This window comes from Bos indicus, chromosome 8, assembly GCF_029378745.1.
Source record: "Bos indicus isolate NIAB-ARS_2022 breed Sahiwal x Tharparkar chromosome 8, NIAB-ARS_B.indTharparkar_mat_pri_1.0, whole genome shotgun sequence".
In the NCBI taxonomy this organism is placed as follows: Eukaryota; Metazoa; Chordata; class Mammalia; order Artiodactyla; family Bovidae; genus Bos; species Bos indicus.
This window is the reverse complement of record NC_091767.1, coordinates 47,839,713-47,983,891: the sequence shown is the minus strand read 5'-3', so window position 1 is coordinate 47,983,891 and position 144,179 is coordinate 47,839,713. Positions and strand designations below refer to the sequence as shown.

General features: G+C 39.6%; 1 protein-coding gene and 1 pseudogene across 2 annotated transcripts; one reads left to right on the top strand and one right to left on the bottom strand.

Annotated features, from left to right (window-relative positions):
- The first annotated feature begins 34,783 nt into the window (after nucleotides 1-34,783).
- CEMIP2 (cell migration inducing hyaluronidase 2) lies at nucleotides 34,784-116,181 on the top strand. 2 transcript variants are annotated; one of them, XM_019966058.2, is made up of 24 exons: nucleotides 34,784-35,329; nucleotides 52,764-53,106; nucleotides 59,735-59,875; nucleotides 60,447-61,008; nucleotides 64,886-65,055; nucleotides 68,815-69,003; nucleotides 70,727-70,896; nucleotides 72,208-72,417; nucleotides 72,721-72,926; nucleotides 73,069-73,138; nucleotides 77,818-77,946; nucleotides 79,728-79,816; nucleotides 85,192-85,323; nucleotides 86,950-86,985; nucleotides 87,716-87,871; nucleotides 90,345-90,522; nucleotides 93,025-93,240; nucleotides 97,302-97,510; nucleotides 101,250-101,432; nucleotides 103,686-103,905; nucleotides 108,315-108,413; nucleotides 111,762-111,916; nucleotides 113,738-113,841; nucleotides 114,180-116,181. In XM_019966058.2, exons 2-24 carry the CDS (start codon nucleotides 52,776-52,778, stop codon nucleotides 114,374-114,376), a joined length of 4,152 nt encoding a protein of 1,383 aa, XP_019821617.2. In that variant the 5' UTR covers nucleotides 34,784-35,329; nucleotides 52,764-52,775; the 3' UTR covers nucleotides 114,377-116,181. The 2 variants fall into 2 exon arrangements, with proteins under 2 accessions (XP_019821617.2, XP_070650754.1); XM_070794653.1 differs by lacking the exon at nucleotides 111,762-111,916.
- On the bottom strand, nucleotides 75,061-76,045 carry LOC109562951 (phosphoglycerate mutase 1-like; annotated as a pseudogene).
- Nucleotides 116,182-144,179: the final 27,998 nt, after the last annotated feature.

Here is a 144,179-nt window from a genome sequence, read left to right as displayed (position 1 = left end):
GCCTCCCCAAGATGTGCCACCTTGGCATGTGGATTATTTTGAGCTAAAGGCAAAGAAGACTCTGTGAACTCGAGAGAAACTACTGCTCTTAATTTAATTGGGGGTTTTTCCAGAAAAAATGTTATCAGAAATGCATTTTATCTAAGTGGCCCCAGCTACATGGCAAGGTAAACATCTAATTACCAAATACATGCTCTTTTTTTTGGCCAAGTGGCATGTGGGATCTTAGTTTCCCAACTAGGGATCAAAGCTGTGCCTCCCTGCATTGGAAGGGCAGAGTGTTAACCACTGGGCCACCAGGGAAGTTCCCATCTTGTCTTATCATCCCGTGCATGATCTTCCTGGCCTTGGAAGCCCCAAGCCCCTATTCCATTCCTTGGCTCAGGATGGCATATATACTTCATTTTACCTTTCTGTCTAAAAACTCTCATGTGTGGAAGTCTCTGACTCTTATGTATGTTGGATTCCCATATGTACAAAATTAAATTTTATTTTCTTTTGTTAATCTGTCTCATGTCAATTTAATTAATTCTTAGACTAGTTAGAAGAATCTAGAAGGAGAAAATAAAGTGTTCTTCCTCCTAAACAATATTAATGACGTATATTAGTACACCCAGTGGACCAACAGACTCTTCTGATGCTAGGGCAACAGGCACCCCAGACAGCTCTTTCAGAGAGGAAAAATCTCCTGCTTTACCTTGAGTTATTAGTTGACCACCTATACAACGCTAGCTTCTGAACCTGCAGTTATTTACAGAGTAAATTGACTGATGCTACAAATTAAGATGCAACAACTCAAACTGTATTCTACACAAAAAAATAGATGCCATTTGCTATTTTATAAATTAAACTATTCTGTTCTTAATCATGATGAATACCTAGCTCTTTTGTGCTGGTATAGACATGTATTAGCATAATAGCCAAAGTTGATGAGTCATTTGACAAAGAACCAGATTTGAAGGGGCAATCTGCATGCCATTCATGACTAGACTGCAGCAAAATAACCATACCCACTTTGTATTTTCCTTTCATGATATCATTGCCAACAGAGGCCTGCCATGATCCCACAGCCCACCACTGAGGACTACCGCATTCTGAGACATGAAGAATTTGCAGCAAGTAGCCTGATGTCGCTGTGTGGGAAGAATTGCTTCCATCTTATTTTTTAATTTCCCATACATGTCATGAAACATTTCCATAAGCAAGGATTCTCTTTATCTAGTAAAATATTTTAATTCAAGGGCTTACCTGCCACAATAGTAGATGGCCTAGAAAGCAAATGCAGTTTCAAACACATGGAACTGGGGCAAGGCGCCCTCTCTATTGGCACCCCTGCCAACCTTGCTGAAACACTATATTGAATTTCCCTAAAGCAAGAGAAAACAAAAGGCTTTTATATTGCCCTGTATTTTTATACTAATGGCTTCTTTTGTATAGTTCTATGTATTGCATAATTAAGAAGAAAAAAGGCTATTCACTCTGAGAAGAAAATTCTTTTAAAAATGTTGTTTCTGTTTTTGGATCTCATTGTCTTCACTTTCAGATCTCATTCCCCTCCAAGTCCTTCAACTCTCCCCCAAAGCACCTCAGTAAAATAGTTTGATTTCCCCAGAACATTTTTAATAAATAAGCAAAATGTTGCAAGCCTTGTAAAATATAGCATATGATGAAAAATACTGTTTCTTTTCAATGAAAAAAATTTTTTTAAAAGATTAAAGCTTAATATAGGCACTAACAATCTTACAAGTCTATATATTAGGTGTCAATGAAGTAAAAAATATTTTACAGTGAGGGAAATATGCCACACATTATATTTTCTTCATGCTCTGTACAAAGAATGTGGTATCTTCAAAAATAGAACAGATAGAAAATGGAAGCATATGTTTAAAAAAATGATCTGAGGCAACTACAAGTATCACGTATGCTGAAATTTGGCTTGCTCTACTCTTGTTAAAGTGCTCAGGCAAATATCTCACATGGTTGAATAAATATTCAAAGACAAGCCACTAATAATATTAATAAAAATAAGTCTCTCTGTCCTAAGTGAAAGTCTCTCAGTCATGTCTGACTCTTTGTGACCCCATGGACCGTAGCCAGCCAGGTTCCTCTGACCATGGGATTTTCTAGGCAAGACTATTGGCATAGGTTGCCGTTCCCTTCTCCAGGAGATTTTCCCGACCCAGGGATCAAACCTGGGTCTCCTACATAGCAGGCAGAGTCTTTACCACCTGAACCACTAGGGAAGCCCCTAATATCCTTATTTGAAAAAAATCTCAAAGCTATTGACATGTTATCAAAAATTATTAATGTCATTTTAAAAATTATTAATGTTATTAAAAATTGAAAGCCCAAGTACAAAACTCTTGAGCTTTGCCTATTAACAACTTGAAACATGTACTGCAAAAAGACTGAGGCATAGCCTGTCAAACCTTTAAAAAATCAGCTTGAAAAAAATAGTTAGTAACCTTACCTATATTTCCCTTTCATAGAGGGAAGTCTAAGGGCTTACAGATACTACTATTACTCCTACAAATCCTATTTCAAACTGTCACTAAATTTCACAGCTTGATTCTTTCTGTTGAGGTAAGATATGAAGGGACTTGTACTCATTTCAATCTGTTTTATTTTTTTAACAAAGAAATGACCACACTGTGACTAATTTTAAACATTAAGTGAACTTCTAATTTTTATTTATTTATTATTATTAAAATTTTTGGCCATATCATGCAGCATATGGGATCCTAGTTCCCCAAGCAGAGATGAACCTTGTCCCCTGCAGTGGAGTCTTAATCATTGGACTTCCAGAGAATTCTCTCAGGTGAACTTTAATTTCTATAGTTTAATTTCAAATTTAATGTTTCCTACTGAGAAATTTTTGACAAGAGATAAATAACAGGTTTAAAAGAAATTATACTGAATGTAGTACTTTTCCAGCATTCTCATTTAGGGTGCTCATAAATTGGGGGATTGTTTAGGGAGTGTCATCTTCTAACTCAGTTCATTCAGCTCATTCTGGGAGGCAGAAAATTCCCTTCTCTGAAAAGACTGCAATAAACTTCACTCTAAAGCTGTCATTTAGATAGTGCTGTAATATTATTATAACATGTGACAGTTTATGTTTCCACATTTGTTGATTCATTTGATTCTCTTAACAACTCTAAAGTAGTGAAAATAGACACTGCTGCTAAGTCACTTCAGTTGTGTCCGACTCTGTGTGACCCCATAGACGGCAGCCACCAGGCTCCCCCGTCCCTGGGATTCTCCAGGCAAGAACACTGGAGTGGGTTGCCATTTCCTTCTCCAATGCATGAAGGTGAAAAGTGAAAGTGAAGTCGCTCAGTCGTGTCCGACCCTCAGCGACCCCATGGACTGCAGCCTACCAGGCTCCTCTGTCCATGAGATTTTCCAGGCAAGAGTACTGGAGTCGGGTGCCATTGCCTTCTCCGAAAATAGACACTATTGACCTGTTTTATAAGGTTCCAGAGGTAAGCTAACAAATGCAAGGACACAGAGCTATTAAGAGGTAGAGGCAAGCTTTCAACTCCTAATTTTTGTGACTCCAAACCTCAAGCTCTTTCTACAACCTTAGAGTAAAAGGTTCTAGATTCCTTTTTTTTTTTTTGCCACGTCACTTGAGAGATTTTAGTTCCCAACCAAGGACTGAAATTGGGCTGTGGTAGTAAAATCACAGAGTCCTAATCACTGGACTACCAGGTATCTCCCTGGATTGCTTTTTTAAACTTGAGATATAATTGACATGTATTAGTTTTAGTTGTACAACACAATGATTTGATATTTATATACATTGTGAAGTGATTCTCACAATAAAAAGCTAGAGACTTTCATAAGGAAACTTACTGCTGCCAACACCCATCACCCCTCACTGAACCCTTCTAGTGGGCCTGAGTCGTGGCCTTCCTGGGTCACAAGGAAAGGAAGGAGAGATAGAGGCAAGTGTAGTCTCAGGATGCTCACCAAAATTTTGGCAGCTAGGTATGTGCTGTCACAGTTTCACCTCTAAGGAATATACGTTAGAAAAGTTTAAATAGATTAGGACTGTCCATTGCATAACTCCTTCCCATCATCCCATCACCGTAGCAACCCACTTGACAAATAAGCAAAAGTTTTATCAGGAAAGCTTGTAAGAAAGTGCCAGCAAATGGAACCCCCATTCCTAGTTCCAAAATTATTTCCAGGATCTCAACTGGTGTTTAGTCTCCTTGTTTCCTGGCATCCTGTGACATTCAGCTGTCACCCATGAGCACTGGAAAAGTCCCAGGTGGATCTCAATACTCCAGACATTTGGCACCAAAGGTGTCACATGGTTTTCCCCATGACTTTCTCAATATCCAGGCTCCATAGATAAGAATGATGCTAGCATTGCATAAATGCTCTTGGTTAAAAAGAAACAAAAAACATCTGTCCTAATAGATTACACACAGTTCAAAAAGGATTGTCATCTATCACTGAATGGCCCTTATGACAACAATGAAAAACAAAACTTACTGAGCATTTTTCATATGCTAAGAAGTATGCTGAGAGCTTAACACGCACTGTATTATTTAATCCTTACAGCCATGTCATGAGACGAGTATTACTCTTATCTCCATTTTACAGATGAAGAAACTAAGTCCCAGAAAGTTAAAGTGACTTGCTAAAGCTCACTTCATTTGTAAATTAAGAAGCTGAAATTTTCAGCGAGACTTACAGCAGGATGTTGGTTATAAAAGCATTGTTTGGGGAGACAAAAGGAAGGACATAGGGGCTAAGAGGTGGTTGAAATAACCACTGACTTCCTTCCTTAAGTGTAAACTTGATTTCATTTATACAAAGCTTCTATAATTTGATGGGAAACAAGTGAGACTGAGATGAATCGTGAATGGGCTCTAATTTTATTTGGATTGGTTAATTGATCAAATATTTTGTTGTACTGTTGTGTAAATAATGCTCTATGAGAACATCTTTTTCTGCCATGCAAATCAAATGCAAGAATCTTTCAGGATGTACTGTGTAGACCGTGCTACAAAGTAGTTTCTTTGCACTGTAAAAGGAAGTAAGAGTAGATTGAACTTTTTTAAAAAAGATAATATGTTTATCCTTTTGTATTTGTGCTTTAATAGCCATGAAACAGTTCTTATAGGTGACCTTATTTTTGTGTCTTTTGTATGTTATTTCTTCATTTCAACCTGAGGGCTCTTACAGGTGACCTTATTTTTGTGTCTTTTGTAAGTTATTTCTTCATTCATTTCAACCTGAGAGCCGTGTCAGGGATTTTTCCCATGTGAAGCTACTAAAGTCAAATGTTTGTTGGTCCTGTAAACACTTAGTGTGCTATGACTCAGAGGGTGACTCCTTCAGTCCTGTGATGAAACTGAAAGAGAGTTGCCTCTCATACACAGGTTTTGATCCATTACCTCTCTTTCTTTTTCCTCTACTGAAAAGTAGCAAAGACATTTTAATGGAAAGCAGTAAAAGATTCCCAATCTGGGAACTTTCTTTTTGGTGCCTCTACTTGGTACTTTTTTTCATAGAAGAAAATAAAAACAAAGAAGCAAAGAAACTAGCAAACAAAACCGCATAACTGAATTTCCTTACTTTTCTTTCATATATCATTTTTAAAATTTATAACTAGTTTATTGACATAACATATTCATTAAGCATGCATTCACTCACTGATTTTTCTTTAGAGTATATATAGTAGACCTTATTTTTTTAGAGCAGTTTTAGGTTCACAGTCAAATTGAGTAGCATGTACAGAGGTTTCTGATATACCCTCTGTCCCTACATGTTCATAGCCCCCAACATTATCAATATCCCCAACCAGAGTGATACATTTGTTATAATTAATGAACCTACACTGATACATCATTATCACTCAAAAGTCACTGTTGTTAGCTCTTGCTGCTGTACATTCCATGAGTTTGGACAAAGGTATAATGACACCTATTCACCTTTGTAGTGTCATACAAATTAGTTTCCCTGCCATAAAAATTCTCTTTGTTCTGCCTTTTCATCCCTCCATCTCCCTTAACCTTTGGCAACCACTGATCTTTTTTTACTATTTCCATGAATGTCATATGCTGCTGCTGCTAATTCGCTTCAGTCGTGTCCAACTCTGTGCGACCTCATAGACGGCAGCCCACCAGGCTCCTCCGTCCCTGGGATTCTCCAGGCAAGAGCACTGGAGTGGGTTGCCATTTCCTTCTCCAATGCATGAAAGTGAAAAGTGAAAGTGAAGTTGCTCAGTCGTGTCCAACTCTTCGAGACCCCATGGACTGCAGCTTACCAGGCTCATCCATCCGTGGGATTTTCCAGGCAAGAATGTCATATAATGTCATATAATTGGAGTCATATAGGACATAGCCTTTCAGATTGGCTTCTTCCATTTAATAATGTGTGTTTAAGATTTCCACATTTTTAATGACTTGATAGCTTAAGTATAAAAATAAAATATAAATATTTTAAATATAGAAGTAAAATAGTATTTAAAAATAAAAGTTTGAAAATGCAAAATATATTTAAAAATGGATAATAGTGCCTGAATACAGAAAAAAGTTAAAAGACATAGTATAGAACACTGATCTCCAACTTTTTTGGTACCAAGGACTGGCACTAACTACTCTTGAACTTTATGAATACTTTCCAAAGTGAATGCCCCTAAAATAACTGCAAATAAGTCCTGAGCTTTTATTTATAATAGAACAATGCTATATACTGCTTAGACCCTTCTAGCAGACTTGAGTCAATGAAAATTTACACATAACAGACAGGTATATTCTCAGATATCTTTTGTGTGTTAGGGGCAGGGGAGGAACAACACTGTACCATTCTGAGCCTTTGAGAAAATTTGTTCTTGCCACTTCCTGTGTTTAAAGAATTGTAATGTATTAGTATCTGACAAGACCCCATTTGTGATAAAAAAAAAATGAAGACAACAGGATATACTTTTTTCTTGTCAAGGTAGACCTTTCACACCTGGCTAATCAACTAGAAAGTTTGATTTTTGCATGTCTTGGGAAGGAAAAAAAAAAGGTCCTAGATGACCTTGGGGTTGTATTCTGTAGTTTTTACCTACTCTGGCTGGCTTCCTATATACAAATTGAAATTGTTCTGCTGGGTCCCCTGGTGTTCAACTACTTTCACTGTCATGTTTATCAAAAACAGATGAATGCTTGAAGGCATATGTATGTGTTAGTTATCTCTCCAGCTCATATGCTCGGTGATGTGCATGTTGGGCTTTGGGGACCTTGTGCAATAAATCACTTTGCAGCAGGTCCAGGCTGAGGTGTGAGCAGCCTTGTCACTTGAGCCCTAGGACCCTATAGTCTCCGTGGTTTTGGATCTATCAGCAGCAGGAAAAGATGCTGTATGGATTTTGTGGCAAAGAATCACAATTCAGAGCCTTGGGAATTGGGAGCAAGGCCATGTTATTTGCAGTAGAGAATCACATGCCTTTAAAAAAGTATCCTGCCATGCTTTCAGGCCCTAGTAAAGACAGAAAGTCTGTCAGCGGTCACTAAGTGACATAGTGAAACATCTTATCATGCACTGCACCTGATCAACCAAGTCATAAGAGAAGCAATACCTCACAAAAAAAGGTGCTACATCCAGGATTGAGCATAAGCAAGACCAGAGGGCACAAGCAAGCTGCATGAACAGTAGCCTGAACATCCCCATGGTACCTCCCACTGTTGCTTCCATACTGCCTCGTAGCTCACACATGAAGCTGTATGGGGGATTTGGCATGACCAACTGAAGGAGGAGAAAAGAGTCTGGGTTTGCTTTGCATATGTGAATGCAAGCTGGAAATGGAAGGTGGCTTCTCTGTAGTTCCCTCAGAAGTGGCCTTGAAAGACAATGTAAATAGAAAATCCTCCAGTACATGGAGTGCAGAGTGGTACACTCGAACATTCATTTTATACAGAAAGAAAAGTAATCTGAGGTTAGAATATATATGAACTCAAGGGCAGTGGCAAATAGTGTGGCCAGTTGGCCAGTGATCTGGATGGAATGATAAATAAGTTAGGAAGCTTGCAGACAAAGAGGTCTGGAGTAGGGCATATGGATAGACATAGGAGCGGGCATGAAGTGTATCAAATGTTAGCATCTACCAGAGAGAATCTACAGAAGAGACACTTAACAGCCAGTGGTAGGAGAGAAGATGCAATGATTAATCTTTTCAATTTGGAGGGAGATTCTGACATATCCCTTACAATTGGGCTCCTTGAAATTTTGTAGATATGGCAAGCCCTGAATCTTCACAGGGTTTCTTTCTCTGGAACACACGTATCTTACAAAGCCCTCTGAAGTGCTAGCCATTTCTCGCTCACCCAGTTCAATCAACACATCATCACCAGTAATAATGGATCAATGTGTTGTTCTGTGAGATGCCCAGGTTCTCCAGATTCCTTTGGACTATATTGTAACGGAAGAAGAGTTAATATATCCCTGGGGAGAAACTGAATATATGTATTTTTGCCTATTACATGAGAATTGAAACTTTCTGTTTCTTCTTTTCTGATTGAGAGAAAAAAACACATTTGCAAAGTCAAAGTCAATTTCTGAATTGCCATTGTCCCAACTATTGAAGAAGCTTACTGTAATGTACATAGAAATGTTTTTTAAACACTTATTTATTTGGCTCTGTTGGGTCTTAGTTGAGGCATGAGGGCTTAGGTGCCCTGCAGTATGTGGGATCTTAGTTCCCTGACCAGAGACCAAACCTGTGTCCCCTGAATTGCAAGGAATATCCTTAACCACTGGATCACCAGGGAAGTCCCCCGTTTATTTATTTGGCTGTGCCACGTGTTAGTTGTGGCCCTCAGGATCTTTGATCTTTTTTGTGGAATACAGACTCTAAATTGTGGCATGTGGAATATCATTCCCTGACCAGGGATTGAACCCAACCCTCTTTCATTGGGAGCAAGGAGTCTTAGACATTGAACCACCAGGGAAATCTCACAAGTAGTGTTTTTCTCTGGGATATTTGCAGATAGCCAATATAACATGTGTACAGATGTTATACACTCTAGCACAAGTTTTTGAGTATACAGCTGTCTTGGAAAAGGATGATACTGTCTAGAAATTCAAGGGTTATGGATACTTGGTAACCACAGCCAACACTGAAGTAAAATGTGGACAGGAATATTTATGAAAGTAATACAAAAACAATCAAGCACTTAAGCTTGATCCACACAAAGATATTTTTATATTCTTCCAGACTAGAGGGAGAAAAAGAGACTTTAGCTGCTGACTCAGCTGTCATTCCAAAGTAAGGTTTTATTGGTTTAGACCTCAAAGGTCTTATCTCAGCGTCAAGCTAGATCATCATCTGTGCTCACAATTGATATTGCTGAGTACATGTGTCCAACAGAAGTGTCTACCAAAATCTATTGATAGGTCCTCTTCAGTCTATATTCCTGAGGCCATATTATCTCCTCAATCAAAACTATCACATCTGGCCTGGCATCTGTGATTAGACTATTATTTAGTTGAGTTGTTAGTGGTCTACAATTATCCTACTGGATCCATTCTGCAAGTGACAGACCAGTGAATTAATGAAATGTGATAAAGACTACAATCCTTAAGTACTGTAGGTCCTAAGATGCAATATAGCACAGTGGTGTATGACTTTTTGCGACCCCATGGAGTGTAGCCCACCAGGCTCCTCTGTCCGTGGAATTCTTCAGGCAAGAATACTGGAGTGGGTTGTCATTCCCTTCTCCAGGGGATATTCCTGACCCAGAGATCTAATGCGGGTCTCCTGCATTGCAGGCAGCTTCTTTACTGTCTGAGCCACCAGGGAAGCCCAAGATGCAATATTGTTTGTTTCTTAATAACAGAATATAGGCAACATCTGCAGCCTGAGGAAGTTCAAAGAAATCTAAGGAATCAAAATTTTGGGGGATGTCTGCCCAGATGTTCCAGCTCATGTGTCAGAGTTCCTAGTTCCCCAAACAGAGCTCTGACCTTAGTGTAACAGAGTTTCCTTGGTTAGGCTTTTAATCATCTCTGATGTTCAAGCACTCTATTAAGACCGACGCTTGGACCTTGACTTTCTATACTTTCCAGCTTCAGGAGATAAGAACTTCTCTGCAAGAGGCCCTACTCCTTTCACATCTGACTTCCAATGCCTTGTTTCTTACCTTCAGTTATTCTGTCTTTCTATAGAACAATAGTTTTTAGCAATAGCTTTTCAATATGGCTACCCTTACAGCTTCTACTTCCTCCATATGTCTCATATGCCTGGTTCATCACGTCTGCTAGTGCGTTCCTTTCTCGATTCACTACCAGTGAAAGTTTATGACAGAGATTATCTGTGCTCCAATGATGGAGTCCTTATCTCCAGTCTGGGCAGTGAGTGATCTGGCTCTAAATCCCATTTTATCATCTGTTCTTTCCGAACTTTTCTGGTACAGCCCAGGTTCTCCGGAAGCAGATGCTGAGACAGTTTGGCTTGCAAGATATTTGTTGCGGTTAACACTTTTGTAAGGAAGGGGAAGCAGAGGGAGAAATTTATCTTTGATGTAAGCTTGACAAAGTTTCCAGCAACTCAGCTGGCAATGTTGGAGTAAATTACTGTTACAGTTGTCCATCAGTGAGCAAAAATGGGTAGGCCTTTATAACACTTGTCTGTCAGTCACCAGATGCAAGCTGCCCCTCAGATAAGGAGCCCCTCAGTTAAGGCTCTCTGCAGCCAAGGCAGACCCAGAGGGACTGATATGCAGAGGCTGTGTCTGCTGATTGCCAGACATGAAGGAAAATCTGAGCAGTGACTCTCTGCTACACAGACTCACCTTTCTTCATGCACTGCCTGCAAGCTTCTCTCTTCCATTCACTTTTTCTCTTTTCTTCTTACTCTGTAAAATCCTAACCTGTCCTCCCACACCCCTCTCCATGCCACAAACCCCCTCCCCCATCTCCAAGAGTGGAATCCAAGAACCATTTCTTTGTTTTGTCACGTCCTTCTTTTAGTGGCTTCTAAGTCTGAGCTGGGTTAAGACTGAATTGGAGAGGAGTAAGGTTTTAAAAATAATTCCTTACATTTGCCTAGGATTCACAAAGCCCTTTCAAATACATTTTGGAATTTTACTTCTCATAACTGCTTTGTGAAGAAGCTAGTGTTATTCTCATCTTACAGATGAAGAATCTGAGGTCTAGAGAGATTATGTGACTTACCTAAACTATGCAGGTCCTATGAAGTGTTGGACCCAGGTCTTCTGATCCCAAGTCCAGGACTTTGGATGCTGTGTCTTAGCTACCGTATCTCCCTTGCAGTGGGAAGTGCAAGTCGCTGAGTTGTGTCCAACTCTTTGAGACCCCATGGACTCTATATATCCATGGAATTCTCCAGGCCAGAATACTGGAGTGGGTAGCCTTTCTCTCCTCCAGGGAATCTTCCCAACTCAGGGATTGAACCCAGGTCTCCTGCATTGCGGGTAGATTCTTTACTAGCTGAGCCACAAGGGAAGCCCTGTACAAGGGAAGACTGAGGAAAAGACAAGGCATTATTTGCATAAAGCTAACAGTGTTCTGGTAACCAATGTCAGGAGTGGTTTCTCACATAGTACCAAGCACTCTTCAGACATGCTGACGTGAGTGTTCTGCAAGTCAACTCAACTCTGACACTATCTACCTAAAGATAATGTCATATTCCACAGGTTAAAGGTGCAGTCCTACAAGACTGCCCATCCCCTGGGACCTCCCTGGTGATCAAGTGGTTAAGACTGTGCACTCCCAAAGCAGGGGGCCCAGGTTTGATCCCTGATCAGGGAACTTGATCCCACATGTTGCAACTAAAGATTCTATATGCTGCAACTAAGACCTGGCACTGCCAAATAAATAAACAAATAAAAATATATTTCTTTTAAAAAGCATTAAAAAGACTGCTCCACACCCTCCACTTCAGATGCTAATGGCAGGTCCATTTTGTCTTCAGAGCTTCAGTCCAGCTATAGATGTGAGGTTCCCAAAACAACCCCCTTTGGTTGGGTTAATTCGTTAGAGGGGTTCACAGGACTCACAGAAAATATTCTACTTACTAGGTTACTAACTTATTATAAAAAAGCATGCTATTCAGGAACAGCCAGATGCAAGAAATGCATAAGGAAGGTGTGAGGAAGGGGTGCAGAGCTCCCATGCTCTCCCCGAGCTGACCATGCTCCCTGAATCCCCGTGTGTTCACAAATCTGATCCCTGTCTGTTCTTATGGAGGCTTCATTACACAGACATGGTTGATTAAAGCATTAGTCATTGATAACGGATTCAACCTCCAGCCCCTCTTCCCTTCCCCAAGACAGGGAAGTTTCAATCCTCTAATCTTGTGGTTGGCTCTCCTTAGGCTTGGTCCCAAAGGCACCTCATTAACACAACAAAAGATACTTAACTCTCATCACTTAGGAACTCTTAAGGGTTTTTGGAACTGTATGCCAGGCATGGGGATGAAGACCAAATATTTATTTTTTATTATAAATCATAATATCACAGCTAATGTTAGGTGGGTGATTGCTGTCTCTCTCCTAGGACCCACCAGCTAGATGTTAGTGACATACTGGGTAGAAGGAACTGGGCGCTTCCCAGGTGACGCTAGTGGTAAAAAATCCGTCTGCCAATGCAAGAGACACAAGAGACGTGGGTCAGGATGATCCTCTCGAGGAGGGCATGGCAACCCACTCCAGTATTCCTGCCTGGAGAATCCCATGGACAGAGGAGCCTGGCAGCCTACAGTCCATAGGGTTGCAAAGAGTCAGGCACAATCAAAGCGACTTAGCACATAAAGAATACAGTTTGATCCCAATAATCTTTGTACCTATGTTCTATTCCTAGGCCCAAAATAAAACCCTGGGTACCGTGTGGAATTGGAAAATAAGCATTTCCTTTCCTCTTCTCTGCCTTCACACTCATCCTCCTACTTTTTCTTTTCCACATAGCAGCTGGAGTGACATATCATAAACTAAGTCAAATCATGATACTGCCTTCCTAAAAACCTTTCGATGGTGGCTTCCCACAACTTTTAGGACGCAACTCAAAGCCCCTCCTGTGGCCTCCGAACCTTTATGAGGTTTGACTCCAGGATGCCTCCCGGACCTCCCACTACTCCCTCCCTTACTCACCTCACACTGGCCTCCAAGCTGTTTCTCAAACACATGGAGTGCATTCCCGTTTGGAGCCTTTGCATTTCCTGTTCTGTTTTCCTGGAAAACTCCCCAGATGCTTGTGTGGCTTGCTCCTTCACTCCACCCTGGCACTTGTTCAAGTGTTGCTTTCTCAGCCTTCCCTCACTGCCGTCTGCTAAACAACCTCCCCACTGCTTTCTTTCTTTTGCTGCAGTTTTTCTTTCTGGTACTTAGCACAGTGTGACATTATAGCATGTAATTGTTTGTTTACTTGTTTATCGTCTCCTTCCCCCACCTCCACAAGAAAGCTAGTTCCATGTGGCAGACACTTTTTCTATTTTGTTATGTCTCCAGCTCTTGGAACAAGGCCTAGCATATAGTGGGAACTCAATATAGATTTGTTGAATAAATGAATGCATCTTCAGTTTTCTTTCTTTTTCTTTGTAAGGAATCATGAACTCTTGTCCTTAATTCACCACTTGGGACTATGCTGAATTATTTATTCTGAAAGGCATCATTTTAACTCAAAATATTAACCAGAAAAATGTATAAACTTCCATTTTCTTCCTTTTTAATTTTAAGGTCCAGTTGCTCTGGCTACATTTAAAACAACCAAGATCCCCTATTCCAAACAGAAACAAGGGCTTGACCTCCAAAGTTTTACTGTCAATTCTGCCTATTCTTACCAGGTCTGGTCACCTCCTGCTACAACTTGGATAAGGGACTTTTCACATGGAGTTGCTGAACTTTGATTAAATTAATGGATGGGATTCTAGGGACTCAAGAATCTCCTGGAGTTAAGTCAGAATTGTGTGTGCATCTTTCTGGATTTTAAGGGAGATCTAATGCCTCATACAGAGATTAAGAATTCCTCATATCATGACAGTTATCACCATACACCATGCCTTTATCCACTCTCTGTTGCCAATATAGGACTATTGCTTGGGCAGAGGCTTGAGGAATAGCAGAGGCCTGAATTTCTCTCTTTTCTTCCTAAGGAGAGTATGCGTGCATACATGCTAAGTTGCTTCAGTCGAGTCTGACTCTTTGTGGACATGTAGCTTGCCGTGTACTGTAGTCCACCAGGTTCCTCTGTCCATGGGATTTTCCATGCAAGAATATTGGAGTGGGTTGCCATTTCCTACACCAGGGGATCTTGCCAACCCAGGGATCGAACTTGTGTTTCTTTTGTCTCCTGCATTGTCAGACAGGTTCTTTACCACTAGTGCCACCTGGGAAGCCCAAAGAGAGTATCAGTTCAGTTCAGTTCAGTCGCTCAGTCGTGTCCAACTCTTTGCGACCCCATGGACTGCAGCACACCAGGCTTCCCTGTGCATCACCAACTCCTGGAGTTTACTCAAACTCATGTCCATTGAGTCAGTGATGCCATACAACCATCTGATCCTCTGTCGTCCCCTTCTCCTCCTGCCTTCAATCTTTCCCAACATCAGGGTCTTTTCAAACAAGTCAGTTCTTCACATCAGGTGGCCAAAGTATTGGAGTTTCAGCTTCAGCATCAGTCTTTCCAATGAATATTCAGGACTGATTTCCTTGAGGATGGGCTGGTTGGATCTCTTTGCAGCCCAAGGGACTCTCAAGAGTCTTCTCCAACACCATGGTTTAAAAGCACCAATTCTTTGGTGCTCAGCTTTCTTTATAGTCCAACTGTCACATCCATACATGACTACTGGAAAAACCATAGCTTTGACTAGATGGACCTTTGTTGGCAAAGTAATATCTCTGCTTTTTAATATGCTGTCTAGGTTGGTCATAATTTTTCTTCCAAAGAGCAAGTGTCTTTTAATTTCATGGCTGAAGTCACCATTGCAGTGATTTTGGAGCCCCCCAAAATAAAGTCTGTCACAGTTTCCATTGTTTCCCCATCTATTTGCCATGAAATAATGGGACCAGATGCCATGAAATTAGTTTTTTGAATGTTGAGTTTTAAGTCAACTTTTTCACTCTCCTCTTTCATTTTTATCAAGAGGCGCTTTAGTTTTTCTTCACTTTCTGCCATAAGGGTGGTGTCATCTGCATCTCTGAGGTTATTGATATTTCTCCCTGTAATTTTGATTCCAGCTTGTACTTCATCCAGCCCAGCATTTCTCCTGATGTACTCTGCGTACAAGTTAAATAAGCAGGGTGAGTGACTGTAAAGTTGGCTATAAATACTAAAGTCTAAAAGCCTAGGATCAAATCTAGCAGTCCATCTGTCCTCCCACTGACCTCTAGTTCTTTATGGAATAATATTCCATGCACATTTATACATGTTGAAGTCCATCCATCCAAAATTTCCAAATGGCATGTCATTTCTCAATTGATACAGAGACATTCTGTTTTCTCTTCAGATTCTAACCCTAATGACATAATTCCATTTTCAAATACACTATTGGTACGACTTTCTTCCCTGCTATCTTTTCTGATCTTGGACATTAAGAATAATGGCTCCAGTAAGAAGTTTGTAACATTGTTCAACACACTTTTGCTGGTGGTGAATGTTCACTAGTAAAGGCGAAAATGAAAAAAGATATTTGCTTCTTCCTGCAATGAAAATAACTATTTTGCAAATAGTCACACTTTACTAAATATGAAAAAGTCAGTTGAAATCAGTTCTAGTCTTCCTTAGTGGCCATCACTAGTGATATTCTGGTATATTTATTTCCAGACATTTTCAACTCTCTCAGAAACACACACATACACATTTACTTTTACAAAACTGGAAATATACTACACATACTATTTTAGAGTTTGCTTTTCCATTTCATATATGATGGCCATCTTCCATTAAATATATATTTGCATTATTATTTAATAGCTAGAAAGAATCTAACGTATTGACAAAATAATTTTAAAAAAACAACTCCTCATTGATAGACATTGAGATCATTTCCTTCCCAGCATTCTCCTTATTCTAAACAGTGCTGGATGCATATCCTTGTAAGACACCCATGTGCACCTGTCTGATTATTTCTGTTGGATGTAGTTTTGGGTTTTAGTCTCCTTTTCTGTAAAACAAGAAGTGGAATTGGATGATATCTAAGGTTCTTTTTAAGAATTCATATTCTGAAAAATATCTTAAGTTATAATGTGATTTCTTGCTTTTCCATAAACATTTCTTACACATATCAGGTAAGGAAATATTTCCACTATTTTTAAAAGTAAGATAATTAAAATTGATTCAATTAAAAGAAAAGAAACCTCAACATTTAGAGATCACTAGAAATTCCCTTAGTAATATGTTTTAGTGCTTAATTATTATAGTCATTGGTTATCTTTTTGCCTAGTTTAAACCTGATATTACCATGTAAAATTTTAAAAAATACTAATTTATTTATCTGGCTGCACCAGGCCTTGGTCATGTCATGCAGGATCTTCAAACTTTGGTGAGGCATGTGAACTCCTAGTTGTGGCATGTGGGATCTAGTTCCCCATCTTGTATGGTATTTTATTGTGCTGAGCTGCTCAGTTGTGTTGAACTCTTTGCTACCCCATGGACTGTAACCTGCCAGGCTCCTCTGTCCATGGGATTTTCCTGGGCAAGAATACTGGAATAGGCTGTCTTTTCCTCCTCCAGAGGATCTTTCTGACCCAGGGATTGAACCCAGGTCTCCTGCACTGGCAAACAGATTCTTTACCACTGCACCACCTAGGCAGCCCTGATCAGGGATCAAACCAGGACCAGAGCATTGGGAGTGGAGTCTTAGCCACTGGATCACCAGGAAAGTCCCTATTGCAATGCAAATTTATTTAAATAAATTTATTCACCAGTGGAGCCTCTCTGAACCGTCTGTCAAAGAATAATGCTCATTATATATACTTTCAAGGTTTAACAGTTAAAACTTTCTCTTCTCTTATAAATGTAATTCTAGCTTTTCCTGGAGAAGATAGAGATTGAATTGATAAAATACTTGGTATCAGTCAATGAGAGTTATCATTATTATTATTTTGCCTATATTAAGGGAGATTATACAAAACAACTCACCTGTACTCTTCGTTGTTCATATCCAGAAAGAGGAATGAAAGACTAAGGGACTGCTCCAGAGTAGGAGAAACTAAAGAAACCAGTGGCAAGGACAGGCTATGGATGATTCTAGACTGGATCCTGGATTCAGATTGGGGGGCGGGGTGGAGTTCTGTACATGACATTGTTTGCCTAGCTGGAGAAATTAGCATACAGACTGTACGCCAAAATTTCAAACTGTGGTGTTGGAGAAGAAGACTCTTGAGAGTCCCTTGGACTGCAAGAAGATCCAACCAGTCCATCCTCAAGGAAATCAGTCCTGAATATTCATTGGAAGGACTGATTCTGAAGCTGAAACTCCAATACTGTGGCCACTTGATGTGAAGAACTGACTCGTTGGAAAAGACCCTGATGCTGGGAAAGATTGAAGGAAGGCAGGAGGAGAAGGGGACAACAGAAGATGAGATGGCTGGATGGCATCACCGATTCAATGGACATGAGTTTGAACACACTGCGGGAGTTGGTGATGGACAGGGAAGCCTAGCATGCCAGAGTCCATGGGGTTGCAAAGAGTTGGACATGACTGAGCAACTGAACTAAACTGAACTGATGCCAAAATTTCTGAATTTGATCATTACACTGTTGTTCTGTAAAAAAAAGTCTCTGTTTCCGTGAGATATACAATGAAGTAGTTAGGGGTAAAAGGGCATGACAACACATCATTTATTTCAAAAGGTTCAGAAAAAATACAGGTAATCTGTAGATAGAGAGATGAAGGAATGTGGCAAAGTGTTCATAACTGATGAACATAAATGAAGAATACGCAGGGGTGGTTCCTAGCATTCTTGTAACTCCTGTAAATTTGAAATTAAAAATGAAAAGCAAGAAAGAAAAAAACAACCCTTTAGAGGATCTTTTTTTTTTCTTTTCTGAGAAATCTTTTTCACATTCAATGTATTAAGCTCCCAGTTGTAATCTGGAATTCTGCAGGGTGGGATGTGTCCAAAGACAGTTATAACTGTAAAATTTCAGTCAAATATGAGGTCAGGCTTTTTCCTCCATTCAGGTGTCACACAGTTTTTATACACTGAAAGGGAGCCAAGGAAAAGGTAAAAGCACAAAAAAACTCTTTAAAAAGATATTTACATGTAAAGGAGAACGTGTCACTTTTCCTCAACAGTTTTTCTTTCACTACGAAAATGTAAGTCCATAGAAAAATAGAATAAGTGAAATAAACACCTATAAATCCATAAGCTAGAGAGAACAATTATAACTATAGTGTCACATGTGCTTCCTTATTATTTTTTGCTAAATTTTTAAGAGATGTCTTAACATTTAATGCCTAATCTTCAGTGAGAGACTCTAAAAATAAAAAAATTTTCTTTATAACTACAGCACCACTAACACACCTAACAACGTTAGCAATAAATATCACCTAATCTCTAGTCCATATTCAGATTTTCTCATTTACTCCCAAATGTGTCTTTCACTGATTTGTTCAAATCAGAATCCAGTCATTACACTTGCTTATTATTTAAGTCTCTTTTAATCTATAACTGTTTCTTTTCCTGCTCTGCGTTGTAATCTTTTTCCTCTTGTGTCCAGCAGAGATAATCTTGGGGGGGAGTGTTAATTAAGCAGTTTGAATAAGGCTGTCTTTGTATACAATATGGGCTAATCATAGAGATGAATTTAATTAAAAAACAAACAAACAGGTGATGTTTTTGTTTCTTAGAGACAAACTGATTACTGATTTGAGTAGTCTAATATTTGAACCTCACTTTTCTCATCTATATAATTGGGATGATAATCCTTGTCATGTCTATTCCATAGGTGTGGTGAGGATCAAACAAGACAGAGTTTGTGAAAGCATTTTTTTTCACAAGCATGTGCATGTAAGTCCGGATTATTATCATTATTATTTTATCCAGCATAATGACTTTTTAACTTGAGAGTTAACAGGAGACATTAATTCTAAATGCTGCCACAGGCAGAGGAGAAAAAAAGAAGAAAAGTCCTCTTATGACCCATTAATCCTCCTGTTTCCTTATCCTTTCAGAATCCAAACCCCAAATCTAAATCCATGAAAATAACTCTTCAAACCATAGTTTCAAATATGTAATGTGGGCACCCCAACTTCCCCTCCAAACAGCCCGAGCCTTGTAGGAGCAGCCGGCAGAAGTGGCCCCGGACTGGAAGAGAGATGCAACTGAAACGTGTCGGCACAAACCGCCTCTCTCTCACCTACTCCCTTTCCTTTCCGCCCTGCGTGCGTCAGCGCCCCGCAGCGCAAGCAGGAGCCACAGCGCTGCTGACAGTGTTATTTTCCTGTGTGAACTGAAAAGTGCAGAAGAGTGGAAGGATGGCTGGTCGCCCTGTCACACGATAACACCTAGGGTTTGGCTTTAGGAAACATTCTTGGTTCACTGCCCTGTCTCCTAAAGCCTGAGCCAGAGTGATTGGCGTGCTCTCCCGAGCTTGGAAGATATATGCTGCCTTTGGCCCCCACCACTGGGTGGGCATCCACTGCTTCTCATTTTACACTCCTTTCTCCTGTCTGTCCAGGTTGACTCCCTTTAGCTGCTCACCCCATACTAATATTAGGAGCTCCTGGGATCTCTGTGATGGAAGGAACGTCAAGGTCATTGATGCCAGTACCCACCCAATTAATAGTTAAAGGTCCATTATACGATTGCTTGTGTATACTTAAGGTTGGAAGAGCAAGACTTCCTGAGTTCAAACTCCTGGCACCTACTAGCTGTATACTCACACAAATTACTGAGTTGCTCTTAGTCATTTCATCTGTAAAGTGTGGATAATAATAGCATTTACCTCGGGTTCTTATATGAAGATCAGCTGAATTTATCTCTATCTATTTTGGCCACCTCATATGAAGAGTTGACTCATTGGAAAAGACTCTGATGCTGGGAGGGATTGGGGGCAGGAGGAGAAGGGGACGACAGAGGATGAGATGGCTGGATGGCATCACTGAACTCCGGGAGTTGGTGATGGACAGGGAGGCCTGGCGTGCTGCGATTCATGGGGTCGCAAAGAGTCAGACACGACCGAGCGACCGATCTGATCTGATCTGATCTATCTCTGTCTCTATCTATCTATACCTGTAAAACATACACAGAAGTTCCTGGCTCATAGGAAGCATTATATGTGTTAACAATTTATATGAAGCTGTCCAGCCTCTGTACAAACACCTCCAGGGATGGAGAACTCCCTACTTCATGAAGCAAGTCATTTAATTGTTGGTCTATTCCAACTATCATGTACAAGCTCCTTATATTGTGGGGGGAGGAAGAGAAAGGTAGTACCCCAAACGTACTAGGTCCTGTGGAATTTTTTATCCTCATTTTACTGCTTTATATATGACTAAACTGAAGTATAGAGGGTTTAAGAAATTTGCCCAGAGTTAAACAATGATCCTGTCAGAATTTGAACTTGGGCCTCTTAGAGGTTTCAATATCTTTAATTATTGGAAGGTAACTGCCCTTTTCCCATTAAGACTCTGGTTTTTAAGTTCTCAAATGATAGGAATTATCATTGTTAAGTTACATTAATACTTTATATGTTTGAACCATTCTTCCCCTCTTTTTTTTTTTTCCTTGCTGAGGTAGGCTGCTTACAACATCTACTTTACTAGGTTTCTTTGTTTGCCACCCCTTTTGTTTCAACTGAAATAGAGTTGATTTACCACGTTGTGCCTTCTTTAGGCTTCCCTGGTGGCTCAGTGGTAAAGAATCTGCCTGTAATGCAGGAGACCCAGGGTTCTATCTTTGGGTGGGGAAGATACCCTAGAGAAGAGAATGGCAACCCACTCTAGTACTCTTGTGGAGAATCCCATGGACTGAGGAGCCTGGAGAGCTACAGTCCATAGGGTCGCAAAGAGTTGGACATGACTGAAGTGATGGCATCACCGACTTAATGGACATGGGTTTGAGTGGACTCCAGGAGTTGGTGATGGACAGGGAGGCCTGGTGTGCTGTGGTTCATGGGATCGCAAAGAGTCGGACACGACTGAGCGACTAAACTGAACTGAACTGAAGTGACTGAGCATGCACACCTTCCTTACTAAGTTTTACCCAAATGAAATATCAGTAGCATAGTCCTGCTCCAGTCACCAGTGTCCACAGAGACAATGACTCACCAGATAGAGAAGTATTTGACAAGAATCCCTTTGCAAGTTGGTTTCTTCTGTTGTACAAAAAGTTTTAAAGTCAAAAGTCAGTCCCTTAGTGGTTCTGAAAATATTCTTTATTTGAACTAGGGTCATTTTTCTTCCTGAAGATTCAGCTAGAATAATTAGATGTGCTGTGCTATGCTTAGTTGCTCAGTTGTGTCCAACTCTTTTTGATCCCATGGATTGAGACCTGCCAGGCTCTTCTGTCCATGGGGATTCTCCAGGCAAGAATACTGGAGTAGTTTGCCAAGCCCCACTCCAAGGGATATTCCCAGCCCCAGGAATCAAACCCAGGCCTCCCGCATTGCAGGCAGATTCTTTACCATCTGAGCTACCAGAGAAGCCCGAGAATACTGGAGTGGGTAGCCTATCCCTTCTCCAGGGGAACTTCCTGACCCAGGAATAGAACTGGAGTTTCCTGCATTGCAGGAGAATTCTTTACCAGCTGAACTATCAGGGAAACCCAGGATAATTAGATACCAATAGGTTATTCTAACTCTCCATCAGATGCTTAGCTGTAGCTTCTTCTTACATGTGACCAGAATGGAGTGCTTCTGAGGTAGCCTGTTTCATTCTGGATACACTTATTATTTTATTCATTTATTTATTTATAAATATTTATTGAGAGCTGTTGTCAACCAGCTAGGGACTAGGGATACAATGGAAAGTCAGGACAGCAGTTTCTTCATAAGACTGGACCAGATTCTGCATCCCTTGACTTTCTACCTGTTGATATATCACTTTCCCCTCTAGAGCAGCAAAACAATATTAATTTCTGGTCCCTACAGTAACCCTTCATATACTTGAAGATAGTTTTCCAGTCGTTTGTGTAACTAAGACTTTTTCCCTCCATGTTTCCTTGTAAAGATACTGCTTTCTTTAATATTGGAAGGTGATTCAAAGGTGATGAGAAAAGTGGGTCTTATTTACTTTGTCCAAGCCTCAGTTTCCTTATTTGTGAAACGAAGATAATTATCCACAAAAGGTGACTGAAATTTTGAGATATTGTGTTACTTATCTGAAATAGATTGTGTGTGTATATTAGTACATATTAATAGCATTAAATAACTTTCATGGTATGCCTATATGCAGGTACTCTTCTAAATGCTTCACATTTATTATCTCATTTACTGTCGTAACAGCTCTGTGGGGTGGATGTGATTATTCCCATTTTACAGACAAGGAAACAGGCACAGAGAGCTTCAATACCTTGTCCAAACAGCTAGTAAGTGGTATCGCTAAGGATCTGAAACAGTATGACTCCAGACCCTTGGTTAAGGGTCCTTGGTCGGTAGCTATTTTTAAATTGGGAGGGGCTGGGAGAGGGACAAGAGTCAAATGGTCCAGAAGGTGAAGTGGAGCTGAGACTGAACTGATCTTTGACTTGTGGTATCATCTACCTTTTTAAGTGATTGCTTAGAATTTGAAATTTAGTCTTGGATTCACAGTCTAGCCTCAGAGGAGGCTCCCTCCTTCCCTGAATGCAGATCCCTGTCCATTCAGCCCCCTGCTCACATGTGCTGGTTCTTCTGTGCCCCATTGTGTGGTTCTTGGCAGCAAATGGTACTTTTCTTTCCTCAACACATCATTTGTTAGTTTCTGACACTGGTTAAACTGCAGCTTACAAACATATTTTTTCACTTAAGTGTGGTTTTTTGGTATTGTTTGGTTTTTAGCTATTTACCATCTCTAAATCAGTCTACTAAACTGGGAAATCATAGTTTCAACTCAAATAGCAAACAAAAGGATAATTTCCTTAATACTTATAGAGCTTTTACAAATTAATGACAATAAGAGAAACAGCTAAAGAGAAAAATAAGCAAAGGATATGAACATAAAAGTCACAGACAAGGAACTACAAATGGCTCTCATATATGTGAAAAGACACTAATCCATGGTTGAAGTGAAGCGCAGTGAAAGTCGCTCAGCCATGTCCGACTCTTTGAGACCCCATGGATCCAGGGAATTCTCTAGGCCAGAATACTGGAGTGGGTAACCTTTCCCTTCTCCAGGGGATCTTCCCAAATCCATGGTTCAGTTCAGTTCAGTCCAGTTCAGTCGCTCAGTCATGTCTGACTCTTTGCGACCCCATGAATCACAGCACGCCAGGCCTCCCTGTCCATCACCAACTCCCGGAGTTCACTCAGACTCACGTCCATTGAGTCAGTGATGCTATCCAGCCATCTCATCCTCTGTCATCCCCTTCTCCTCCTGCCCCCAATCCCTCCCAGCATCAGAGTCTTTTCCAATGAGTCAACTCTTGGCATGAGGTGGCCAAAGTATTGGAGTTTCAGCTTTAGCATCAGTCCTTCCAAAGAACACCCAGGACTGATCTCCTTTAGAATGGACTGGTTGGATCTCCTTGCAGTCCAAGGGACTCTCAAGAGTCTTCTCCAACACCACAGTTCAAAAGCATCAATTCTTCGGTGCTCAGCTTTCTTCACAGTCCAACTCTCACATCCATACCTGACCACTGGAAATACCATAGCCTTGACTAGACGGATCTTTGTTGGCAAAGTAATATCTCTGTTTTTGAATATGCTATCTAGGTTGGTCATAACTTTCCTTCCAAGGAGTAAGCGTCTTTTAATTTCATGGGTGGAGTCACCATCTGCAGTCATGTTGGAGCCCCCAAAAATAAAGTCTCACACTGTTTCCACTGTTTCCCCATCTATTTCCCATGAAGTGATGGGACCAGATGCCATGATCTTAGTTTTCTGAATGTTGAGCTTTAAGCCAACTTTTTCACTCTCCTCTTTCACCTTCATCAAGAGGCTTTTTAGTTCCTCTTCACTTTCTGCCATAAGGGTGGTGTCATCTGCATCTCTGAGGCTATTGATATTTCTCCCGGCAATCTTGATTCTAGCTTGTGCTTTTTCCAGCCCAGCGTTTCTCATGATGTACTCTGAATAGAAGTTAAATAAGCAGGGTGACAATATACAGCCTTGACGTTCTCCTTTTCCTATTTGGAACCAGTCTGTTGTTCCATGTCCAGTTCTAACTGTTGCTTCCTGACCTGCATATAGGTTTCTCAAGAGGCAGGTCAAGTGGTCTGGTATTCCCATCTCTTTCAGAGTTTTCCACAGTTTATTGTGATCCACACAGTCAAAGGCTTTGGCATAGTCAATAAAGCAGAAATAGATGTTTTTCTGGAACTCTCTTGCTTTCTCCATGATCCAGCGGATGTTGGCAATTTGATCTCTGGTTCGTCTGCCTTTTCTAAAACCAGCTTGAACATCTGGAATTTCACAGTTCACATATTGCTGAAGCCTGGCTTGGAGAATTTTGAGCATTACTTTACTAGCATGTGAGATGAGTGCAATTGTGTGGTAGTTTGAGCAATAATCCATGGTAATTATTAGGTAAATATACGTTAAAGTTATGATATTGTTCCTATGGCAAAGATGGGTACATATTTCTACATCTATATGTATATCTACATATATATATATAGTGATACTGCCAGTGAGGTAATAGGGAAATAGGTATTCTCATACATTGCTCCTGGAAAAATACATTGGCATAGCTTCTATGAAATAGTCTGACAATTACCTATAAAATCATAAATGCATATACCCTTTTTGAAGTCAGAGTTTCTCAGCCTGGGCATTATTGATATTTGGGAACAGAGAATTCTTATTCTGGACGTTGCAGGATATTTAGCAGCAGGCCTGGCCTCTACTCACCCACTGGATGCCTATAGTACCTCTCCCTCCAGGGTGGCAGTGAAAATTGCTTCTGGATATTGCCAGATATCTACTGGGGGACAAAATTTCCCTTTGGCAAGACCCACTGGTTGAAGGTTTTTTTAAAATTTTATTTATTTTTGGCTGTGCTGGGTCTTTGTTGCTGCCTGGGGGCTTTTTCTAGTTGCTGAGAGTCGGGGCTAATCTCCTGCTGTGGAGCACAGGCTCTAGGGCACATGGGCGTCAGCAGTTGCTGTGTGGGGGAACGGTAGTAGCAAATTGCAGGCTCTAGAGTTGGGCTCAGTAGTTGTGGCACACAGGCTTAGTTGCCCTGCAGCATGTGAGATCTTCCTGGACCAGGGCACAAATGTTGCCTGCACTGGCAGGTGGATTCTTAACAACTGGACCACCACAGAAGTCCGAGATATTTTTTTATTACTTATTAATATTTTTTTATTAAACTTAATGGCTTAAAATAACAACTAGTTGATTTGCTAATGATTCTGAAATCTAGATTGGGCTCAGTTGGGCAGTTCCTCTGCTGTTCTTGCCAGTGGTCATTCATATGGCTGTGTTTATTTGGTGAGGTAGGTGGGGCTGACCTCAGCTGGGATACTGAGGTGGCTGGGTCTTCTCTCTCTATAAGATCATCTCTCATCCTTTTACCCCGCACATGGTCTCTCAGTATAATGAAAAATTGAAAGTAGAGCACTCTTTCTATGTGGCTTCTCCAGCAGGGTAAACAGATTTTTATATAGCAGCTAAGGATTCCAGGGACACAAAGGTAAAAGCTGTCAGACCTTTTTAAAATTGTTGCTTATGTTCAACTAAGCAATTTTCTATATTTCTATATAAAGTGAAGAATCTGTCTAGAAAATTCTTAGACCTTAATAATTTCTTTTTATTTGTTTGGTATCTGGATAAGGCCAGTCCAAGCAGAAATTATGCAAAAATTTCTCCTGAGTCCATAAATTCCAAGCCTAGATTCCCTGGTCCTCAGGGCTAAGCTTGCTCTAGTCCTTCCTTTTTCAGCATTGTAACTCATCTTCCTTCTGAAATTTCTGTTCTTAGGGTTAACATCCTTAGGTCTTGATTTAACTATCACTTCCTGCATTCAGTTGGCCCTTGAACAGCTCAGAGGTTAGGGATGCCCACCCTACATGCAGTTGAAAATTCTGATATAACTTTGCAGTTGGCCCTCAGTACCCCAAGGTTCTGCATCCATGGATACAACCAACCTTGGATAATGTAGTACTGTTGTTGATTAGTTGCTCCGTTGTATCTGACTCTTTTGGCACCCCATGAACTATAGCCTGCCAGGCTCCTTTGTCCATGGGATTTCCCAGGTAAGAATACTGGAATGAATTGCCATTTCCTTCTCCAGGGATCTTCCTGATCCAGGGATTGAGCCTGCCTCTCCTGCATTGCTGGAAGATTCTTTACTGCTAAGCGATTGAGGAAGCCCATGTAAGTACTGTAGTACGTATTTATTGGAAGAAAAAAAAAAAATCCACCTATAACTGGATCTGCACAGTTCAAACCTGTGTTGTTCCAGGGTTCCCTGTATTCTGTGACTATATTATCTTAAATATTAATACCTCCCCCCCCCACCTCCAACAACTTGCACGAGCACTTTTGAAGCCTCTGCTGACATTGTTCTTCCATGTTGCATTGGCCAAAGCAAGCCACATGGCCAAGTTCAGAGTTATTATGGAAGCGGACCTTGCAAGGACATGAATAAGGAGATGTGGTTCATTGAGGATTATTGATGTAACTTCTATCACACTCATTGTTCATAATTTTGTTTATTTCCCTCAGAGAATTTATCATAACCTTTCCCTGATGGCTCAGATGGTAAAGCGTCTGTCTACAATGCAGGAGACCTGGGTTCGATCCCTGGGTTGGGCAGATCCCCTGGAGAAGGAAATGGCAATCCACTCCAGGACTATTGCCTGGAAAATCCCATGGACAGCGGAGTCTGGTAGGCTACAGTCCGTGAGGTCGCAGAGTCGGACACAACTGAGCGACTTCATTTTCACTTTTCTTTATATTATCATTTGCTTATTGACTTGTCTGTTTCTTTGTATTAGTGAGAGAAATCCATACTGAAGTGCTTTGGCATTGCTATCTTGTTCACTTCAAAGTCTATCAGTGTTTGCCACACAGGCCAACAATAGGCATTAATACTTGTGAATAAATAACTGAATTTTCTAAGCTGTGTTCAGCTCATTTCACAAAAGACCCTGTGGTGATATGACCATGGAGAGGGTTGAAATTCTTTCTTCCATTTTGAAGCACATTGTACATTTTAACAGTGTTTTTCTGAAAATAATGCCTCAGTTTAAAGACGTGTTGTGAATTTTTATATCTGAATGGAACATAAAATCAGATTTTTCAACTTCTGTCATTTTGGCCATTTTTCATTGTACTCTTAGAAATTGGGAAACATTTGATTAATTTTGTTAGCTTAGAATAATAAATATTTCAAGTAATCTTGATTATCTTTCAGAACAGTCTCATATTCATTTCTTTACAGTGGAATATAGACATGTTGCAAAAGGGATTTGTGGAGTTGAACTGGACTGATGGTAACTTCTGGCAAGTTGTTAATTGTGGATTTTCAAGTCACTGGTGATTTCAAGTTTCTTGAAGAGGACTTTTTTTTTATCCAGTTGAAACTACAGGAATTTATTTTTTTTTCTTGTACTTTATTTAGCCTTTAATAATAACTATGGGAAACAGAGCTTTTACACAATATACTTTGGGGAATTTGGCAGCTACAAATTTATGCAGATAAGGTGCTCTTAATCATGCTTTTTCTTTCTAATTCTATTCCTTTGAAGAGTTCACAGGATTCTTGATCTTTCAGTGTAGAGTGAGTTTATGCATCTTTGCTGGTTGCCTGGAAGGGAAGAACAGGAAAGAAGGGATAAAACCCAGGAGACAATGCATGATTTCAGGGTATTGGTATTATTTCACATGAAAATCTATATACATAACCAACTTTCTCAATTCTTACACAAATCCACTATTTAAGATCTATCAGTATACATCTATATATGAATATAATTAAAAGGTGTTATATTTCTCATGTGTATTTTTCAGTTTACTTATATCATACAATCCTCATACAGCAAACATAAGATAGTGGTACCAATACTGTATGTATTTTAGACATTATATAAGAAAATTTTAATCCAAAACAGCAGTAGCAACCCTTTTTAAAAACAAATTTCTTTCTTTATTTGGGTGGGCCAGGTCTTAGTTAGGGCACATAAGATTTTTTGATTTTTGTTGTAGTGTGCGGGCTCCTTAGTTGTGGCCTTTAGTTTGGGATCTTAGTATGGCATATGGGCTCTAATTCCCTGACCAGGAATCAAACCCAGGTCCCCTGCATTGGGAGTGTGGAGTCTTAGCCACCTGACCACCAGGAAAGTCCCAACAGTAGCAACTCTTACAGTTTTAGCAACTTCATTCTAGCTGAGTGACCTCAGGCTACTCATTTCCTTTCTTAGGGACAGTGTCCTCAATTGTGAAATAAGACAATTGGGGAAATGTCCATTCTAGTTCTTGGGTTTGGGTGCCAGCAGCAAAGCAATATCACTTATATAAAGATGCCTGTAAAGGCCTTAAAATAAAAAAATACTAAGGGCATATAATGTAAGAGGGTTTTGTACAAAATCTGAAGGAATCAGGATGGGATATCACTTTTTTCCAGAGTAAAAAGTCATGTTATTTAATAGAAAAAAGAAAAGATAAGTAATTCCTACTTAGTTAACAGAATTTAGAGGCTTAAAAGAAAATAAATATTTTTTTTTTCCTTTCTCTGAGATGACTGTCAGAATTTTAGCTATATCTGAATTGCTTACATCATATTGATACTTTAAAGTAAGAATCTAGGGGAATTCCCTGGCAATCCAGTCCAGTGGTCAGGACTCTGCAGGGAACTCAGATGCAATTCCTGGTTGTTGAACTAAGATCTTACATACGGCATGGTGTGGCCAACAAAAAGAGGGGGAAATAAAGCAGGTATCCAGAGAGTTGAACTGAAAATATATACAGTCCTCATAACAAGCTGATGAAGTGTGAGAATGAGGTTGGCTCGATGGAAGGACATAAAGAAAGAAAAGATGGTTTTGTAGACACTCAGCTGTATTAGAGCAGAGAAAGGTTACACTAATATTCTGTAATGTTATTGCACTGGGTCACTGGGGGGAAAGTTCCTCTAAGACTTTTAATTACTGTGAGGATGGCAAACAGCATATCAATGCCTTCCTAGTGAAGCATGAGTCATCTGGAGAATCATTTCCATATCTTCCACCAAAATGTAACTGGGAACAAGTATGGACAGAAAAACATGGTTTAAAAAAGATCTGTTCAGACCCTCATAGAATGAAAGGCTGTTTGTAGGAATTAGTTTCTGCAGCCTTGGGGAAAACAGAAAGGGAAAGAGTGGGTGATAGTCAAGAGAGGTTCTGTCTTAAAAGGGTTTGGAGCTGGAAAATACAGAGCAAGAAGAGGCACTGAAATGCTGAGCATGAAGCTGAACAGACTGTTTCCAAATCATGGTATTTGGTCCTCTGCTCTCCTGCCCTCTCTCCAAGGGCTCTGTGAACTTCGTCATCCACTCAGTGAGCAGTGTCACTCAACAACTGATGCCCTGAGGATTTAAAAATGAATAAAGATCAATCTCAAATATCTCAGTCTTCAGGTCCCCAGTTTAGCAGCTGTAAGGGAATAGGTGGGATGGGAATAGCTGGGAGGGAGTTTTGTGTAATAATCACAGTGCATTGTGGTAATGGTTGTAGCAAATGAGTGTGCAGAGCCATTGGAGCTGAGAGGAGGCCCTCACTGGTGACTCTAGAATGTTCTCAGAGAGGGTGACATTTGCTACAACTCAGGAGAGGGAAAAGGATAGCGGCAAGTATAGTAAACGGTTGGGCCAGTCAAGGGGCTAGCTTCCCAGGTGGCTCAGTTGGTAAAGAATCTGCCTGCAATGCAGAAGACCTCCTGCAGGAAACCTGGGTTCAATCCCTGGGTCAGGAAGATCCCCTGGAGAAGGAAATGCCTGAAAAATCCCATGGAAGTCAAGATACAGAATAGGAGAACTGGCATTCCAGAGATATGTGAAGAGGGAAGCCAGAGAGATTTGCAAGAAAAAGACGTATTTGGAGTCTGACTGCTATTTCTCATCATTTAAAAGAAAGTTGTAATGTCGTTTAGGTCAGCCGTGCCAATCTTTTTGGCACCATGGGGTGGGAGGGATGTTTTGGGGATGATTCAAGTGCATTACATTTATTGTGTGCTTTATTTCTAATCTAAGGCTGCTGCTGAGGTTGGGGACCACTGCTTTAGGTAATGTTCATTGCACGTATCTCATGGCCTTCACCTCCAGCCTGGATCCAAGCGCACTCAGTTTCCTAATTGCAGGTTGTGATATAAGATTCCAATTTAGCAAATCATGGAAGGCTAAAGAAGAAATGACCAAAGACACCCATAAGGCAATTTGCTGAACACTTGTGAGGTGTGCAGCTAAACTTTTTCGAGCATTACCAGATTTAATTCTCATAATGATTCTATGGGCTAGGTACTATTTGTTCAGTCGCTAAGTCGTGTCCCACTCACTGCGACCCTGTGGACTGCAATATGCCAGGCTTCCCTGTCCTTCACTATCTCCCAGAGTTTGCTTGTGCTCATGCCCATTGAGTCAGTGATGTCATCCAATGATCTCGTCCTCTTTCTATTCCCGTTTTTAAATAAAGAAACTGAGGCACAGAGGCATCATGTTCAGTTGAGCTATGCACTCTGCTTCTAACCCAGACAATCTGACTGCAGGGCCTCAAGGCTTAGCCAGTGTGTTACCCTTCCTCATGACTGTGAGCACTGCCACCACCAGGAATCAAAAAATATCAGATAAGTATCATCCCACTCATCCTGGGGCTTTCCCTCCTCACATGGGAAGGAGAGCACAACGGTGAGAATGAGGGTGTCACCACTGTGTGAGTGGGTGACATGGGGTTCACCAGCCAGATCTGCCTTCAAGAGAGGACATGCTGTCCAGCTCTGAGTGCTGTCAACAGCTGGGCCTTTCAGGGACTGCCTCAGCTGCTGAGTCACCTTCTCGAGGTCATGCTACTCCCCAGGATGAACCAGATCCAATGACTAATTCAGAAGGCTGTATAAAGTCCAGACATGTAGGTCCAATACCTCCTATGAGTCAGGCTAGCTGCAGGGCCTCAAAGGGAGGTCTGCTGAGCCTGTTGTTGGGTTTACGTTGACGCTCCACTTCTCCCTTTGTTCCATCCTGCTTCCTGTTCCACCCTCCACAGGTGTCAACCCCATGGGCACTCTTTAATGATCATCCTGCCACTCTGTCTCAGAGTCTGCTTCCCTGGGGACCCAATCGGTGACAACATCAATTCCATTCTGTTACCCCTCACTTTGTCTCCTTTGTAACGTCCTTTCACATTAGTTTCAAAACCATCCTTTTTTTTTTTTTTTTCTGTTTTTTAAGGACCTTTGATTTTTCATATTTCAGATAAATATCCAAGAACAAAAGTTAATAAAATTCTCAAAGGTAGGTTACACAAAGATTTAACCTGCTCCCCCCCCCTTTTTTGTTTTTGTTAATTGAATTTATTTAGAGCAGCATTAGGCTCACAACACAAAGCAGAAAATGCCATGAGTCCCCCTATATCCCTTGCCTTTCTTTCACATGCACAGCCTCCCCTATTGTCAACATCCATTTTCTTTGGTTTTGGCAATATATATAGGTTATAGAGGGGCTTCCCAGGTGACAGTAGTGGTAAAGAACCTGCCTGCAATTGCAGGAGAGATGTAAGAGATGCGGGTTGGCTCCCTGGATCTGGAAGATCCCCTGGAGGAGAGCATGGTAACCCATTTCAGTATTCTTGCCTGGAGAATACCATGGACAAAGGAGTCTGGTGGGCTACAGTCCATAGTGTCGCAAAGAATTGGACACGACTGAGCAACTGAGCGTGCATGCATACATAGGTTATAGAAAAATGATCTCTTTAAAACCAAAGCTTTCATTACAATAGTTTATGTAAACTTTTAATAACTATTTTTGATTTTTGAGTTGTTGGCTGACTTTATTCCAATAGGCTCTTGCTGTGTGAACTTGGCAGGCTCCTTAAACTTTGAGTCTCAGTATCTTCATCTCTAGAATTGGGAGGATTATATGAGATGTCCCAACTTTAAACAAAGTGCTCGGCACATAATAAAGATTCAGAGAATGGACATTTTAATGTAAAGTTGGCGCTGGGTATATTTGCTCCCTGTGGCTGCTGTAATATATTACTACAAATGTGGGGGCTTAAGACAACAGAAGTTTATTCTCTGAGGCTCCTGGAGGCGAAAAGTCTGAAATCAAGGTGAGAGCAGAACTGCTATCCCTCTGGAGGCTCCAGGGGAGAATCTTTCCTTGTCTCTTCCAGATTCTGGTTACTGCTGGCATTCCTTGACTGCATCACTCCAATCCCCGCCTTCCTGGTCACATTGCCTCTTCCTCTCTGCCTTCCTTTTGTAAGGATACATGTGATTGCAGCTAGGACTTACCCTGAAAACCCAGAATAATCTTTTTAACTCAGGATCCTTACTGTGTATAGACTCTGTTTCTATATAAGGGGACATTGCTAGGTTCTAGTAATTTAAATCTGATTTTTTTGGGGGACCATTTTTTAGCCTACCACACAGGGTGACACAGTTCCTGTCCTGTCTTTTCAAGGCATGGTTCTGGACATTTTACTTTTCAGTTCAGTTCAGTTGCTCAGTCATGTCCGACTCTTTGCGACCCCCATGGACTGCAGCACGCCAGGCTTCCCTGTCCATCACCAACTCCCAGAGTTTACTCAAACTCATGTCTATCAAGTCGGTGATGCTATCCAACCATCTCATCCTCTGTTTTCCCCTACTCCTCCTGCCTTCAATCTTTCCCAGCATCAGGGTCTTTTCAAATGAGTCAGCTCATCGCATTAGGTGGCCAGATTATTGGAGTTTCAGCTTCAGCATCAGTCCTTCCAATGAATATTCAGGACTGATTTCCTTGAGGATGGGCTGGTTGGATCTCCTTGCAGTACAAGGGACTCTCAAGAGTCTTCTCCAACACCACAGTTCAAAAGCATCAATTCTTTGGCGCTCAGCTTTCTTTATAGTCCAACTCTCACATCTATGCATACATGACTACTGGAAAAACCATAGACAACTACAATTGTCGTTTGTTCCCCCCAGTTTTTCCTTGGAAACCATCTGCCTTATTTTAAGAACCTTCCTCCCTCTGGTTTCCGCGGTGGCTCAGCTGGTAAAGAATCTTCCTGCAATGTGGGAGACCTGGATTCAGTTCCTGGGTTGGGAAGATCCTCTGGAGAAGGAAATGGCTACCCACTCCAGGGAGTCCGACACGACTGACTGAGCGACTTTCACTTACCCTTTGACAGAAAGGACCGTGGGCATCAAAGTTGGGTGGTTTCTTTAAAGTCTCAGCATTAGACCGTGTTACTGTTTTAGAGGCATCTTTCCAAGGTTTTATTTAATTCCAGGATGCCCTCTAGCACTTTTTCTCAAACTTGCACATTCCTGGCACCTCTAATTCAGTAGGTGGTGCTAGGTCCCGGAATCCAAAATTTTCAGTGCCTCTTGGGAATTTTACCAGAAAAAATTTAGAAAGATTAATTCCATCGAAGTTCTGAACCAAAACCCTCGAAATTGGGAATTCCCTTTCCCGCCTTCTGGATGTCACAGTTACATGACTGAGTTTTTATTAAAAGGGCGGAAGAAAAAAAAAGGCAAGCCTGAAAACTGAACGGTCCTATCTGTACAGTATCCACTGAAAGAGTTCCCTAGAGGGAAAACTTCCACTTCCGAATTAAGTGGCGGATGACGACAGCCTGGATTTGGCAGTCCTACTGCTGTCATTAGCCCGGAACCTCGTGGGTCTGACTGATCAAGCGCTGGCCGCGCCCTCAGCGGGAGCCAAGGCTTTCCTCGATGGGAGCAGCCCCAGCTGTTGTGGCCTCAGGGTATCCCAGCCTTGGTATGGGTGTCCATAAGAGAGGTACAGCGTAGTTGGGGTGGGCCAGAGAGTGGTTTTCAGCGCCACTCCCGCAAGCGACAGCCGCTCCTGAGTGGTGCAGGCAAGGGGAGTGGGGGAGACGTAGGTATATTTATACTGAACTGGATGCCGAAGTCACTCTGCCGCCGGAGGAGCTGTCCTGAGTTCTCCCGAAAAGGCTAAGAAACCAGCGCCAGGGATTGGCCAGGTGGGGGCAGCCTTGGTGCAGTGGCGGAGCGCACAGAAAATTTTCGGGAGTTGTGGAAGTCCCTTCGGGGATGCTAGGCGCAGTTTGGCTCAGCCAGGAGCGATGAAGGAGCCTGTCCGGCTCAGCCTTGAGAGGCTGGGCCGCAAAGTCAGGCTCAGCCGGGAGGTGATAGGGGTAAAATGTCCAGGTCAGCCGTGGAGTGATGGGTGGCTAAGTGTCGGGTTCAGCTGGGAGTGTCGGGGTGCCGTTGCCAGGCTCAATGGGGATGTAATGGAGGTGCAGAGTCAAGCTTAGCTGAGACCCAGTGGGGGCTCAGGTTAGGCTTAACCCTGGAGGTGATGCGTGCCTCAGCGGGGGGCGCTGGTTGGGAGGGCTGCACCGGCTACCGGGAGGTCAGGTGCTGTTCCTGGGCGCCGCAGCGAGAGGCGCTAAGTGCTGCTGTCCGCAGCTGGAGCGAAGCTGCAACAGCGGGCGGATCCCTGCGCGGCCACCACCTCCTCCGGCCGCAGGCTCCTCCTCTCCCCCCGCCTTCTTCGTCTAGCCCGCCCGCGCGCCCAATCCGTAGCCCTCGGCACCGCAGAGCCGGGCTGCTTGTCTGGCCGGCGGAGGCTGAGCGCGACTTTAGCGAGCCGCGGCGCCCGCCGACCAGGGACGAGCCCGACTCCCGGGACCCCGCTCTGCCCCCGCGCGGCCGCCCCCTCCCTGTTTTTGCTGGGACGCTCCGGCCGGAGCCACGATTCTCCTCCTCTTCCTCCCGAAGGGGAAGGGACGGCGAAAGCGGAGCGGCTGCACTGGAGAGAGAGAGAGAGCCGAGGCCCTTGCCCCGGAGGCTCGGGACTGGAGAAGGAGGAGGCGGAGGCGGAGGGAAGTGCGCGTCACTCCCGGGAGGAGAGTGTTTCACCTCCAGGCAGAGGCTGCGGCTGCCAGTTGCGTAAAAGCAGCAGCGGCGGCGGCGGCGGTGGCAGCGGGCTCCGGGGCTGGACGGGCTCCCTGGCCATGGAGGGAAGATCCGGACCCGGGGACGCCAGGAGCTCTGCTCAGTCTCTTTGGACTGCTGTGTAGGCACCTGAATTAGCCAACGCTAAGCGGGGGAGGGGAAGGTAAGAAGCAACTGGGTCACCAGCCCCCTCTCCCTGCCTGGTCTCCCTTGCTCCCCGCTGGGGGCCACTGCGAGGACGCGGACGGTGGTCCTCCGGTCCTTCCTGGCTCCCAATAGTCGCATCTGGGCCTTTCTATTGAAGCGGCAAACATCCTCCCGCCCCCCAACAGCACCCTCCCGCCCTGCCCCCGCGCACCGCCTTTCCCCTCTTTGGATTAGGAGTAACAAGGCTCTCCAGAGTAAGTCCTCTCCATAAGAAAGGGTCTTTGGGAACCGAGTCTTGATTTCTTTTTCTCCCTCTCTCTTTTCATTACTTTTACGGGGAAGGAAACAATGGACCTTTGAAAGTCGGTGGGAACAGCCTTAAACTTTTTGGAAAGGGCTGGATTGGGGGAATAAACCCCACAGGAAGCAGACTACAGTGAAAGATTGGTGGAATGTGCATTGCAGACTTTCGGCTTCAGTGCGCGCGCGCGTACGCGTTTGGGGTGATCTTTGTCTCTATTCCGCTGGGTTGGTTCCCACCCCCGTTGTCCCCCACCCCAGTTTCTGTTAGTTAAGGTGGGGCGATTCTTTAAGATCTCGTGCAGCTTTCTTTAGAGCTGGGGAAAGGCTTAGCACTGGATCCTCCACTTCTAGCTTTCCAGTGCAAAGTTGGGAGGTCTTGGCAAAAGAAGGGGATCTGGTTCTGCGAGGACCCCTGAGTGCTGCAGTTAATGCTGATTGCTGCACTCCTTGCAATAAAACTAAGGCTCTGACGTCCCTGGATGCTCTTTGCTGAGGGTTGATTTGTGTCACCAGATTTCCCGTGGAGCGGAAGCCACTCACTTAAATTCTCCGCATTAGGTTAGGAAAACAGACTTTGATATATGTCTCCTTTCATCAGCACTAGGGGTTACGAATAGAGTGCTTCATAATTTTAAGAACTTTCATTCTGCACAGGAGCCACTCACTGGTTTGTATTCACTCCCCTTCTTTAAGTGTGATTGTGATGCGATATTGCATAATTTCATGTGTTGAGAGTGTGCAGATGCTACCTTTTGTAGCTCTTCCCAGAACAAAGTGAGAATGATTCAGAGGAAGGGGGATGAAGGGAAGTTTCACCTGAGCTGAAGGAGGACTGAATCCTCAAAACAGCCTGCTTACCTGTTGGAAACATCTCTGTTTTAAAAACCAGTACATTTTAAATGTTAGCCTTATGGTTCTTTGGTTGGCTAGAATGAAGCTATTAATGTTTGTTTGACCCTTGAAGGAAGCTTGCTATTTTCAGAATTGGTCGGGCATCACACTTTGGTTGTGTCTTTGATTAGCTACTCAAAGTTCCAAAAGAATTTGCATTTCTGGGCGAAATAGAAGATAGCGCATTTCTTCTGCTTAGTATGGGCTTCGCTTAGTAAGGGCTTACCTTCATGGACTGTATAGTCCATGGGGTCGCAAACAGTCGGACACAACACTCACTCACTCACTTTTGTAGTAAAGGTTGGGTAGCGCCTTCTGGTGCTTTATCCTAAAATCACACCTCTCAACTCTACAGGATGAGTGTGTGTGTGTGTAACTTAAAGTCTTGTAGTTTTTTCAGTTCAGTCCACTTGATGCTGTTTTACCTTAATGTGTTGAGAGGCCCAGAAAAGTAATGTTAAAAGTGAGTTCTGAGTCACCACCTCATTAACAGTCACAGACTCATTAACAGTCTGTGAATGAGCAAGCAGGCTGAGGACTGGGCACTGTGTACGTGGACAGGAGATTTGAATCAATAAATTCTTACATGGTACTTGTTTAGATTTCCTTTGTCACAGCTAATTGTCTGAGTAAAGTCTCTTTTCTTGATCTGGCTGGTAACCAACCCTTCACATTTTCAAAAGTCTCAGATTTCACAACAGGAAACCCGAATGGGACAACACCTTATTCATGTTCCAATAGACATAATCAAGCCTGTTCTCAGCTATGTTTGAAATGAAAAGGAAACAAAGCAAGAGAGTGAGGTAGGCTTGTGGGCAATTTCTGAAGTTGAAAAGTTACTACTTACTAGCTAGGTGCCTCTGGGCAGGTTTCTGCAATTGAGAATGATGAACCAGATGTCGGGTAAGAAAACTTAAATTTTCATTATCAAATTAACAGTTTTAGACTCACAGGAGATGCTGTATGTATGTAAATGCATATCTGTAAAGTGCTGTAAAATACTTATAAGTATTGCATCATCCTCCATCCACCCACCCACCATCCCTTCAGCTAACAACTGTTAACCACCTATTGTGTGTCAGGCTGTCTGGAAGCAATCTGATTGCCCACTCTCTTGGTGGAGTGTTCTTTTTGGTAGAGAGAGGGAGTTAGATGAAATGGTTGAAATTTGAGAGGTCACCAGGAGCGAAGATAGTCTGTGGTGGCCTCCATCTATAAAGAAAGATAAAACAATCTCTGCTGTTGAAGAAATGAGTCTATTCAGGGGCAAAAGGAAGTGAACAATTAGAAGGCCCAGTAAGTGGAGAATTATGCATAGAATGCTTTAGGAACCCAGAGGAGGATCCAAACGGGAATGCGAGGGGGAAGCAATTTAGTGAAAAAATAAAATTTGCCAAATCAGACAAAATAGTAGGGGCTGGAAACTGATGTTAAAGTACCATTTTGAAATATAAAGATTGGAGAAGTCAGATTTTAGTTGAAAACAAGGCTCTTACAGTTAACCATTTGTTTATTGGGCAAGTCCCCTGATTCTTCACATAATTGTTTCTTCATCTGTAAAATGACTTTATGGAATTCTTTAAGGATTAACTTTGATTTAATTTGCTATATATATGATCCCTGGTGGCTCAGACGGTAAAGCGTCTGCCTACAACGCGGGAGACCGGGGTTCGATCCCTGGGTCGGGAAGATCCCCTGGAGAAGGAAATGGCAACCCACTCCAGTACTCTTGCCTGGAAAATCCAATGGACGGAGAATCCTGGTAGACTACAATTCATGGGGTCGCAAAGAGTCGGAGACGACTGAGCGACTTTACTTACTTACCATATAAGCTAGTGCTGTTTGGTACTCTCAAAATGTGTTCTTTTTTTTAACAGCTGTAAATAGATACAGTTTATATCTTAGTGTAATTGGTCTCAGTCACAGATGTCTATTTTATTGGCCCTTTCCTGAGGGATCTGAATCCCATCTTGAGTGTAAGTCTTCAGCTGTTGTCATATGGTGAAGCTCACTGTTCCCACCATCTTCATCTCAGCCATAGGAAATCTTTTCATTGCGTTTGGGTTGTGAACGCTAATTAGAAGTAAAGGCTGTCTAGTACAGTACATCAGATGAGAGGGGCTTGTCTGGGTGTGTACTGTAACTTCCGTGCTCTCCTCCCTGCCTCCCAACCTAGGCTTGTTTTTCTCCTTTTCTTGATCCTAACAAAAAGCTGTGCATCTGTGTTTCTGAGACCATGAAAATCACCCTTAATAGTTTTCTCCATTTGTAAAGAGGTATAATTTTCAACTACCCTGTTAAAGACTGTGCTCTCAATAGCAACAGCTGCTGTCTAGGTGAAACTTGAATCTGTAAACAGTACTTGCTTTAATATATGTGCCTTAATTCTCCACTTGAAATAGACTTAAGCTCATCTGACATTTTAATAAATTGCCTTTGATAGAAATCCATACTCAGCTATTTAAAACTGCCATGTTACATGTGACTTTTTAGGGGGAAGGGTGGCATGACTATGAATCAGTTCTCAGGACAGTTACATGCTGAGTCTTGACATGCAGTTTAATGGGCTTCAAAAATAATATTAAAATGAGGAAGTTGAGACCCACAGAGGCTAACTAATTAGGTAAGGTCATGTAGTAAATTAATGGCTGAGTGGGGACAAGAACCCCTTTGTCCCTATTTTCAGCCAGCATTTTTTTCTTTTTCTCCAATATATTCTATTATGCTCCTGTTTGGTTTTGTTAGAACTTAGTTATTTTAATGTTTTAATAGTGAAATAACTTGGATTTGGGCTTAGGAACCCATTGCACCCAAGTTTAAGGCAGACACTATACCTTCTGTTTCATTTGCGAGAATCTAGATGTGGTATGGTGCACAGAGGGGGTGAAGCTAACTTGTAATAAATTTGTCAAATAAGGAACTAAGTGTAAAAGTATGTTAACTTTACTTGCATTTTCCATAAATAGTATACCAACTTAAAGTATTGTTGAAGTGCACATTTTTAAAAAGAAGCAAGTTCCTGGGAACATTATTCAGCTTTGTGTTTGAATCATATGATAAAAACATGTTAGAAACAGGTTTGCGTGTTCTTTGGTTTTCCCTGTACTTGCTTTGAGAAGACTTTAATGCTGCTTGTTAGAAACTATGTTCAGCAAATGTCTGATTACATTCCTAAGATGTTCAAGGCACTGGCAAGTTGCTGTCAATGATACAAAGATGTGTGAGGCATAGGGTCTTTATTAAAATGTCTCTTTACAAAAAGTGAAACAGACTCGAAGCTGTGTATGACCTGAAGCATAGAATTCCTATCTCCCAATAAATGAGTCCTTGATCTAGTAGGCAAATCTGCTCTGAAATTATTATTAGACTAATCAGGCTTATAACAAGATATTTCTTTTCATTACACGATGACAAGTGATTAATCTTTTACATTTATCAGTGCTTCATCTTCATTTGGACTATAAATAAAAACTTGGCAGCATTTGATGAGATTTTATATTATGAAAAATTTGCCTAGGAGAGCTTGTGGTGATCTTAGCTTTGCTGTGCTTACTCGCTCAGTCGTGTCCAACTCTTTGCGACCCCATGGACTGTAGCCCGCCAGGCTCCTTTTGACTTTAACATTGCATTTAGAAGTGTGGCTGGAAGCAACATTGTTGTTGCCTGAAAAGGTTGCAGTTTGAGACAATCCATATGGAGCAACCAAGAAAAGAATTGTCCTCATTGACTCTGAGTTTGATGTAAGTATTCAAATATAGGCATATTCTCCACAAACTAGATGTCCTAGTCATGTCTGAATACTAAGTGTCTCTGAAGAATAAAATTATTATTGATTTGGGGGCTCTTGCCTAATTACTGGTTTGTAACTTAAGACTACAAGCCTTCTCTTATCATAATGGTCTCTGTTTATAGTGACTCATTTTCCTGAAGAATAAATGAGCTTTTTTTTTTTTAAACACACATCGAAGTTAGAAAGTTCATTTTAATATTTGAGGGATTGGAAAAATTAAGTGTAGCATAAGGACACATGCCTGATTCCTGTTTCAGAAGGAATGAAAAAAATGAGTCATTAAAAAAAATGTGGCTAAAAAAAAAAACCCCACACATATAACATCGTTTTTGCTTCCCTGGTGGCTCAGTGGTAAAAGAATCTGCCTGCAATGCAAGAGACCTATCCCTGGGTTGGGAGGATCCCCTGGAGGAGGGCATGGCAAGTCCTCTTGCCTGGAGAATCCCATGGACAGAGGAGCCTGGTGGGCTACAGTCCATGGGGCCGCAAAGAGTCAGACACAACTGAACATACATACATAGGATTTAAAAAATATTATACTTCATTAATGCAAAAGATATGGCTTTAATTGTTTAATAGGTGCTTAGTCATAGCCATCCCCTAACCATCCAATGTCATAGAATGAAGTGCCAGTAATGCTGCTGCTGCTGCTGCTGCTGTTAAGTCGCTTCAGTCGTGTCCGACTCTGTGCGACCCCATAGACGCCAGCCCGCCAGACTCCGCCATCCCTGGGATTCTCCAGGCAGGAACACTGGAGTGGGTTGCCATTTCCTTCTCCAATGCATGAAAGTGAAAGGTGAAAGTGAAGTTGCTCAGTTGTGTCCGACTCTTAGCGACCCCATGGTCTGTAGCCTACCAGGCTCCTCTGTCCATGGGATTTTCCAAGCAAGAGTACTGGAGTGGGGTGCCATTGCCTTCTCCGCAGTAATGCTGAGAAGCTAGCAATTTGGTAGGCAGTGGGCTGTGTTTGAAGGTATAGGAGAAAAGGCCAAATGAGAGATGAATCATCTTCTCTACATGATTAATGACATCTTTCGATGGATGTTCGTTGCTGTTTTCCCAAGTGCCTGCTGATTTAGATACTGCCCTTAGGATATGGCCACACTTCACAATATATGGTCAGTTCTTGGATAACTTTCCCCAGCTGCCTGGTTGCCATGTCATCTGAGCTTGGGCTTAGCCTTAAAGTATTTCTTCTTGTTCCCAAACTGTGTGTGTGGCATGTGAGCTCATCACTCAGCCCCTGTTTGCCTCCTTCTGCTGGCTGTATTCTGTCCCTGTTCAGCCATGCAGAGTCTAGTCTCTGCTCTAGCTCTGAGTAATTGCTTGTTCAGTGGAGGTCCTACCTTTTGACTCTCTGGTACTCTTGAATTTGACGAATGTCAGAGAGACTGTGGAGGAGGTGTAATATGGTCCCTATAGTAGGCCTAGTTTTCACAAGCCCTAGGAGGACAGGGACTGTAATTCCTTTGTATTAATATTTTGGCCAGGAACTCACCTGTGGATGACACCCACCAGGCAGCCTGTCAGAGAATAATGAAAGACCTCATGAGTTTGTTGTTTTCTCCCTATGTTGGTTATTGCTGGACAATGTGTTGTCATTTTAGGGGCAAAATTCAGTGGTAAATTTTATTCACACATACAAAGGAAGCTATTAGTAGTAGTCTGATGGTATACATTTGGGTAAGTGAGTTTGGAATTAAATAAAATCAAGCTATCACCTCTTTAGACACACCAGCCCAGTGTCTTTGCTTCAATGTGTATTATTATTACTTGTTTACCTGTGTTAGCCCCGACCCCCACCTCCAACACTAGACTTTGAGCTCCTTTGCCCCCACCCCCCGACCTCCAGCACTAGACTATGAGCTCCTTCACTCCTCACCTCCAACACTAGACTCTGAGCTTCTCTAAGGTAGAGATCATGTATATTTTTTGTATTACTGGGTCCTAATCTTCACAAAATCTGTCTCATAAGCGATGCCCAAGCCCGTACACATTCCCTGTTTGAAAAGGCTTTTCTCTTAGATATACTGTGTTAAAAATAGACTATGTTGTATAGGTAAAAAAATTACACATTTGGATTATGGTCCTAGCCCTATCGTTAATAGAAAATTTGCTTTGTTGCTGAATTGAGTAGCCTGGATCTCTTCAGTCTGGTCATCGCATTATTCATCTGGAATATTTCTTAGTTTGAAAGGCATGTCAAAACATACTTGTTACATGCTTCCTACTGACATTGCATTTTGATGTCTGTATATCACTGGATTATAAACTTTTGGTACAGTTATGCTTATTTTTCAAACACATCTGTATTGTCTTTTCTTTTTGTCCCACCTTTCAATGTTCTACCACCACGACTTTCTTGCATTTTTCTTCTGGAAGAGCATCTTAAATCTTTGTCCCTGCAGCCCACAGGCAGCTCTGCCCTTTGCTGTGATCTTAATTAAATCGTCCTCCCTCAGGTCAGGCTTAGGCTTTGGTTCTTTTTTTCAAAGGCCAGCTGCAAGGCTGATGACATGCCTGCGCCTGCCATTGTGTGCCTCTGCAGGGCCATCCTTCACTGTCAGCAGGTTGGGAGTCTCTCCACAAGAGTGAAGGGGGATGGTCTAAAGACTTGAGAGGGAGAAGAAAAGAGAACAGCTTTTCAGGAGAAAGAATTAAGGAGAAAGAGGAATCTGAGAAATAATAAGCAGAAGAAAGGAAACAGAAGTGAGGAGCGGAGGACTGGTAGGTAAAATGACACTCTCATTCTGTCTTCAATTTTCCAAGTTGAAAAACAGTCATCCTCTAGTTTTATCCTTTAGTTTAGTTTTTTTTTTTTTTTTTACTGCCAACCAGAGGCCTATGTACTTTGCTTTTTTTTTAAATTTTATTTTTGATTGGGCGAGGAATGTTCGGTATTCCTCACTTGTCACCCTTTCTTCCGCCTTGGTGTGTAAATCTGTATTTTTTGCTCCCTTTGCTTCTCTTTTGTTTCCCGGGATAATTCTCCAGCCTTTTCACTCTATCAGCCATCTTGGCTTTAGGGTCAAGCCTTGCTTTTCATGGATAGACTAACAGATTTGAAAAAAGACAGGATTAATGAGTATATTTGGTGGCAGACAAATCAGACATCTGCCTCCTATGTTTTGCATAAATGAGAGGAGTGAAATAATGAATTAAACTATTTCTTAAAGGGCCACTCAACTTAGCTTTAGAGTGGGAAAGTGTTCACTGGGTTTACTTTGGGCATTAGATAGTATAAATACTCTTTGTTTTGAGAGATTCATATTTTAACAAGAGATTCCAATAGAATTTGCCAAGGATATAGACATGAAATTGTAACTAATGAGCTAATCTAAAATCCTTAAGTATAGGCCCCATAAGCATATATTGTTTTCTTGTTTTCCATGTAAGCAAATTCTTGGTATTTGTAGTTAATTTTTCCTTTCCAGGGATTTACTGTTTCTTGACTACAGTTTTCTAACAAAGAGAGTATAGCTTAAATGAAAAGTAAATTTCTAAACAGGGAAAAAAATGTCTTCTAACTTTAAATAATAATTGTTCCAATGCAAATGCTTGTGGCAAAACATTTTTTAAAGTAAATTTAGTCTTTTTAGGGCTATACATTTGAAATGTATTAAATAGAGAGTTATTTCCCTTTGAGGGGAGAGATGTGAGCAATATAGGATGCCAAAGTAGAAGGCAAGTGTCTTTTGATATTTACATAGTAGGTTAACTTTTGAGTATATCATTCATCGTATGTGTCTAAACTGACCAAGTGGAGAAAGAATAGCATTAAAGAGTCTCAGTCCCTTATCCTTTTACTTCATAGGAAGCTATTTATCATTAAGGTTTAGTGCATTCCTCTTCTGCTTCTGAGCATTGATTTGGGTAATTAGCAAAATGAACAGGAACCAGTGCAGGTAAATTAACTGTGCACAGTGTCTTATTTCTTGGGAATGTACCAGGTGATAGTGACTCATCCTGATTTTGAGAGTTGAAGGAAAAAGACAGAAGGGCTGTGGCAAGTGCTGGGCAGGAAGGGAGAATGTGAATGTGACAGAGTGAAGGCTCTTGTTTAGACATCTCAGAGTATTCAGTTCTTTTAGATTCTGCTCACATAAAACCAAGCAGATCTCTGAATGAAAGTGAACTTAATTTTTTCCCACCTTCTGTCTGTTTTCTCTCAAATAGTTGTAGGAATAGACCTAGCATTTATGCTGAATTCCTTCACAGTGTTTGTTGTAGAAAAGGGTATTTTATCTTGTGTGCTCTGATAAGAAACCATGAAATAAAGTATATTCCGCTAAACTATGTATAAGAGAATTCCCCCTTCTGAAACTTCCTTTGCTTTGTTCTTTGCATTTGAAAATCTTTATATGAGAATATTGATAGCACTTAAAATTTGACAGTTTGTGAAATTAAAGATCCTAAAAGTCAGCTTTGCTAAGTTTGTTTCTTACTGAATAGTTTTTATATGATTGAGGTATTGAGCTCATTGTTTATCAGTGACATAACCTGAATCTAAAACAAAACTGGGTGGAACATCCTACTTTTCCCACGCAGAGCCCAAACCTGAAAATCACCTTGATATTATTATTTTTTGTCCTTTTCCTATAAATAGGAGATTGGAAGTTAGAACTATTAATTGAAAGCTCAAAGCCATTAGAAGATAGTTAAGAATTTTATTAGGTCATGATTCGTTGTTCTTCAGTTGCTCAGTCATGTCCAACTCTCTGCGACCCCATGGACTGCAGGACGCCAGGCCTCCCTGTCCATCACCATCTCCGGGAGTTTGCCCAAGTTCATGTCCATTGCATCGGTGATGCTATCCAGCCATCTCATCCTCTGTCGCCCTCTTCTTCTTTTCCAGCATCAGGGTCATTCCCCGTATTACTAGTAATTATAAACAAAATTGTCATTTGTTTTCATGATAATTTATGAACACCTCTCTTTCCTGGCGTGTTTACTTTTACTTTTTTCTGTGACTGAGCATACCAGTCAATGTGTTACAAAGACGTACTAAGATATTAATAAAAGGAAAAGTTTCCTTAACCAGGTTTTGGCCAGTTGTACTGAAACTGCTGGAAAGTAGACTCACTTGTAAAACTGACCTTTAGCTTGGATACTGTTTCAAGAGTTATGTACTTGCTCCAAGAAAGATATGCTTGAGGAGATCATGCCAGCTTCTCGACTGTTCCTACAAGCCTGAATTTTCCACTCAAAAATAAGCTTTCATATCAAGTGTAAGCAGGATTTAGGAGAGCTTAAATGAGTCAAAAGTGCTGCATTTTCATTAGGAGTTTAGTATGTTGGGGCTAAGGGCTCCCAAGTGGTGCTAGTGATTAAGAACACACCTGCGAATGCAGGAGACGTAAGAGACTCATGTTTGATCCCTGGGTGGGGAAGATCACTTGGAGGAGGGCATGGCAACCCACTCCAGCATTCTTGTCTGGAGAATTCCATGGAAAGAGGAGCCTGGTGGGCTACAGTTCATAAGGCTGCCCAGAGTCAGACCCGACTGAAGCGACTTAGCACACATGGACATGTGATGGGGCCAGTATGTGTGGCATAGCAGTGGGCTTTGGGCTCCCTCAGCATTGGCTTGGAGGGGCTGGATGATTTTGCTGACTATGGGGCAACCGTACTCAACCACTGAGTGATGAGCACTTGTGGTAGGCAGTTGGTCTTCTGTATTAACAGCTCAGCAGCAGAAAGAAAACGAAAACTCAACCTTTTTAAAGAAGGAATTTTCAATTAAATTGCTGCTATCTCTGTATTGAGAAGACGTTTCCTCTGATAAAAGCTTACTTGCTGTCAGCATAACAATATAAAGTGAAATGGAACATTTCCTTTTTCCTAAGTACCTACTGCATTTTATAGTGTGTGGTTAAAACTTACAAAATATTGTGAAAGGTTGAGCTTGTCTAGATAGTTGGCTGCTCTTTATCTTTAGAATTCCCATTTGCATTTGTTAATAATACCTTTTAGTCACCCACTGGGTTGCATATTAGGGTTACATTTTATAAAAATTAATGTGCTGGCTTTTTTGCTTGAAATGTTCTCAGCTTTCTTCAAATTAGGGCAACTAATACAGAGATTAGACAGATTTCCCAGAGCTTCAGGGATGTTGAAAAAGGAGTCAATGGGAAATTCCAATCTGTGTGTGTGTGTGTGTGTGTATGAGAGAGAGAGAAAGAGAGAGAGGAAAACTTTTAAGTTCTAAGTTCAGTAAGCACTTAACTGAGTTCCTACTGTGTGTAAGTTCCCATGAGAATGCCAAGAAAAGTAAGATGTTGTACCTGCTCTTATGGGGCTTCTGGTCAACTGCAGGAGAGTGATATGTACTTACATCAATTGAAACATAAGATAAAAGCAAGGTGATTCAGTAAGAGTTTTAAACAGAGTACAGGGAAGAACAAGCAGGGAGCTTATTGTGGAATCCTGAGAAGGTGTCATGGATGAAATAGCACAATGTTTGAAAATTTTATAGGGGGATATTTCAATTTTCTTAACATCATGCACCTTTTTAATAAATCATATAAACCCAAAACTATGATCTCCTGGACAGGGAGGCCTGGCATGCTGCAATTCATGGGGTCGCAAAGAGTTGGACATGACTGAGTGACTGAACTGAACTGAACTGAATGTTATTGAAATTTCAAAATATATTAATTACTTTCTGAGATTATTTTAATTTATAACTAAATAAATTAATTGAATTCTCTTACCAACTGCATAAGCCCCTCCCGCAGTTTCTGTTTGAGGGTATACTCTTTTTGTACAAGAAAAGAATTTTATTTTAAATAACAGCAAATTTTTAAGATTGTGTGTGTGTGTGTGTGAGGACAACCGAGAATTTGACAGAAGTACTAGGTTTTAAAATACTTCCCTTTTTTCTCAGCATTTACAGATCTTTAGGTTGATATGATTTTTTCATATTTTTAATAATTTCTTTCATTATCTACTTTAAATTTTGCCTAAATCCCCTGTGCAGATTTTTAATTGCATGATTTTATTTTTAATTAAGTACTACCAAGCTTTTTGGGCTACTAAGTTTTTTAATCATCCAGGAAATAAATACTCATGAGATAATTCTTCCAAGGAACATCTAAATACCAAAAGTTATGCTTCAGAACCTTTTTAAAGTGTATTTCCAAATTTGATATGAATGACTTGGATTATTGTTCATTATGGATTTTCTGCATTTAGAGGTTTAACACAGTCTGTAATAACTCTTAAAATCTTGGTGTGTTCCTTCTGTATTCTGTGCGCTTTCCACTAGAAATACAGTCCTTTTAAAAATGACAGGTGATATAAACAAATGAACAGTGTATTAAGTAGAAACTTCAGGCTGTAGTAAAAATTTTAAAGTGACACCTAATGCTCACCTTGAGTAAAGCGTGAAAGACTGGGGGAAACTCTTCATCCTCTTTCCTCTATTAGGTCTCTGTTTTGGGGACATCAGACTCAAACCAATGCAAACAACCTTTTGGATTGAACAGCCTGAGTACCTCTCACAGTATTTTACAATATTTCCTTGGTCAATTTCACTCTTCCTTCAAGCAAGGGATTTAAAAATTGGATTTAGGACTCTATGTATAATAGTGTTCAAAATTTTATACTGTTTCACTTGTGCAAATACTCTTAAAATAAATACTTGGGATAATTTTTAAAAGTAAATAAATAAAATTGAATTTAGGAATTGCATTTCTTGGGGATGCTGTATATCTTTTGTCTTTTCACCCATAGTTCTACCACAATTCTCTAATGACAGCAAGAGCTCACAATTGTTTATTGAATGAGTGAAATGTCATTTTTTCCCATGAATTATTGAAAGCTATAACTAGCAATTAATATATTTTAAAGTAATTAATTTATAATACCAATCCTAAACTAAACTCGTAAATGTAAAGTGAAATCCTAAAGCAATGTATTTGTCTTATATATTGTAAAATCATAATAGAGATTATAATCTGCATATATGATTATTTTCTTGTAAATTTACTCTTAAATATAGTTGCAATAATTTATAATTTAGGAAAACAGTGATTGTATTTATTACTATGTATTTTCATGTTTTTCAGTAAAATAGAGCTAATGGGCTCAGAATATTTAGAAAAAATATATATTGTTGTTGAGAAGATTTATAGGGAAAACACATCATGATTATTTCTGATTTATTGATCGTGTCAGTTTGTGATTAACACCATGTGAAATTTCATGTTAGGATACCATTTTGTGAGTGTGAAGACAAAATTTTTTCCAAGTGGGATGGTGATTTCATTGAGCCTCTCAGTGCCTTTGTTGTTGTTGTGGGTACATCTGGAGACATTATCTCCCACGAAAGGGGCCTCCAGCCTGTTAAGTAATAACAGCCTTTCTCACCCTGAAACAATAAAGTTTCAGATGATTGCAGCTTCAAATAAAAGAGTCCCACTCTCTTTCAGAGGAGATTATAGTCTGATTCCCCTCTCACCCTGGTGAGCCTGGCACTCAAAAATATCTAGTTTAGTCCTTTCTTTGTTAATGGATGATCATAAAGGGGTCTTTGTCATACTTTCTCATTTGTTCCAGCAGGATGTATCCATTATTTTGTTCTGCTGCTTGGCACATGCAGCAGTTTCTTCAATAGCACCTTGAATCATGTTGTTTTCCCTTTGTTATGGAGCTTAAGCTTCATCTAAATAATTACTTTTGGTCAGAAATCAAACTCCACAAACCAAGTGCTTTTGACAGACACACTGACTCTCAGAATGTTCTTTGCCCCATGTAAAATCAGCATCAATTCCTGATTAGATTCCCTTTCTGTCCCCATTAATTTCCAGGTCGTTTGGGTCCTGGGAACACTTATTTGTGGCTTCTTTAATTGGTCACATTTTGTGTTTAGTGGATTTGCTGTAGTTTAGAGCAGTTTAGAGGTACCCTTTTTTGTTGTTTTGGCAGGGGATGAGGGGGATTAATTGTAAGAGTATTGAATGAAGTCAGGTGACTCTGAGATGCTACAGTTGTTAAGGAGGGGAAGTAGTGAACATCATGTTTCTTATTTATCCACAGCTGTTGCAGTAAGAACATTAAATGACAAGGCTTCTTTCGCTTTTCCCCCCTCCCTCCCTTCTTCCATTCTTTCTCTTTTTCTCCCTCCTGGCCCCCTTCTGTTTCATTTGACAAAATTGGAGTCAGGTTTCATTTAAAACTTATTCTTTTATTCAAAAACTAAATGCTTAATATAAAGAATATAGAAAGTAAAAAGGACTGCCTTTTTGCGTTTGTGTCAGGTTCTCTTAGATTAGAAAGAATTATATATAGTCTGGTAGACTTCTACATGAAGAAGTTCTGAGAATACTAAAGTGCCCTTTCAGACTCAACACAGTTCTGGTTATACCCTTGCAGAATGGATTCTTTGAAATTACTGTCTCACAAGTGTTTTGGAAGACACCTTAGTGTAATTGTTAGTCAACATTCTTAGGTTCAAGTCCTGGTTCTCTGTAAACTAGCTAATTAACTTTTCTAGTCCTCAGTTTCTGGTGTGTAAAATGGGGATAATTGCACCTATTCATAGATTTGTTGTATTAAATGTGTTAGGTGAGTTAACACATGTAAGGTGTTTAGAACAGGACCAGGTAGGAAGTGCTCTAGCAATGTTCAGTTCAGTTCAGTTCAGTCGCTCAGTTGTGTCTGACTCTTTGTGACCCCATGAATCACAGCACGCCAGGCCTCCCTGTCCATCACCAACTCCCGGAGTTCACTATTTTTTAAAACCATCTTAAACATGATATTTGAATGCCTGCTATTTTTTAAAACAAAATTTCAGTATTTAAAAAGATAGTATAGACTTTCTCATTAAGTGAATTCACAGGCTATTAAGTGATAGCATGGTTAAAAATAAGTTATATTACCAAGATAACAACAAGGGTGTGATCACTCACCTAAAGCCAGACATCCTGCAGTGTTAAGTCAAGTAGGCCTTAGGAAGTATCACTATGAACAAAACTAGTGGAGGTGATGGAATTCCAGCAGAGCTACTTCAAATCCTAAAAGATGATGCTGTTAAAGTGCTGCACTCAATTGGCCAGCAAATTTGGAAAACTCAGCAGTAGCCACAGGACTGGAAAAGGTCAGTTTTCATTCCATTCTCAAAGAAAGACAATGCCAAAGAATGCTCAAACTACCGCACAGTTGCACTCATCTCACACACTAGTAAAATAATGCTCAAAATTTTCCAAGCCAGGCTTCAACAGTACATGAATTGTGAACTTCCAAATATCCAAGCTGGATTTAGAAAAGGCAGGGGAACCAGAGATCAAATTGCCAACATCCACTGGATCATAGAAAAAGCAAGAGGATTCCAGAAAAACATCTATTTCTGCTTTATTGACTATGCCAAAGCCTTTGACTGTGTGGATCACAACAAACTATGGAAAATTCTGAAAGAGATGGGAATACCAGACCACATTACTTGCCTCCTGAGAAATGTGTATGCAGGTCAAGAAGCAATAGTTAGAATGGAAAATGGAACAACGACTGGTTCCAAATTGGGAAAGGAATATGTCAAGGCTGTATAGTATCACCCTGCTTATTTAACTTCTATGCAATGGCACCCCACGCCAGGACTCTTGCCTGGAAAATCCCATGGATGGAGGAGCCTGGTAGGCTGCAGTCCATGGGGTCGCGAAGAGTCGGACACAACTGAGCGACTTCATTTTCACTTTTCACTTTCATGCATTGGAGAAGGAAATGGCAAGCCACTCCAGTATTCTTAGCTGGAGAATCCCAGGGATGGGGGAGCCTGGTGGCTGCTGTCTATGGGGTCGCACAGAGTTGGACACGACTGAAGCAGCAGCAGCATGCAGAGTATATTATGCAAAATGCCGGGCTAGATGAAGCACAAGCTGGAATCAAGATTGCAGAGAGAAATATCAATAACCTCAGATATGCAGATGACACCACCCTTATGGCAGAAAGTGAAGAGGAACTAAACAGCCTCTCAATAAAGGTAAAAGAAGAAGTGAAAAAGCTGACTTAAAACTCAACATTAAGGAAGATCATGGCATCCAGTCCCATCACTTCATGGCAAATAGGTGGGGAAACAATAGAAACAGTGACAGACTTTATTATGGGGGGCTCCAAAATCACTGCAGATGGTGACTATAGCCATGACATTAAAAGACGTTGCTCTTTGGAAGAAAAGTTATGACCAACCTAGAAAGTGTATTAAAAAGCAGAGACATTACTTTGCCAACAGATGTCCGTCTGGTCAAAGCTTTGGTTTTTCCAGTAGTCATGTATGGATGTGAGAGCTGGACCATAAAGAAAGCTGAGCGGAGAAGAATTGATGCTCTTCAACTGTGGTTTTGGAGAAGACTCTTGAGAGTCCCTTGGACTGCAAGGAGATCCAACCAGTCCTTCCTAAAGGAAATCAGTCCTGAATGTTTATTAAAAGGACTGATGCTGAAGCTGAAACTCCATTACTATGGCCACCTGATGAGAAGAACTGACTCATTTGAAAAGACCCTGATGTTGGGAAAGATTGAAGGCAGGAGGAGAACGGGATGACAGAGGATGAGATGGTTGGATGGCATCACTGACTCAATGGACATGAGTTTGAGCAAGCTCCATCCAGGAGTTGGTGATGGACAAGGAGGCCTAGTGTGCTGCAGTCCATGGCGTTGCAAAGAGTTAGACACCACTGAGTGACTGAACTGAACTGAACTGAAACATGTATGCTTGCCTGTTGGAACTTGTGGTTCCACCTTGTGGTCCTTTGACAGATGGACTTTAACTTCCGTTTGAAGAGCTTTACAGTAATTATACTCAAGGGTGAACACCTGATTCAGTGTCACCAAGGTACATTTTAAAAATATAAACTCCAGGGCCCACTTTCCACCCACTGAGCCAGAATCAGTGGGGTGGAGAGCCTAGGAATATACTTCTTTAACAAGCTTCCCTTGTGAATCTTATGCACAGTTGAGAAAAGCTGCCCTAGAACAGTGGTTTTCAACCAAGATGCCCATTAGAAAATCTGTGTCATTTAAAAGCTATGGTGGCTTGCCTCCTGACAATATTTGGGGTGTGGCATTGGGCATTAACATTATCAGGTGATTATAGTGTGTAGAGTGGAGAAGCAGTGGTGTTAGAAGTAGATCACTGAAGGTGATTGTTGACATAGTTTAATATATCAGGATGTAAGCTGACTTGATATTTTCAAAAAAGTCATTACAGTGGTGACTGGGGAGAAGGAGGGAGATGTTTTTGCTTCATGGGTACAGAGTTTCTGTTTGGGATGATGAAAATGCCCTGGAAATGGATGATTGTGATGGTTGTACAACATTGTGAATGTGCTTAATGCCGCTGGATTATACATTTATAAATGGTTAAAATGCTAAGTTTCATGTTATATATATTTTACCACACTAAAAACAAAGGCATTACAGTTCTCACATTTCTGAGCCTAAATTTTTTTTTTTTCTGTTTCTTTTCACAGTGACAGTGTATCATGCATGCCACTAATTCCAGGGGACACTCCCCTGCTTTCCTGCAACCTCAGAATGGAAACAGCCATCATTCATCTGGCTATGTTCCAGGGAAGGTTGTCCCACTGCGTCCCCCTCCTCCTCCAAAGAGCCAAGCTTCAGCCAAATTTACCTCCATCCGACAGGAAGCCCAGGCCAGCTTTGGTTTTTCATCTGAGGAACAGCAAGTCCAGAGAGAGCGCCGAAAGCAGAAGAGGCACAAAAATACTTTCATTTGCTTCGCTATTACTAGTTTTTCATTTTTTGTTGCACTTGCAGTCATTTTAGGAATATCCTCAAAATATGCTCCAGATGGTGAGTGCATATAGGAGAAGAAAGAAGGGAAGGAGATAGAATAAACTCTGAAAAATCTTTTGTTATCTTAACTTGGCTCTAGCTAACTTATATATAACTAGGTAATAGGAGCTATAACTTCTTATGAATGAGAGCAATTGTTAAAGGAATCCCTTGAAAATGATAAAAAGATTGCTCTTCCTTTCCATTTTGCCACTTTGCCCCAGGGCTCAAGACCTTCTTGGAACATTTCTTTTCAAAACAGTAATATTAAGAGTCTTTACTGAAATCTTGTGGCGGCACAATTTCATCTTTTGTAGTAAATTTTCAGATTGCCACAAGTTTTTAGTAATAAGAATTACTAAAAGGGAAAGTGAAGTTGCTCAGTCGTGTCCGACTCTTTGCAATCCCATGGACACCAGGCTCCTCAGTCCATGGGATTTTCTAGGCAAGAGTACTGGAGTGGGTTGCCATTTCCTTCTCCAGGGAACTTCCCGACCCAGGGATCGAAGTCAGGTCTCCCACATTGTAGACAGACGCTTTACCATCTGAGCTACCAGGGAAGTCTTAAGAATTACTAAATGCAGGGATAAAGTACATTTAATTGGGGGAAAAAAGTGAAAGCAATAGGATTTGTGTTCTGCCATTTGAAACCAGTTGAGGGGACAGTTCCAAAAGAAGCTCCCAGTATTTTTTGAGGAATAACGTATATCCTTAAAGGAAAATATCCATTAGTAGGTATAAGTTCTGATACACTTGGCTTCATAGTTAAACTTCATTTAGGAAGATTTTAATTTCTTAAATGGTTTTTGCTTTTTGAGTTGGTAACATAGCAGTACTTTGAATGATATTGTCAGTCAGTCTCAATATTGTGTTGCTAAAATGTATGTGTGCTTAGTCGTGCCTGACTCTTTACAACCCTATGGACTGTAGCCCGCCAGGCTTCTCTGTCCATGAGATTTCCCGGGCAAGAATAATGGAGTGGGTTGACATTTCCTCCTTCAGGGATCTTCCCAACCCAGGGATCGAACCTACATCTCCAACGTCTCCTTCATTGGCAGGCAAATTATTTGCCTCTGAGCCACCTGGGAAACCCCAGTAGCAATAAAGACTGGCCTTATAATACATCCCATCCATCTCTAAAAACCAAAGGGCTCAAAGCTATGGAGAAAGCAGACTAGGCCACCAGGATTAGCACCATATTGGTCTGCATTTTTTAATCGTCTACAACAGATTTTTGTTGAATTCAGTTCAGTTCAGTCGCTCAGTCGTGTCTGACTCTTTGTGATCCCATGAATCGCAGCACACCAGGCCTTCCTGTCCATCACCAACTCCCGGAGTTTACTCAAACTCACGTCTATCAAGTCAGTGATGCCATCCAGCCATCTCATCCTCTGTCGTCCCCTTCTCCTCCTGCCCCCAATCCCTCCCAGCATCAGAGTCTTTTCCAGTGAGTCAACTCTTCGCATGAGGTGGCCAAAGTATTGGAGTTTCAGCTTTAGCATCAGTCCTTCTGATGAACACTCAGGACTGATCTCCTTAAAAATGGACTGGTTGGATCTCCTTGCAGTCCAAGGGACTCTCAAGACTCTTCTCCAACACCACAGTTCAAAAGCATCAATTCTTCGGTGCTCAGCTTTCTTCACAGTCCAACTCTCACATCCATACGTGACCACTGGAAAAACCATAGCCTTGACTAGACGGACCTTTGTTGGCAAAGTAATGTCTCTGCTTTTGAATATGGTATCTGGGTTGGTCATAACTTTCCTTCCAAAGAGTAAACGTCTTTTAATTTTCATGGCTGCAGTCACCATCTGCAGTGGTTTTGGAGCCCAGAAAAATAAAGTCTGACACTGTTTCTACTGTTTCCCCATCTATTTCCCATGAAGTGATGGGACCAGATGCCATGATCTTAGTTTTCTGAATGTTGAGTTTTAAGCCAACTTTTTCACTCTCCTCTTTCACCTTCATCAAGAGGCTTTTTAGTTCCTCTTTACTTTCTGCCATAAGGGTGGTGTCATCTGCATATGTGAGGTTATTGATATTTCTCCCGGCAATCTTGATTCCAGCTTGTGCTTCCTCCAGCCCAGCGTTTCTCATGATGTACTCTGCATAGAAGTTAAATAAGCAGGGTGACAATATACAGCCTTGACGTTCTCCTTTTCCTATTTGGAACCAGTCTGTTGTTCCATGTCCAGTTCTAACTGTTGCTTCCTGACCTGCATATAGGTTTCTCAAGAGGCAGGTCAGGTGGTCTTGTATTCCCATCTCTTGAGGAATTTTCCACAGTTTCTTGTGATCCACACAGTCAAAGGCTTTGGCATAGTCAATAAAGCAGAAATAGATATTTTTCTGGAACTCTCTTGCTTTTTGCATGATCCAGCTGATGTTGGCAATTTGATCTCTGTTTCCTCTGCCTTTTCTAAAACCAGCTTGAACATCTGGAAGTTCACGGTTCACGTATTGCTGAAGCCTGGCTTGGAGAATTTTGCACATTACTTTACTAGCGTGTGAGATGAGTGCAATTGTGTGGTAGTTTGAGCATTCTTTGGCATTGTCTTTCTTTGGGATTGGAATGAAAACTGACCTTTTCCAATCCTGTGGCCTGTGCTGAATTTTCCAAATTTGCTGGCATATTGAGTACAGCACTTTCACAGCATCATCTTTAAGGATTTGGAATAGCTCAACTGGAATTCCATCACCTCCACTAACTTTGTTCATAGCGATGCTTTCTAAGGCCCACTTGACTTCACACTCCAGGACATCTGGCTCTAGGTGAATTAGTGCCTTCTTAAATGGATATAACATTTGAGAAAAATGGCAATCCACTCCAGTACTATTGCCTGGAAAATCCCATGGACCGAGGAGCTTGGTAGCTATAGTCCCTGGGGTCACAAACAGTTGGACACGACTGAGCGACTTCACTTTCCTTTACTTTCCTTTACTGGTTATAGGCTTCCCTGGAATGAATCAGATGGTAAAGAATCTGCTTGCTATGCAGGAGACCTGGGTTTGATCCCTGGGTTGAGAAGATCCCTTGGAGAAGTGAATGGCTACCCACTCCAGTATTCTTGCCTGGAGAATTCCATGGACAGAGGATCTTGGTGGGATAGAGTCCATGGGGTTGCAAAGAGTTGAACATTACTGAGTCACTAGTACACTTTGACTTACTGGTTATAAGACTTTAGAAACATTAGTCTATTTAGTTTTCATGGGTGATTTAAGGGTCTTAAAGACTTTAAGGTTTAGGGGGAGATAATGTCAATACTTGTGAAAAAGTATACCTGAAGTAAGAGAGATGTTCATTTGACTTTTTATTTTTTTAATGTATATGTGTTTTTTTTTTTTTTTTTTTTTTGAGTGTAGTTGCTTTATAATGTGTTAGTTATTAGTTGCTGCTATACAGCAAAGTGAATCAGCCATGTGTATACATGTATTCCCCTCTTCCTTGGATTTCCTTCCCATTTAGGTCACCATAGAGCATTAAGTAGAGTTCCTTTTGCTATACAGTTGGTTCTTATTAGTTATCTATTTTATACACTGTAATGTATGTATGTCAATCCCAGTCTCCCAGTCCATCCCACCCTACCTTGCTGCCTTGATATGTCTCTTATTTCTGCTTTGCAAATAAGTTCCTCTATGCCATTTTTTCTACATTCTATGTTTTGTGTTAATATAAAATATTTGTTTTTCTCTTTCTGACTTATACTTCATTCAGTATGATACAGTGATGTTGAGGTGTCTCTCAACATCTTTGTTGGCCAAGCCAGTGGACCACATAAAGAACTTGCAACATTGCTTTTCATTGCACATACCATTGACTTCTTTCCTCTTTTCTCCAGAGAAATAACTATGTTCACTGCTGTTGATTCATTCTTTCCAAGCAATCTGCAGTAAATGGATGCTAGATTATGGAAAATCAGAGCTAAAATCTGTGGCTTTAATTGACATTTTCATATTCCAGCTAAGACAGTGAATTGGTGATGTGGTTCCTTGACTCAACATTTTTTAGTTTCACATTTTGGCAGCATAAGGGCAGAATATCAGTGGAAAGATCTGGTGCTGAAATATTTCAGAATCAGCCCTACTGTGGTTACTGCTGTTACATAACTTTAATAATGGATCCCACTATTCAATAAGTGGGTAGCCAAGAAGGTGGGGCTGGCTAAGCTATTTTTTGATGCTTTCTGCAGACTACATGTTTTCTCATTAAATGTACTTTACTGGAAAAAAACAGATCGGAATTTTGGGTGATAAAAAATTTTTAGTGAATATAATATAAATATTATAAATATTTATAAACAATTAAGGGGAATTATATAATTATTATAGTAGGCTTTAGATCTTTTGAGATTAGATTCCTTCTGAATTTTCTTCTCTAACTGGGTCCATTGCTTGTTTCTTGGGACCTACATTTGCTTGTAATATGATGGAGAATTCCAGTTAAATGTTTTATGGGTAGAGAGGGAGGTACAAGAAAAGCTCAAGAAATCCTCAATATTAAGTCAGAATGAATTCAAGACATTTCTTGTTTCTTTGAAAAGTTTGACTATTCTTAGTATATTAGTGATGACCATTGATTTATCAGAATTAAATATCAATGATTATGAAGCTGCTAGGACAAAAATTAATTCCATGAAGTAATTGCCAAGGTCTTACCTAGTAGGACTAGTTTTAATGGTAGTGGTTACTGTCACCTCAAAGAGAAAGCATAAACCAACATGAATGCTTAGAAATAGATGTTTGCATTGGTGGTGTGCAAGTTCAAAATGAGGAATCACAATTTACTTCCTATAAAAAACTGTGTCTTTGTGATGTATGAAGTATCTCTACTTTTTCTCACATTATCCTGTAGTATATACCTTCCACCTTCATACAAGTGTATCCTGTCCTTTCTAATCTTTGCTTAGTTTAAATGTAGGTGACATCTGGCTATTCTAAATGAGCAACCAAATGGACTTGGACCACAAGGGATATTTGCATCTCTAGTATTCATATCTCCCCTTCATGCTCCTCTTATTTAAATTCTGTCCACTCTTTGGGGATCTAGGTCTGCTCTATTGAAGCTCTCTCAGTTACTCTAGCACCACCTCTCCTTTCTCTGAGCTTTTTTGCATCTAAAGAAACTACCATATTTTTCAGTATTATTTCATACAAAACTCTAAGGGCTGTGAGCTCATTCTAAATTTTATGTATTATAAACTTTATGAATTTTACACTATCTAGTCCAGAGTGGACAAATTGGTCCTCCATAATTATACTTGGTCATTAATTGGTCAAAATTGATGTGATAATGGAGAGAGTAGCATGAAAACATATATACTGCTGCTGCTGCTGCTGCTGCTAAGTCGCTTCAGTCGTGTCTGACTCTGTGCAACCCCATAGACAGCAGCCCATGAGGCTCCCGTCCCTGAGATTCTCCAGGCAAGAACACTGGAGTGGGTTGCCATTTCCTTCTCCAATGCATGAAAGTGAAAAGTGAAAGTGAAGTCGCTCAGTCGTGTCCGACTCTTGGCGACCCCATGGACTGCAGCCTACCAGGCTCCTCCATCCATGGGATTTTCCAGGCAAGAGTACTGGAGTGGGTCGCCAGTGCCTTCTCCAAACATATACACTAACATATGTAAAATAGTCAGTGGGAATTTGTTGTATGATTCAGGAAACTCCAGGACTCTGTGACAATCTAGAGGAGTAGGATAGGGTGAGAGGTGGGAGGCAGGCTCCAGAGGAAGAGGACATATATATATCTGTGGCTGATCCAAGTTGATGTATGGGAGAAATCAACACAATATTGTAATTATCCTAACATTAAAAATAAATTTTAAAAAATTGGTGTGATATTTTTTCCTCCCTCTTCCAAATTGTAGCAGAAATGAAAGGTCTCATGCATTAAATAGCTTTGGCAATGCAAAATACTTTTTAATTTTCATCAATCATGTATTCAGGAGGCAAATTGTAGCAAAGGAACACTGCAAGGAAAGTAAACCTCATTTCTTAAAGGGGAACTTTCATATCACTCAACTTGCTGAGTAGTCTTGGGTTTGGCTTCTCTAATCTGTAGTTTCCTCATCTCTGAAAATGAGAAGTCATATTTTTGACCATTTGCCTCTTGCAGTTTTGTTGGGGAAATGTACGTGTCTGAAGATACCGCTGTTTATCAGCAGCTGCCTTTGTGATGAAGGAAGTCCCATTATCACCTGCTTTATGATTCACCATGCATAGGAAGGAACCTGGGAAGACCTAATATACATATTGCTTAGCAATTTTCCTGTTTTTTTTTTTTTTTTTAATCAGTGTGTTGTGAACTTCTTTTCTTTTCTAAACACAATTCAGTTTTACCTCTTACTGTTGATTTGTTTCCAGAGTAGATAGTTCAGGGGAACTCGGTTTTTACTGGACTCTGACCCAAACTAGATGGCAGCAACTTGGTTTTGTGGTGAAACCTTTTTTATGTTTTGAGGAAGTAAAGGATTTGACATAGCTCTGCTTGGTGGGATGGGGTAGGAATTCCATCATTATGGAAAGAAATGAAAATATGTCAGCCCATTACTTGTAAGTTGCAATAAACAACAGCAGTACTTGAATTTGGCTAAAGGTATTTTTGTGTCTTGTTGGTTTAATGGGGTATTGATGTTGCTTTGTTTTATAGAGAATTGCCCAGATCAAAACCCCCGTCTCAGGAACTGGGATCCAGGACAAGATTCTGCAAAACAAGTTGTTATCAAGGAAGGAGATATGTTTCGTCTGACCTCAGATGCCACAGTGAATTCTATAGTTATTCAGGATGGAGGTAAGTAACGGTCCCTGTCTATGGGAACAGCAACACTTGATGTTCTTTATGTAGAAAACTATCGTTGGCATTTAGAATGTGGTGTCACTCTAACTGTGGAGACAGGAAAGATTCCTAAGTTAGAACTGTAGAATTCAACAGCGAGAAGGGCCTTAGGAATCACTCAAGTCAAGACCGTTGATTTATACAGAAAGAAAGAGCTCCAGAAGGTCATTTCTCATAGCTAAATCTTTGTTACAACTATGGAGAGTGATGAGAGAATTAATGTAGGTTAATATAGGTAAAAATGAGATTCAGATTTGTAGAGTCTTAGATATTTTTCTAGAAATGATTTACCTTTAAAGTGAATGGATTGAAATTCTTACACATGGGCATGTTTAGGGTGTTGAGATATGAATTCTCCACTTCTTTGTTTTTAAAACAGATTCAATTTCCTAAGCAGACTTTTAGTAAATTCTTTTTCCCAACTTAACTGCGGAAGTGCTTTTTTCCCCTCTTAAGATGAAAGCTATTTTTCTGTATCTTAGAAAGATATTTCAGAAACTGGCTTACTTAGTGTTATTCCCTGCAGGACTGCTTGTATTTGGGGATGATAAAGATGGATCCAGAAATATTACTTTGAGGACTCATTACATCCTGATCAAGGATGGTGGGGCGCTTCATATTGGAGCAGAAAAATGCCGCTATAAATCCAAAGCGACAATTGCCTTGTATGGCAAGTCAGATGAAGGTGAAAGTATGCCAACATTTGGCAAAAAATTTATTGGTGTGGAAGCCGGCGGGACACTGGAATTACATGGGACACAGAAGGCATCATGGACATTGTTGGTGAGAACTCTGAATTCTTCAGGCTTGACCTTTGGCTCCTATGCCTTTAAAAAGGACTTTTCCAGGGGCCTCAATGTGAGGGTCATTGATCAAGACACAGCCAAAATTTTGGAAATTGAGAGATTTGATACCCATGAATTCCAAAATGAAAGTAGGCGACTTCAGAAATTCCTGAGAGACCAGGATCCGGGACGGATTGTTGCCATAGCTGTTGGAGATTCAGCTGTTAAAAGCCTCTTACAAGGAACCATACAAATGATCCAGGACCGGCTGGGAAGTAAGCTGATCCAAGGGCTGGGCTACAGGTAGGCATGCATATCTTTTTTTTTTTTTTTTTAGCATGGAGATATATTTTACAATTTTTTATTTATTTAATTTTGACTGTGCTGGGTCTTCCTTGCTGCAAGGGCTTTCTCTAGTTGTGGCAAGCTGAGGCTGCTCTCTAGCTGTGGTGCTTGGGTTTCTCATTGTGGTGGCTTCTCTCGTTGCGGAGCACAGACTCTAGGGCCCTCAGGCTCAGTAGTCGTGGCTTGAGGGCCCAGTTGCCCCTTGGCTGGTGGGATCCTCCTGGACCAGGGATCAAACCCATGTTCCCCTCATTGGTAGGTGGACTCCAAACCACTGGACTACCAGGGAAGCCCCATACATATCTTTTTTTTACTTTCCTTCCCCCTGCATATTTGAATCTGTGTCTGTATGAGAGGAGAGTGTGATGGAGAAAGTCAGGTGTCAGAATGGCCTCTACAATTTGGAAGTCTGGTTGCCTCTTGCTTTGAATTGGAGGACAGAATACTGGTTACAAAGCTCTTTTCAAAGCTTTGATTTACGAAACACTTTGTGAATCTTAGCATTGAACTTGTGAAAAATTAAGAACAGGAGTGTGGTTCTGAAAAACAATCAGTTTAAGGAAATTGACTTCCTTCTTATAGTATCTTCTGAAGATCATATGAAATTCAGGCTAATTGAGGCACCTTATGAGTTGGAAGGGAGAAGGCAATGGCACCCCACTCCAGTACTCTTGCCTGGAAAATCCCATGGTCGGAGGAGCCTGGTAGGCTGCAGTCCATGGGGTCGCTAAGAGTCGGACACAACTGAGCAACTTCACTTTCACTTTTCACTTTCATGCACTGGAGGAGGAAATGGCAACCCACTCCAGTGTTCTTGCCTGGAGAATCCCAGGGACGGCAGGGCTTAGGGCCCCATTCTGAGCTAAGGTGTAAAAGTTGTCTTAAAAGCATGAAGAGGGGTGGAACATGCACAGGTTTCTTTTTCTTTTCTTTCTTTCTCTTTTTTTCTTTTGTTTTTTGAATCCTTTAATTTGAGTCTTGTTTGATTGGCACTGTCCTATGAGACCCTGGCACAAGTTGGAGGCCTAGGAAGTTCATCCAAATAGTAGTATTCATTCCTATAATTTATTCTTGTCTTCTTGTGCCATATTCTGGTTAATCATGATTTCTTAATGCAGTTCTGGGGAAGTAGCTGGCTCAACATTTACAAAGAAAACAAGAAGTTTTCTGCTTACTGTTCACAATAAAGTCAGGGGATATCTGCAGTGAAAAGTTAGAGAACTTCAAAACTGGCATGTTGAAATGATCTAGTTTCTCTTTTTTTCCTTTGATGGTTGATTTATCTAGTTATTATTTTTTCCTTTGGTTAGTGTTGGAATGGAATATTATCTGTAGAAGTTGTAGAGAAAGTTAAGACAAAAATTAGTGAAGAAAAAGGGTCTGTAATGGTTTTAAAACTCTTTTTACTCACACAGGGAATATTTGTTGTTGTTCTGTCGCTAAGTCATGTCCCACTCTGCGGTCCCATGAACTGCAGTATGCAGGCTTCCTTGTCCTTCACTATCTCCCGGAGTTTGCTCAAACTCATGTCCAGTGAGTCAGTGATGTCATCCAACCATCTCATCCTCTGTCGCCCCCTTCTTTTCTTGCCCCCGGTCTTTGCCAGCAACAGTCTTTTCTAATGAGTCGACTCTTTGCATCAGGTGGCCAAAGTACTGGAGCTTCTCTTCATGCTCATGTGCAGGTATTTCTGTAATTGATAGACCTAGGAGTGAAAGCATGGTCTGCTCAGATACCCACTCTATTTCATTATCCAGTAGTACCAGAGATAGTAACTTTTGTTTCTTTATGTCATTATTGTTCTAGATTTGTGTGATCATTAGCTCTGAATGTTTTGTTTAACTTTTGGGGTAATCTTCTCCCTATTGTTTTCAAATTCCTTTTAAAATATTGTGGCTGATTTGACGGAGAAATTAGAATTGTGATCCTTTGCCAATGTTCCTTTGCATTGCCATTATCTCCAGGGTACATAAACATGCCCCTTTGAAGATAATGTTCTGGCACGTTGAAATTTTCCTCAAGTGGAGGAGGGAAGTAGGAGTGTTTTGGAGATAGTGTCAGTAGAATAGAACATTGTTTAATAGTTGCTGAGGCAGTTCTGGTAAATAAAGGAAGCCTCTGATAGTCTTCCTCTCCTTCCCTCATATAGGAGATAATAAATTGAAGCATTCTTCATTTGATTCTTTCTGCTGTATCAAAGAATATAAATAGAGCTATAAAGCACAGTCAGCCAAAGAGTAGCTAATCCATGCAGGGGCGGGTGTGGGATTTGTAAGGATGTAGGCATGCATTGGTTAACTTTCATCTGTGAATATCCAGCCATCTGTCTAGCATAGATTATATTTGGCATTTTTTCCCCCTACAATAGGAAGTTGAGATTTTTCTTTTCATGTTTTAAACCAGGAGTCTTAAGGCTAATTTTCTGATGTTTTGTCTTTGTTCTTTCTTTCTTTCTTTTTTTTGAATTGACTTTGATCATAAGCTTGAGCAAAGTCCCTGGAATGTTTATCACAGTATCACAGTAATAAAATGGTGTTTTTCAAGTGTATGCTTTCAACAAATAGTTATAAAGCATATAAAATTAAAAACTTGTTGAATAGTGATTCTATAGCTTTAATAATATTAAACTAATAACCCAGTGGTCTCAGCTTTGTTTTCACATCTGAGATCTTAAAAAGTCCCATGCCCAGGACCCACTGTACATCATTTACATCAGGATCTCTGAAGCATAGGACATCCTCCCCGCTCCCCACTGGCAGTGTGTGCAGTCAAAGATGACACTTTCTGCTCTAACCTCTGACCTGTGACTCAGGTTCTCAGTGTGGTTCCCAGACCAGCAGCATCAGCATCACCTGGGAACTTGTCAGTAATTCTATGGCCCCACATCAAACAATCAGAAGGTGGGGCCCAGCAGTCTGGTTTAACAAGCCTTACGTTTAATTCTGATACCAATGAGGTTTGAGAACTCCTGCTCTAACTTGGTGGTTTTCCAGTGTGGCTGCACAGTCAGAGCATCTGGGGAAGTTTAAAACAGACTAATGCTAGGCCCCACCTGTAGAGATGTTGGTTGCATTGGTGTGGGCTGGGTCTAAGCTTGGATATGTTTCTAAAGCTCCCATATGATTCTGTTATGTAGTTAGCTTTGAGAACATTGCAGAGATAAGAGTGGAAAAGAGACCAGACAATAATCTTTTAAAAAGAAATGGGGGCTTCCCTGGTGGCTCAGATGGTAAAGAATTTGCTTGCAATGCAGGAGACCTGGGTTCAGTCCCTGGGTTGGGAAGATCCCCTGGAGAAGGGAGTTGCAATCCATTCCAGTATTCTTGCCTGGAGCATTCCATGGACAGAGGAACCTGGTGGGCTACAGTCCTTGGGGTCACAGAGAGTCGGACACACTGAGTAACTAACACACACTGGTGATCCAGTGGTTAAGAATCTGTCCTCTAATGCAAGGGATGCGGGTTTCATATCTGGTTGGAAACTGACACCCCACATGTTGAGTGGCCAGAAGATTAGAAAAAATAGTAAAAAAAAAAAAAATAATGTGAATGAAAAGAGTGTGCATTGAGGAAGTCAATGATTAATTGAAATCATAGTAATCAGTGTTTCACCTGTTACAGAACTGGACAAACAGGGATTTAAAATCCAGGTGCATTTCCTTCTGTGATGTCAGTTTTTTCAGTCAAGTTTGTACTTGCAACCACATGTGGAAAAAGAGTTGGAGGGATTGACAAAAATGAAATAGAATTAATAGCACCTGTCATAACATCTGTGTTGGGGATTTGGGTCAGTACCATAACAAATAATCAGTTGCACCTGCTCTTTTTCCTTCTAGGCAAGCTTGGGCTTTGGTTGGTGTCATTGATGGTGGCAGTACTTCTTGCAATGAGTCTGTAAGAAACTATGAGAATCATAGTAGTGGAGGGAAGGCTCTCGCCCAAAGAGAATTTTATACTGTGGATGGTCAGAAGTTCTCTGTGACAGCTTATAGTGAATGGAAGGAAGGTAGGCGAGCAGTTTATACTCTTGTTAATACGTTGGTAAGTATTGTGACAGACGTTTTTTAAAGTGACATTGTATTCAAATGACAGTCTATTTCGATTTCTCAACCGGTTGAAGAAGAAACCTGTAGTTTTCCAACTATAGTTGATCTTTTAGGCTGAAACAAAACTTTTTTTTTCTGGATTAGAAAATGATCTAGTTTAGGCATCCTCAGTTGGACATTGTTCTTCATTCTTGAGTCATTAGGTGTGGTTAATGGATTTGTTTCCTAGATTTAGTATCAGTCGAACCAATCTGGATGTGAGCTGTCTTTTATTATGTTCTGTGATAGTGAACTGGTTTTGTACTTTGGATCTTATTGTTATATAGCTGTATGGACAAATATTACCTTTAAACACACGCTGTGTAAACAAATTACTCATTTTCTTGGCAATGTTTCCATGATAATTCAGCTACTACGTTTATCTTATAGACAAACTGGAAAACGGAGAAAAGTACAAAATTAAAATTAATGTTTCACCCTATCATTCAGAGTTAATTAGCATTTAAAATCTATGTTCCCTCCCCTAGTGTTCATTTTGTCTTAACCTGCTTTCCTTTCCTTAAATAATATATTATAAAGTTATCTTAGGTCTTTACTTTTCTTGAGCATATTTTGAAAATTAGAATCCACCTTTCAGAAGAACTATCATGTCTAACAATGATACTCTGACTTTTTTTTTAATGGAAATTCACTGAAGAATTTCTGTATTTTGCTGCTAGATTTTTTTGGCTCCAGGTGAATTGGCAGTCTCCTGTCTGTGCTTGCCCACTACCTTTCTTTTCCAAGCCAGTATTATACCAAAATTAATGTCAAATGAGTAATTAAAAGGTGCTTTATTACATCTGTAATTACCCAGAAAGGTTTATTTTAGGCTGGCCACATACCTCTGTTTTTAGCAGTACTGTAGCAAAGTATTCACTGAAATGGATTTCTGGAGACAGAATGCCTAGGTTCATGTCCCAGCTCTTTTGCTTACTGTATGATGATGGCATATAACTTTAACTTCCTAACCCTTAGTTTCTTCATCTGAAAGTGGGGATAATAATGGAACTACCACGTAGGGCTGCTGTGAATATCAAACATGAAGAATATGACGTTTTTAGCACAGAGTATATAGTAAGCACTCAATAAAGGTTAGCGTTTTAACAGTAATGCAAACATGACTTGGGATATAACTATTTTGTGTCCTTGTAATTAAAAAAAGAGTATTTTGCTTTAAAACAAACAGATAAACAGTTCCTGGTATATAATGGGACTTCCACATGCTCCATTTAAGGAGCCTTCTGAGTTTGAGGTGAGGAGATGGTATCTATTTATGGATGAGACTGGAATCAAGGCTAAGTTCTCTGCCTCCAAGACTATTATTCTTTCAACCACATCATGGTTGGCCTCTGGCAAAAAACATAGGTAGATGAGAAATATTTCTGAGCAGGAATTTGGACTTGCATGAAGAGTTTAGTGGAACTTCTTTCAGTAAGATTCCAGGCAGAGGACGACAAACTTGGAGTCAACATTTCCTTTGTGAGAACTTTTGCTTACATTTTCACATTACCAATGACTGCTCTTTTCTGGGAAAGTATACATTCTGGCTATCTATTGTAGGATATTGTTTGTGTTCTGTGTTCTCAGTATTTCCTATTTTCTGGAAGAGGTAGCAAGTCACTCCAGGAAGCTAGGATGATGAACGTATTTTCTTTCATACTTCCAGTTCTAGTGCCAGTAGGAGATATCTCAGGAAGGATTTTCTTCTACATCCAGAAAAAAGTGAAGAATTGTTGAATAATACAGATTTTTCTCTATGTAACCTTGCTTTTTTTTTTTTTTAACAGAAACAAATTCTAATGATCTTTTAAGTTAAAACTTATTTAGAAAATTTTTTTAAAAACATCATTGAAATTTTTTATGAAAAAAAGTTAATATTTCTTAGTTTCCCTTTTTTAGATAAATCTTTTTGGTTAAATCTGAAATTTTGGGTAGTGATTATCATTGCTACCATGATATTTTGGCTTATCTTTACTCTTAACCTGCCTGTTTTAGTTCTTAGGAAGGAAGAATGATATAGAGGTTAGGAAAATTGGACTCTGGAATTAAATTAGCATTCATTGTGGGCTCTTTTTTCAGCTATTAGTCAGACTCCCTGGCCTTTGCTTCTTTTATCTCTAATGCATATAATAGTTCCTCTATCTCAAAGTTGTTTTGATGAAAGGTTATTATGTATGTGAAATCCCAATAATTGTTAACTGTCATTGATAGTTATTATCTTTATTTAGACAAAATTCCATTATGGGCTTTAGTATTTATGTGAAAGAAACATAAAGAAAAGACACTTTACATTTTTAGGTTCCTTCCTTTTTTTTTCTGTTTTGTTTTGGTGCTTTGTAGACACAGGAAAGCATGGTAGATCAGTCTAATGGAGCAGATTTCAGAACTTGCTCAGGTTAGGTATTATCAGGTATCCCTAAGACTGTAAGGATATTTGTATTATTCTTTGTGTCTTGCCTAAATATCTTGCGTTTTGATTCCTCTAACTTAAGTAAATGAGTTTTTTTATTCCTATTATTGACTATTATATTTTTTTAAATTAAAAAAAAAATTTTATTTATTTGGCTGCACCAACTCTTAGTTGTGGCATGCGGGACTTTAGTTATGGCATGCAGGATATATTATCCCGACCAGGGATGGAATCTGGGTCCCCAAGCACTGCAAACTTGGAGTCTTAGCCACTGGACCAGCAGGGAAGTCCCTCATCGACTTTTAGGGTCAGTATCTTCAAGTAGCCCCAGAGTAGTTTGTCAATTCATTGGAAAGGTGATACTGAAATACAGATGGTAAACAGATATCTTTGAAATATGGTGTTTCCCCACATTTCCATATTTTCCATAGCTTCCATCTATTCCATATTCATTTGCATTAAATCAGGTTTGGGACCATGACAGGTTGTATCATGGACACTTTGAGAAGCAGGGAACAGTGTAGAAGCAGTGCAGAAGCTTCTGCACTTGGTTGCATGTTAAAGAGTGCAAGTTAGAGAGATGTTGGGTCAGCTTTTCAGTTTCCATCTGCCTAGTTGGGAACCAACTCTGAATTTCAGAAGGGGGTTTCAGGAAAGATCAGTGATTAGTAGTTCCTGGATTGCATGTCTGATGTTACCCCAGGAAAGGTGCTGAGTTGGCCTGGGGCACTATCACGTGGCCTTTAGGTCCCTTTGCAGATGATCGTGGGGACACTCATCCCTTCAGTAGACATTTGATGAGTCTGCACTGTGAGACAGAGCAGTGAATACATGGTGCTTTGCCCCCTTCACTGATGTTGCTTCCAGGGAGGTGAGCTGTCTTCCCATTGGAAAGATACTAATCATACCAGAGAGAAATAACAGAATAAGAATACTGGAGGAATGGTTACTTCCAAGAGGATGTTTGGGAAGTCCAGAAAGGTTTGCCTGAACTTTATAAGATGAATAGTATCTTGGTTGGTAAATTAAGAGTGGATGGACACTGTAGACAGAGACTAAATGATGAGCAGAGGTCTAGAAGTGAGAAATCACCTAAGGCCAGCTTTTATATTTAATGTTAAGATTCTGTGTGTTCATGTCCTATCATTTCCTGTGCATGGGTCAGACTGAAGCATTGCTGGCTTACATTTATCTTTCGATTTGTGAATCAGTTGAAGGGGTTGATTTTAGAAAAAAAAATCACTTTGTTTCTTGCTTTTTGGTCTAGGTATTTCTTTTTCAGGTTTCTGGGTAGAGGCCATAGATGGAGTAAAACTGCACCTGCTGGATGATGTTAGTAGTTGGGAACCCGGAGATCAGATTGTGGTCGCAAGCACGGACTATTCCATGTACCAAGCAGAGGAGTTTACTCTTCTCCCCTGTCCTGAGTGCAGCCGCTTCCAGGTCAAAGTCAAAGGTATCAGACTGCTCAGAAGGCTTCTTGGGAAACACTCTTCTTGAGATATGATTCTTGGGATTCTTTGTTTTTCCTTGAGTCGTCATTGTCACCATCATTGTCATCAATATTGAAGGTCTTAGCAGTGGGGAGCTTTGAACACTAGAGTCCCAGAGGATGTTGGATAAAAGTAGTCATCAAGCAATAATGTTGCTATTAATGATGTATCATAGACAAATCAGTGTTTTTATGCCAGTTTCTATGTTTAAAAAAAAAGAGATGCAAACTAGATGGATTGAATTTTTTCTTTGAAGATGCTTTCAAACTTCTTTTTTATTAAATTTCTGCTATTAGATAATAGTAAACTAGGTTTATTTTTTAAATAGAAGTGTCTCTTTTTTATGTAAAAAAATGAAACTCACAGTCTTTGAGTGTCTGCTTTCTTGGCCAGAAGTAGATCTCACAAATATTTAAAATGAAACCGAAAAGATACTTTCATAAAACTACATTTCCTATCATAATCTTGACGAATGTATTTTTTGAGAGAGAGCAATATACAGTGGGATCCTTACTGTAATCTCTGTTTAGAAAGGATGACTGACATTTACCAGTTACTTATTTTGAGGCTGGTGATAGGCAAAGCTTCTTCCTTCATTGCCTCAGTTATGGAATTCATTGTGCATTCATTCATTATATTGCTTTCCATGCTTCTGTAATACAAATTATGCATTACACATTTATGATACAAAACAAAAGAATTTAGAGTAACTATTTAATAAGTACTCACTCAGTGGGTACTTTAGAACTTTCAAGGTTAAAGGAAACTTTTTTGCTTTAAAAAAAATGAAATTGACTCACTTGGCAGTTTTTTCCTGCTTCACTCAGTGTTGTACTCTTCGTTCTTGACCATACAGGCCATAAGCAGAAAACTGAAAACTAAAAAATCATCATACCATCTGGCATTAATTTTGTTTGGAAATTCCCATTGTTCCTAACAAGTATACATGATAATGAATCTCCATTATTTGGTTTATTTGTGTTTTTCCTTCCTGAGTTTGTATAGTTAAGATCAGATAAAAGCTCATTGGTAAAGTGTTTCTAAGTTTTTAGTAAAGGTGGGGATTTAAATGTGCATTAGAAGTGGAAAGAAAAGGTCGTTATTTCTGGACTGTTAATGTCCAAATGCAGGTTACTTTAGCTTTGAAGGAGAAGCAAAAAAAACTTTCCACCCTATTATCAACATCTACAAAATCATTAGTTTTCCTAGGTACGGCATGCACTGGAGTATTCATGTATCCTCAGGGGAGTAGAACAAGAGCACATGGACAGGAAGCAGAGACAGCATGGATTCTTAGCTAGCTTCCAGATTATTGGTGCTGTTCAAGAGAAGACTGAACTATTGGCTTTGCCAAAAAGTTCGTTTGATTTTTTATGTAACATCTTCTGGAAAAACCCAAATGGAACTTTTTGGCTGACCCAGTACTTTAGGGAGGAGTAAGCTCTCTGTGTGTGGGTTTGATAGTTGGGAGTGAGGGTTAAGGGCATTGAGTGTGGGTGATTGGAGCAGAAAATCCATAAAATCTCTGCTTCCTGGGATTCTTTTGTTCTGAGGTATCAAAGAATGGAAACAAACAATAAATTTAATAATGTCTTGAAGTTACAAGATAAACATTACTGTCTTTTTGATATAAGTTTTATGTTTTCTTTGTTCTGATGTTATTTTTGCCTTGCCCTCATCGACCAGAAACGCCTCAGTTCCTGCACATGGGTGAAATTATAGATGGTGTAGACATGAGAGCTGAGGTTGGAATTCTTACCCAGAATATTGTTATCCGAGGAGAAATGGAAGACTCATGCTATGCTGAAAATCAGTGTCAGTTCTTTGATTATGATACCTTTGGAGGACATGTCATGGTAGGCAAAAGGATTTAATGAATTCTTTGAAACTGTGACTGCTAAGTACATGTTTGACAAAGCTTTCAAGTTTTGGAGTGGCATCTTTATGGCTATTAAAATCACATTTTATTTCTCTTTTCAATGACAAGGAGATTTTAGATGATTAAAAGATAACATTATATCTTCATGTAGTTGATCTGGACTCTTAGTTAAATCATTTAAGAATTGTCCTGTGAAGAAGGAAATCAATTTATATTGGGAAGAATCAGTTATAAAGACAAAAAAAACCAAATAATCTCAGGATCATGCATGCAATCTCTGAAAGGATCAGGTTTTTTTTTTTTTAAACATGATATTATGAAAGGGTAAGCAGTAGTGATGTACATATTCAAGATATGTTTCTGTAAAGATATTTTTTATATGCAGATTTTTTATTCTATAAAAGTACTGAGCACTTATGTACTAAATGTTGCTCTGTGTACTACTAATCTATTTGACTCCTGGGCTGCATTTTGGCTACATGTGTCATAAAATCAGTTTTGTGTGAGTAGGATATTATTTTTGGCTATGTTTCTGTTATGCTGATTTCTGAAATGTTGGTCAGTGTCATGACTTTGTTTTTAGTAGTGTGATTGAAAATCCAGAGTTTATAAATATTGAGACTGCCTAAGTTGTGGATCATAGAGGCATTTTTAAAAAAAAACAGAAGTAAACAACATTATATGCTAACTAAATCATTGAGGGAGGATTTAGAAATAATTATTTATCAAACTTCAGTGGAGATTATAGAAATGAAAAAACAAGACTAGATAGGAAATGACCAAAATATTTGAACAAACCCACACATATATACAAAAATCATTTTTGTAGCCTTCCTGGTTACCTTTCCTTGATTCCTAATAAGAGGCTATTTTTTATTACTCTTTAAAGTATTCATTTATGTAAAGAAGCATTTGCTAAATTCTGACCTGGAGATCCAGGAAAACAGGATGTAAAAGAAAGATGCTTTCATTTCTGGTCTCCTTCAGATATTTTCTATTAAAACAATATTTTGGGGGAATTTCCTTGGTGATCCAGTGGTTGAGAGTCCGCCTTCGAATGCAGGGGACTCAGGTTCGATCCCTGCTCAGGGAACTAAGATCCCACATACCACAGGGCAACTAGAGAGCCCATGCACCCAACAAATATCCTGCACGCTGCAACTAAGACCTGATACAGCCAAATAAATATTTTAAATAAAAAACAATGTATTTTGTTACTTTGCTTCTGAGCTACTTTACCCTAAGCTACTTTGCTTATGTGTTAGTTTGATTTTTGGTTATCTTATAGATAAAGAAAAATTTTACTTCAGTCCATCTTTCTCATGTGGAATTGAAACACATGGGTCAGCAGCACCTGGGGCGGTACCCTGTTCATTTTCATCTGTGTGGAGATGTGGATTACAAAGGAGGGTACAGACATGCAACATTTGTGGATGGCCTGTCTATTCATCACAGCTTCTCCAGGTGCATCACTGTGCATGGGACAAATGGCTTGCTGGTAAGTAACCTCATATTGTGTTGATATATTTTATGAAAACAGTCACCTCTCCTTCATTCCCATGACTTGTCAATTTTATACAAGTAAGCCGTTGGGCCACAAGTCTTACTCTGTCCTGCTTTCCTGAGAATTCTGCTGTTTTTCTCTGTTCTCTTAAGAGATCAGTGAACCCTGACATTTGACTTTGCCCCATCAGCTAAGATGAAAATTTTTTGCTTTTGTACTCAGCATGCCTCATGAATAGCACTTGTCAACCACAGCCAGTCTTGTTACCAACGACATTATACACTTGTATTTTGGCAGATAAAAGACACCGTCGGATTTGACACACTGGGTCATTGTTTCTTTCTGGAAGATGGTATTGAACAGAGAAATACTTTGTTCCACAATCTGGGACTCCTCACCAAACCAGGCACACTCCTTCCCACGGATCGGAATAACTCCATGTGTATCACCATGCGGGAAAAAGTATTTGGAAATTATATCCCTGTGCCTGCCACTGACTGTATGTGAGTAATTGGTGGAGTGAAAAGCTCACGTGTGATGGCCAAGGCCTGTTGGCTTTTGGGGATATGTTTAGTGGGAGGGTTTTTAGAAGATGGGATTTTTCCTGACGAATATTTAAATCACCTTAAAAAAAATGTCTTTCAGGGCTGTTTCAACTTTCTGGATTGCTCATCCCAACAATAATCTGATTAATAATGCAGCTGCAGGCTCACAGGTAAATAACACTAAAGTGCATCTGTGTTTTTGCATTCTTGTTTGTAAGTGTCCTGGTTTATGTGTATATGCAACAGAGTGTGTGGTAGTCTAACTCAAGCACCTTGCTTTCTGGTACTGCTTATTTTAGCCAGCTCTCAGAGCAGGCTGTGGTTGAGATGGTTCTTCTGTTTCTTCACATCATTTGTGCCAGTTAGTATTTATGAGTGTACAAAGACAGATGCTAAATGGAAGAAAAGAGGGGGCTAGTATATCGGGTTATCATGTCATCTCCAGAGTGTATTTTTAGTGTATTATGTACAATCCTTTTGGCTTCTCCTATTTCAGTCATATGTTCATGAGTAAAAAAAGCCCTATGAGACTGGGTTATTCTGCAGAATATTATGACAATGATCATTCTGGTCAAAGGGCATATCCTTTTTGTTAAATACAGGGATTTTATACACTTGGAAATTCCACCTCCTTAGTAAAGCAAGGACTCAACTGTGTGCCTTTATTTAACTTATTTATTTATTTTTGGCTGCACTGGGTCCTCGTTGCTTTTCTACTGCTTTTTCTAGTTGCAGCAAGCGGGGGCTACTCTTCATCGTGGTGAGTGGGCTTCTCATTGTGGTGGCTTAACTCTTGTTGTGGAGCACAGGCTCCAGACACACGGGTTTCGGTAGTTGCTCCATGTGGGCGTGGGACTGTAGAGCACAGACTCAGTCGTTGTGGCACACAGGCTTAATTGCTCTGAGATGTGTGGAATCTTCCTGAATGAGGGGTCGAACCTGTGACCTCTGCATTGGTGGGAGGATTCTTAGCCACTGCACCACCAGGGAACTTCAGCTGTGTGCCATGTACTAGTTATGAGCCTTATATTGTTTCACATATACTCAGGGATAATTTAAGAGAATAAATGAACTATTTTTGGATGACAGAAATGTCTCCTGGATAAACTCGGAGAAATTTACATCTGTAATTGAGTATTTTTATAATGCAGCTGCTAATTTATAATGTACAAATGAATCTTTAAGACATAATACTATTATGATTATATCTATGCTGAAAACTGTATAGCACAGAAACATGAGCTTTCCAGCAAAACCTGAATATTCATATACATACATCATGGCTATTAACACTTTAAAAAGGAAAGGAATACCTATCATTGTTTTCCAGAATAAAGGAAAAAATTACCTGGAGGGAGTATTTCTTCAAGATAGCCAGAAAACAGGTATCACTGGGTGATGGTAGAATTTACATCTGTGGTTTTTCTTTTTTTTTTTTATTGCACATCACTCCTTTATTTTATACTGATCTGGAAAAAAGATATTTTTAATACAGTTATGCTCAAATGAGTACTGGGCCCACGTGCTGGGCCAAGCAATTGTAACATGATTCAGAAGTCAGGCACAGTGAGAGACACACTTGGACATGATCAAGAGGCATTCTGCTGCCACAAAACAGTACGGCAGGGGAGGGATTTTAAAACACACAGCAGGATGAACTCCTACACCTTAGAAGTCAAGGAGCTTATCCCATGATGGTATAAGGAATGACTTATTTGCTGATGACCACATGTGGGAATATTTCAACCGCCACTAAAAACCCCAGAAGGTTTTTTTGTTTTTTTTTTTTGTATTTATATATATATATATATATATTTTAAAGTAAATGCAACACAAAAACATTCAGGATTGATCCAGCCTTTTAGAGTCAGGGAGGAATATTTGATTGAGTCACCATGCAGGTTACATTCACCTTCCACTGGAATGACTGGAGCCCTGAGTCACCTAACAACTGTGCCCGGCTGGCCTCTGGGGACATGAACAGGCTCTTACTTCTCCTCATTGGTCACACCTCAGCATGGTTTTCTCCCTGTCCCCTACTCAAGCAGCTCCTTAGTAATAAACCACCATCAAACCCCCCAGCGATGACCTCTCAACACTTCTGGATAAGTCTTCTCTTGGCTTGGACTGAGGACCATGCCCCAGATGTGCCATTCTGACTAGACTGTATGAAGGGAGTGGGAGCAAGAGATAAAATGGCTAATGTGGAATTGGGAGCCGCTGGTCCCCACCTGCAGCTACAACTTACGATGCCTATAGATGTCATCAGTGGGACATGTGCCAGGGAGAGGTGCAGAGGAATAGGGTGGGCCAGGGCAGGGGAGGAGGGTAATCCTTGGGAAAGTAATCTGCTGCTTGCCCTCACACTTGGCTTGATGGGCTTCAAGTTCTTGTCCAACTCATAGACCATGGGAATGCCAGTTGGCAGGTTCAGCTCCATGATAGCCTCTTCAGAGAGACCCTCCAGATGCTTGACGATGCGCCAAAGGCTGTTGCCATGGGCTACAATTAGTACCCTTTTCCCCTCCTTCATCTGGGGGACAATTTCTTCATTCCAAAAGGGCAGAGCTCTGGCAATTGTGTCCTTCAGACTCTCACAGGAGGGCAGCTGGTCTTCAGTGAGGTCTGTGTACCTGTGATCCTTACTGATGTTGCTATAGAAGGGATGGTCGGGCTCCATGGGAGGTGGCGGGACATCATAGGAGCACCTCCAGATCTTTACCTGGGCCTCACCATGCTTGGCAGCAGTTTCTGCCTTATTGAGGCCAGTCAGACCCCCATAGTGTCGCTTATTAAGGCGCCAAGTTCTCACCACTGGCAGCCACATTTGGTCAGTGGCATCCAGCACTGTCCAGAGGGTCCAGATTGCTCTCTTCTGCACTGAGGTGAAGCAGATGTCAAACTCATAGCCAGCATCTCTCAGCGCCTGCCTGCCTCGCTTCGCCTCCTCATGCCCGGCTAGGCTCAGGTCCGCGTCCTACCAGCCGCTGAAACGGTTCTCCAGGTTCCATGTGCTCTCACCGTGCCGGATCAGCACCAGCTTGTAGGCAGCCATGGCTACGGTTCGGGGTGCGGCGCAGACTCTGGTTTTTCTTAAAAACATAAAGCATAAGATTCTTACTTGACAGGGCAGAGACCTGGGCATTCAATCATTTCAGTCTTCTATTCATTCATGTTTCATCAAATATTTGTTGAGCACATATAGGATTTATACTGAGATGAGATTTTGAGTAGAGGTGGCCAAGGATTTGATGTGCAGTCTTACCCCAGGATCATCTGATCTACATTACATTACAAATGAACACAGAGCAGAGACTCCTTTTAGCTATTTTCAGAAATCATGGGTTGTAGATCAAAGTAAATTGCAAAGAGCCCATGAAAAATGTAAGTTGTGGTTGCCAGACATCCTTATGAGGGCTCATTTGAGAAAAGAAGAAAGCAGGTGTCTATCTTTTTCCATCTCTTATATGTTCCTCTCCCTTTTCATTCTGTGAGTTCTTTTTTTTCTCTTTAGAAAAACTGCTCCTGTAAAGCTCATGTTTTGGCAAGGGTTTTCCTCCCAAAGTAAATCAAACTCTTTTTTCTTGTACCTTTCCACTGCCTTTTACAAAGCTCCCTTTACCTGTCTTGACACCACAGTGTTTTAACAGGAAACAGCTGCTACCTCCTTATCCCCCTTTTTCCATCCCTCAGCCCCAAACTCTACTGCGTCTTGGGAGGGTTCACTGCCCTTAGTTTATAAGGCTATGGTGTGGAGCCTTCTTCATAGCCCTCTGAGTCTGTTTTGTGCCCCAAAGCACAGAGGTGGCAGACACATTCTTCAGAGGAGTTTGTTTTTACTGAGACCTATCTGTAAAGTTTTATCATGGAAAAATGCCAAATACTGCTTTCATTTTGCTGATATGTTTTTCACAATTCATCTATGTTCCTAAAGGACTTTGTCAAAACTAGTATAGTACTTATTAGCTATGCTTTAGTTGTCTCTGTGTTTCCCATGAGACTATGAATTCTTTGAGAATAGGCTATTGTATACCTGGCACTAAATGAATGTCTCCTAAATTTGAATCGATACTGTACTTTTGGACTATATATTTGAGTTTTAGCAATCTGCTTAATCAGTGTTCCTTGATGTGAAGTTGTCCTTCACATTGGGCTGATTTTTAATTAAATTGTAAAGTAAAAAAATGTCACAGAGATTAAGAGCATTTCATTTCATTTTATATCCTATTTTGAGTGTCAGAAAATTTCAAACTCTTAACACTGAGATTGAACAGACAGGACCCAGACTGAGACAGCATCCTGATTCATGCATGTGGTGGTTTTTTCTCTTTGGCAAAAATTTGCCTCAGGATAGGAAGGGCATTGGAGTTGTTTGAAAGAAGTCAGTGATCTCTGTGTGTTGATGGATAGTTGTTTAATAGGTATGACTCATCTATTGATCAGGTTTGGAGGTAAATAGGAAAAAAAACCCCATATTGCTAAAAGGCTATCCTGTCCTGGTCATGTGAAAGGAAGGGAGGCTTGTTTGGTTCTAGTTCTGCATGACTTTTTAAAGCTAATGATAGGAAAGTTATTTTGAATAAAATTTTGGTATCAGCCAGTTCTATCTTTTGTCCCATCTTAAAAGCAAAAGTAAATTAGCTTTTAAAAAAATCAAACCTGATACACTGCTTTGAGAGTTGGTTACATGAGTACACAACTTTTTAGAGTCAACGCTGAAGCTGAAACAATGAACAATTCGTGTTAAAAAGATTAAACTTGTTTGTGAAATGCTTAGTTTACGTGAGGGTGTTTCATAGAGTGGTTTTATAAAAGGATGCCTTTAATGACCTTGCCCTTTTAATTATAGGATGCTGGAATATGGTATTTATTCCACAAGGAGCCTACGGGGGAATCGAGTGGATTGCAGCTCTTAGCAAAACCAGAACTCACTCCACTGGGAATATTTTATAACAACAGGGTCCATTCAAGTTTTAAGGTAGGTTCCTAAGTTTTAGCAATCAGTATGTATAATTTACAGGATAAAGGATGGACTACTGAGAGATGTTAATACTAGTTAGAACTTGTCATCAGAGAAAGTAATTTGTGATTAAAAAAGCTGACTCTTAATCCTGCCCCATTCAGGATGTATAGACAGCTTTCTGTTTATATACACACAGAAATAAATGCTGTGGCACACATGTGCATGCACTCTGAATAATTATAATAATGGACTTGAACCATGAGTCTTCATCCTCTTTCCTTCCGCTCACTTTCCTTCCAATCTTTAATATCATTGCATGTTTCTAAGGATGTACACATTAGTGTATTATATGCTTTTGGGGCTTAAAAAGCATATTTTCTCTCTTCTCTCAGTGCTGATGGAATGTCCTATTGGACATTTAATATAGTTAAACAGTGAAATACTGTTTGAGAGTATTTGACCTAATTTAAAATGATATGTAGGTCAAATAGATGAAAGGCCATTTAGGAACTCTTAATTTTCATGGTATTTGACACTTAACCTCCTCGGTGATAAACACATCTGGTTCATTTTGTACTCTTGAGGCATCTTGATATTTTTATCATGTGATACAGTACCCAGATTCTTTCCTCTGATGTGATCCACATCAAAGTTCAATTAATAATTTCCCTTTATGAAACTCAGAGGATCCTCCTTTAAAAACCTAAGTGTGATATAATTTGAAGAACTTAGAATCACTTGATGAAGACTTAAGAGAGGAAAAAACTTTACACAGAATTGTGATATTTATGAACTGAATAGTTGATTAAGAGTGGTAATTATTGAAAACAGCGCTTCAAAGTAGAAGTCCTCAAAATTTTAAAATTATTGGTGGTATTACAAAAAAAACCTCATTCTAATTAATTTTGTAATATCATGTACATGAGGAAATGTAATATTCTACTATATCAATTCAAAATAAAAGATATTAGATCTGAATAAAGGGTGGATTATTAGATTTTAAATTTAAATTTGTTAAATTGGAGACTACAGTATTCTTTCTTAAAATGCAGTTGATTACATAACCTTTATTAAAATCCTGTTATCTGGATTCTTAAGCATACTGACTCTGCATCATCTGGCATTTGCTTCTCTTTAGTCTTCTTTCTTACCTTCCTCCCTCCATATATTTCCTGATAATCCATCTAAGATTTTTTTTCCCCTCAGATGTGCCATGCTTTCTCTCATCCCCAGAGGTTTTGTACAAATGATTCCCTGGAGTGCTTTCCTCTGGGTTCTTTAGATGTTTCCCACCCACTCCCTGCCCTTCAGTCTCTGACCTGGTCTTCTGTGTGGCTGGTTCCTTCAAGTGTCAGCTTTCGAATTCAGGACATTCCCTGAATTCTCTCTCCTGCCTTCACAGAAGGTCTCATCTTGGTGCCTTTCTTATGTGCTGCCAAAGCATCATCTATTTTCTTCGTTATATGCTTACTATATTGTTTTGTAATTGTTTATTTAATTGCATATCTTCCTCCTCGTTTATGGAGTAACAGCAAAGACCATGATTTTCTGGGTGACATATAATTCTTGGTGACCCCCAAGGTGGGCACTAAAGAAAGGTTTGACCAAATGCATAAAATTATTAAAAAAAAACACAACAATAAAGTAGCCATTTTTGTAATACTTTTTTTTGGCTGTTTACCTCTTCTCCCTCCTTTTTTGGTAGATGTGATAAGCTAAAACTTATTTTCATGTATCCTATATGTCATTATAACGTGGGATTTATATTCATTTCAGTCCATGATTATGTTTTCCAGGCTGGCTTATTTATTGACAAAGGTGTCAAAACAACCAATGCTAGTGCTGCTGACCCGAGGGAGTACCTCTGTTTGGATAACAGTGCAAGGTAGAACTGGTCCTTTTAAGTCACACTCGAGCCGTATCTTGCCAAAGTAAAACTTTCTGAGTTGAGCCATTGCCCTCTTCTCCAGTAACATAGTTAAACTGAAGTTTTCTAGGTTTGTAGGAGGGTTTTGAAAAAACATTTATTTTGCTGTTCTGGGTACTGTGGCTGGGCTTTTTATCTTAGTTAGATGCCAAAGAAATTGATGCTTCTTCTCTTTTTGACAGTTGCAAATTGATGTTAGAAAGAGTTGTAGAAAGAGAAATAAAGAGAGATATGTTGAAAAAGGGTCCAAATTTGGCCTACAGTAGAATATGATTCATCAAAAAATAAGCTAAGACGTTTTAGTATAATCCCTGAAAACCAAGGAATATGTAATTTATTGTTAGTGGTCAAAATGGAATATTGCATTAAATCTATTTCAAAGGGAAAAGTCTCAAACTTGATCAAGCTAGTTCTGGTTCAGTTGTTTGTAGTCTCAGATTCACATCATAGCTGGGCTCTTTGTTACTCTCCTTTATAACCACAAAATGTAATTGGTATATGGATCAGCATTTCAACAAAGTTTTTCTTTTTTTCTGAACATCCTGTAAATGAGCCAAAATAAATAAGATGTCTCCAATGGAAACAAAATTTTCCGGAAGATGGCAACTTAAGGTCATACTCAGTAGAAACTGTGTATGACCTTAAGTTGCCATTTTTTTCTGGGAAATTTTGTTTCTATTGGAGACATTTAATTTATTTTGGCTCATATACTTCATGTTAAAAAAAAAAATTTGTTGAAATGCTGATCTATATCCCAGTCATTTTCCAGGTGGCTCAGTGGTAAAGAATCTGCCTGCCAACGCAGGAGACGTAGGAGACATGGGTTCGATCCCTGAGTCAGAAAGATCCCTTGGAAGAGGAAATGGCAACCTACTCCAGTATTCTTTCCTGGGAAATCCCATGGACAGATGAGCCTGGTGAGCTACAGTCCATGAGGTTGCAAGAGTCAGACATAACTGAGTGACTGAGCATGAGCATGATATGAGCCAAAATAAATAAAATGTCTCCAATGGAAACAAAATTTTCTGGAAAAGATGGCAACTTAAGGTCATATTCAGTAGAAGCTGTGTGTATGTTATTTTTCTATACTTCAGATGGATTGACCAACTAAAGGATTTGAAAAGGAGCTAGGTTTAATAGACTCTGTTTGCAGTCATTTATAAAAGGATGCCAGGTGCTGTTGTTCACAAAGGAATAAAGTAGGAGCCACTCTGTAGGTAGATGAAGCAGAATCACTGTGACACAGTAATAAAAGAGAAAACCTGAATATGTTAGTCACTCAGTCATGTCCGACTTTTTGTAACCCCATGGACTGTAGCCCGCCAGGCTCCCGTGTCCATGGAATTCTCCAAGCAAGAATACTGAAGTGGATTGCCATTCCCTTCTCCAGAGGATCTTCCCAACCCAGGGACTGAACCCAGGTCTCTTGCAATGCAGGCAAATTCTTTACCATTTGAGCCACTGTGGGTGGCACTTAAAGAAAAGGATGCCAGGTGTTGTTCACAAGGGAATAAAGTAGGAGCCACACTTTAGGTCAGTGAAGCGGTTTTACTTGTGACACAGTAAAACTGGGGAAATAAGTTAGTAAAACTACTCATTATGAAAGATCAAGTTAAGCCTGAAAAATATTAAAGCAATGCTCAGATGATGTTTGAGAAGTGGAGAAATTGTGAGCATTGTTTAAATAAAACGCAGAGTGGTAGACACTTAATAGCTGAGCAAGATATGACGTAGAAAAAGAGGAGATAAACTTGAGATGAAAAAGGAGCATATAGATGGCAATAAATTATGAACCAAAAAGAGAATATTAACTGACAAAACAAAGGAATCTTGCTAGAAGATTACTACTGTTTTTTGAGAGTTTGTTATAACTGGTAGAACTAGTAATGTGTGCTTTGCTAAGGTATTAATAGTATTAACCAAAAAATCTTTACATAAAACACAATCGACTCTCTTATCTGCCTTAAAAATTATATGTGTGTATATGAAGGGATGAATGAAGAGAATGTATTTCAGAATCTGTTGATGTTTTCATTATACTTGACAATAAAACAAACCTACTCATAATGGCTTAAGAAGCTCCTTAGCCTGTGTATGCATGTCTGATATCATGATAATGATGATCTTTTCTGTGCTCTCTATACTTTTCTCACTAGTTTATAAAGCATACAGGTTGGTAAGGAGTTAGACTCCATTTGGAAGTTGTTATTGAAAAGAACTGATTGTAGAAGAGTAACAAGACATTTGGCAACTAGTATATACATTTAATTTTGTATAAACTGATGAATAAAATATGCCCACATGCATTCATGCAGTCCAGACATGACTAAAAATGATGAAACTCAAACACAAATGAGTAATAAGTCAGCCCATGAATTAAACATCCAGTTCATGGGATTCAGAAGGTATTTAATGTGTTCATCAAAGGGGAAGCTGACTTAATAGTTAATCAGATGAGTCTTTCCTTATATCTTCAAGATGTGAAACTACAGGAATCCAAAGATAAGAATATTTTAACTCCAGAAAGCTCTCAGGTTAAGACAGGGAAATTTCATCTAAGAGAGTAAAAGAATATGAAAACTGACTAGGACATTTAAAGCAGAAGACAAGTGAGAGTCGGGGAGTGTGCTGAAGGCTCATAAGTTGAAGGGGATGGAAAATTAGCTGCATTTTCTACAGACTAAGTGGAAAGGAGGATGAAAAATAAAGGGCATTTAAGCAAGTGGTCAACGATTTATATGGATAGGAATTTCATAAAAAATGAGATGGCTACAGCAGAAAATTAGATGTTGCTTTATTGTATTTTTTTTTTGGCTTTCTTTTAGAACATTGTGTAGTTTCCTTTCCAGAACTGTTCCATCTGCTTGATATTATGTAATGACCGCAGATCCGTTTTGCAGCAGCTACAGTGCCAAAAGAGTGGGCGACGGCTCAGTCTTTTTACCCCTTAGGTCAGAGCTATTTAGTGTAAGGGGTCACATACACAGTCTTGTGGAGTGCTTTCTAGAGTGCTGTCCTTATTATCTGTTCTCCATGATCCTGTCACCAAATAGCAGCTAGTGACCAGTTAAAAAGTGAAATTCGGTTGTATCATTGCTCTGACTCCATGTTTCTGACAACTTTCCATCACACTTATTGATCCACCTCCTTTATTCAGGTATGATTGACATGTAAAAAGCTGTGCATATTTAGTATCAAGAACTCAGTAAGTTTGGAAATAAGTACACACCTATGAACCATCAAGGGCAAAGTTTCCTTCTGTCTCCTTTATGGACATTATTTTATGAAGTAAAAAATTAGTTTTTTTTTGTCAAAAGACCTATAGACTAGCTGTCTAGAATTTATTTATCTTATAAAACTAAAGCTTGTATACCTTTGACCATCACCTCCCCATTTCCTCCTCCCTCCAGCCCCTGGCACCGCCATTCTACTTTTCCCATTGCATTTAGAATAAAGAACCACATCCTTGCCTGAAACATGCCTTCCTCTCTGTCCTCTTCCTCTTGCTTTGTACTTACCAGCCAACCTGCTTGTTGTTCTTGAACATGCCAAGCTCGCTCCTGCCTTTGCACTTGCTGCTTTTTCTGCATAGCTGCTTCTCCCATTGTAACATACGTCTTTGGTGGGTACTGCCATGTCCCAGCAACTTTCAAAATAGCATTTGTGCGAATGATACTTCATGGTTATATGGTTGAAGCATCTCAACTTGCTGAATGGGTTTTTGTAAAACTTTCTAGTTTTTCTCTCTCCACCTCCCCAGCTTTGTAAGATTATGATGGAAGTGATCTTATTTTAAGTTAGGAGGCATTCTGGAATTATTTGAGCTGTTACACTTAACAGTTTTTAATGCCAGTTTTTTTTCCTTGGTCTTTTCATTAACATCCTTGTAAACATTTTAGGAAGAGAAAGAAAAAGTAAAATTGTCTTTATAACTAATAAGTCGATGAAATACAGTCTACTTTTTAAAGTGCTGATATTTTACTTTTTATATTTTTATAATAATAGATTTACAGTATATTAGTGTCAAATGTTGGAGAAGGCAATGGCAACCCACTCCAGTACTCTTGCCTGGAAAATCCCATGGGCAGAGGAGCCTGGTAGGCTATAGTCCATGGGGTTGCTAAGAGTCAGAGACGACTGAGCGACTTTACTTTCACTTTTCACTTTCATGCACTGGAGAAGGAAATGGCAACCCACTCCAGTGTTCTTGCCTGGAGAATCCCAGGGACGGGGGAGCCTGGTGGGCTGCCGTCTATGGGGTCGCACAGAGTAGGACACGACTGAAGTGACTTAGCAGCAGCAGCAGTGTCAAATGTACAACAATGATTCAGTGTTTTTATAGATTATACTTCATTTAAAGTTATTATAAAATAATGGCTTCATTTCCCTGTGCTGTATGGTATATCCTTGTTGCTTGGGTTGCCATTTCCTCCTCCAGAGGATCTTCCCCACCCAGGGATCGAACCTGTGTTGCTTATGTCCCCTGCATTGGCATGTGGGTTCTTTACCACTAGCACCACTTGGGAAGCCCTGTTTATTTTATACATAGTAGTTTATATCTCTTAATCCCATACCACTATCTGCTCCCTCCTCCCTTCTCTCCACACTGGTAACTATTCTGATAACTGCTCCTTTGTTCTCTGTATCTGTGAATCTCTTTCTTTTTTGTTACATTCGTTTTATTTTTTAGATTACACATATAAGTGATAATGTGGAGCATTTGTTTGTCTTTCTTTGTCTGACATATTTCACTAAGCACAATACCTTCTAGGTCCATCCACATCACAGATGGCAAAATTTCATTTTTTATGGCTGAGTAATATTCTATAAATATAATCTCTTTTAAATTTAGGCATTTTATAGACATTGAACTCAGATTTCCCTCTATATCTAAAACATTTCACCAGCACACAACTCAAATAATACTCTGGTTCACAGATATGTATGTTGGAATATATGATTAATTTACTCAGTAAGTTTATTTTAATGTCATGTAACTTAAAAATTTGTGAAAACATGCTGTATTTCTTACTTTGAGGTTTTTGTTTATTTTTGAAATGCTTTTAGTGCTTGGAATATTCTGTAATGTCCACTCTATAAGATAAATTGATGAAAAACAAATACGAAATCAGTTTTCTGCAAATTTGTGATTTTTTTTTCAGTATTTTAAATGTAGATATTAAGTTGTATCTTGGTTTTTTTGTCTTGTTTTGGTCAAGACAAAATCTTGAATCTTGTTTTTTGACACTTAAGCTTATAATTTTAAATAGCTGATTCCCATTGCCTTTTCATTACTCTTTAAAAGTGTCTTTTTTTTTTCTCCCAACCCTAAGGTTTCGGCCTCATCAGGATGGAGACCCTGAAAAGCCACGTGTTGCTGCTTTAATTGACAGGCTCATTGCTTTTAAAAATAATGACAACGGAGCTTGGGTTAGAGGAGGAGACATTGTTGTTCAGAATTCAGCGTGGGTATTCTCTATGAAGTTATTATCTGATGACACTGATGTATTTATTTTAAGACTATTTTTAAAAAACTCAGTAGACCGAAAGTACAGTGGTGGTTTCTGGAGTCATAGTATCATTACTAATAGACAGGACAAGCTCTGAGGAAGTATATTAACCGACTGCAAATGTTTGGAATCGTCTCATTCTGCTGCTGTTATTGGAACTAAACTTGTCTGGTGACATGAGAGCTTTTTGATGAGATTAAACAGAAACTGGGACTTTATATAACAAACATGGTCTATGTCAGAGAACTAAATAAAGATTTCGAAACTGCCTTCACTTTTTTCCTTCCTCTTGGAAACTCAGTTTCATGATGTTCTTCCACTGCCATTCAAAACAAAAGTTGAATTCCACCTTAATAAGTCTGTTGACTTATGTTTTAACATGACTTGAGGCAGTAAGCCTCTCACTTCTTTTCCATTTGTATACTTTTAGGAGAAGCCTGAGGTATGTCGAGCTAAGATTTGGTGTTCAGGAGTTTAGAAAAATGTTTTTTTCTGGCTGATACTGATATTAGTTGCTTGACATTTATCATGAAAAAACTGACACTGTATAAAATCTGTAGAAATAATTTGGAATTAATATTGAAAAGTTTTGAAGAAAATACTATGATCTAATTGATAAAAATTAGTCATTCCTTGGTATTCATGGGGGATCAGTTTCAGGACCCCAATGGGTACTAAAATCTTGACTCTCAAGATCCTTATATAAAATGTCATAGTATTCAGTATTTGCATATAACCTATACACATCCTTCTGTACACTTTAAATCATCTCTAGAGTACTTATTATACTCAAGACTGTAAATGCTACCTAAATAGTTGTAAATACAATGTAAATGCTATGTAAATAGTTTCCAGCACTAGAAAAAATTTTGCTTTTTGGAGTTTTCTGGGATTTAAAAAAATATTTCTTATTCACAGTTGGTTGAATCTGTGGATACAGAACACACAGATATGGGAGCCAACCTAATGATAAAAATTGTAAATATAGGTTTTTAACACATATTCTCTTTGGGCTTCTCTGGTGGCTCAGATGGTAAAGAATCTGCCTGTAATGCAGGAGACCTGGGTTTGATCCCTGGATTGGGAAGATCCCCTGGAGAAAGGATGTCTACCCACTTCAGTATTCTTGCCTGGAAAATTCCATGGACAGAGGAGCCTGGTGGGCTATAGTCCATGAGGTTGCAAAGAGTCGGACACGACTGAGTGGCTAACACTTTCACTTTTCATGTGCTCTTTACTCTGTGCCAGACGCTGTTCTAAATAGTTGAAATGAATTAGCATTTTAATGCTCAGATATCCTATGAGGAAGCTTATAGTGTTATTTCAGCCTTTAGGTGAGAAAACTGAGGGACACACAAGTAACTTGCCCAAGGTCACACAGCTAGTAATTGGCAAAGCTGAGATTCAAACCAGGTGCCTTTACCGTGGAGACTATGCTTTTAGTCATTGGAAAGTGAAATTTTTGTGTGGTCTTGGAGAATAAATATTATTGGAACTTCTTGGATTTTATGACAATTAAATATTGAGAGAATTACTTCTTACATGATGTGATAAATTAAAATGTTCCTTCATTCTCTTTAGATTTGCAGACAATGGAATAGGACTGACCTTTGCCAGGTTTGTAATTACTTAAAAAATATTTATCTGTTTATTTTAAAGTTGTAAGGTAAAATAACCTTGATTTTTTTTTTTTTGAATAGCACAGGAATGCTGTATCATTTATTAACATTAAAAAAATAGCACTCACTTCTTGATGCCACTAGAGGGCCAAAAATACATTTTTATTGATTAATTGAATTCACACCAAAGTAGGTTGCTCTAGCTGGAATTGCACAGAAGGATAGGCCCATCACATTTTTTGCTTAGAAGAAAACCCTTGAGCTTTCGATTAAAGATCTTAAAAAGCAAGGGAATAAAGAGGAAAGGAGTAAAAGTTGGCAGCAGATTAAATATTTTCTTTCTTAAAAGTTGGTCTCATTTCACAATGGTCCTTAAGAACTGAACTTTTTATGTTACATATTTTTCCCCAGATAACAGTTACTCTCATGCCCATCTTAAACATGTTTGTCATCTCCTTGTATTCAGGGCAAGTTTATTCTCCTCATTTGCAATATTGTTGCTTGAGACTAAAATAATTAGTTGTTGCTGCTAAATTAAATCTCATTTGTTTAAGTCTAATTTCCAAACCACATATTAATTTATAAGAGGTATATTCACAATTTAGAGGCACCTTTTGATGACTCGCTAATATGTATTTAAGAAGCTGCTGGCAACTTTGAAAATTTTTAGGTTTTTAAGGTTATAGCTTGCCTTCCTGTGTGATTAATGATTATTCTTATTTTAACAGTGATGGAAGCTTCCCAAGTGATGAAGGTTCCAGCCAAGAGGTATCTGAATCTCTCTTTGTTGGGGAGAGCAGGAATTACGGCTTTCAGGGTGGTCAGAACAAGTATGTAGGCACTGGAGGGATAGACCTGAAGCCTCGGACATTACCTAGGAACAGGTGAGCATTGCTGTATCAGAGGAATGTTACCTTTAAACAATGAATGAAGCTCTAACCCTTAAAAATGTTTCCATAATAATCCTGAATGGATTCCCACTGTAACACTTTTCCCACCGTATTTTTTATTATTAAAATGATTCATGTTATTATTGCTATTTCTATTGTATGTATTATCCTCTGGGATTCTGGAGCATTAACTATTAAACATTATATGTAGATGTCATTATCAATTTTATGGGGCTTCCCTCAGTGGTAAAGAATCCACTTGCAATGTGAAAGCTCTGGGTTTGATCCCTGGATCAGGAAGATCCCCTGAAGAAGGGAGTAGCTACCCACTCCAGTATTCCTTCCCCGGAAATTCCTTGGACAGAGAAGCCTGACCGGCTATGGTCCACGGGGTTGCAAGAGTCGGACATGACGTAGCAACTAAACCACCACATCAGTTTTATAATGAAGGAAACTATCCTGTTTATCCTTTTTGGATAAAGTCTTATGTAAGCTGGTAGTTGTTTTTTTTTTTTTTCCTTTCTTGAGCCACAGAAAGTCACCAAACCATAAACTATGGACATCAAATCAGTTTTTCCTTAATATGGTGATGTTAGTTTTAAGAAATAGCCACTGGAAAAAAGAAATTACTTATTGAAAAGAGTCCTAGAAAATCAGTTGATAGATGCCAACGCTGACTCAAAACCTAACTAGCTGTATAATTAACAGTATTTCAGATGTTGAAAGGGTATGGGGTAGACTTTTGGCATGTTTTCTGTCAAAATAATCACAGTCATTAAACTAGTACTTAGCACTATAAAGATTCTTCAGAACTTTTGGGAAACTATTACCTAATTAGTCAGCTTTGAGACACAGTTTAGAGTTGTCGTCATTTTACTTGTAAGAAAACCAGGTAGAGAAAAATTAGTGTTCTAAAGTCCTTACATCAGAGCTAATGTCAGATTTCATTAAGCATCAGTCCCCTTAAAGCTATCCACTGTGTCTGGATATTGGGCTAGGACGGGTCAGCGGGGTAAGGCAAACAGACAGGTGACTTTAAGGGACAGGTGGTGAATATTGGCCAAAGGGCTTAACTAGCTTCTAGCAAAGGGCAGCCTATCCTTGGCCCTATCCTGTGCTTATTGTTGGGAAATACTAAACATCTTTACTACATGCTACACTACATGTAGAACTTCTTTTAGTCAGACCATGGAAGCCACTAGGAAAGGAACTTCATGGATTTTTAATAGTTAACATTTATTAAATGTTTATTATGTATCAGGCCCTGTTCTGAATATTTTATTATTCAGTTAATCCTTGTAAGCCTGGTGAGGTAGGTGTTGTCATCGTCCTGCTTTATAAATGAATAACTTACTAAAAGTAGCTAATGTGGGACTCAAAACCTGTTAGTTTGGCTTCAGTGCTCTGCTCTTCACAATTAAGCCAAAGCTGTCTCTTCTAATATGTAAATTAAAGGGGAAAAAAAAAGCTGTATTAGTTGGGTATGGGCTGCAGTAAAATGGTGGGCAATTCAATTTCATTATTTTTATTTTACATTGGCCTCCAATTTTACTTCAAAATGCTGTTGCTTCTGAGCTAGCAAGGGATTTTTTAAACAGATTGCTGGTTGGTCAATGGGCCTAATTTTTATTTTACTGTATCTTTGCAGCCTTTTCTATGGCAGAGGACCATTTTGCTATATATTCTTGGATACACAAAGATAGGCATAGATTTTTAACCAGATTATTTGACTTTTTTGGTAGTGTTTATGATTTTTTATTGCAAAACACTGCCAAGTCGTAAACTAATTAGTTGCTATAGAAGTCCTCTGCAATGCCATTAAAAAACGTAATAGGGGAAAAAACCTAAGGGATCCAGAATATTATGGGTTTTGTACATTAATTATGGTTAATAACATATGATTAGTAAGTTAAGGAGCTTATGTTTGGACAGAAAGGAGTAAAATGAATAAAATGAATTTCTCAATCTAGCTATAGTAAGCCTTGCAGACTTGTACTTTTAAGTATATCATTTCTCCTTATTACTGTCATTTAGTGGCTTGAAAGGAGGTCTCTCTGATTAAGCACAGATTTGTCTTCTTGTGCTAGAGATTTCGGAATTAAAGCTAAATGGTATGATTTATCAAAGAAAAGATCTTAACTGAGTTGATTCAAGGAAGGCAGTCACCTCTTGGAGAGGCCTTCACTGTATCCTAAATAGCATCTCTGTCCTACTCAATTCTATTCTATTCCTATGTCTTTTGTTTTCTTATGGTCTTATCTGAAGTTACCCATTATGTTTTTGTTTGCCTTTCTCACTGCAGTATAGGTTTCATTAGATTGGAGATCTTGCTTCATTAGCACTGTATCCTAGAATTGTACTCAGTGTATATGGGATATTTAACAGTATTTATGAAACAAATATGTAAGTGAAATGCTGTTAAACAGATGGGCCCATATGCATTAAACAAAATTTTGTATTTCAACAGGACATTTCCAATTAGAGGCTTTCAGATCTATGATGGGCCCATTCATCTCACCAGGTGCACTTTCCAAAAATATGTGCCAACTTTAGATAGATATACCAGTGCTATTGGCTTCCTCATGAAGAATTCCTGGCAGATAACCCCTAGAAATAACATCTCCTTCGTGAAGTTTGGTCCACATGTAAGTACGTTCTTATGGTTCCTATACAGTGACTATGGTACCAAGTGGAGGGATGGCACATTTCCAGAGAAAGAAACACAAAGATGGGATTTGCACTGAGTTTTTAGGCTTAGGAGGCGAATCCTATGCAAGAGTAACTCCTGATTTCAGGTACTCTGTCCTGCTGAGTTTAGGATGAGAACAGAAGTCCCATGTGACCTAGAGTATTTTTGATATCAACAAAGGGAGAATGACTTAATGTGATGATCACTGGTGGGAATTGTAGAATTTCATAGGAATAAGAGGACGTATGATTTTGGGGAATTCAGTATAATAATCCATAAAGAGATTTGGGTTTTACCTGGTATTTTACTTTTCTGAGATTATTCTTCTGGGGAGCTGGAGAACAAAAGATTGGGAAAGAAGAGAAATACTGGGGTGATAGGAAACAAATTGGGTTATTTCTGATATAAACTATTGGAATATTTTTATGAAGATTGCAAAAAAGACTTAGAAATAACTGTTTACAATATAGTAGGCCACAGAACCAGAGAAGGCGATGGCACCCCACTCCAGTACTCTTGCCTGGAAAATCCCATGGACGGAGGAGCCTGGTGGGCTGCAGTCCATGGGGTCGCCAAGAGTTGGACACGACTGTGTGACTTCACTTTCACTTTTCACTTTCATGCGTTGGAGAAGGAAATGGCAACACACTCCAGTATTCTTGCCTGGAGAATCCCAGAGACGGGGAAGCCTGGTGGGCTTCCGTCTAAGGGGTCGCACAGAGTCAGACACAACTGAAGCGACTTAGCAGCAGCAGGCCACAGAAATCGTTTTCTCAGTAGCTTCACCAGTACCCTCCTTACCATCAATACATAGGCCAATCTGATTATATACCCCCAGCCTCTTCCCATCTTGCCACTTCAAAGATGACAGTGGTGTAGAGATTGAGTCTCAGACCATCTTGCTTTCTGCTCCCACAGGCAGCCACAATTGTAAAGTGACTCATAGTTTTGTCGTTCATGTCCATAGGCAAACTCTGTGGTTCCCCAGTTTAAAAGAGAACTTAGGTTAGTTTATCAAAGTCTATAACTGGTTTTTGTGAATAGACGAGGCATGGAGCAGAGGCACAGGGGCAAACTGATTGGTTCTCATCTAGACTGCATAACTCCAGGGGAAGAGGAAGAGCTACACTGTGGACAGGGCTGGATGTAAATAGGGTGGGTCTTGGATTGCCTCTCCATTGTGGAGGTTGGCAGCTCACTTACAGCCTGGATGTTCACTCCATACATTGAGTTTAGTGATCACTGACATGGTCATACTTAAAAATCAGTTTTTAGATGTTGCATTTGTTGTAGAGTTAGAGTTCTCGCAGCCTAAGAGAATCCATGCTGTTTAAGGCCAGTGTTTCATCAGCCTGGAATTTTCTAGGTGCTGATGCTCTGGAACCATTTGTGAAGGGTATGTTCCGCAAATTTGTTCTTCCTAAAAAGATGGAGAATATGTCCTAGACTTTAAGATTTAACCATGGGAGGTATAAGTGAAGAGAGAAAAGAGTCTAGAACTAAGGACTTAGAACCATTTGTCCTACACATCACTGACTTTCCATTGAGTTGCTTATCATTTAGATGTTCAGTTGATTTTAAAACTTGCCAGGGCAATGAGTGCATAAAAGCATCATAAGGTGTATTTGCATGGTTTGAATAACATTAGCCTGGTGGGCTACAGTCCATGGGGTCGCAGAGAGTCAAACACAACTGAAGCAACTTAGCACGCACTGAAAGATTATAAATTATGTAACCTGTAGCCTGCTTTGTAGCTAGCTATGTACTATGTGTTTGATAAAGGTATTGAATTAATGTTACCTGACATGAAAATTACTGAGCTGGACTTAGTCTGTGTTGAGGAGGGGAAAAAAATAACAGACACCTTTCAACAGGTTCTAATGAGTCCAATGGTCAGGCAACCATACCAAGACAATATTTAGACTGTTTCAGTTTGGAACTGTACTTATTTTTTGGTGACAGGAGTCATTCACAAGTTAACTAAAACATTTGAAGTAAAATGAAATGATTAGCTTAGGAGATCAAACTTGTAATATATTTTAATTTAATTGAGGTGTAATTTGCATACAGGGACATGCAGAGATCTTAAATGAAAAGTTTTTAAGTTTTAACAAATACCTTGACTACATAGTTCCTCTTTCCACAACTATTCTGGTTTCTGTTACCATGAATTCGTTTTATCTGGGGAACAGGTAATCAAGTTGAAAAAAGGGAAAACATCAAAGATGAAGTTGAAAGCTTGCTGCAGAAACTAAGGCTTCAGGAAGTTTTTTTTTTCTGTTCAAGTCATAATTAATAAAAAATGTTGGTTGACAACTATGCTGTGTCTCAGAACTGCATAGTCTTTAAGGTTTTATAATGAATTGTAATGAATATGAAGTTGGGTTCTTGCAGGGGATGCTGGGTACCATGGCAGCAGCCCTCATTGTAGGATGTCCTTGTTTTTCATCGCTGTTAGGTCTCTCTTAATGTATTCTTTGGAAAGCCTGGTCCCTGGTTTGAAGACTGTGAGCTAGATGGTGATAAGAACTCCATATTCCACGACATTGATGGCTCTGTGACGGGATACAAGGATGCTTATGTGGGAAGAATGGACAACTACCTGATCCGCCATCCAAGCTGTATAAACGTGACCAAATGGAATGCAGTGGTGTGCAGTGGGAGCTATGCCCAGGTAGGCCAGAATGCATTGTCTGATCCCCGCCCCCCAGCTCCTGACAGCACTGTTTCTGTGAGGAGTACTCTTCAGATCTTCTGGCTGATGGATACTTCTCAAAGCATGATATTCTTTTTTTTAAAGCGGTTAAAAAAAAGAAAAATTTCATTAGAAATCATAGACTCATAGAATTTGATTTAAAGTTCCCCCACTACAAACCAATTTAAAAGTGGAAAAGTGAGCCCAAGAGAAGTAGGATTAATTTGCACTTGGTTAAATATGGTTGGGAGATAGTTGGGGTGAGAAACCATATTTCCTGAGTCTTAGGCCAGGTTTTCTGGCCATGCTACAGCTATGCCCCCTGAGAAGGCATTTTATTCTTTGCTTTTAGGGTTACTGATGCTAAGTTGCTTCAGTTGTGTCCAACTGTTTGCGACCCTATGGACTGTAGCCCATCAGGCTCCTCTGTCCATGGGATTCTCCAGGCAAGAATATTGAAGTGGGTTGCCATTTTCTCCTCCAGGGGATCTTCTCAACCTAGGGATTGAACCCGTGTCTCTTACAGCTCCTGTATTGGCAGGTGGGTTCTTTACCACGAGTGCTACCTGGGAAGCCCTTCAGAGTTATTATCTCTATTTATCTCTAAATTAGGGAATCTAGCTTGTGAGGCAGAATATCAGTAGGTCACATGGAAAGTAATATATTCTCAGAAACAGAGTTGGGAATTGGAAATAAGTGGACAAGGAAGGAATTCAAGGAAATTCTGCAAATCATAATGTATCTATGAAAATATGAAGGAGATGCTATAGATTGGGAAACACGTCTTTGAAAACATTAAGCTAGTGTGCATTTATTAACTGGATGCCAAGTATAAGAGGATGGAATACTTTGGGAGGTATAATGTTCAGAAAATAGATGCTGGAACTAGACCACATGGCTTTGAATCCTGGCTCTGTTATTTTCTTAAATACGAGATGCGTAAGTTAATTAGCTGCTCTGTGCCTCTGCACAGTGAGGATAATATTAGTTTCTTTCATATGTGGCTGTTGTGAAGATAGAATGCATGAGTACTGATAATACATTTCACCCATGGCCTGGCACATAGTGAAGTGCTTGCTGCAATTAGTATTATTTGAAGAACAGGGCTCTAAGTTGCAAAGATGATTTTAATAGTGACATTTTGGATGGATAGAAGATTGCAGAATGAAGGTACCAGTTGCCCAGAATTTTGAAGAGAGCAGAATTTTGTTTCCATATTTTAGACAATTACATAGTCATATTTAATAATAAATGTTGAGGGAGATAAAAGAATAAAGGAAAAGGATAACTGGAGCATGAGGAGGAGAATTAGAGGAAGAGCAAGGTATTCTCCAAGGCAGACTGGGCTCTGATAGTCTCAAAGGCAAGAAAGAAGCCTCACTTGCTGATGTGCTGCTGAATTCTCTTATTTGTAGGATGGGTTTTTCCTGGGGAAGGACCAGTTTGGTGATGGAGTACCTTTGCTGAACTCTGGCTACTTTACCCATCAAGTGTGTGTTTGTGGCGCCAGCTTTTCAATTTCTTGAGCCCCTGGAGTCTTATGGTTTCTGCCATTTAATAAGCCTTCTGTAGTGGGAGTTTCTTATAGCAGATTTCTTTATTAATCTTCAGACTTTGAATCATCATTGTTAAAGAATGCTATGATTCTTAAAAATAAAAAAACAGCTTCAAAAAGATTCTCATCAATAGACAAGACAAAGGGCTTAAGAGGGATAAAGATTAGAGAGATTTTTCTGGTTTATTTTAATGGAATACTAGCTTCTTTGTTGTGGGATTTCTCATCCCCATGGGAGCAAGAAGAATCATATTTGCCTGAGTTCCAGGAAGGACCAGGGAAGGATGGAGAATTAATTATAGTAAAAAATAAAGAAGAAAAGAATGTGGTTAAAAATGTGATTTATTTTTTCATTCATTTTATTCTTAACCAGATTTGCCCTCTAAAATTAAGTAGACTCATTAATGCCTAAGAAGATGTAGAAATTCGAGAATTAAAAATAAGAAGCTTTTAAATTCTTTAATAGCTACAGTTGTAGTTAAATTGCTAGCCATGTGTATTCAAAGGTACATGTATCTGTTTGTCTTTCTGAACCTGGTATGTACTCACTAATGAAGACTTTATATTTTATTTTAAATGTCTCCATAATTTGGATTTGATATACTTGAGAATGTGAACCTGATACTTCTGTCTTACAAAGCAAAGTATTAATTCTATTTTTTTGTTGTTTTTGTTTGTTTAATCCTGCCCATGAGGCTCTGGGAATGGTAAGATAGAAATTTTCTCCTGGGGATTTGAAATTTGGGCTGGGAGCCCAGATCTACAGCCATTTGTTGTTCCTTGGATGATATATAATACTGTATGTTTTTAGCAAAAATTAGAAACAAGTGGATCTCAAGATAGAATAATCATTATTTAGCTATTTGTAAATATTTTTAATGGAATGTCTGCTTTTCGCTGACCCAAGGATAAAGGTCCTCAAGAAGAAAGGTGGTATCATAAGGAGCATGCTGTGCTGTGCTGTGCTTAGCCGCTCAGCCGTGTCCGACTCTTTGCGACCCCATGGACTGTAGCCCGCCAGGCACCTCTGTCCATGGGAATTCTCCAGGCAAGAAGACTGGAGTGGGTTGCCATGCCCTTCTCCAGGGGATCTTCCCAATGCAGGGATTGAGCCCGGGTCTCCCACATTGCAGGCAGATTCTTTACTGACTGAGCCACCAGGGAAGCCCAAGAATACTGGAGTGGGTAGTCTGCCCTTTCTCCAGGAGATCTTCCTGACCCAGAAATTGAACCAGGGTCTCCTGCATTGCAGGCGAATTCTTTACCAGCTGAGCTATCAGGGAAGCCCTCATAAGGAGCATGTGCCACCTCAAATCTTTGGATTTGGAAGAAGGCAGGTTATAGATATGTGTTTGGGGTTGGGTGTGTATTTTATTATATTTTATATATGACCTTTATATAACCTATTATTGGGTTGGCCAAAAAGTTCATTTGGGTTTTTCTGTTGCAACATAATGAAAAAACCCTGAAAGAACTTTTTGGTCAACCCAATGTAATGAAGTACAGGTCACATATAAACATTTAAATAAACAATAAGTAAATATAATATATTAAACATATATATTTAAATGAAGACAATCAGTCTCAAACTATGTATTTCCTATCTATATTTTAATCTTTACATGGTGTCATTAGAGAAGAGTTATATCAAAATAGTCAAACACAAATCAAAGTTAAGACTTCCTGGCTCAAAGAATTTATAATTAAGGAATCACTATGGACAAAACTGTGGAAAAGAGAAACAGAAAACAGAGAAGTTGTGTGGATTAAATGCAGCATTCTGCAGATGTTTCGATACTTCTGGGGAATTCTGTTACAGATGCAGATTTGTTTTAGGAAATTGTTCTGAGGTTGTTCCTTGGAGGATGCATTTGGGAAAGATTTTGTTTTGGTGTAGCATGGGGCCCAAATGCCACTGGAATAAACCCAGAGCTTTCAAATTTGCCTCAGTTTAATATGTTTTTCCAGTTTTTGCAGAACACTTTATAACTTTTTTTTTAATGGGTGAAAAATGACTTCTTGGGCTGATGCAGGTCATGGAAAATCGAAAGCCAAAGCTCTAAGATATTTTAAATTTCCACCTCTTATTTCAGAGGAAAGCCTTTCAGATTTAACTAGAGGGTATCAGTTTTCACATTAATTTACTAATTTTTTATATGTGTGTACTTCAGATTGAGGGATTTCTTTGACAAGCTATGTAAACCACAAAGGTTTTATATTCTGATGAATAAGCTGGCCTGTTGTGGAAGAGATGATGAAGATCTTGGCTAGCAGAACACATGGTCTGTTTTTACCATTTCAGTTTAAGTAGGCTTCATTGTAAGTGGAGCTTAGGATGAAGTTGGCTACTACTCATTTTTGTCTGGCACAGATCATAGAATCTCTCTTTTGAAAGTAGAGACACTTGACTTTTGCTGGAAATGTTTTTTTTTTAGCTATTTAAATTTTCATTCTCTTTTCTTTAATTCTTAATTATTTTTTGAAGGTCTATGTGCAGACATGGAGCACTCCGAATCTGACTATGACCATCACACGAGATGAGTATCCAGACTACCCTATGGTGCTCCGAGGAATTAACCAGAAGGCAGCTTTCTCACAGTACCAGCCTGTGATCATGCTGGAGAAGGGCTACACCATCCACTGGAATGGGCCAGCACCCAAGATTGCTTTTCTATACCTCATAAACTTCAACAAGTATGCTTTTGTTACCGTTATTTCAAATAGTTGAGCAAGTAGTAATTTAGTGGAGAGAAATAATAGCCGATCTCCTTTGTAGCAAGTAAAGAATGCCGGCTTTACGTACTTTGTTCCTCCTGTGGAAAGGCTATATATGTTATATTGATGGACTTAAGGGATTATATAGGTTAAATCCTCTCCTTTTAAAAGCATGTATTTTTCTCTATGGCCAAGGTATTTTGTGCAGAAAGCCATTTAAGATTTTTTTTTTTTTTTGCTGTGCCACGTGGCTTTTCTGTGGAAATGTGGGATCTTAGTTCCTCCCCAGGGACCGAACCTGGGCCCTCAGCACTGGTGAGAGCACCAGTCTTAACCACTGGCCTGGCAGAGAATTCCCCAACAGTAGATTTTAATACTGTATGCTGAATACTTGAATTCTCCGTAGCTGGGATAGGAAGACATTTTTATCTGGTGTTCCAGCTGAGCACTTGGTTACCTAGAAAGTAAAAAAGTTTTTGAGGCCAAATTTAGACTTGACAGAAGAGAGTGGTATGATTGATTATTCATGTCATCAGTGGGCACGGAGTGGAAAATTGTGGCATGAATGCCAGATACTTTGCACCTCTGCCTGTATGTGAAAGCATCTTTCTATTTCCTCTTGACTTCTCAATTGTCTGCTCTCATAGTATTACTTTTTTTTTATAGTATCACTTTTAATCAAGACCTCTGTTTATTTATTTAATTAATTTATTATTTAATTTATTTAAATGTTTACTGTGTGCCAGTTGATATAAGGATGACCAAGAGAAATACTTGTCCTTTAGAAACTCACAGTATACAGGTAGAATAAAATTTAAGTAAATAAGCCAGTACTATTATTTTAATGGACAAAGGATAAGAGCAATTATTCTGCATAAGGGAGTTGGGCCAGGCTACACTGAGGAAGTGACAGTAAGTGATCATTTTGTTACAAAAGCAGCAGAGTCGGTAAAGGGCTAGTTCTGCTCAAAGACTGATGTATTTATTGATTGCGGTGGGAGCCTAGGTTAGGGGAGTGATAGAGATGAGACTAGAAACCAGAGCTGGGACTATCTAGATATGTGTGGTGGTTAAACCATGGGACTCCATGAAACTGCTCAGATATGTCCCTGAAAAATTGAAATGGTTTGTTTACCTGATTGATCATAAACCTTGACTTGTCAGAACTCTCTTAAAGTACTAACTGAAATGAACAGAAATGGACATAGATCATATAGGAATTCGCCTCTAAGTAGGGCACTTTAAAGAGTGGCTGAACATACTGTAGATGCTCTTATTCTGAGATGTTAGGCCTCTGGCATATGCTCTAAACTGAACCACTACTGTTTTCCTGTAATACTTGTTGCTGCCAAAGAACTGCACCTTCACTTACTAAGTCAACCAAGACAGAAAAGGAAAACAAACTCTCAGGACTCATCTTTGGCTCTTTCTTTTCTCTCATTTCTCCATCCTATTAGTGGCCAAGCCTGGTTGGTCCTGTCTCCTTAATATTGTTCAAATCTCTTCACTCTTGCCACCCTCACTGCTTATGACTGAGTCATTATCATCTCACCTAGATCCCTGCAGCAGCCTCCTACTCGGTCTCCCCGTCTCCCCCCACTTCCAATCCTTGGCCCACATTGTGTCCAGGGTGTAGTTCTTTTTAAAAGCCAGTCTGATCATATCACTCCCGTCTGTGAGCTACCTAGAAGTCAATGAAAGAACAAATGATTGTCAGAGAGGGTGGGGGATACATGCCAAAGAGTGATCAGCAGTCCAAAAAGTTATAGCTGGCAGATTGTGAACCTGAGGGTGAGATATTACAGTCAAAAGGTAAACAGGGTTCTGTACATACCAAGCATAATTTTTTGAATAAATACTGAGCAAGTAAAAAACATTTTAAAGTGAAAAAAGGGCTGAGCCAGAAGTTTCAAAACTCCATATGGGCTTGAAATTCAGTCAGACTTTCCTTGTTTAATCATCTAAAAGTTTGTAAAAATTATATCATGGGCAGAGGCAAGAGGAGATGTAAGTTTTTTTTTCCCATGTTTAAGATAATTACAGAGAGATCATGGATTTTGTCATAGTGGCACTTTTGAAAATAACAGTTTAAAAGATATAAATCTATACTTATTGCACAAACTAAGAAAATGCAGAAAAACATAAAGAAAATTGCAATAACCTATAATTCTTCTAATCAAAGTAAGGCATTATAAATGTGTATAGGGTTCTCGTCTCTTTCCACCCTCAAAGGTTCTCTGAGTATATCTCATACCAAAATGTGTTTAACTATTCCATTCCCCCGTGAACATTTAGATTGTTTTTCTCCTGTCCCTCCTCTCCTTTTAGTATTACAAATAATACTGGATAGAACATTTTTCTTATTATTTTTGGTCTGTATTTCTAATTCTTTAGTGGGATTACTGAATGAAATTTGTGTGAACACTTTTAAACCCTCATTACATATTGTGGTAAAATTCTTTAGAATGATTAAAAAGTTCTGGAAATGAGTAGTGGTGATGGTTGTACAACCTTGTGAATGTACGTAATGCCACTAAACTGTAAAGTTAAAAATGTCTAACATGGCAAATTTTGTACTTCACCACAATTTAAAGAACATCAGAAAAAAGCAAATGATAAAAAAAGGAGAAATATTTTTAATGGTTTTCGAAGAGTATTAATTTTATATCCAAGAACATTAGGTAAGAAAAAACACTATTGCAATTTGGTAATATTATCAAAGACTTAAAAAATGCATATACCTTTGTCTCTAACAATTCTAAGGCTTCCCTGGTGGCTCAGTGGGAAAGAATCTGCCCACCAAGCAGGAACTGTGGGTTTGATCCCTGGGTTGGGAAGATCCTCTGGAGAAGGAAATGGCAACCCACTCCAGTATTCTTGCCTGCAAAATCCCACGAACAGAGGAGCCTGGTGGGTTACAGATACAACTTAGTGACTGAACAATAACAAAAACAGCAACTGGCAATTTTGCCACTAGGAATTTATCTTGCTGCTGCTAAGTTGCTTCAGTCGTGTCCGACTCTGTGTGACCCCATAGACGGCAGCCCATCAGGCTCCCCTGTCCCTGGGATTCTCCAGGCAAGAACACTGGAGTGGGTTGCCATTTCCTTCTCCAATGCATGAAAGTGAAAAGTGAAAAGTGAAAGTGAAGTCGCTCAGTCGTGTCCGACTCTTAGCGACCCCACGGACAGCAGCCCACCAGGCTCCTCCGTCCATGGGATTTTCCAGGCAAGAGTACTGGAGTGGGGTGCCATTGCCTTCTCCAGGAATTTATCCTAGTGTTATTATAAAAGATACAAATATATTTATGAATAAAAAAATCCTTTGGAAAACTTAGCAGCGTACATTTCCACAATCAGGCTATTAGTGTTTATTCCATCTTAGTGTACCCATTCCCAACCATCTCATTTAATTTTATTATCTGCTTACAGTATCTGAGTACATTTTATCCAACATCTATTCACATTCTCTGAAATCTTGTTGCAAACAAGATTTTTCTAAGCCATATCATTGTAAATATACGATGAGAGAAATCTGGGTAACGTGGAAAGGTGGATAACTTATGTGTGTTAGGGTTCAGGACTTTCATTGTTAGTGGCTCCATACACAGTAGAAATTTAAGAAGGAGAAGATCATGGCTGAAATTTACATATGCTGTAATACTCAAAGGATATTGGCTCAAATGTGGACTTGTGTTTTTATTGTCTCTCCTTTATAGGAATGACTGGATTCGAGTTGGTCTCTGCTATCCATCAAACACAAGTTTTCAGATTACCTTTGGCTTTTTACAGCGGCATAATGGCTCATTATCCAAAATGGAAGAGTATGAGCCTGTGCATTCGCTGGAGGAATTGCAGAAGAAGCAGTCTGAGAGGAAATTCTATTTTGACTCCAGCACGGGGTAATTCAGGGCAACCCATGAACGAAAATTTTTGCTGTTTTTCTTTAATGGTGAAATTACTAGTTCTTCAGTGTAACTAAGAATAGGCTGTGATGTGACGGCTAGTTAGAAAAGCAGCTGATGTGGGTAATTCTCTGCTTATCACCATTAGAGGTTTAAGAAGAACTAGAATGACTCATAATTACAGTTGGCAATAGGAATCGAGTGAGATGTTTGCCGTATACCTATTAAGGCAATTTAGAGAGAAAAATTATCCTTGTCAATAAAGAACCAGTAGGCCCAGTTGAAAATTAAAATAATGTTTTCCATAACAACTCTAAAGATGATTATTTCCATATGATATAGTTCATATTTTAGCAAAAGCTCATTTTTCTCTTCCTTTAAGGCTATCTCTCAAGTTGACCTTGGGTTTAAAAAAAAAACAAAACGCACTGTGTAACCATGGCATATTTGCTTTCAACTTTCTCTAGGCTGCATCTTTCCACTTTTTAATTCTAATCCTGTTCACCTGGGGTCCTGTTGGCTTTGTCTGCTTTTATCCAGTTACAGTCTCTCAGCCTTTGGGTTATGGTAGGCTTGATCTCCTGTACTCTTCCAGAAAGTAGCATGCTCCTCCAATATCCATTCCTTAAGCTGACATTTCTACTCCATACCATTGTCTAGGTACTATAAAGATACTCATGTAAATAAGATGCATTTCTTCTGCAAATTCACTGTCCACTGAAGGATGTGGGCATGTAAAGCAAGTAGTTAGAAGGTGAAAGGTTTAAATGCTGTAAGTCCTATAGCATGCCTTTTGAGATAATCTGCAAGTTCAGCCTTGGGTGGTCAGTGACACCCACGAGGGTAACATTGGGGCTAACTCTTGAGGAGTGAGTAGGAGGAGACGAGTAAGTGTTCCAAGAACAGTATGGATAAATGCATGGAGGCATGAAAAACATGGCATGACATGTTTGGGGAAAGAAAATTTTGGACTGAAGAGAAGGGTGGCAGGACTGACTGTGGGGGAATGAGGTTGGAGTTCACTCAATTGTCTTGTTAGCCTTTGGGTAAGAAGCAACTCATTTGCCCTCCAGGGCTGGTGCAGCAGCCAGTGTGATTAGCTTAAACCCTTTAGTATCATTTTCTCTTACTTTTAATTTCTAATTAACCTTTAAAAATCTAGTTGGAGTTTTATTCTATAGATGACAGAACAGCTACATTCCCAGTTGATCTTCTGCAAAAATAAATGTAAGGCCCAAATTTGTAAGGACAGTTTGGTAATCACAAATTAATGATTAATATGTACAATGATAGGAAATATTGCTTCATCTGGGTATTTCTAGAACCTTTCAGCCTTTGAGGTTCAAATTCTTTTTAATTCTGTTCATTTTGATGGTTTTAATTATATATCAAAAGGCACATGCCTAATTAGATCCCTGTCATTCCTTATGTATATGTTAAAATTACTAGATGTTGGAACAGTGGCTGATTTTCACCTCATAATCTCAACGTTGTATTGTTTGTTGACTTCATTTTAAAATGTGAACTTGTGAACTCCAGTAATCAATCACAGTTGATCAAGTCATTTTTGGAATCTTGACTTCCTTTGGTTTAGAAGGCCTAGGTTTGCTGACAAGACATTGGACTGCTGCCTAGAAGTTGCTTTTCCATTCATTTTGGAGGAGAATTCAGACTGGGTAGGACTGATCATTTCACTTGATTTTGGCCAAAGTATAGACAGAAGGACTCCAGGCCCATCTGCTCTTAGTATACATCACAGAAATTGATTTGAGACCATATCTTGGCCTTAAACAAACCAGTCTCAAAGTTGCTGTTTTTATTATTCCAGTTTTGTGCCTTAAAACAGAATAATGTATAAACTAAAAGAAAAAGAAAGAAAGAATAAACCACCCTAATTTACCGAATTCTAAACTCAACATAAGTATTAGTTTTCCAAGGAATTTTTGAGCCAAGCCAAATTCCATTTTCCCAAATTACCTATTGAGGTTATTCAAACCAGAAATTTACTTTGATACTGTCCATAATGATGGAATCAGATTTTCATGATATTTTCTGAAGTGGAATTGTGTTTGACTTAGAACCCTATGAGGACAGAAAGGAAAGAGAAGCAACTTTATTAGTTTTATAAGTTATTTTCCTTTTGAGAAAAAAATTACTTTATTGGAGGAATATCCCCACTGGCCATGAGTTAATTTGAAAGTTTTTGAAAGTCAAAATCTAATACCCTTTGGACTGGTCTGTTTTGTGCAGGTTGCTGTTTCTGTATCTTAAAGCCAAAAGCCACAGGGATGGTCACAGTTACTGTTCATCTCAGGGATGCGAAAGAGTCAAGATCCAGGCAGCAACAGACTCAAAAGACATCAGTAACTGCATGGCCAAAGCATATCCCCGGTATTACAGAAAGCCATCAGCCCTCAAGTCGATGCCGTCCATGCTCAAAGGACTCTGTCAAGGCTGTGGAACCCGTCAGGTAAAACAAGGAATAAAAGTGGGCTTTGGTCCAAGAGAAAAAGTCAAAAGGTTCTGTGCAGTCAGCACATTCCCCCCCCGGCCCCGAAACATCTGTGCTGCCCATTTATTTTATTTTTAAATTTATTTTTAATTGGAAGATAATTGTTTTACAATATTGTGTTGGTTTCTGCCATACATCAGTGTGAATCAGCCATAAGTATACACATGTCCCCTTCCTCCTGAACCTCCCTCCCACCTTTCACCCCATCTCACCCCCTAGGTTGTCACAGAGCACCTGATTTGAGCTACCTACATCATATAGCAAATTCCCACTGGCTATCTATTTTACGTATGGTAATTTATGTTGCTATCCTACTGTCGATTTGTCCTCCTTCCCCCACAGTGTCCACAAATCTTTTTTCTATGTCTGCATCTCCGTTGTTGCTCTGCAGATGGATTCATCAATACCATCTTTCCAGGTTCCATATATATGCATTAATATACAACATTTGTTTTTCTCTTTCTGACTTCATTCTGTATAATAGGCTGTAGGTTCATCCACCTCATTAGAACTGACTCAAATGCATTCCTTTTTATGACTAAAATTCCATTGTATATATGTACCACAGCTTCTTTATCCATTCATGCTGATGGACATCTAGGTTGCTTCCGTGTCCTAGTTACTGTAAATAGTGCTGCAGTGAACATTGTGAAAAAGAACGTGTGTCTTTTTCAGTTATGGTTTCCTCAGGGTATATGCCCAGTAGTGGAATTGTTGGGTCATGTGGTAGTTTTATTTCTAGTTTTTTAAGGAACCTGCATACTGTTCTCCATAGTGGCTGTATCGTTTACATTCTCACCAGCAGTGCAAGCACCAGGGCTTCCTTTGTGGCTCAGATGTTAAAGCATCCGCCTGCAATGCAGGAGACCTTGGTTCGATCCCTGGATTGGGAAGATCCCCTGCAGAAGGGCATGGCAACCCACTCCAGAATTCTTGCCTGGGGAATCCCCATGGACAGAGAAGCCTAGCGGGCTACAGTCCATGGGGTTGCAAAGAGTAGGACACAACTGAGTAGCTAAGCACAGCACAACAATGCAAGACGATTCCCTTTTCTCCACACCCTCTCCAGCATTTATTGTTTGTAAAATCATAAATTTTTTGATGATGTTTGCTGCCAGTTTATAAATATTGAATGGTTTCTCCTGAATTTTGGCCCACTCTAGAATTTAATGATCATAAGAAGCAAACCAGTCCAAATTTATAATAAAATCAGTCAAAGTGTATTTACACATCAGTTTGCCCTGGGTCATTATGGATTTATTGGTTGTCATCTTTTCTTTCTCAGCTGTGATTCCAGTACATTATCACTATTATGTATACATGTCAGTGATGTGGAAATATCTGTTTTCTTGGCAGTGTGAAATTTATCTTCAGAAAAGGCATTCATGGAAATTGTTTCCTTTAAGATGAAAAACTATTAATTTGAAGCATATGCTATTATGTTTACCTATAATTAAAAGTACAAACTGACTTTGGCTAGAAGTGAAGTGCTTCCTGTGACATATTCTTAATGAGACAGTCTTCTAGATCTTGAGAAAACTTGGCAGTGAAAGTAAATCCAAAGTATGAGCTAAAATCAGGCATGGGAAACCCCATAGGAAGTCACATTGATTCCAGGAGAAAAAGAAGTACAGAATCAATATTGCCCTAATTAATATTTAACCTATATATAAACAAATATGGGTCAAGAGGAATGGTTCTCAACTTGTGGTCCCCAGACCAGCAGCATCAGCATCACCTGGGAACTTGTGAAAAATTCGAACTCTTGGGGCCCACCCAGTTCTACCCAATCAGAAACTTAAGGAGTGGGGCTTATGGTCTTTGCTTTAACAGGCCCTGCAGGTGATTCTGATAAATGTTCACATTTTAGTTTCATGGGCCTGGAGGAGTTTTTAAAAAAAGTTCTTACTGCCACAGAAATGCATACTGTAATCAGTTCAGTTCAGTTCAGTCACTCAGTCGTGTCCAACTCTTTGCGACCCCATGAATTGCAGCACGCCAGGCCTCCCTGTCCATCACCAACTCCCAGAGTTCACCCAGACTCATGTCCATCGAGTTGGTAATGCCATCCAGCCATCTCATCCTCTGTCGTCCCCTTCTCCTCCTGCCCCCAATCCCTCCCAGCATCAGAGTCTTTTCCAATGAGTCAACTCTTCACATGAGGTGGCCAAAGTATTGGAGTTTCAGCTTTACCATCAGTCCTTCCAAAGAACATCCAGGACTGATCTCTTTTAATAAGAGGGAGAAAACCTCTAAATATTTCTTTTATTTCTTATTTCTAATTTTTCTTGTTTCTGTCTGTTGGTGGCAGTAAGAACAGGGAAAGGAAGGGGGATTTATGTTTCCTGTTGTGATATAGGATGATTATTTTTCTGGTGACAACTCACTATCATGGTCTTGGTTTCTTATACTCTTGAGCCACCTCTATACTCCAGTTCAACTAAACTAACCAACAGACCAAAAAATAAACCAGGTATATAAATAAGCTTATATGAATCCTTGCCTGTCCTGTGTAATGTTTTGACTGTTAAAGTGAAATTGTCAGATAATCTTTGTGGAGAAGTAAATTTTCCAGCCTAATTCTCAAGTTGAATTTGTTAAGAAAGTCCTTCATTACTGAGAAGACTTCAAATAATTTATACTTGTTATAAGAAATACTAGAATTTGTAAAGATAACTTAATCATCTTCGAAACTATTCTAGGCCTATCTTGTTAAATGGTTCCATGCATTGATGTTTAGCATTCTTTATTTTTGGGCTTAAAACATTGATCAGAATTCATTTCTTAAAAATGTATTGACTACTGACCTGGCAGTTGAGAAGTATTTGAAGTGTCTATGGACACCACTTTTACTTGGAAATTTGAGGAGAATTTTTATTTTAATGTCAAAAACACATGTAAATTAGAGATAAGTAGGAAAATTCGCAAGAATTTTTGACGTCAGACCTGAGACTTCAAAAAATGTTCAGCTTCTGGATGCTTAATATAATGATTATCTGCGCTTGCCATGATTATTTATTCTTGTTGACATTGATTTATAAGAATATACATATATATATATTTTTTTAATTTTTAAAAATTTTTTGACAGTACCACATGGCTTGTGGGATCTTAGTTCCCTGACCAGGAATTGAACTCAGTCCAAGGTAGTAAAAGTGCTAAGTCCTAACCACTGGACTGCCAGGGAATTCCTTGGTACATATACTTTCAAGTGTTAAATTGTGTGAAGAGTTGAGTGCTTTTAATTGAGAAGATAGCCTTTAGGGAGGAGGTAGATGGTGGGATTTGGAGGCTGGAAGTGGTTTGAAGTAGAAGGGAAAATGGAAGGGCGTTCTTGGGGAAGGAACAGCATCTGAAAAGGCAAGTGGCAGAAGAATGGAAAACTGAGAGAACTGCCCTGCATGTTGAATGTGGATAGTGGGAAATAGAATAGAATAGTGGCTCTATTTGTGGAACATTTTGCAGGTCAGGTAGAGGAATTTAAATAAAATTGGTGATGTACAAGTCCCCTAAAAGTTTTTAAACAGAGTAATCCTTGTCATCTATACTTCTTTCCTCAATACTGGAGTGACTGAGTCACAGTTGAGGATAACTGGTTTGAAAAGAGCCTTCAAAAAGATTTGTAACTTTTTTGCATGAAATGTTTACAAAGATTTAGATACAGAGCATATTTATATAGTCATTTAGAGAGCTATCTTATTAACAAGATTGCAATGACTTGAAACTGGGATTGCTCTAGAAAATGAGGCATATACCATTCATGTATGGATGTGAGAGCTGGACTGTGAAGAAAGCTGAGCACTGAAGAATTGATGCTTTTGAACTGTAGTGTTGGAGAAGACTCTTGAGAGTCCCTTGGCCTGCAAGGAGATCCAACCAGTCCATTCTGAAGGAGATCAGCCCTGGGATTTCTTTGGAAGGAATGATGCTAAAGCTGAAACTCCAGTACTTTGGCCACCTCATGCGAAGAGTTGACTCATTGGAAAAGACTCTGATAGCTGGGAGGGATTGGGGGCAGGAGGAGAAGGGGACGACAGAGGATGAGATGGCTGGATGGCATCACTGACTCGATGGACGTGAGTCTGAGTGAACTCCGGGAGTTGGTGATGGACAGGGAGGCCTGGCGTGCTGCAATTCATGGGGTCGCAAAGAGTTGGACACGACTGAGCGACTGAACTGAACTGAACTGAACCATTCTCCTATTAAAGCTTATATCAAAAAATAAAATTCCAGGTCATGAAATACGTACAGAAAGTTCAGAGGAAAAAAAAACAAAAAAATCATTCACTGGCTTTGATATAGTTGAGTTTATTTTGAAGGATCTTTTTGGAAGGTTAACATAGATATGGAACTTCTTCCCCTTGTAGGTGGTGTTCACAAGTGATCCTCATATAAGCTACCTCCCTGTGCAATTCCGGTCACCCAGTCAAGCAGAGATTCAGCGTGGAGATGCGTCTGTTATTTCTGTGAGTACCATCTGCTGTGTGCACTGCCTCAGCTTTTCACTTTTTCATTCTGTCCTGGTAACATGAATTATCTCTGACAACATTCACTTGTTTCTAATCACATTTTTATTGTTTGTAGTGAGCTATACAACAGAGGTATAAATACTCCTAAACATATGTATTTTTAAATAAATGAAATTTATTAAATTTTTTTTCTCAGTTAAGTTTATTGATTACTTTTAGGCAAATGTTAAAATTATTCAGGTGACCCAGATTCCTTTTCTATAGGAGAAAAGGTATTTTTGGTTTAAAAAATTGTCATTGGTAATCAATATGTAGAAAATTGTTTTTAACCTCAGTTTTTGAAACTTAAAGAAGCTCCCCAGTTATTTGTTTAAAATATGGAAGTTGAAGATTTTAAAATCTCCTCAGCCTCTTATTTTGAGATTGCTTGGCTCCCAGTTTTTCAGATAAGGAAGGTGACAATGCAAAGTATTAACTGTCTTTAAGTAGGTTAATGGAAGTATAAACGTTAGCCTGAATATCAATATTGGAATTTGGCCTAAAAGCCAAGTTTGCCAGCAAGGTTAATCAGCTCTAGGAGTGAAAGTGAAAGTCACTCAGTCGTGTCCGACTCTTCGAGACCCCATGGACTATACAGTCCATGGAATTCTCCAGGCCAGAATGCTGGAGTGGGTAGCCATCCCCTTCTCCAGGGGATCTTCTGAACCCAGGGATCAAACCCAGGTCTCTCGCATTGCAGGCGGATTCTTTAGCAGCTGAGCCACCAGGGAAGCCCAAGAATACTGGACTGGGTAGCCTATCCCTTCTCCAGCAGATCTTTGGAACCCAGGAATTGAAACGGGGTCTCCTTCATTGCAGGCGGATTCTTTACCAACTTAGCTCTCAGGGAAGCCCGCTTTAGGCATGTGGCCTGTCCCAAACTGAGTTGACCAGAGTGCATCTGTATAAAGGGCTCTTTGGGTAGGAGGTATCTAGCCGACTGATACCCAGCCAGGGCCTGGGCTTAGTCTCATGTGGTCTCTTTGGGAGCTGTTTTTTTTTTTTTTAAGTGGTGGACAACACATTTACAAATTCACATATATGTGAAAACTTAAATCTTTTTTTTTTTTCTCTCTCAATCTCTTTTATTATGTTAAAGTACACATAACATAAAATTTACCATCCTAACCATTTTTAAGTATATAGTTCAGTGGTATGAAATACATTCATAATATTGTGTGGCCATCACCATTATCCACCGCCAGAACTTAACTCTAAATTAAGAACTTTTTAATAATTTTGAATTAAAAATACCCCTACTTAAGATGAGGAAGGTGAAACGCAGAGTTATTAATCATCAGGCATAAAGTTTCAGTTGAGTAAAATACTACATAAACTCTCAAAATCTGTTTTACAGCATTTTCCCTGTAATCAGTAATAATATATTGTCTACTTAAAATATTTAAGAGGATGGATTTTATGTTAGTGTTCTTACCACAATTAGAAAGAAAGGAGGGAAGAAAGGAAAAGAAAGAAAGATCCTTACTTAAATATAACTCCAAGGTTTCTCACATATATATACCTATTGCTCTATGTTAGCATGTCTTCATTTTGTAGTATGTTTATGATGGAGGAGCCTAGTGGGCTGCAGTCCATGGGGTCGCTAAGAGTCGGGCACGACTGAGCGACTTCACTTTCACTTTTCACTTTCATGCATTGGAGAAGGAAATGGCAACCCACTCCAGTGATCTTGCCTGGAGAATCCCAGGGACGGCAGAGCCTGGTGGGCTGCCCTCTATGGGGTCGCACAGAGTCGGACACGACTGAAGTGACTTAGCAGCAGCAGCATGATGTAGGAAGTTTGTTAGCTCAACATCTCAATAAAGTCAGCAGTCTGAGGAACCCATCCCAGCGTCCTTGTGTGGAATCTGGTGGGTGTCAGTTGCAAAGGGATGCCACTGGGTGCTGAGTCTCTGCTCTACTAGCTTACTAGGTAATTAAACAAGATAAGGTATTGCCCAGACAATCTCAGGTAGGGTATTCCTTTGGGTGTGCAGACATTGTTTGACTCCATTGCTGGAGTCACTGCATGTCTGGGACCGTAAAAGAGGTCACAGAGGACTGTGTTTTGTCATGTTTACCTCCACTACTTTTCACATGTATTACCTGAAAAGTCTTTGCTGGACGTGGCCTTGCTTTAGTTTTTATGGAAAATTTTGTGTTTCTTTTAAGCAGCAGGTTTTTGGAGGTAATTTTCAATCCGACAGTTTGAGTGTGTTAAAGATCATGATTTTTTTTTTTTTAATCAAATGTGTCTCAGTTCTAAGTATTTGGATTTTAAAAAATGGGTCACTTTCAGTCTTTCTAAATATAGAATGGCACTATATATTAAGCACTTCTAGAATTATTCTCTGGACTAGAGCAGTTTAAATACAGGCAAATAGCCATTTTGAATTCCTGTGAGATCATTAGTGATTAGAAATACAATTTAAGTATAACTTCTCCAAGTGAGGACAGGTGTAATGAAGAGAGCATCTCTCCTTTGTTAACTTTTAACATAGTTTATAATTTTACACATTTTAAAGAGAATCAGTGCCTATGGCTTAGTGTTAAATCATTTTTCAGTCAAGATTTTTTTCTTTCCTTTTTTGGTTGAGGAATTTATGAGATTTGGGTATATCTGGGATTCCTTTTTCTTGAAAATGTCTCGAGCCATTAATTTAAAGAGAACGACTGGAACTTTCAGTTCACAGTAATTATTTGAACAAGATATCACTACCCGTGGCTTAAATCCTGGTAAAATTTCCTGTTTTCCATTTTGATTTTAAAGGAGACCTATATATGGAACAATGCAGATGAAACTATCTGCCTCTTCTGATGTTTCAAACCTAAACTCTGACGGGGCGGGAGTTTATGTGGGTTAAGGAAGTCTATCTCTCTACTTACCTACCTATACGACTAGATACCTATTGTATACAGTTATATATTTTTTTCCTGAGCCAATGTGACAACATCTGAGCTTCAGTATAGAGGCCGTCACCTGATCACTGAGTTGGAAACTGACCCCAGTGAGAGAGTATGTATATAAGAATGAAAGCCCTGAACCTGCAGAGTCATCCTACTCAGCTGAGTGTAGGCTGCCATGTCTTGCTTAGAGCATCTTATCCAATCAGTAAAGACCAGTCAAGGTAAAAGCCTATGAAAACACAGACTCAATTTCAAATGTTGGCAGAGGAAGAGTGATGGAACATGCAGTTTGAATTTTGGAATTATTACTTTTGATTCTTGGGTTTAGAAGACAGAGGGAAAGGGGCTGGAAAGATACTGAAATGGTAATGACAGCAGAGAACGATCTTGTGTTCTCAGATCAACGGCACCGACTTTCCCTTACGAAGTGTGGGCGTCCTCCTCGTGATTGTGGATGCCTGCAGTGTTCCCTTCCGGTTGACTGAAAAAAAGATTTTCTCTTTCACTGATGTCAGTCGCATGGAAGAATACTTAAAAACAAGCATCCCTCCAAGGTAGGTGAAGCTTAACCTGTATAAGGGATAAGATACCTTAAGGATGACACCTGGCTCACTCTGAGTTTTGGCTTGTCTACTTTTTTACTCTGGGTATTTAGGATTCTTGAAGGATGGATACTCATTCTTTTCCCAGTTTCAGGTTGATGCCTGTGTGATCTAAGTTGCTTATCATTGATAAGTGAGGACTTGGATGTTAGAAGAGTTTGCAAATGATGGGAAGGTTCTTGGAAGGAGGAAAAGCTCAACATTTTGGATCGTTCCTATCCCACTTCTTAGTATTAAGCTGATCTACATTGTACCCAACTCTCTCAGAAGGCTCAGTATCATTTTAAAACAATTTTATTGAGTTTTGCCTTTGTAACAGTCTATCCTGCTGATGAACCCTTGGACAGCATTGGGCTATGACTCTGGTATAGGAAGTTGCCATCTGGGTCACTTGGAATTGACTGGAAAGGACTAAATTGATTTTTTAAGTAGATGAGTGTGTGATCTCTTTTTTAAGAGCCCTAAGAGTCGGGCACGACTGAACGACTTCACTTTCACTTTTCACTTTCCTGCACTGGAGAAGGAAATGACAACCCGCTCCAGTGTTCTTAGTGTCTGAACAGAGGTGCACCTTGCTGTATTTGTGTTAGGCAGACCCTGACTGGAGGCAAGAAGATAAATTCAGTCCCCTTTCTGCCCCCTTTGCTTTGCTGCGGACATTGATTTACACACAGGCTTTCATTTAATGAAGCCCCAAAGTGAGGAACATAGGCTTCCCGCAAAGTCCTATGTAGCTTTTGAATCATCATCAACTGATCTGGTCAATTCCGCTCCTTAAACTTTAAAGAACCAGGTCTCAACAAGTCCCGTAAAGTCATTATATTCTTTGAGTGTAACATTCTTTGTGTACATATAGATCTATCTTCTGGTTTAATACATTTGTAGGTATTTACTTTGCAAGGCCTCAATTTTCTTTATGTATCTAAAGATTTTTTTCCCTAATGTTGGAAAATAAACACAGTCAGTCACTTCACCTAAAACAATCTGGAACATAAAGCTCACTACAGATGTTTAGAGCAACACAATAGTCATGCAAGGCACCCAATATATTAAGAAAAGAAATGCTTTATTAAAGGATATATGATAAGAGTAAAAGTAGAGGCTCTCCCTGCTTCTGGATGGAAAAGTTAATACTGTAAAGATGTTCAGTTCAGTTCAGTCACTCAGTCATGTCTGACTCTTTGCAACCCCATGAATTGCAGCACGCCAGGCCTCCCTGTCCATCACCAACTCCTGGAGTTTACTGAAACTCACGTCCATCAAGTCGGTGATGCCATCCAGCCATCTCATCCTCTGTCGTCCCCTTCTCCTCCTGCCCCCAATCCCTCCTAGCATCAGGGTCTTTTCCAATGAGTCAACTCTTCACATGAGGTGGCCAAAGTACTGGAGTTTCAGCTTTAGCATCATTCCTTCCAAAGAAATCCCAGGGCTGATCTCCTTTCGAATGGACTGGTTGGATCTCCTTGCAGTCCAAGGGACTCTCAAGAGTCTTCTCCAACACCACAGTTCAAAAGCATCAATTGTTCGGTGCTCAGCTTTCTTCACAGTCCAACTCTCACTAGTTTTCCCTGTATTTAGAGACCTCCTTGTAACAGAAACGTTAAGATCTAGGTGCAGAATTGAAGTGGACCCTTGTGTCAGCAAGGATGAAAAGGCATGTGGAGTGCTTTTTGTTTTTTGAGTTCTGCTTTTATCTAGTATATACTTCAGAAAGGTACTCAGTGAACACATGCTGAATTACTGAAACTTGCTCTGATTTTCTAACTTTTACAGGTCAGTTGTCCTGTTGAGCACAAGAGGACAGATAAAGCAGTTCAATATTTCGGATTCATTAGTACCTCTGGGATTAGCCAAGCCAGCCAATCTTTATAACAAAGGTTTGTATCTGTATTCTTCCATAAAAAGTTTTTAGGAGAACAGCAACATATACATTTTTATGGTGGAGTGTAGGTATCAGCCTGCTTTCATGAGCTTGTTAGGCTGGGGTGGGTATTATGAAGTAATTTCTAAATCAGGAGACAGTGTTAGAGGAAGTGTGTTGGGATGTAGTTTGTTATTTGGGGCAGGAGGTGGGTGGTAAGAGTTCATTCTCTGACGTAAGGAAGTATAGTTTTTTTGTTGTTTTTTGTTTCGCTCACCTCCACCTCACCTTTCACATTATCTTGCCTGAAACTAGTAGAGATACAAATTGAACTTTGTTTTTTTTCTTTTAAAGGGAGTACCATATTTTTGGGATTCAATGGAAACTTTAAACCATCCTGGACTAAGCTGTATACCAGCCCTGCTAGACAGGGCCTCGGGCTGCTTGAACAATTCATACCTTTGCAGCTGGACGAATATGGTTGTCACAGAGCTGACACTATCCGCCGAAGAGACCTGGAGCTGTTGAAGCAAACTTCAAAGGCACATTAGAGATTTAACTGTAACTTAAGTGCTGGGGGATAAAATGTGAACTAACTTATTTAATTTATGGCATTTTAAAATGACACTGTTAACCCAATGGAACCATTTTCCTGTTTGAGGCAGAAAGGGGAGAAAAGTAAGAGTTTAAAGTGATCGCTTGAATACCAGCTCATGCACCTTCTAGTTGTACAAAATGTTAAAGAATTTATATGTATTTGTTAGGCTGGTATATTTCAGAGATCAGTTCTCTTATCCCTCACATCCCACTCCTGTGTTTTGTAGTGACCATAAGCAGTGCTTCACCTTTTGTACAAAATGGGATGTTGTGAGGGAAGGGGAGCTTCTGAGAGTCAGCCTGAGTCCTTGAGAGGACCAGCTCTTGTAGCACCTTGGATACTTGAAGTCTGATGTTCACTTATGTCGTTGACTTTGGGTCAGCAGTTGACCTGGGTGGCTGGCATGTTCAGGAATGCCTTGGTCCCTGATTCCAGGCAGCCTTTGAGGATTTTGTATGATACTGAATGATGGAGTTTTAAGTGGCAACTCAGGCCCAGCTCATGCCCTTTTTTGCTTGGACATGTGCTATTTTTATTCATTTGTATATTGATTCCTTCTAAGGATTCAACTTTAAAACAGCAAGTATTATTGGGAAAAAAAGGGCTTTTATGGGTTCGACATCCCTTTAATCTGTGACCATTGGGCAAAAATTGGACCCGCACCTTGGTCTGATGTTGGTGGGACCATTTTTGCAGCTTTAATCCTTAGCCTGTTTGACTGTATATTTGTATTTAAAATGCAAGAGCTGAGCTAAATATTTACATTTTTTTAAAAAAGAAGCAGGCCATTTTCCTGAACTATTAACTTGTGTCATTTCAACTTGCACAGAGGAAGTCTGTTCTTGGAGTACTCCTGCACCCGTGTGGATTTTTTTAAAAAAGCTTCTCTGCTCACCAACCTGGCAGGACAATTGCAAAAAACTTAATGATACCCCAAAATATTGTACTCAGGGAGAGGAAAAACAGGAGAACCTTTTAAGGGCCAGAATCAAGGAGAGAATATTCAGAAACAAACCTCTTTTTAGCCTTAGAGGAGTCCATCACTCTTAAGTAAATCATTAGAGCCCACTGAAAAAAAGGCACTGTGATGCCCTATTTTTCTTCCTACTGGGTGTGTGCATCTCCTGCCAGTGAGGACTGCATGTGGCTAAAGGAGATTGGTGCCAAAGCCAGGGTGTCACTACCCCAAGAGGAAAGAGGTGTTGAAACACTTTTATCTTTTCCTAAACCCACAATGTATGAAGTGTAACGTGGGGATGGCCACAGCAAGGAACATGGTCAGGCTGACTTTGGCAATGAGTACAGACAAATTCACTCTTCTCTATCAAGAGCAACAGCTAACAGCCTGTCCTTTTGTGCCCAAAAGAAACTGCAGAGCGGCTCTGTGACTATTTCCATTACTTTACAAAATATGCTACCTCAGAGTGCTACCGATAAACCTTTCTAACTGTAAGTACTCTTGTTAAAAGAGTACGTGTCTTAATCAAAGTTTAGGTTTTGGGGTGTTTTTTTTGTACATTGATGAATGAAATCTTACCTATTAAATATATTATTGGATCATGGTTCCTCAAGGTGATTAAAGTTTGTTTGTGTGTGTGTGTTTTTTTTAATGACAAATATCTTTTATGTGTGATTTTTAGAGTTTGGCTCTTTAAAGATTTGAAGAGGATATGTAAGTTCTAAAGCACTCAGTTTTTCTGATTTATATGCTAATGGTCAGGGCCCAATTTAAATAAAATAAAAATATGTGTGCATGTATTTTTTCATGTATGTGTGTGACTATCTAGCAAGCAATTTTTTTTTTTTCATTCCATATCCCATCTGTAAAGAAGCTATGGGCAGAAATAACGAAGAAATTTTCATCCACTAGGTAGATTTTGTAAGACTAAGTAACTTCAGAAGGCCGGTGCAGAGGTTCTTAACTTTGGCTGCGCATTGGAGAAAGCTTGGGAGCTTTAAAAGCTAAGATGGCCTGGTCTGTTCCCTCCACTCCAGCTCCTGCTTCACGTTTAATTGGTGTGGGGTGCAGCCTGGCCATTGGAATTTTTTTAAAAGCTCTCTGGTGATGCTAATAACATGTAGCCAGGACTAGGTATCACTGCACTAATATAATAGGCCCACTGTTTAACTTCAGTCTATAATTTTTTGTGTGATAAAAACAAAATTATAATTATCTATTTTTATTTGTGATTCCTATATTGCTTATGGAACTCCCAGCCCTAAACAAAACATTTTGCTATTGTCTGAACTTTCAGATAGTGTTTTTAGTCCTTAGTTGTCTCAAATTGTTAAATTGGTTATCAAAGCTGATATACACATTTCAGGCCGTTGGGAGCTTGCAGTCTGTTTTATTTCTACTGGGAAAATGTGTTCAAAGGTGATTTATAAGTTCATAAGCATTTTCCATCAGGTGAGGCAGTTGGTTGAGTTCCAGAAATGTGGCCGTCCACGAATTGGCCAGCTGATGAGAAACACAGGGCCTTCTCATATATCGACAGACTTGGGTTTTAAGTCTTTCCTGTGAGATTTCTCCCTCTCCACCTGAATCAGCATGTTGTATATTATCTTCAGAGGCTGGAAGAGAGTGCTTGTGAGAAGATGAAAGGCAGGCTCATGGTCTTACAGAACAGGACTCCAAAGCAGCCACTAAACTGATGTTTAGACCTGAGCGTGGGGAGGAGGTTTATGACTCCTCTGTTCTCCAGCTCCATCAGAAGAGAACATATCCTTGTACCATTAGATGGAATATTTGGTTTGGAGGAGGGGTGGGCAATGCAGTGATGGATAGAGGCTTGAATGCTTCAGATAACTTAAGTTTTCATTCCTTAAGGGATGAAGTAATGTTTGGATAAGTCCAGTTGAAAGGCATTTCAGTAAGCAGGTATGCACTTAATTTAAGTGTGTGTGTGTGTTTTTAAGTTGGTTGTAGTAGGTAAGTACTTAAATTCCATTGTGACAGTGTTTGTTGATTTCATGATGTGTGGTTGGAGTTTACCCTCCAGAATTCTTGTTTGGCTTTCAGATACTTGTGAAATCAAGTTTAATAACCTGAGAAATTCCCCTAGAAGTGAACACCATGAATGGGAGTAATTGGGTAACAGATTTGTATATTTATGGTTAGTCTTAACTCAGTAATAATCCAGACTTTTAGAAATATGAGTGCAAACTCTGGACTGGAGCTCATTTTCAACAAAAGGGAGGGAAAAAAGTTAAGAAAAGGCATCGCCAGCCCCTTGCTCACAAATAACAAAATGCTGTTTACTTTATGCTGGATTCTTGGCATCATTTGTAAGATTGAAGGTTTTATTCAAATTTATCTTCGATAAGAGAGAGAAGCTGAAAAAAAGGATGCTAGTTAGGCCTTGGTGTTGTAGGGAAGGGCACACAACACTGCTTTTATATGACAAAATTAAAGAATGACTGATTGAACTATGAAGATTTCTGAATGAGGAACTGTGCCCCACAGGGCATCCAAAAATATCAGCCATAGCAATATCCGAAAATCCAGCAAATAGTGGGTCAGAAAACAACTTCATAGATTCATTTAAAATTTTTTTCTAACATGAACATTGTAATTAGCCTGGTTATGAAAGTAATAACAGATTTAAGATTTGTCCTCAGAAAAACTTAGACTTTTTCATCAAAATTGGTAAGTCAAGAACTGGAAAACTAACCTGTCGAACAAACCTGTCCCCTTGACTGGTTTTGTACTAATTTTGAGCTAAGAATGGTTTCATATCTTCAAATATAACACGTTAGAAAAAGTCAAAAGAAGAGTTATATTTTATGATGTGAAATTATGTATAATTTATATTTTGGTATCCATTAATAAAGTCTTATTGGAGGACAGTCATGTTCATTTTGTTACATATTGAGTATAGCTTGCATATGGCAATGGCATGTTTGAGTAGTTGCCCAGAGACCATGGCCTGCAAAGCTGAAAATATTTACAGGCATGCCTTGTTTTATTGTGCTTCACTTTATTGCATTTCCCATATATGTTTTTTTTTTTTTTTAACAAATTGAAGGTGTGTGGCAATACTGCATGGAGCAAGTCTATTGGTACCATTTTTCTAGTAGCATTTACTCACTTGGGTTTCACATTTTGGTAATTCTTGAAACATTTCTAACTTTTTCTAACAAATTATATTTGTTATCATCTGTGATCCGTGATCTTTGATGTTACCACTGGAAAAGGATTACAGTACTCCCTGAAGCCTCAGATGTTGATTAGCATTTTTTAGCAATAAAGTTTTTAAATTAATAAATGAACATAGTAATGCGGTTACCCACTTAATATACAACAGTATAGTGTAAACTTTTGTATGCACTAGTAAAAAAATTTGTGTGACTTGCTTTATGGTGATATTGTTTTATCACAGTGATCTGGAACCAGACTGGAAGTATCTCTGAGGTATGTCTGAACTGTATTCCTTTACTGAAAGAGTTTGCTGACCCTTGATCTTGGTGTAGAGTATACTGGTGTTCACTGTACTGTTCTTGGAAACTTCCTAAGGCTTGAGAATTTTTAAAACAAAATTAAGGGAAAAATCTTCATCAGAATCACCTGGGGTACTCGATGAACCTGCAAAATCCCAGGCTCCAACTCAGACTGGAGAATTGGCATTCTTGGGAATTGCAGCTGGAAATACAATTGTATAACACGCTTCTTGGGGGACTTCTCCGGTGGTCCAGTGATTGAGAGTCTGAGCTTCCAGTACAGGGGGCACTGGTTCAATCCCTAGTTGAGGAACTGGAACCCCACATGCCGCACAGCACAGCCAAAAAATTAAATATAATAATAACAATAAAAACAAGCTCCCCAGGTGTTTCTTATGAGCACTAACATTCGAGAACCCCATAACAAGTAGTAAGCCCCTGTTATCGCTCTCTCTCTTTTCCTTTAATAGAGGATACAGCTGAACAAATGTGTTTTTTTTTTTTTTTTTAAACTCTGACAGCTCCATCTACACTGTCTTCCCCACAATGTTTGGTGACTAATACAGGGCAGAACTGGTGCACAACACAGTATGTGGTTGTTTCTGGGGCAAAGGTTTGGAGCCTGTAATAAAGTCTCTTCACTGCCTGAAATTCTCACTGTTAGAATTATTCCTTTGACTAAAATTACTTCTAGAAAGAAATCCCAGCCACCCTTGAAAGTTCTTTTTATTATTTTAAGGAGTCTAAAGGGAAATGTACAATAAGCTACAATCAGGCTGCATGACTAACAAAAACATAAGTTTCTTTGCTTTTGGATGGAACTGTATTCATCCTAGTTATCCCACATTTATCAAAGTGCTGATTGGCAATTGCAGATCTATTTTTTTTTAAGGTAGAATGAATTATTTCATATAAGCAAGTTGCTTTGTACACAAAAGCCTCTTAATACATGAGCTTCATGGAGAGGTTTTGGAGATGGTTGGATGGATTTGAGGGGTCCTTACCAGGAAGGAGGGTAATATACTCTCTGGGAGGGCATAGAAGGTTTATCTTGTTCCACCTTCTCCCACCAGCTTTCATTGATCATAACACCCAGTTCCTGAGGGAGGAAGGCTTTGGTCAGATAGGTTTCTGATGTGGGAGAATTTAAGATCTTCAAACTTGGGAGACAAGGGGCATCATTAGTTCCAATATGGGTGAGAGAAGAAGGGAGTTCTGACAGGGGAAAGACCATGCCAGAACTTGTTGCCTCTTTCAAAATTATGCATGTAGCAGTCTTCTCAGGAAAACAGCTCAGTGAATAATGGATTCCAGACAGAGTGACGTGTCTGATAGGGTTCACTGTTGAAGGTATGGTGGGTGTTTTATCTGATGCCACTAAGGCTCTTACCAGCTGTGTTTCTTCAAACTGTTTCCTAATCCTGATCCTCAGCCTTTTCATCTATTAAGTGGAATTACTAATAGTTTTGTAAAATTACAGAGGGGATCAACTAAGAATAGTCAACAAACCTACGTGTTTTATTTACAAAGAAAATCAGATTTCCAGACGATTTGTTATCTGAAAACTAGGTTTGTCTCTTGTTGGGTATTAAGCTGAAGGACACAACCAAGCTACAGATTGGGAGAATGAAAATTTATTACATGTGATGAGTAAGAAGAACACCAGGGGTCTTTCCCAAAGCAGTGTCCCCTGGAACAGCAAAACTGAAGTTTTAAGCTCAGGGTACAAGTACAGTCATGAAGGGGCTTGGCTGCAGACCGAATCCAAGCTTTAGTTGACTGAGGTCAGAAAAGGTCAATATTGTTGTCCTGTTTGTTGTTGGTCAGTCACTAAGTTGTGTCCAACTCTTGGCAACCCTATGAACTGCAAGTCAGGCTTCCCTGACTTCACAATCTCCCAGAATTTGCTCAAACTCACGTCCATTGAGTCAGTGATGCCACACAACTATCTCATCCTCTGCTGCCACCTTCTTTTGCTTTCAATATTTCCTAGCATCAGAGTCTTTTCCAGGGCTCTTCACATCAGGTGTCCAAAGTATTGAAACTTTAGCTTCAGCATCAGTCCTTCCAGTGAATATTCAAGGTTGACTTCCTTTAGGATTGACTGGTTTAATCTTCTTGCAGTCCAAGGAACTCTCAAGAGTCTTTTCCAGCACCACAGTTCAAAAGCATCAATTCTTTGGTGCTCAGTCTTCTTTATGGTCCAACTCTCACATCCGTACATGACTACTGGGAAAACCATAGCTTTGAGTATAAAAATCTTTGTTGGCAAAGTGATGTCTCTGCTTTTAAATACACTGTCTATGTTTGTCATAGCTTTCCTTCCAAGGAGCAGGCTCTTTTACTTTCATGGCTGCAGTCACCATCTGCAGTGATTTTGGAGCCCAAGAAAATAAAATCTGTCATTGCTCCCACTTTAACCCCTTCCATCTGCCATGAAGTGATGGAACCAGATGCCATGATCTTAGTTTTCTGAATGTTGAGTTTTAAGTCAGCTTTTTCACTCTCCTCTTTCACCCTCATCAAGAGGCTCTTAAGTTCCTCTTCACTTTCTGCCATTAGAGTGGTATCATCTGCATATCTGAGGTTGTTGATATTTCTCCCAGAAATCTCGATTCCAGCTTGTAATTCATCTAGCCCAGTATTTTTGATGATGTACTCTGCATAGAAGTTAAATAAGCAAGGTGACAACATACAGCCTTGACATACTGCTTTCCCAATTTTGAAGCGTTCCATCGTTTCATGTCCAGTTCTAACTGTTGCTTCTTGACCTGCATACAGGTTTCTCAGGAGACAAGTAAGGTGGTCTGGTATTCCCATCTGTTAAAGAATTTTCCACAGTTTGTTGTGATCCACACAGTCAAAGGGTTTCGCATAGTCAATGAAGCAGAAGTAGTTTTTTTCTGGAATTCCCATGCTTTCTCCACGATTCAACAAATGTTGGTAATGATCTCTGGTTTCTCTGCCTTTTCTAAATCTAGCTTGTAAATCTGTAAGTTCTTAGTTCATGTACTGCTGAAGTCTGTCTTGAAGGATTTTGAGCATTACCTTGCTTGCATGTGAAATGAACGCAACTGTACTATAGTTTGAACGTTTTTGGCATTGCCCTTCTGTGGGATTGTAATGAAAACTGACCTTTTCCAGTCCTGTGGCCATTGCTTAGTTTTCCAAATTTGCTGACATATTGAGTGCAGCACTCATATTGATTTTTTTTTTTTTTTTGAGGACTAAGGATTAGGGAATCTGTATTTTTTAAAATTAATTTTTATTGGAATATTGTTGATTTACAATGTTATGTTAGTTTCTGCTGTTGGGAATCTGGAATCTGTATTTTTTAAACAAACTTCAGAGATAATGTGAGATTTGGGAACCACTGAGAACTCATTACGAAAGCCCCTGCCCTAGTTTTAACACACTTCCTGTACTCAGTTGTTTGTATCTAGAAAAGAGGCCCCCAGGGCAGGCAGTGCTTGTTTAGTGAGTTGGTTTGAGCATCCAGAATGAGGTTTGCATTTAGGCCCTTCCTTGGACTGGCACCATAACTCAGCAAACCAGCTGTGTTCAGACTCCAGCTATGAAACGTGGAAAGACCACTGTGAAGTGGAAACACGCGGCTGCACCCTGCTCTGTCGCTGGCGTGTGCAGTTTCCTGCTCTGCACTCTCACGAGTGAAAACTATCGTTAATGGTTTGCCTCTTCTAATCCCTTTCAGCATAAACTAACATGAAATGCAAAAAACTCATTTCTGATTCTTTTTCAATACTTTATCCACATTTCACTCCTACTTATCAAGTAGGAGAAATGCTGTTGTGCAGTGAAATGGTTCAGAGGGAAGGTTTATGTGATGAGCTGAAGCTGAGTTAGAGGTCTTGGAAAGTGAGTGCCTTTGGCAACAAATCTTACTATGTTTATGGTACCCCATTTCTTTCTAGCACAACTCCACCTCCATCTCCTCTTCACTGCCCACTGCTATGGCCTTGTCACACTGGGCGAGACCATGTTCCCAACCCTCTTTGTACCTTTGATTCCCCATCATTGCTCACATGTTCCATGTCCAACCCTCAGCATCCTTGGCCCTTTGTAAACTAGTTCAAAGTCAGACTGGTTCACGTGTCTAAAACAAATTCCTTCTCAGGCAAAAAAGCCATTTTCATATCTGCCCACAGTGCCTATAATGCTAAAAGTAGTGTGTGTTGCTTGAAGTTTTAACTGATTTGGTTGGTTTTTAAGACAATTTTGCCCTCCTACATACTTCACCCGCACATGAGGCTGATTCCATTGAAGCCTGGAGAAAGTTTACAAATCTGGAAAATTTACAAACTGGATAATCATTCATTAGGTAATGGAGTCACTACCATCTACAGGATATGAATAGTTGTATTTGAACGGAGTCCCTTCCAATGAGCTTCAGGAAGGTTATGGATAATACTGTGATTTTCCTCCTGCTTAAGCAATGTTCTCAGAACATGGAGACTAGATGAGTAACTCTACCTGGCTCTGAAACATATAATCTATTTGGATTGCAGGCCCAGGGTCTTGGCCACAAAAAAGTGTATTTATTCCAACATCTTCCTGGAAGCTGTGCTCTGTGAGCCCTGGAAAATCCCCTTTGTTTATGGTATCCTGCATTTCTGTAAATCACCTTATTTCAATAGCTGAAAGGAAGAGATTTGGTAATTATAGCTTTCCTTTGTTGCAGCTCTATATTGAAAACATATGCCAACAAGGTTAGGTAAGAATCCAAGTAGATAGATGATATATAAACAAGATTAGGAATCATGAGGATTAGGGGCTTCCTGTGCAGTTTTATCCAGAAGAAAAAGGTCAATTATAATACAAACCCCAAATTAGTTTTTTTTTTTTTTTTGCTGGAGGGTGTATGGTTTTATTAAACCAATAATCTATGCTTTCTGTCTCTTGCTTACAATTCCTTGAAATGAGTTAGTTTATTTCAATTATAAATTTTTAACATGGTATCTACAAATATTACATTTAAAATCTATTAAGTATAACTGTTGGGTAGTCAACTTCTAATTTATCAACTTAACACCTATATTGCAGCTACCTATCAGATTAAAATAACGAGAGTTTCTTTAAATTTTATTTAGTTCTTTATTTTATCTGTTTACAGAAGGTAAATGATAAATATGAAGCATAAAGGTAACCAATGAAAGACTTGGAAGTAAAGGGTGAGGAGAGAGAGGAATGACTCTACACTGGTTTTCTTTAACTTTTTACTTAAGCTCTCTCTGTACTTAAGTTAACCAGTCAGAGCCAGTTGAATCTATCCAGTCATTGAACTTCTGAGTTTGCTTAGTGAGATAATACTATTTTAAACAAATCCTTCCCTCCTTCTTAGTGTGTGTGTTTTGCTCTCATATGTCTGAAAGTTTATTCATTGAACCAATATCATTATTTTGGTGAGAGCTACAAAGAGAATATTACACTGGTGACTATGATGTTAAAGGAAAAATATTCAAGACACTTGTTAAAGATGGTAAGGCAGACTTTATTCAAAGGGGCTATTACAATGGAGTTTTGCAGTAGGGGAGAGAGATGGAGTGCAACTCCAAATATAACAAGGACATGTGAAGAATTATACCCAAGGAGCAGGGTGGGAACTGGTGGATGTAAAATGACTAAGAAAAAGCAGCAGGGGTTGGGGGATTCTGGCTTGACAGGAGTTTTGCTGAAGCTGGGCCCAGGTGATGAAATACTAAAGAGTCGGGAAGGGGAATGAGAAATTTGATTAGATATTAAGGATGGGGAGTTTTCAGTAAATTGGAGTGTTGCTAAAACTGGATTAAAAAGGCCGAGGACAGAGCCCAAGGTCAGGAACCTCGTCAGAAAAAAGACCCAGAGGAGCCTGACTCAAGTTTGGTCATGGAAAGAGCCTTTGTCAGTGGTTCAAGAGTGAAAGTAAGTTTACTGTTAATTACTATGGGGAAGTTAGCTATTTAGATGTGCTCACCTGCTTGGTATTAAATTGAAAGCTAGATAAAGAGGGTTTAGACTTTCTCTCTGATTAGATTTCTGTGAGTCAAACTGCCTTGAAATGGGCTGTTGAGTTATGAATGATAAAGTTTCAGATACAACACGGAAAAAGAACAGGTTTTAAAGATGGAGGAATCCTGGTTATGGATTCTGCCATTATCTATTGTTTCCCAAAGTACAGGATTATCCTTCTTAAAATGTAGTTTGTGGGCCGTTTCTATCAGAACTATGCGGTTTACTGTCAAAACTGTGGATTCGTAGGTTCCATTCTAAATGGGTTGAATTAGAATCTTTGGTTAAAACCCAGAAGTCTGCATTTAAACAAGCAACCTAACCAGTGAAGTGAACCAAAAAACCCAGAAGCAGGTTTGTAACAAAGATGGCATTACAACCAATGGGTAAAGGATACACTATCCAATACATGTGAGAAAGGTTGATTTTCCACATAGAAAAAAATGCAGTTAAATCCCTACCTCATAGTATGAAGAAAAAGGCCATGTAATTGGAATATTTAAATGTAGAAAGTAGAACTATTAAAACTTCTGAAGTGAAGTGAAAGTTGCTCAGTAGTGTCCCCCAAGAACTGTCCATGGAATTCTCCAGGCCAGAATACTAGAGTGGGTAGCCTTTCCCTTCTCCAGGGGATCTTCCCAACCCAGGGATTGAACCCAGATCTCCTGCATTGCAGGCATATTCTTTACCATCTGAGCCACGAGGGAAACCCATTAAAACTTCTAGACAGTGGGAATTCCCTGGAAGTCCAGTGGTTAGGACTTGCTGCTTTCACTGCCATGGGCTGGGATTCAATCCACAGCCATCCAGTGCAGCCAATAAATAAATATATAAAGCATTTAGAGAAAATATAGAAGAATATAATTTTGATATTGGAATGACCTTAAATACATGAAAGATACAAAACATGAAAAAAATAATTCTACTAAATTACAATTTAATAATTTTGTGTCACAACAGATAAAATAAGCAGTCAAGAGAAACACTACAAATGTGGATAGGGTATTTCTAACAAGTATAACAAATAAGAATTGGTATAAAAAACCTAAGAACTTCTCTAAATCATTAAGAAAAATAAAAGCAAACCAAGGGAGGTTTTTAATCATATCTAACTCAGAACAGGGAATCTGAAGCAAATACATATATGAAAAGATGTCTAACTGTATGATTATTTAGGGGGGATTCAATTAAAAAGTGAAATATTATTCAAAGGGTTCATGAATATGTAGAAAAAATAAATTTTTTAGGTAACACTGTTGGCTGGAAAGTATACAGGTACAAACACTTTGGAGATCAAATTGGCAATAAATATCTAATAGCTTTGTGTGTATGCTATCCTAATTATATATATGCCTATGAATTTCTGTTCATGTGTGCAAAAGAGGTATGTAGAGATACTGCTGTTTTTATATGGGTCAAAAATTGGAAGAATGTGAACACTCATCATTGATGGACTGCATAAATACACCATATCAATACTATACTCATACATGGGACTACCATACTCCAGTCAAAATGAATGAATTGTGTCTTAGTGCATCAATATAGATACAACCTAATGCTGGGTAGCGGAGAAGGCAATGGCACCCCACTCCAGTATTCTTGCCTGGAAAATCCCATGGATGGAGGAGCCTGGTAGGCTGCAGTCCATGGGGTTGCTAAGAGTTGGACACGACTGAACAACTTCACTTTCACTTTTCACTTTCATGCATTGGAGAAGGAAATGGCAACCCACTCCAGGGTTCTTGCCTGGAGAATCCCAGGGACGGGGGAGCCTGGTGGGCTGCTGTCTCTGGGGTCGCACGGAGTTGGACACGACTGAAGTGACTTAGCAGCAGCAACAGCAATGCTGGGTAGACAAGGTACAAATTGATACATATGAAATGATAACCTTTATGGAGACAAACTCAGGGAGTTGGTGATGGACAGGGAGGCCTGGAGTGCTGGGATTCATGGGGTCGCAGAGTCCGATTCATGGGGTCGCAGAGTCCGACACGACTGAACGACTGAACTGAACTGATGGATACAAAATATTGTTGAAGTTGCATGATCCAATTTCCTGTTACAAGAGGTTTTCTTTCTATTCTTGCTAACTTTGGAAATTAATTATCTTGTATTTTGATATCAGAACATTCAGGCTAAAATTACTTTATCATTCATATGGTATTATCACATCCAATCTTTTGTATTTTGTTTTACAAACTCTTAAAATGAACTGTTAATTTTAGAATAGTTTTAGATGTATTGAAAAATTGTGAAGAGATTTCCCGTATACCTCACATCTAGTTTTTCCCATTATTAACATTATATCTTACATTATTAGTATATTATATCTGCTATAATTAATTAAATAATAAGTCAAATAAAGTTCATATTTTATTCAGATTATCTTAGTTTTTAACTAATACCTTTATTGGTTCTAGAATCCCATTTAGGATGCTATGTTAAATTTATTAGTCATGTCTCCTTAGGCTCCTACAGGTTGTAGAGTTTCTCAGACCTTTTTTTGTTAATGACTTTGACTGTTTTGAGTTGTACTGCTCAGGTATTTTGTAGGATCCCTCATTGGAGTCTGATATTTTCCTCATGATTAGATTGGGTTTTGGAAAAGAAGACCACAGAGATAAAGTACCGTTCTAATCACATTATATCAAGAGTGCCTATTATTTACATTTACTTATCACATTAAGTGGTAATCTTTATCATCTGGTAGAAGTCGTGTTCGCCGGGTTTCTCAGCTGTAAAGTTGTCTCTTTGTTCCCTCTCTCTATACTGTACTTTTTGCATGGAAGTCACTATGGGCAGCTCACATTAATCTCCTTTTTAAAAGAGAAATTGTAGCTCAGAATGATGATGTAATTTGCCTTACCTCATGGAGTTACTTATACCTAATCCAAGGGCCACAGTAAGAGGCTTACTTCATGTAATTTAATTTTAAAATTAATCAATGTGATTCAGTTAATTTTATTTCACTTAAATTTTACATTTAATTTACACGTAAAGTTAAGGTTAAGAGAGTGCGCTTAGCACATGGAAAATAGTGTCTCCTTGCCCCCAACAATCCTTCTACTCAAAATATATAGTTTTATTAAGTAACATGTTTTGTGCATGTGTGCATGCATGCACACACACATACACACAGCTGAACTCAAAATGAATACAGGAAAATTTATACAGGTTGGAACTGGAAAGGAACTAGTATCAAAGAGCAGGAGCTAAAGTTCCAAGGGAACCAGAAATTTAAACCAGAAACTTAGTCTGCCCCTAACACTTGCCATCCAGGCAGGAAATTCCAGGGTCCTGAATCTTTGAAATACGGTCCAGAAGACAAGAGGTGCATGCCCAGATGGCTATATCTTCTTCAACTCCTGGATGAAGGCCAGAGGGACCCTTTAAAGTGCTAGGTCACACATCATCAGGGCCATATACCCAGGTCCGAGGGTGTTACTCTGAATAGTCAGGGAGACCATACTCCAGGAAAGAGAAAAATGATTGTAAAGTGAAGCTATGGGGTACAAGAAGTGATGATGAACAAAGGAAGCAGTAAAACACATAATTCTAAAAAATACTTTCCACAGAGTAACAGGCATAACAATATTTGTGTTTGTGTTTGAAAACAGACTAGAAATAAAATACCACATGCTAACTTGAAAGTTATGAGGTAGAGGAAGGTGCTAAGTGCTAAGGTCCTTGTCTTTTTCAGGAGAGAAAAGAGAGATTGATTGGCTTTGTCATCATATTATAAATGCTTGCTAAAAATCAAGCACAAAATGCATAACTCCCAAACTGGAAAGTGAAAAGAAAAGTTTGAGAAATCTATTTAATGAAAGCTAGCACCACACCCACAAAAAAAAAAAGAGAGAAAAAAGAAAACCAATAAAAATAAATAGCAAAAAATAAAATAGAGTAAAATGGCAGAAATTCAAATGTATCAATAATTACAGTAATTAGCTTCAGATTAAATTCACTTTTCTAATATTGGATTAAAAATCTGGTTAAAGAAATAAAATATAAGCTGTTTATAGTCAGGCTTTACACAAAATATTATGGAATAATTACAAATGAAAAGAGAAAATAAAATTATATATAAAAAGTTGATGTAACAATATTAATATTGAATAATATTAATAGAATACTGCAGAAAATTAAGCAGAAAATATATATTGAAAAAAAAAGGAAACGTAATGTTAGGAGGTAGCATTAAGGGACAAAAATAAATATCTCAGAAAAGTTGATAGATCAAGAAAGCCAAATTAAGGAACCAGTCCCCATGGTGAATCATGGAAGTAGGAAACAGGCACTCATTTGCTCTTGAATTCAGGAACTGTGGTTCAGTCTCCAATTTGCTTTACAGTGTATGCCACATATTTCCCCTGTATTTCTTAAGTACATATTTTCAGTTCTCCAAACTTAACACGTGTTCTCTCTTGAGGTTCATACAAACTTTTCTCTCTACCCACCACATCTTTCTCCTCCCCACTCCTTTTCTTGGCTCACTACCTCTGATCTTATTTTAACCATTTTATCCTCTGAGAACCCGTCACTGTGCCGGGGGCTCCCGTAGCACCTCATACTTCTCCTACAGTGGCACGTGCACACCTGAATTGTAATTGCCTGTTACTCTCCTTTCTCCTCTGGTATGTAGTAAGTGTTCTGAGACTAAAGCTGTACTCTTTTCTTTTATTGCAGTACACTGCCTGGCATATGATTTGCTTCTTGAGTAAATAAATCAGTGAAGGAATGAGATAAGTAAAAATGAAATCTGATGGCAGCTGGAGAGATTAATTATACCTAAGCTTAGAGACCACTTCAAAGAAGAAGAGAACTTTAAGAAAAAACTTGGAAAGTGAATTAAAGGTTGTTCCAGGTAAAGGGACCAGTGAGAACAAAGGCCTGGAGGCTAGAGAGCAGGGAACAGCAGGGAATTTTGAGTAGTGAAATTTAGTGTGAAAGTGCAAGTCACTCAGTCATGTCTGACTTTTTGTGACCCCCATGGACTCTACAGTCCATGGAATTCTTCAGGCCAGAATACTGGAGTGAGTAGCCTTTCCCTTCTCCAAGGGATCTTCCCAACCCAGGTCTCCTGCATTGTGGGTGGATTCTTTACCAGCTGAGCCACAAGGGAAGTCCAAGAATACTGGAGTGGGTAGCCTATCCCTTCTCCAGCAGATCTTCCTGACCCAGGAATCGAACTGGGATCTCCTGCAACACAGGTGGATTCTTTACCAACTGAGCTATCAGGGAAGCCCTGAAATTTAGGGTAGCTGGAGCATATATGGCAGTGAAGGACGGAGAATGAGGCTGAAAACTGAGATTGGGATCACCCTATAGAGCCTGGAATCCCATACTAAGGAGTGTAAACTTGCGTCTTTAGGTGAGATAGATCCATTAAAAATATTTAAACAGAAGAAATGATTGTGGTAGTTATTCGAACAACTCACCAAATAGTTTCAGTTCTTCCCACTTCTAAGCCCCTATTAGGATTATACTTCCTTGTCTGCCTTTGAAGTATGAGCACATAACTTACTTTTACCAATACTAATATATGCCATGTCTTCAGAAACTGGAAGAGACACTATCTGATCTGCCATTGAGTCCTGGCCTTAGCTCTCCTAGAAGCATGAATTTTGGTCCTTGAGTGAGAATGACATAAAGAAGACCCTTGGCTATTTGTCACAGACATCAATAAGGCACAAGGTTTTATTGTTATAAGACACTGAGATACAATGCTTACTGCCTGTTTCTGCTATTATAGGTTCTTTTTTTTTTTTTTTTTGCCTAATTTTGTTTCATATCTGACGGATCAGTTGGACTTAAGGCTGGGAGAAAAATTAGGAGACCATTCTATTATGGCATTGGCAGTAGGGAAAGTGAAGAATGGACCATGAGCACAAGGACAGGGACTGCAAGGATTTTACTCATTTATGAATTTCTGGTGCCTGGCACAGTTCCTAGAATAAAAGAGGAGCAGGGGGAGAATTCTTGTTCTCATGTTTTCATAAGCAATGTTTAGTATTGCCCCAAACTATCTGTCCAAGTCATTTTGACTTGTAAATGTGATCTTATATTGAAATAGAATCTTGGTCCCACCACTTCATGGCAAATAGACGGGGAAAGAATGGAAACAGTGACAGACTTTTATTTTGGGGGGCTCCAAAATCACTTCAGATGGTGACTCTAGCCATGAAATCAAAAGACGCTTGCTCCTTGGAAGAAAAGTTATGACCAAACTAGACAGCATATTAAAAAGCAGAGACATTACTTTGCCAACAGTCTGTCTAGTCAAAGCTATGGTTTTTCCAATAGTCATGTATACATGTGAGAGTTGGACTATAAAGAAAGCTGAGTGTCAAAGAGTTGATGCTTTTGAACTGTGGTGTTGGAGAAGACTCTTGAGAGTCCCTTGGACTGCAAGGAGATCCAACCAGTCCATCCTCAAGGAAATCAGTCCTGAAGGACTGATTGGAAGGACTGATGCTGAAGCTGCAGCTCCAATACTATGGCCACCTGATGTGAAGAACTGATTCATTTGAAAAGACCCTGATGCTGGTAAAGATTGAAGGCAGGAGGAGAAGGGGATGACAGAGGATGAGATAGTTGGATGGCATCATCGACTCAATGGACATGAGTTTGAGTAAACTCTGGGAGCTGGTGATGGACAGGGAGGCCTGGCGTGCTGCAGTCCATGGGGTCACAAAGAGTTGGATATCACTGAGTGACTGGACTGAACTGAACTGAGGTAGATTAAATAAGGATCTTGTGCTGTGTGTTTTGCTTCAGTCCTGTTGGACTCTTTGCAACCCTATGGACTGTAGCCCACCAGGCTTCTCTGTCCATGGGATTCTCCAGGCACGAATGCTGGAGTGGGTTTCCATGCCCTCTTCCAGGGAATCTTTCCCACCCAGGGATTGAACCCTTGTCTCTTATGTCTTTGAGAGTATCCTAGATTTAGAATAGGCTATGAATCCAATGGCTGTTACCCTTCTAAGAGAAAGGGGAGGAGAGTTTGGCACAGGGTTGGGGTTGGGGAAGCCTTGTGAAGATGGAGGCAGAGACTTACAGTTATGCAATTACTAGTGGAGGAATGCAAAGGATGCCAACAATCATCAACAAATAGAAAATAGGTAAGGAATGGATTCTCTTATCAGAGTCTCCAGAAGGTACCAGTGCTGCTGACACTTTAATTTTGGATTTCTGGCCTCTAGAACTCTGAATGTACATTTCTGTTTGTCGTTTTCGCAAAATTTGTAGGTTTATTTCATAGGGTGGGGTGGGGGCAAGTCAGAACTCCTGTTTGCGGGTCATCCTCCTCCTTCTGAGAGCATTCTCGGTCTGGTGTGGGCTTCGTGGTCAGAGTGGAGCCGTCTCCTGCGCAGGCGCCCTGGTCTTCACTCCGTGCTCACACACTTGTGTGGCCCGCAGGTCTGTGTCACCGCCCTCCGCGTCCACCTCGGTCCCAGGACCTGCTTCGAGATCATTCCTGAGTGCCGGCTCCTCGCCTTTGTTCTCTTTCCATTCCCTTTGAATCACCATGGCTGGTGAGAAGAGGTCCTTCTCACCAGAGAGAAGCGTTGCTGAGGAGGGAGGTGAGGTGCCAGAGGAGTTTCAGGTGCTGGGGCTGGACACCGGGCTTGGGGTGTGGAGCCCAGAGGTCTGGTCCTGTAGGTGTCGAGGTGCCACGCCCTAGCCAGGAACTGAGAGGCTGACGAGGGGGTCAGGAAATAGATGGGGAACTTGAGGCGCGCCTTGAAGGTAGTGGCCCTTGTGGTAGGTGCCGGACCCGAAAATGGCCACCTCACAGTTATACAGGTCGCCCCGTCCACCAGGGTCACGTGGAAGCCCTCCTTTGTCTCCTCCTGCAGCCCGGTGAGCCGGGCAACCCGCGGCTGGGTCTTGAGGTGATCACAGGGCTGAGGGGCCCTGGGGCCCTCGGAGCTGGGGCTGGGGCTTGAGGAGTGCCGGAGCCAGAGCTGGGCCTGGGCTTGCTCTTTGCTGCGCACCGGACCTGAGCGCCTCGCTTGCTCTGGCGCTGCGCCACTTGGTCACCTCCGTCTGGCTGCGGGATTACTATTGTTTTAAGACACGAAATCGGTGATAATTTTTAATAGTAGCCCTAGAAAATGAGTATCAAACTTGTGCTCCACTTCTCAACAGCGTTGGAATAACATTTTCAGTTACATTCTCTTTCTACATCCCATGCTCCACCCTTTGCACAAGAGTAAGTGATTAACCTGATTTGTGAGGTTGGGGAGTTCACTTGTTTCACCTCATGCTCTTCCAGGCTTTTTTAGACTAGCCTGTGGGATGTGTATGTTCTCTTACTCATCTCTACCATTAATTAAGCAAACCTGATTGATGATGACCTGAACCTGTTTTTAGAAGATCGCTAGGCATGAAAAAAGTGAAAGTCGCTCAGTTGTGTCTGACGCTCTGTGAGTCTATGGATTGTAGCATGCCAGGCTCCCCTGTCCATGGAATTCTTCAGGGAAGAATACTGGAGTGGGTTGACATGCTCTGCCCCAGGGGATATTCTTGACCCAGGGATTGGACCCTGAGTCTTCTGCATTGCAGGCAGATTACTGTCTGAGCCACTGAAAGGCAATACACAGTTCTCCATGTAGTTGGCTAGGCACATATATGCTTTGAGACTGTCCCTTCAGATGATTAGCATGATTGGATGTGTGTTAAGGGCCCTGAGGGCTTGAGAAACTGGAGGTCTTAAAGATGAAGGTTCTGTATTTGAGTCATAACTACTGTGCGACATGTTACTTTAAACTCTTACTGAGGTTTACTTGCTACTCAGCCATGATGAAAAACATAATATTTAATCAACTTTAGGATTCCATCGATTCTAAGACTCACCATTGTTTTATGTACTGCCAAGAAAGAAGAAGAAAGCTGCATATGAATCAGCCCAGAAGCCAATTATTGCTTTGAAATGTCTCTCAGCTTTTCTGAGAGTCTGGCAATTTCTCTTGCCTCTGGTGGCATCCACTGACTCGTGATAGTAAGTTCTTTGCATATATCTCAGTAATGAAATATAACATTATTTACTTGCAAACATCTTTTTTTCTCAGTTCCTATATTTAGTTATTCCTTATAAGAAAATTTGGCAGTGTGGTCATTCTTCCTACAAGGAATATTTTATGTTCTGTTTCCATGTCTTTCTACATACACAGTAGACTTTGTTTCACTCGTATCAAATGTATATCCTTCTGCTGTGTTTCTGTGCCTTTCTGCATTTTCCAAATATTTTGTTTAAATGCTGAATCGTAGCAAAAGATTTTTGAAAACGTTTAACAGCAGTTAAATTCAGCACTGTAGTGCCAGATTGCACATAGCTCAGCAGAGATGATGACATTCATATGAACAGCTATGACCAATGAGGCGTATACCAGCAATGACAGCTCAGTCATGGTGCTGCCTGGCTGGTAGGGATTGTGAATGCAACACTTTGGGTTGTAAGAAAATTCAATTTCAGTGTATTAGATTTGAAAAAAAACAAAGTGTGCCTTAGAATTGCTGAAATATGTAAATTAAATTTTTTTTACAGAAATAGGTAATCAAAATCTACAAATAAACTTTGAACTTAATTATATCCACTTTTTTTTTTTTTTTTCCTGCAGTAGGGACCTAGAAGTAGATAAACCTATAATTGATTAAATCAGTGTTTCAGTATTGTATCTTATTTGAAAATGACCTAGATAATCAGTGAATTTCTATCAGTTCACTTGATAGAACTCTACCAAACGAAACTCTACCAAGTTTCATTTATAAACTTTTACTCTACTTACATCTGTTGATTCACATGTTTCTAACAGTCATGTTCAGATTAGTCATGAAAATTCCAGTAGCTGATAAAGAGCTAACTATTATCTTGCTGGCAAATTTTTAACAGAGATAGTGAAAGGCACTCAGTTGTGTCCAACTCTTTGTGACCCCATGGACTACACAGTTAATGGAATTTTCCAGGGCAGTATACTGGAGTGGGTAGCCTTTCCCTTTTCCAGGGGATCTACCCAACTCAGGGATTGAACCCAGGTCTCCTGCATTGCAGGTGGATTCTTTACTAGCTCAGCCACAAGGGAAGCCCTTAACAGAGATAACTGATTTGTAAATGCAGGTATAATTAAAGTTACATGTCTGCATTAAATTTAATGCTGGTAATTCTGAAGACATGCCTTTTTAAATTAAACCAGCAAATTTAAACTAGCTTTTATTTACTGAAGATTATCCTAGGTCATGAGGAGGGCATGGCAACCCACTGCAGTATTCTTTCCTGGAGAATCCTATGGACAGAGGAGCCTGGTGGGCTATAGTCCATAGGGTCGCAAAGAGTCAGACACGACTGAAGCGACTTAGCACGCGCACAGGTACGCATGAATGCCAAGCAAGGAGAACAGGCATCTCAGACTCAAAAGACTGATGGCTTTCAGGCAAGGATTTTTTTTTTTTTTTTTTTTTTTAGGGCTAGATAAAGTTTTTTATTCTTTTTTTTTTTTAATTTTATTTTATTTTTAAACTTTACATAATTGTATTAGTTTTGCCAAATATTAAAATGAATCCATCACAGGTATACATGTGTTCCCCATCCTGAACTCTCCTCCCTCCTCCCTCCCCATACCATCCCTCTGGGTCGTCCCAGTGCACTAGCCCCAAGCATCCAGTATCGTGCATTGAACCTGGACTGGCATCTCGTTTCATACATGATATTTTACATGTTTCAATGCCATTCTCCCAAATCTTCCCACCCTCTCCCTCTCCCACAGAGTCCATAAGACTGTTCCATACATCAGTGTCTCTTTTGCTGTCTCGTACACAGGGTTATTGTTATCATCTTTCTAAATTCCATATATATGTGTTAGTATACTGTATTGGTGTTTTTCCTTCTGGCTTACTTCACTCTGTATAATAGGCTCCAGTTTCAGTTCTAATGAGGTGGATGAAACAGGCAAGGATTTTTAAAGTTATCATTAGGAGTAAGAGTTGCAAGGTGTGTGATCAACTCATGGACATTCTTCTGGTCGATTGTTAGTGAGGTTTCAGGTGATGTTTCAGAAATCTTAATATTCAGCCTTTTGGTTTCAGCCAGTCTAGGGTCTGTGACTTGTGGTCAGCATGTAGTCACCATCCTCCATCTGCATGGGGTCTTAGTTTCTGCAAAATTACTCAAAGATATGTGTCAGGCTGTTAAGTATATCCCTGGAGGAGGAACTAAGTGTCCTATGACTCTGTTTTATTGCTGAACTGTTCTTTAAGCTTATCATTACTTTTCTTGCTTGACTGCTTTTCCTTTGTTTCTGCATTCCCTCACTTTTCTAATCATTAGCTGTTTGAATTTGCTCTTTGGAACTCAGGGAAGGCCAGATATGAAGCTGGGGGCATGGAGGGGCTTGTCCTTGGAAGGGCTCTGCAGAGTCCTGCTTGGTTTCAGTCTGATTTCTAAGTCAGACCCAGACTGGAAAAAGAAATAATCAAAGTTCAAAAGTTCATAATGCAGAAAGTGTGGAGTTAGGAACTGAGAGGAATTGAGAGGGACTTCCCAAGTCCAGAGGCAGTGAGAAAGCAGTGAGCTGAAGGGCTCAACAAATATCTTCACCTCATTGTCAATACCTAGACCCTATGGGTGGGGGAGCTTCTTTTAGTCCCCTCTTCTGACATCAGCACTGCTTTAAGATAAACTAAAGCATATTAAAAATGTTAAGAGTTTATTTGAGAAAATATTTAAATCAAGCAGGGCCAAACCAGAAGTGGCTAGAAGTGCTCCACTGACCAGAGCTGGGGAGAGGCTTTCATAGAGAAAAGGTGGAAACAAAGTAAGGTGTTTATTGATTGACTGTAACTTAAAGCCTGTTGATGATTTGTGATTTGTTGTCCTTAGCATTTTGATCTTGTAAACTTGAGGCAAATATAGGCTTAGATTTTGGTTTGCTTATGTAGCACACCATAGCATTTAGCACCACCTTGGCTTAATGGTCTTAAATGAATTTAATAGCAGGCATGGTTCTAAATGCTGTAGGCATTCTTTATTGTCTATTCTCCATTTACAAGAACAACCCCTCTCCCCATCTTTATATTCTGTCTTCCTCTAGTCACACATCTTTCTTGTCATTTCATTTTGCTTTGCTTCGTTTTTGTCCCTTTTTGGGTCAAGGTTGATTTGTTCTATGGAAATGGCTAGTGCCTGATTTCCCACACTTTAGAGTTCTGGGGTGAGTTAAATCTACAGATAATTCTGAATGGTGACAACCCCCATAGATACATTTATTTGAGAACTGGCTAAACTGAGTGATGCCAGCTTAAAGGGAATCCTAGAAATTTGCTTTCATGTAGATCAAATATTTGAACCCAGTGAAGAACAGTTCTCACTTTTTCTAGCTCTTACAAATCCTGTAAGGCTCAAATTTCACTTGTGCAATCTGAGAACATTTTTTGCTCTCATCTGGTGTGACTGGGGGTGGGGGAGTGGAAGTCAGTTGTTCAAAGGGAGGCTCTCTCTGCTCATCTTGACTCTCAAATCTGTTTCATAGGAAATTTTCCATAGGGATTGTAGAAAGAGAAACAAATGGCTTAGGCAGAGAGCAACATTTGCTCTATTAAACATTCCAGTGGCTGGGTATGTGGCCAGCAGGGCAGCCAAACCTAAGGAATTTCAAGGAGCATAGCTCTTTTTAAAATTGGAGTCCTATGTCTGGACACAATGCTAATTGTTTGGCATCAGCCACTTGATATACAGTCCTATGGGGACATCAGTGTTTTCTTTTGACAAATTCAGGCTAACTTCTAGCATTTATTCAAGGTTACAACTAGAAAAAATTGTGTAACAGAGCTTGAGAAAGAGATCATTGGCAACAGTCTCTCCTTTCAGTATATATTGTGTCCTCTTCATTGCTTTTGTAGTTATCAGATGCTAAATACTTGAATTTTCTTGGGTTCTCTTTTTCTAGGAAGAGCAGAGTATAACCCGGGAAAGCATGTATATATCAGAATGCTGTAGTCTAAACAGCTGGCATGGGAAACAGGCTTGGACATGGAGGCTGCTGGTAACTTGAACAAAGCCCAAACATGCCTGAGGTTAACTTGGTTTAAAGGAATCAGCAGAACCTGGGAAACAACCAAAATGTGAAACCTTTGGTTGGAAAGTTTTGCAGGCTAGCCAGATCTGAAGCTTTTTAGCTTTTCCATCAGGATTTCAACACAAAACACTGAAAAAAACAGAGGATGCCTCTATCTTCCCTTGCTACTGGCCAGGTTTTGAGTTCAATGATAGGATTAGTGTGTTGGATGTGGAAAATATGCAATCAGTTTCTTTGAGCAGTTCGAGAATCTGTCCCATCCTGAACATATAACTCTGCAAGGTAGAACTTACTTTGTTGCCTAAGACAAAAGTTAGTTAATATCTCATGTTTTCATTGTGCTTCAGTAGTTGCAGGACTTACTGTAAGTTTGGACAATGTCAACTTGACACAGGAAGCTTGACTTAGAAATGCCATTCTGAATGTGTGTCTATCCTCCTGCCATGCCTAGATGCCATCTCTGGCTCAACCACCAGAAAATGTTCTCAGTGGTGCAATGGTAATACTAAAAATACTGATTAAAAAAAGTCAAGTGAAAAACCATATGTAAATGTAAATTATGAAGGTTCCAGGACTCTGTAGTGTCTGTGCACTAAACCCTATCGTCTTCCACACATAAATTCATCTATTCAGTCATAAAACAATATTTATGGGCCCAGAATACACATGGTAGGCACTCAATTTGTTGAGTGAAAGAATGTTTTGTGACCAAACATCATCATGTTCCTTTATAGCAGGGGTTGGCAAACTATGGCCCAAGGCCTCTTTTGCCAAATGAAGTTTTATTGGAATACAGCTACACTCAGGGTTGACTATGGCTGCTTTTTGGCTAGTGTAGAAGAGGTGAGTGGTTGTGACAGAGACCATCTGGCCTGCAAAGTCCCATATATTTACTAGGTGGACTTTTACAGAGAAAATGTCCTGATTACTGCTCTACTGCTAAACTTTTATACCTTCTCCTAAATAGTGTATCCATGAATATTCCTGGAGCTCTATTTCTCAAAATATGTTCCAGGGAACACTAATTCAGGGAACTGTTCCTGGTTTAGGAAGTTCAGAAAATAGAAATTTATAATGTATATTGTTAAGTCTGATAACTGAAAAAACCTATATAGTTTTGATTCACTATTTTAAAATTCATTTGACCTTATTAATCTTTTTTCTCACCAATTAGTGTTTTATAGAAGGAAGTCACTACATAAATACTTTAGGAAATGTTGATGAACAGAGTTCATTTTGCATGGTAATTGTAGTCACTGGAAGTGACTGCCCAGTACGTTGCACTGGGAATGGTCATGAGGTACTGCTAAAGCAGTGGGGAGGAATACAGCAATTAATTACCTAGATCAACTATGGTGTGTATGCTGAACATTTGCTGATACTTGTTACGCTTTACAGAAACTATACTTATGGTCTTTACAGTTTCTGTGACTTCAAGGATGCTTTTCTTGTGTAACTTATAACTTAGTTATGAAGAAATTCCATGAGGAATTATAGTGAGAGTGCTTTTCTTATCTTCCAAGAGAACTGCTTATAAGATGAAATTTGATTGGTTGTATAGATGCAAACTTGATTATTATACATTATTCTGCTTCTGATTTTCCCATTTCACTTGTGTTACCTTTTGTAGTTGTTCTCTAGTCCTCATATTATGTTCTTTTTCCATCTTTATTCTCTTTGCTTTCAGATTTTAAAGTTCCTATTGACATATGCTCAGGCTTAGAGGTTTTTTCCCTCAGACGTGTCCAGTCAACTAATGAGCTTTTGAAGGTATTTACCATTTCTGTTACAGTGTTTCTGATTGTTAGCATTCATTTTTGATTCTTTCTTATAATTTGCATCTGTCTGCTTATATTACACATTTATTCTTGCATGTTGTCAATTTTTTCCGTTAGACTTATTGGCATATTGATCATGATTATTTTAAATTCCCTGTCTCATGATAATGGGTCTGTAATAGGTCTCATTCTTGCCATATCTGAGTCTGGTTCTGATGCTTGTTCTATCTCTTCAAACTAATTTTTGCCTTTTAGTATGCCTTATGCTTTCTTGTTGTTGAAAGTCAATCATGATGTATTGGGTAAAAGGAATTCCAATTAATAGGACTTTGGTGATGTAGTGGTAAAGTGCTGGGGGAAGGGGAAGTGTTTTATAGTCCCATGATTAGGTCTCAGATAATCACATTGGTGTGATCACTCACCTAAAGCCAGACATCCTGGAATGTGAAGTCAAGTGGGCCTTAGGAAACATTACTATGAATAAAACTAGTGGAGGTGATGGAATTCCAGTTGAGCTATTTCAAATCCTAAAAGATGATGCTGTGAAAATGCTGCACTCAATATGCCAGCAAATTTGGAAAACTCAGCAGTGGCCACAGGACTGAAAAAGGTCAGTTTTCATTCCAGTCCCAAAGAAAGGCAATGCCAATGAATGCTCAAACTACCACACAATTACACTTATCTCACACACTAGCAAAGTAATGCTCAAAATTCTCCAAGCCAGGCTTCAACAGTATGTGAACTATGGACTTCCAGATGTTCAAGATGGATTTAGAAAAGGCAGAGGAACCAGAGATCAAATTGCCAACATCTGTTGGATCATTGAAAAAGCAAGAGAATTCCAGAAAAACACCTATTTCTGCTTCATTGGCTATGCCAAAGCCTTTGACTGTGAAGATCACAACAAACTATGGAAAATTCTGAAAGAGATGGGAATACCAGACCACCTGACCTGCCTCCTGAGAAATGTGTATGCAGGTCAAGAAGCAACAGTTAGAACTGGACATGGAACAACAGACTGGTTCCAGATAGGGAAAGGAGTACGTCAAGGCTGTATATTGTCACCCTGCTTATTTAACTCCTATGCAGAGTACATCATCGAAAATGCTGGGCTGGATGAAGCACAAACTGGAATCAAGATTTCTGGGGGAAATATCAATAACCTCAGATATGCAGATGATACCACCCTTATGGCAGAAAGAAAAGAAGAACTAAAGACCCTTTTGATGAAAGTGAAAGAAGAGAGTGAAAAAGATGACTTAAAACTCAACATTCAGTAAACTAAGGTCATGGCATCTGGTCCTATCACTTCATGGCAAATAGATGGGGAAACAATGGAAGCGGTGACAGACTTTATTTTTTGGGGGCTCCAAAATCAGTGCAGATGGTGACTGCAGCCATGAAATTAAAAGACGCTTACTCCTTGGAAGAAAAGTTATGACCAACCTAGACAGCATATCAAAAAGCAGAGACATTACTTTGCCAACAAAGGTCCATCTAGTCAAAGCTATGGTTTTTCCAGTAGTCACGTATGGATGTGAGAGTTGGACCATAAAGAAGGCTGAGCACCAAAGAATTGATGCTTTTTAACTGCTGTGTTTGAGAAGACTCTTGAGAGTCCCTTGGACTGCAAGGAGATCCAACCAGTCCATTCTAAAAGAAATCGGTCCTGAATATTCATTGGAAGGACTGATGCTGAAGCTGAAACTCCAATACTTTGGCCACCTTATGCAAAGAACTGACTCATTGGAAAAGACCCTGATGCTGGGAAAGACTGAAGGTGGGAGGAATGGGGATGACAGAGGATGAGATGGTTGGATGGGATCACTGAATCAATGGACATGAGTTTGAGTAAACTCTGGGGGCTGGTGATGGACAGGGAGGCCTGGGGTGCTGCAGTCCATGGGGTTGCAAAAAGTCAGACATGACTGAGCGACTGAAGTGTACTGAATTGATTAAGTCTCAGTCTTTTAGTGAGCCTGTGTCTCTGGGCTGTGAACTTCACAAGTGTTTCTCAGTCCTAAGCTCTACACCATGGGTGGGATAGGATGGCCAGAGTAGGCTTGAGTTGAGTATTCCCTTCTCTGAACTTGTTAGACTCTGATTAAATATCATTAAGTTAGGCTTTTGTCAAATAGTATCTTTTAAGGGCTGACCTTGTTAAGAAAAAAATTCTTTAGGGTATTTCAGAATGATTCCTTTTCCCTTCCCTGGAAGCATGAGACAATTTTCCCCCCAAATTCACTGTGAGAACCTGGTAGGTAGAACTCAGAAAAGCGTCAGGGCCTCCTGATGACTGGGTCCTCTTGGAGGTTTAACTTTCAGACTTGTCCACAGTGAACCTCCAGCAGTTTTCCGGGTACAGCTTAGGTTTTACTACCGTGCTCTTGGTTCCTGTGGAGGGTTTTGCTCCGGTAAGTTGTGATTCTTTGTATCCACCTGTCTGTCTCTCCAATTTGGGGGCAGCAGTTTGTCCTATGACCTCACTTCTCTGATAAATACGAGAATTGTTGATTTTCACTTTGTTTAGCATTTTACTTGTTGTTAGGATGGTATGGCAACCTTCAAACATCGCCTGCTGGACCAGACACAGAAAGTCTACCTCATTCTGTATACTTTCCTGGATCCTAAAAGGATAACAAAGTGGATTCCTTGTCAGACCTTGTGTGTCAAGAAGCCATTATAAATTTACTTTTTTTAAGTTCCACTTTTGGTTGAAACATACAGCAGTTTTAAAAAAGAGAAAATGAAAGTAATAGATATACTAATTAAAAAGGATAACATTTCCCTGTACTAGAATCACAACAGAACAACAAAGCTATACTTGGGTTGGACCATGCTGCACTATGTCTGAAAGCAGGCAGAACTTTCTTGAAATGAGGCCCTTGAATAGGGTTCTCCTGGTTAAGAAAGGAGGCTGGAGAGCTCCTTGGGGGTGTCACTTCTATGCACTTAGTGCCTGGGAAAAACAGATTCTGTACATATTCACAATGTGATAATGAGGCGAGGCCTACACAGTAGCAAATCTTCAATATCTGCAATACCATCAGGGACATAGGAGAAGAGAGGCAGTTGCAGGGTGCCTCTAGACCTGGGAGACTGGCTGGAAAGGAAGGGGAAAAAAGACATTTTACCAAAATGAGCTTGAACTACAAACTCTAAAACATATGAAGAAATCTAGTCTTAAAAGGGCAACCAATAATTTGAGACAAATTCATTTTAAGTACAATTAAAAATAATAGATCATTATGAAAAAAAAGTCTTTATTTATTTTTTATGTAGATAGGAGATTCATATTTTATTTCTCCACTGACATATTTACAGCAAATGTAAATTAAAAGCCTGCTTGCATACCAAACCCAGGTCCTTTTGGTGGTTCAGTCAAAGAGGTAAGACCTCCAGAAAAAAAGTCTTTACATACATGTATTTAGGATCCTCAGAGTGTAAATGAAGGAAAAACTTTCATAAAAAAGAATAAGAAACAAAAACAGACAGAAATGAAACAAAAAGATATGTATGAATTATAAATCTTGTACATGACAAATATAAGCAGTGGAATAAGACACAGTATATTCTAAACTGATATGGTTGAAGGAAATGATAGTGCTCTGGATGGTTGTATTAGAAATTCCACAAGAATGCAGCACAAAGAGTAAGATTTAAAAAAATGTGGAAAAGGAGGGAAGAGACTTCTGAAGACACAGATTGAAAGGCTTCAGCATACATCCAACAAGAACTTCAAAAGAAAAAAAGGATGGTGAAAAATTACTCAGAGAGGGACTGAAGACATTTAAGAGTTAAAGAAATTCACAAGTCTTCATAAAGAACATGAAGAACAATGAAAAAAAAAAAATAGAAATAAGTGCACATGTAGATGAAAGATGGTACCATTGCAGACTCCAAGCATAAAGAGAAGTCTTAAAAGCCACAAGAGAAAAAAACAGAGTTCCTGTTAATGAATACCTATAGATGAATAACAAACTTTTCATCTGCAGCAGATGCCAGATTACAACAGATGTTTTCAAGGTGTTGATAGCAGATAACTGCAAACATTGAATTCTAAATCCAGATAAACTGTGACTCAAAAATTAGGACCTTATAAAGACAGTTTCAAAAATCACTATAAAAGTTTACCACTTAAAACCTTCAATGAGAGAACCATGAACACATATCCAAGGATCAAGATGCAAAAGAAGAGAGAGGAGCTAAGATGGCGGAGGAGTAGGACGGGGAGAACACTTTCTCCCCCACAAATTCATCAAAAGAACATTTAAACGCCGAGTAAATTCCACAAAACAACTTCTGAATGCCGGCGGAGGACATCAGGCATCCAGAAAAGCAACCCAAGTCTTTGAAAGGAGAGAGAAGAAATACAGCTCCACCCACCAGAACACCGACACAAGCTTCCCTAACCAAGAAACCTTGACAAGCCACCTGTACAAACCCACACAGAGCG

Coding starts and splice junctions, on each gene's coding strand:
- CEMIP2 (XM_019966058.2), top strand. CDS start 52,776: ATGCATGCCACTAATTCCAGGGGACACTCCCCTGCTTTCCTGCAACCT. Junction 61,009..64,885: donor ATCCAAGGGCTGGGCTACAG/GTAGGCATGCAT, acceptor TTTTCCTTCTAG/GCAAGCTTGGGCTTTGGTTG. Junction 85,324..86,949: donor ATTGTTGTTCAGAATTCAGC/GTGGGTATTCTC, acceptor CATTCTCTTTAG/ATTTGCAGACAATGGAATAG.